The sequence below is a fragment of the Parambassis ranga genome, chromosome 19, assembly GCF_900634625.1.
Source record: "Parambassis ranga chromosome 19, fParRan2.1, whole genome shotgun sequence".
Taxonomy (NCBI): domain Eukaryota; kingdom Metazoa; phylum Chordata; class Actinopteri; family Ambassidae; genus Parambassis; species Parambassis ranga.
This window is the reverse complement of record NC_041039.1, coordinates 19416728-19530865: the sequence shown is the minus strand read 5'-3', so window position 1 is coordinate 19530865 and position 114138 is coordinate 19416728. Positions and strand designations below refer to the sequence as shown.

The window sequence follows — 114138 nt, the reverse complement described above, 5'->3', positions numbered from 1 at the left end:
CAGAGGAAAGAGTAAAGATGGAGAGAGAGAGAGAGAGAGAGGGGGGGGGTTAAAGGGAGGGATACGCTGACATACACTAACTTTTTTTGGGGGTTTAGTGCTGTTTAGTGGCTGAAACTAAATCCAAAAGTACAAAAATAACATAAAAATATACATTTCAGCAGGGAAGCATTGTGATCTCCGTGTGGCCAACAAGTAATAAATCTCTCAATCACCCCTTTAAAAAGCTGAAACATTGGGTTTATTATAACACAGCTTGTGGGTGTTTATCATGTGACTTATCCCTCCAAAACCAAAGTTTTTTTGTCTCTTGCATTGAGTTTTGCCTGAAGAGCTTTTGAAACTTAACTGCTGAGTCATTCAAATCCCACGGATTTATCCTTTATCCACAGTGAAAGCTGTTGGTGGCGATGTTTAGTGGACTATAAATACAATCAGCTCAGAATAATGGTGACTGTGGATGATATGGAGGACTGAGCACACCCTCCCACAGGCTATGGATTAAACCTTCCATTGGGATCACATGGGTCAGAAGTCAACTGGTGTAGATTCGAAGGTTTGAAGAAAGCAGATGAGTGTTTGTTTAATAACATTATAAACATTCACAAATTAACAAAAAAAAATATTACACAGCCATGTTGAATGCTTAGTGTGGTCTGCTATTGTTGTAAGGAAATAACTAATAAATTAAAGTTGGGACCATTTTCATAATCCTTTTAGAATACATACAAAGGTGCTAATCCTGCCATGTATGTTAAATCCCTCTGGTGTTTCTTTCAAGAAGTTTTTCACTTTCACAAATCATTCCTGCACGGGGGTGGGGGTGGATGGGGGGGGGGTCACATTTAGCTAAGTGCACATACTATACTAATGTAGGTGATGGAGGTCGGAGTAGAAGGAACTATACAACTAGAAAAAATCCCTTAACCTCACCTTTCTGAGTTTCTGTTTGTGTGTGTGTGTCCTTAAATTATCACTGGGAATGCTTTTGGCTTTGGTATGTGGAGATGATTGCTACATGGTGTAATTGAAGAGTAGATCAAAAGCCAAGGCAGAGGTGGAAGCTGGAGATGAGGCTCAAGCTGAGTCAGTACAGACTGCGACAGCCTTGGAAAATGTTAGGACTCCTGTAGATTACAGGCCTGAGATTATCATTACACAGTGACTGGGTAAGAAGTAGATCCTGCCAAGTGCGAGTGTTTTTTTAACAATATACACAGGTTAATGGCATTTTCTGGTTTGGTGGGATGCGTAGATAATAGTTTTTTTTTACGTATGTCTTGTGTATCAGCGCCCTTATAATGACATTAATAGTCAACATCTAAACACATTAAGTGGAAACAAGCATGATGATAAATTGCCTTTGTGTATCTGATCATCCCGGCCTTACAACACTGCAGCACCCGTCCTATGAATGAAACTGACCCACTAGCCCAGTGTTGCCAAACACACTTCACCAATAAATGAGTGAATGACAATATCACTCAATTCCATAGGTGATGTGCTGACAGGGATGTGTGTGGCCATGTGATCTCACATAGCTGATACATGTATATTCCCATGTCATGCAGCACTGAGATACAGATCCGAAGCTGTCATTAGATGATAATGATGGCCAACAACTGTAATAAAAATAGAAAATAATCATTTCAGAGCAGGGAAAATTCTAGTGACTGGCTTAAAAAAAATCTTCATCTCCAAATTTTCTTCTTTTATTGGCAGGGTACTATATCTAACTTTTTATTAAATTGTCCACGCTAGTCATTATACTGCCTTGCTAACAGTGGCTAACAACTCACTGGCTTGCTGCAGTGTAATAACATTTTGTCTGGTTGTTAATGGCTCTTTGGTCAGCTCTAATTGTTAGGTCTGGATTAGCAACTGCATAACTTTCCATCAAAGATGTACAGCTTGTGTTTTCAAGAATATAAATGAGGATCAGTGCGTCGCTGACAATTATTGAAAGCATACAGGGTTTGTAGTTGTTTACAGACATTGTTTCAACATGTGCTCTCAGACTGAGACCGCATCACTGGTCCCATTCACAAAATCCCACAGTATCGGTGAACTAAGGTTATGGCTGCTTATTTCCATTCCAGTCCTGACAGATCACCTTGGTGAGTGTTTGTCCAGCGGGTTCACCTACATCCCTCCACCAACTTCGCACACAAACAGCAATTAACACACAAACACAGTTACAAAGCACTCACATACATCTCCAACCAGCCACACCCTGTCTGTCATTGATAGAGTAAAAGATGCAATCAGTCAGGGACGCATGCCGCCAAGTCTGTGGGGGGGGGGGGACTGGATAATACTGTTTGCTCTCTCTAACATGCCGGTCACCATTTTCTTCATCTACTATAGGACAGCAGACAGAAAAAGGAGGAAGGCTCCAGATAAGCTAACGCAGACTTCCAGGACCCCCAGGACAATGATTGTTAGCTAATCCCTGTCTCTGTTAAATCTTGTTGTAATGCCTGTCAGGTAGTTATGGTAGTAATTTTTAAAGTGGCCATCCAAATACTTTTGATAGGTGATACATTTGGACAAGCACATCTCATGCTTTATTGTTTGTATTTCCATGTTTATGTGAATAAAACATAACTACATTGTGTGTATTGTAAAAGGAAAAAAGGTGTGAATGTTGCTGGCATTCTTCCTGTAATTCCGCATTAGGTAATGATGAGTTTAGCCCTAGGTTAGTATTACTAATAAGCTAAGCTATTTGACTATGGAAACTTTTGCAACATAGTTTGAATGCAGGTAAATATACTTTTTGTTTGGATTATCACTAAGAGGAAGAAATGTGTTATACTGTTGTAGATTGTGTATCGTGTCTGGAGTCTGGAGCTATGTCAGCACTCAGTAACAGCCTCACAACACAAGCTGGAATGCTTAATAGCACTTGTAAAGATATTGTCTCCATAATAAAGACAGCCACTACTGAGGTCCTCTGGGACAAAGAAGACAAATTGAGGTGTTTTAGACAGATGCCAAAGTTAACTGATGCAAAGAGAGATACTCACCAGAGCTTTTATGGGTCATTTATTTGAAGTGTGACGGAGGGAGTGGCTGAGCTTATGTGTGCTTGGGATCAGTTTGGGGAATAATGTATGTGAGTAACAAAGCAAAGGTTCCTGGTGCTGTTTGAGGAGGTGTCATTAGCTCTGATGTCTTTTCAAACAGTAAGCACCAGGTCAACGGATTTTTACGTTTTGCAAAATTGTATAAAAAGCAGTCTGCATCAACAGTATGCTTAAACTGAATTTGTATTTGTTTCTACCTGTATCTACCTTAGCCAGGCCAATGTGTTCTAATCAGAGCACACACTGGTAAACACACAGATTCATTCACTCACAATGTGTTTGGCCAGATTTTTATACATTGTCTGTGCTGCAGTAGAATTCTTGTGCCCCAAATCTGACCCTCCAGGAAAGCTACAAGGCTCTACACCACTGTACCAACATGCATTTTTCCATTGTTTCATGTGTGAATGCAGCCATGATGTAATGAGTGAGTGCACTACACCTGCCCTGAGGCTACACTGAGACTTCTGCTGCTGGTGGAATAATTTGCAATCTCCTGTTTTGTTTGTTTTACCTCACATCGGATGGAATTCCCCTCTTATCTAAATCCAATAATTACTTAAACCTGGATGTCAAAACACTTTCCATTATTATCAGAGCCTTCCTTTCCCCCTCTGTTTCCTTTGATGCTGGCTGTTACTGTGCAGGAACACAGTCCTTGAGTCTTTTATAGCACAACTGAGTCATCAGGATCCATAAACATACGAGTTAAGACTCAGGTCTCAGGAGACCATTAAGACTGTGTCTGATCTCAGGAAATGCTGCTGACGTGTCGGGGATTAAAACACCACAACATTAATACAGTATCTAAAAAAAAAATTATATGTAACGTCCATTCATAACCAGCCTCAAGATGCCATGCCTGTTTATTGAAATCAGACTTTAGTTGTGTCCTGCATAAATATGAGCAATTCACTGACATTTGTTTTTGTTTGAAATTTTTACAGTACTGGACACGCCTTCTAACAAGTTTGCAGAATGTTCCTGTTGCAGCTGGTTTGGACACCCTATCACTGCAGTTTTTCAGTTCACAGGAATAATTCTCATTTAAAAAAACTTTATTTTTATTTACAGCTGGATTTGGCAAAAAAAACTACTGGTTAAAATTAGGCATTACAAACATTGAATGTCCCATGAACATGTAGAGATGCAGCCAGAGAAATACACACATATGTTCTATTATCAAGGATTCTAGAGTCTTCTAGAATTTCTGTGGTCACACATATACAAAAAAAGGTTGTAATAATCCTTTAAAAGGAGGTCAGACTGTTGATAATAAATATTTACAGTGCATAGTTTGAGTCTTCATTAAAGTTATTGTCTTGTACACATTCCTTTGTAGCTGAGAGGTACTCACAGATTTCTTCTCAGCTCTAAAGATGCACTAGTTAAGCAGACTTCATTACCTCCTCCGGGGCTTTCCCTGCATGTCTCCAGCCACTTGTGCTGTAAATTGCTTCAGTAAAGTCATTAGTTTCTTAATTGGGTCAGTTTAACTTGTTTCCCTAAGTCTTACATAGTTTATGATTCAAAGACAAATAAGGGCCGTCGCTTCCCTCTGGCCTCAGGGCAACAGGCCTGCACACCATATGAGGAAGCCAGGAAGACACCTGAGTCACGTTTCCTATGATCTCTTCTGCAGCAGTGTGTCTGCTCTGAGGGCTAAATTGTTGTCAGCTGGCTGGAGCCTGCCGTGTCCTTTTCGGGCTTCTCCAAAGGAGATGGGGATGATAATTAGAGGGAGTGCCAGTAGGACACCATGTCCACTCACAATCACCTAAAAGAGAAATTATTCCTCCTCAGCGATTCCTACAGCATTCATGTGAATTTAAATTACATGTGAATGAACGGGCTGACCTGCAAACAGCTGGAGTTTTCTGAGCTTCAATGCATCATATTGCTGTACTTTGTAGAACAGTGTTTTGGGCATGTTGAATGGAGTTTGAGCATGAGGTCTCAGCTGGGGTTCCAGTCTTTTGATTTACTGTGAAAATGTTTGCAGAATGAAAACCGTTCACTCATATAAATGCAGTTCAACCCCCTCACTTGTCTTGACAAAGATGAATGGTTGGCTTTAACAGACTTTCAGTCAAGGCTTGAGAATACAGGATGCGATGCGTTCTGTGCCAACAGACCACTTCTAAATATTAACAGGAGGCTTGGATCTTTGAATTCCTGACGCCCCGACACTTTTTCTGTTTTTTAGCAACATCCTGATGCGGCATATCATGCTGTCATCTGACAGCTGACTCCACCTTTTAGGTGCTTATTTTAATCAGAGTGATGGAGCTCCTGGCAGGTTGCAGGTGTCCTTCATTAGCTTGATTTTGTCAACTGCACAAGAAGAAGAAGAAGATGGTAGGAACCATGTTGAAGGGGTAAATGTGTGGCAGAACCTTTCGTGCCACTTGGTTTTTTTCTTGGCAGGACCAGGAGCCCCTGCGTGGGGGCCACCCCCTCTGACATCAGCGAGGCCCCGCAGCCCTGGGAAGTTGAGCATGTGAGCTTCCCCAGGTCATTAGGGAGAGGCTTGAAAAGACTGTCACCAGGAAGGAGATAAGCCGCGAGGGGCGCAGTAATAAGGCCCTGAATAATAGCCCCTCTGTAGAGAGCCACTGAGGACACAGACCCAGGGATTAAAGGGAGTCTGAAAAGGAGAAAGTCAATGGACCTCCACAAAAATATGAACCAGAGTGCGAGTGAATAGTGGGGGGAGTTATCAGCATTCTGGGGACTCCTTCTCTGGGCCCCAACAAGCTCAAGGAGAGGGGAGGTGTTCTGTGCTGGGAGTCCCTTCTGGGATGAGACTGGCATTTTTTAAAACGGACTATTTTTTGCTGTGTTGGCATGCAGAGTTGAAGACGCCACGCAGAACCTAATTTCACACGCACTTGCTGACCCCATGTTTTACAGAAGGCATTCTCAAATCTCTGAGTTGCTGTGCTGCATCTTTTGGATGCAATTTGCATGTTAACACACCACCATCTTCTCACTGTGTGTGCGCTTTATCTAATGCAAAATGTTTGTTTGTTCCTCCTTGTCTGTCCTGATAAAGTCTTTCTGTCAGCACTGTGTCCACATCCTGTTGTAGAACAGTCTCTTCTCCTTATCATGGGACATTTAAACATCCCATCAAATAATAGTTTGCTTTGTCTCAAACAATGTCTTCCTGTAAAGCAGAAAGGATGATGAAGTGATTTAAACCTATTTGTTTCATATGGCCCTAAAGGTGCTTTGTCATTGTTGCAGGTCAGAGACAAATTTAAAGTGCCTTCTTACGTTGGGACCAGCTCCTGGTGCCAGACCATGATCATAAAAGTGAGTTAGGACTGACAGGCGGTTTGGCCCACCACACTCTCAGCTGTATGAGCTGTAACACAAATCTACAGGGTGATTTGGATTCATGCCAGAGGTTGAAGGGAAGGAAACCCTGCAAAGCTCCTTAATCCGTCAAAGGAAATTCAATTTCAATTTCAATAAAATGTACTAACAACTAGTGGGTCTATTTACAGGATGCTTTCAGAGAAGCTGATCCACTGATGACTTTCCCTTCCCTTCGAAGCACATTATCTGAATCAACTTCCGACCTCAGCGCAGTGCTGTGCAGCTTCCCATAATGTGAGCCTCATTGTCAGATGCAGGGGACGGTAATATGAAGCAGGCACATGAGGCTGACTCTGGTGGGGACATCTGCATCTGCTGGGGGGTGATGAGGGCTCTCCGTCAAACCCTGCCTTCAACTTCACAACAAGTCAGATTCTCTTCTACTTGACCAAAGCCTTCTTTGGCTTCAATCACACACCAAAGTGTCCGGCACAGGCAGGACCTAAACCTTTTAGACGGTGCAGGCTTTAAACACACACTTCCCATGGTTACCCAGTTCTGAACTCTGCCATAGAAAGCCTTTAAACGGTGAAAGTCTGACCCTTTTCACTCCAACACTTGAGTCCAAGAAGTCTGTTAGCAGTGCCCCTCAAATCTCAACCTCTCTCCTCACCCCACTGTCACCTCCCACACAGCTGCTTGCTGCCACATTGTCCCCCCATCATTGTCAATGTCACTGTCATCGCCATGCACAACGTGCGCCCACCCTACTGCTAACCTTTCCTCTCACCAAGGCTGGCCCCTGGGGTTTTGGCTGTCGTTTGTTCGGAGGACATGGCTGTGAAGCTGAGTGACGAATCAAAGCCCTGCTCTCCCGCAGCAGGAGACCCCCTCGACTCTGACTTGCTCAAGCCCATTCGGCATCGCACAGCAACCAGACTTCATTCCTGAAACTACTGCTTTAAGGAACTCTGCCACTCCCCCAGCTCCACAGCCACAGTCCCTCACTATAGGAGCAAGCTCAGAGAGATAGACAAGTCTGTGAAAAGGCACAGAGACTGAATGGGCATTTCTTCAGACATGGCTAATGGGTGGTCCCTTTACCTCAGGATTGGACTGCGTGGAGGCAGCTCAGCCAAAAGAACTCTCATGCAGTGTCACCTCGAACAATAATCTGCAAAATCGCTCCAGAGTCTGGACTTCCTGGAAAGACATTTAGTTTGCCCCATTTCTTTTTGTTAAAGGGATTTTCAAAGGCAGCTCTTGTTGACCAGGGAAGCTGTCTTGAACTCAACCCTGTCAGCTTTTGTCTCTTCTCTCCCTTGCTTTGTTTGCTCAAGAGGTGTCTAGGATAAAGGTGTCTCTAACTCACAAAGGCTTTACCAGAGAATTTGTCCATCAACACATCACTTGTCCAGTTAGCTGAAGCTGAGTAATTTCTATAATAACTGTTTCTATACATATGTCCACAGTGTTTCTTTTCTATGTCAGTAAGTGATTCTTTTTACATTTATTTGAGAATGTATAGAGGCCTCAGTCCAGCAAGAGCTTTTGTATGCTCTCCAGGGCAGGTGAGCATGTTTTCCTCAGTTTGTATTGTGCAAACAGATGCTGTCAAAATGCAACAGGGCCTCTAATGGAACCACAAACAGATCTACGTCTGTGGGACACACACACACACACACATGCACAGCACTGACACAGGCTGCATGCCTTTTGATCTGAGTTTGTCTCAGATCTTTAGCAGCTTTCCTGCCATTTAGATCTGTTTACACAACTCCAGAATCTGACAAGCAGAGGGGGCAATACCTGGAACAGCCAATTAGGGAGCAGGGGAAATATATAGTGGAGTAAAGTACAATGTTGGTTTTCAGTTCATCATTAAAATAGTGATCATGACCCCATGTTCTACTGCTTGTGTTTCTTCAGTTACTTGCTTTACATATCAGCCTTTGTGATTGTATTGTACTTAAACAGCTTTATAGAATCCTAAGGTGATGTTGACAAGGAAAAAAACTTTTCTTTTATTTTAGACCTTTTTTAATAGATGAATATTAGTGAAGAATATTAGCAATCATACAGCCTATGTGTAGAATTTATAAATATTACAGTAATTAAGAAAAATGTTCAGGTCAGGGATGCCTGATGGGGGTAGGGGGGGAAAATGAAGACCACCTGGAGTGGGGCTAATCCCCACAACTGCTGTTCCCTGCTTCATGGACACATGCCACGGGATTTACACATTCAAAGATAGACTTGACATAGACTTGAAACAGCCTTTTTTTGTGTGTAGAGGTGGTGGGGAGGATGCAGGTGTACCAGTGTATCTCTCACACGCTGCACACTTCCATTCAAGAGACAGCCCACAAGGATCCTTGCTTTATATGTGGTGGGTGCACATATAAAAGTGAATGGCCTGCCCTTTTTAATACTTTCCAGCAACACTTTTGCTGCGTGTAAAATCTCAAGCTACCTTATCACGAAGCATTTCACAACACTAATTTTAGACATCCACATATCTCTGGTTATCTGTGGCCAGAAGTTCCATTGTATGAGGACCCCCATCTAGGAGAACCAGGTCTTCATCATGGGACACCTCGGCACACTGAATGCCTCCTTTGACAGAACCAACTCAAGCAGACATTGGACAGAGTGAGTGTGTGTGTGCATGTGTGTGTGTGTGTGTGTGTGTGTGTGTGTGTGTGTGTATCACTGACCAGACTCTCACACCTAGAAATGAAGACATGCTTGTTCTGTTTTTGAGGAAGCACCTGTGTGATGTTTGACACTAAAGTACATGTGTGGTTTGTACCTAGAGGGGGGAGGAAGGAAGTTTTATATGTGTGTGTGTGTGTGTGTGTGTGCGCGCACACGTACATGCATCGTCTTTGTACTAGAAGGGCATAATCCCTCTGTAAGGCAATGAAATGAGGCGAAAAGCAGTTATTCTTTGTGCAAGTGTAGAATAGCAGTGAGCTCAGTGGGTGTCTAAAAGGATGAGCCCTGCTTTAGACAGACTGGCACAGTCAAAGCTTACAAATGATCTGCTGAGCCTCATGCATGACCAGTGGCCTCCATTAATCTTGACAGAAAGATTGGAAGAAATACATTTTGGATCATTTATGGTCAGTGGTCACCAGCCTTGTGAATCTAGAAGAAGTTCTACCTCTCTCTAATGCCAATTGTGTGCTTGTTATTACAGTGAGATCTAAAAATATTATTTAAATGTGTACGTTTCAAGCTGCTTATTACCATTAGATGGACCAAAACCTAGTGTTGTCACCTAGAGGTTTACTGACTGGAAGTTGCTGGTTATTACAAAGTCCATAGTGTTTGCTGATCAGAATCAGAATCAGAAATACTTTATTGATCCCAAAAATTGGGATTTCAAAAAAAAATTGCTTTCATTCCAGGTGCTCCATGTATACTAAAAAAAACAGGTTATAAATATAAAATAAGGTAAAGTAGTAAGAGTAAAATAAAAATAAAACCAAATAAATTCTAAACATGAATAAACATTCAAGTAAAATCCAGGCAACATTGTCACAGAGCCCTTTGCTGGCTGTAATTAAAATGGAAACAACATTAATTTATATCAATACAATTATTATCTGTTAGATTAATGTGTCCAAAATGACCACTCAGGTTTTTGTGTTCCGTGAAGAAATGACGCTATAAAGTTGCCCAACATCTGCTACGTTCAAGGAAGCGTATGTGTTCATTTCCTCACAGGGTTCCTTCTGTCGACTTTTACCCCTACAAGTTCAGAAGAGAAAAAAAGTGTCATATTTAACAAATATTAACCTGTTTCAAAGCTGTTTTTTTTGGTTTTGCGTCGTACCTCTTGCGAGCACAGATGATAAGGATGGTGATGAGGACCACGTTGAGGCTCAAAGAAACTCCAACAACTATCCAAGCGTAGGCTGCATCAGACTTTAAAACCGACACATCTAAAGAAATCATGCAACGTTTCAAACCTTTAGTGTCACTAAATGTGTGACCCAAAAGGAAATGCATTCACACTAAACAGATGTGGCAGACTGCTCACCATTCGCCTTTGAATTCTCTGTGTAGATTTGTAGTGGTATTTCAGTCTCGGTGTGGCCCAGCTCGTTGCTGCTCATACATCTGAGGGTTGCATTGTTGTAGTGAGAAGCAGGCAGGGTGATGGTGCTGTTTACTTGTTGGAGGCGGCTGGAGCTGCTTGATGAGTACTCAGTGAAAGTTAACAAAGGCCAGGAAACCACTGGGAGAGGATCCCCCCGACTGACACACACACAGACCAGCTGCTCTCCGGTGACCATGCACTTAGAAACATTTAGGATTTTAGGCGGAACTGAAAGACATGAAGAAGCATTGACACAACAAATACCCGATCCACGACATGCAAACACAATTAAATAAATCACTGCTGCTTACATTTCACAGTCACTGCGACAGTTGTGTTAACCACAGCGTACGTGTAGTTTGCCACACATGTGATGTGGGTGTTGTGATATTCTTCAGTAGGTGTGAGGCGAAGTAGGGCTCCATAATCAAGAATCAGTGGAGACTGTCCCTCAGCCTTTGTCCATTCCCATCGGGTAAGTCCCGTGCCAGTGCATAACTGCAGAGTCTCACACAATAATACAGCCGGCTGTCCTTCTGTCATGACGGGCATTCGAATGTATGGTTTCTTTTTCAGCGCTGAAAATATAGAGAATTGAAATTATGCACCTGCTGTACCTGTAATCTTTCTCTGTAAATATAAACAAACCGTGGGGGTAATATTTGCTGTCTGGCTCATACTGGTCTCAAGACCTGCATACTGACCTGCAGTCCAGCCCCTGATCTCTCCTGTGCTCATTGACTTCACTAGCCCCTGCTGCTCATCTTTGCTACCAAATTACTATTACTACTTATGGACTGACGATATATATAGATATCCATTACAATATAATCACTGTTTCATCTTGCTGTCATGTTTGCTCTGTACTGTATCATGTTTGTATCATGTTTGCTCCTCTCTCTCTCTCTCTCCTTCATCCTCTCTGTCCTGTCTCCCTCTTCTTCTCCTCCTCTACCCGGCCGACTAGCAGCAGGACTGATTCCCCCTTAAGTAGACGGGTCCTGCTCAAGGTTTCTTCCTCTTAAAGGGAGTTTTTCCTTGCCTCAGTGCTCTTAGAGGGGTTCGGGTTCTGGGTCTCACGCTCTGAGTTTCTGTGAAGCGCTTTGAGACAATTTCTGATTGTAAAATGCGCTATATTAATAAAACTGAATTGAATTGAATTGAATTGAATTAAAACACAACATATATTATGCAAGATTGCAAGTTAAGTTATTTTTATATGTATGATCTGCCTGGGAATTCAAGTGGGTGTGAAACTGTGACAAGACTCTCTGTCTCAGTCTCCAGCACAAACTGAGCGGAGCCTTAAAAAACATCCAATGTCAGCAAATGTCACATTTATTACTCACCAGAAACCTGAATGTGAATCCGCTTGGAGAAAACAAACGTCTGATTACAGCCCCATTCCAGCTGGAGCCCGTACTGATACTCTCCCTGTGCGAGGCCACGCATAAAGAAAATGTCTCGTGTCTGAGCTTTCAGCTCACTGACAGCTGTTGTAGTGACGATATTTGATGGATCTCTGTTGAACCATGTCTTTGTATATGGTGCTGTAACTGCCCTTGTTGGTAAGATCAGTTCATATGGGAGTCTTATGCATTCCCCAGACTCCAGGTTAAGGTGTTCAGTCACATTTAATGAAAATTCCTCACGGCCAGGGGTTTCTGCCAAAAAGAAGCTGTGTTACTGACATGTCCTAAAATCACATTTAGTGTACATTATATGGACTGTTACTGATAATACACAACATCAAACCTTTGCCACACTGTAGCTGGCAGATGCAGACCATGAAACGGAGGCAGAGAATCATGAAGCAGCACAGAGGAGAAGCCATCTTCTTGACTGGTTCTAGAAACAGTGTGATAACATTAAAGGTAAACTGAATCGCCATTGATCCAACATGTCTCAGGTTATTTGTTCACAGCTCAGACTTCCTGTTTCAGTCATCTGTCAGTACTGTTTGTTCATGTTATCAGAAAGTATAAAACACTGAAGCTGACAGTAGTTAGCCTTAAAAACAGAATGTTACATCACATCCAAGTCCTTTGATATAAGTAAAACATATCAGATGCTCACTCACCCCTTGGTATAATCCCTGTGCTGTTGTGATGTGTCTTCTGAAACCGAGTGCTCTTAGGGTGTAATCATTCGCACAGAACACTGCCAGTTGCTGCAATATCTGTTTTTCCCAAAAAAACAGGAAGATAGAATTCAGAGCTAAAAAAAAATCCCAAGAAGAAGTAAATCAGAAAGCAGAATGAACTCATGTCAGAATATAGATCAGAATATAAAGAAATCACACACCTGATGTCTCTCTAAGTTGGATAGCTGAGTCAGTGTAGCATACAGTCTACTCTCAGTTCCTCTGGCTCCCCAGACACTGAGCTGGACAACCGACACCAGCAGACAATATGGTGGACAGACCTACTAGACCTGTCTGCCTCAGTAAAACACACAAAGATGGAGAATAGAAATCTAAAGTGAGGTAAACAAAGAAATGAACAGGTGATGGAAACTGCAGATGTGTGAGTTTTGTTTCTGAACACATCGACTCCTTTTTGTTTGTTTGTTTTACACCTTGCTTCGTTCATTCACCTTTTTGCTTGCCCTAAAACGAGTTTTAATAGAACAGTTAAATCGAGATGAGCTATTAGACAAAGATGTGTATGTTTATTCATCTTTCAGCTTTTATAGGGTTAGCTCAACTTCTGGGTGTCCATAATGGAAATAGAGAATCCTTACCCCAGACTCTCATTGGGTGGTGTTATCTATTTCCACTCCATGTGAGCTCACTGTTATTTTGGTTGCTGGTCACAAATAGGGCAGCAGTTGTCCCGCATGGGGCTCTTGGGGATTTATTACTTTATCCTGTCTCTAAAACGCATGGAAATCACTGATCAGTTATTAAATAAAACGTGTGTAATGTGTCTGCACAGCCTTGTCATGTGTGGACATGCATAGAGTTCTGATTTGCTGCTGTGAAAACTGACCCTCTCTGTAGTTGAGGTTAAACCTTGTGTGCCTATGGTGCAGGAAATATACGGGTGTGTCCAAGAGTGTGTGTGTGTGTGTGTGTGTGTTTTGTATGTATAAACAGAGTGGCTGTCATCTGAAGGGATAAAGCCATTAAGCTGAAAGCAAAGTTGTTACCCCCCGAGCTCTGGGATATCTGAACTTCACCTGTTAACCCCGACCTTAGCTGTTATTGATATGTGACAAGGAAATTTCTGTAGGGTTGAACTTTTAAACCATCACCAGAGGAAAAAGGGCAGTAAGGCTGTCTTTCCTCCAGACGATTTATGCTGAAAAAGCAGCATTAGGGGTGTGTTTATGTGTGCTCTTCCACTAATGGCCACTTCCAGGATTTTGTGCATTTCCTATAAGAACACCGAAAACATCTCAGGAACCCCCGCTGTCATCAAATCCATAGAGTCACTGCCCACTTTAAGTTCACAGCTGTTAATATCCTAAATTATTGGCAGCTGTCTAGGGCATCTCCTGTGCCACTTATCACTACCGGATTAGCCCGAAGCAAAGCCCTGCAGTTGAATCGGTCAGCGTTTTGCCTTCTGGTGAGTAAAACATGATGATTGCTTGTGTGGCATTCGGTCACAGTATGAAGACGTATCAGGTGGCAGATTGATGTCTGTCGCGGGGGTAAGTGCCACCATTGGACGTTGACAGGTTTCCTCTTGTGTTCTGCCTTACTAAGGACTGAGCAAAGCTGATTTGTGAGTCTGCTTTCATCACTTGTGTTATATGAGGACTTGTGCATTATGTTTTGTACCTATTTCCACTTGCTGGAGCAGACAAAGGCTTTTCTCAGGGAAAGGAAAAGCTACACTAGCGAGGGCAAATGTCAAAAGTACCACATATTTCTACAGTGAGGACTGACGTGCAGACAACTGCAGGAAATGGTATACATTTTTAGTGAAACCTAATCACTGACAGTCACATGACGTGTGTAGCAGGCGTCATGTTGTGTAAGGAGTCACGGTGCATACATCCTGGGTGTGAAATGCTCACATACCTTCTGTTTAGATCATCGTCCACGCTGCCTAACGTTTATGAGTGTGATGTCTTATTACAGTTTATGACCCTCTCTGGCTGTCTGATCTTTTTTAAGTCAATTTTAACATTAAGCATGATCTCACTTTGCTTGGCTGCAAGATTTGTCTCCTCATTTTAGCGTAATTGATACAATCATGTGAGATATTAAGTTTGGACTTTTATGGTACCATACCGTTCCCCTTCATACACATGTTCCCTGATCCAGAAATACACAATGACAGAACTACTACTACTTTTTTTTTTTTTTAGCTGTGGAAATGTATGAATAAAAAAAGCAGAAGTGTTCATCCCTGGAGGAGCTCAGCTGAGAAGTCAAACTACACATGAGGGGCAAGAAACCATATATGGAATCTGACTATTTCCTCCAAGGTTAAACCTAGTTACTGAGTGATCGAGCTCACATATGGTGCAAATATGGGTAACACAAAAAGAGGCAACTCAACACCTCTATGGGTGTGAAATGCAATTTTCAAAAGGTCACAAATGCACAAGGGTGTACAAACACAGTCTAACCGACAGCTCTGGCACACTTAACAACAAAGTACACAGTGATAACCAAGTTCTAGTTCTGTTTTCTGAGTGATTTCTGATTTTAAGACCAGGTTCGTGAAGGGTTCGTGCCACTCTTGTCCTTTTCACACTGAACATAAAAAACACAATTACCATTTTTTGTTTGTTTTGTGTGATCTCAATGAATGCTACATGCTTACATTGCACCAGTCCTTAGTTAGTATAGTGGCCAGTATCTCTGCCTGTCACATGGAAGACTGGGGTTCGATTCCCTGATGGGGAGTTTGAATGCATTTTTGGGACAAATAAAGGTTTTCTATTTTCTCATGCTTAGTACCCAGAATTACATCAACACAAGTTGGCAAATAGTTTTTCAACATACTGGATCATTTAGCTGAAAAAGAGACGTGCATTTCCTTCAGGAGTGGGTGGAGGTCACATATTTAAAACTCTGTCTGCTGTAATATAAAGTGTAACTGATTATACTGTTCATTTCCATTCAGTAGGCTTGTAATATAATGACACTCTGACCCGTCATGAAAAGAGGATGTGAAAATAGAGGATGTGTGCTTGTGAAAGCAGCAAGAACTCATCAGTTATTTACAAAGCTGTCTTCACAACAATTGCCACAATTTAAAATGAAAAGGCCTCACTTGCATCTCTTTCATCAAAAAAGGGGATCTTTGTCTTTGTTTCCTGTTGACCATATATTTTGCCATAAAATGATGATTCATGAATGAGACTGTGCTCAGCAGTGTGGTGAGAGAGCGCCGCTTTGACATTGTTTCACAGCTGACTGCAGGGCTAACGCAGACAAAGCCTCACTCAATGGGAGCAGGAAAGAGGTTGACAGACCACTGTGTTTAAAGAGCGCTATAGGAATTCAGCAGCTTATGAAGCTTCGTTGTGTCAATGGGGGGGCTGAAGCTTCTTTAGGAGGGAAAGGGGCTTAATCTGCAGTGCAAGCCAACACAAGTCTCAGGTGGCCAAGCTCCTTGATCACTGCACCATGAGAACCACCTGTACAGTCAGAGACAGGCTGGAAGCAGAGGTAGGATAGGTCTCCTCCTAACTTTTTTTTTTTTGTTCCTGCTGGGGACAAACCGCTGTGACAGATTTTGTAATTCACCACATGATGATACCTTTCACGCATGCGTGATTGCATTATTGATATTTACACCGATAACATGTGGAGCTTTTGTCTTCCCCTTCTGGCAGTGACATTAATTACACAAACACTGCTGATGTGCACATGATGAGAGCGGGGGAACTCTTGACTGATGACTCACAGAGTGTTACACCAAGACTGTCTATGGCTCAGCCTATGAGGAGGACCCTTGTTATAGCTAAAATTCAGCAGTGTGGAAACGACACCACAGACACTACGTTAGAAATTGGGTACATTGTAAGAGACAGAGAGGCCTAAAGCATTCACTTAGCTGATGTGGTAGGTCGGGCCTGCTTGCGTTTTTGTGTACATGCTAGACTGGAATTAAACAAACAAACCTCCTGATGTGGCCAACATTTGTACTGCAGCCACAACCCAGAGTGTAGAATTAAGAAATCCAAAAACTTTTGACTTTAACTTCATTCTCATATGATGCATTTAAACCATGAGATAATTGCACAACAAAAGCAGCACAGCACAATACAGTGTTTTGTTGCAACACAATACCTGCTGCAGTATATGATACTGAGCATATGTCCATAGGCTCTGTGGATTGTCAGGATGAACTCATTGTGAAACACGACCAGAACAATATGCTGTGATGTTTTGCAGTTGTTGGTTTCCCTCCTTTGGTCATGTTACAATCTCTGCGCTTGTGACTTCTTACACGTACAATACGCGTCACACAAGGCAGAGGTTGCAACACTGTGAGGAGTGACTGAAAGCAAGGCCCTGATGTATATCAGGAGGTATGGATCACTGTTATGATGGGGGAGTTCAAAACCAGTGAACCATGAGCGGCAGAGTGGTTCTGGAGCTGCGTGAGCTTTACATGCGTTTGGGGTACAGCATAAGGGGGAGGACAGGAGGAGGAGGAGGGGAGGCCTTGGATGATAAATCACCTGACATGTCAGAGGAAGAGCTCCACTGCTGCCTTTGGTTAAAGTCTACAGTAGGAATAACTAAGCGGTGCTTTGTATAGTATAATGATTCTTGGAGAGTTCAACATATTATATCAGGAACCTCTGGTATTGATTTCCCTGCTGTAGATTTAGTGTAATATTATAAGTTCATTCTGTCTTGTTTCAGCTGCATGTATATGTATGTGTGTGAGCTATAATTCCTCAGTTATGTTTTTTAGTCTTATGTGTACATCTACATGGGAAAACAGACATGCTGCAAATACCCCTGAGTCATAAATCAGTGTCAAAACAGAGTAATGAATGGGTTAAACGACTGATCAAGAGGAGAAACGTGAAACAAAGAATTGCACTAATGAATGGAAAACTGAACTGCACAGTGTATTTCTTAAAAAAAAAACAACAAACAACAAATCAGATGCACGTTATATTTAATCGTATGTAGCACCAAAGCCATGAAGCTCCATAAAATCAAATGTACCACACATGACTGCATGATTTCTGCTGATGTCTGGTTCACCACAGTGATTGCTTCCATATGGGGCCACATCTTCGAACGCTCTCCTCCTCTTGTCTGTCTACACGCAGTAGGTATGTAATACAGACATGAACTCACATCTCTAAAATCTGAAATTGTGATAACAAATGTAAACTGCAAAATTCAAAGTTAGGACAATTCTCTTGCAGTTATGTGATGGTGATGTTTAATTCAGAGGACCAGCCACCTTCTGGTCAACCTGCACTTTTTCCTCAGACCAACAAGGAACTGAGTCATAAGATTTGGATTTGTAGAGTAAGATAGTTAACATGTGAATACCAGCATGTCCCTGATAATAAGATGACCTCAACGTGTGCACACTTGGAGACTTAGTGATCTAACTTCCTGTTTTATTTTGTGCTGACCGCTGCACTGTTCAACTGATAATCCACATGAACGAGATGAACCTTTCACAAAAGGGTGTGTGCTTAAATATCTGTTTAGAGACCTGACTCAGCACATGCGGCAGAAATTGGGTATGATTCATTCATTAATGTTGGCATAAGTGGAGAATTAATGAGCATCTAAGTAGCCACACTTAGTCTAAATGCTGCTATCCAGTGCACTCCAGTGGCTACATGTACCATAGATTAAAACAAACTGTGAGTTAGTGGTTAGGTAAAATAGATGTTAAAGTGATTAAAGCCTGGGGCTTTGGCACCTTTGTGCCACGCAGTACTGGATCCAACAGGCTTCCTCCTGCAGAGCCTGAGACAGCTGCACTTGTGACTTATCATCATTTTCACCTCAAAAAGTTTTGCTGAAGCTTTTGATAGTTGGTCTGCAATAATTAATAATATTAATAAGTGTGGGTGGATGTGTCTGTTCTTGACAACTGTATAAAATATCTAGATCTATGACCATCACCAACATTTCTAAACTTCACTTCTGTGAATCTTTTTTTTTTTTTAACAACAAATGTAAATACGCTGGCTTGAGTTTGTCAGATTCCGTTCTTTTTGCACTTGGCTGTTAGTGCTGATAGTGAAAGAACAGTGTCAGTGGTTTAAAAAAAAGATGAATAGCCTCATAGGAGGCCTGGAGACTGACTGAATAACACATCGGGGAGGCATCAGAGGAGTTACAGTGGAGAGATTTTTACTTGAAATAACAATTACAACATCTCAGGAGCTCTGAAATTCAGAAGCAGCTTACACAGCCTGACTTAGACGCCAACATCCATTCTTTTGCTAAAAGAAACCACAGAAAACCTGTGGTCTGATTTAGCAATTTTAACTGTTTTACACAAAGTAAATATGTGCTTCACAATTATGTTTACATATATAATGACATATAATATAATATAATGACAATATTATTGTGAGACTTTAGACAATCATAATCTTGGGCTCTTCATAAAATCAGAACAGAAACCGATCTAATCACAATAAAAAATGCAGCAAGCCATTGATTGGTCCAGCACTGACTGTGATTTAGGCTGAAATGTGAGAAAGAGTGAGAGAGAGTTTAAATAAGTAATAGCCATGGCTTGGAGAGTAGATGTTTTGTGTCAAAGAAAAAGCTCACAGGATCCAAAAGTGTTTCCGGTGAGCCCACTGAGTCTAATTACTCACAATGCTGTGACATCAGCCTTCAAAGGACATGAAAAACAAGATTCCTTTCACACGTCCATCAACTTTGTGTAGGACTTTACGTGCCTGAATGATTAACGAGATGCTGACTACATCACAGCCAAGTAAGTCTACTTCCTCCATTAGATGACAGTGAAGAATGGCTCATAATGTCCTGAATAATTTGTGCTTTGATGACCAAATATTTTCCCACTGGTTAAACTGATCAGGCTGTTAGAATTTCATTGATTTCATAAGCACTGTTATGTTTAGACCAGTTACAAATGCAGTATGTTTGCATGTATTCACTGCTATGAACAATCCTGACTAACACTGAAGAGAGAAGCTGCTCTTAAAATAATTACCCTTCCAATTATAAAGTGCATGACATGTGGTGCTGATTCAACTCCTCGTTATTTCTTTCACACACCTTGATTTGACTCATACGCTAATATAAAAGTGTTATATTAATCCACATTGGGTGGAGACATCTAATATTTTGTTCCACCCTTGGATATGATGACCATCCCTTTAGATAAATACTGGCAATTTCAGTCAGGTTGATCACGTCTTACAGTCTTTAATACTAAAAATTGGATTAAATATTTGTGATTTATACTGACAATGAATGAAGATTATAAATATCTGACATGATGAATAAAAAAGGGCATGTCTCTTAGTATTAGAAATGCATTAGACTCTTCATCTGGTGTCCCCTGTGATCTCTACAGGACAAAGCAGGTATTGCTAATAAATACACAAGTATTATAAATAATAAATGACGATGCCTTCAATTTAATAATTAATTGTAACCATCTTGTAAACAAACAAAAAACATGCCACATGTTTTTATGTATTGTGTTGCAGAGATATTTACATTTAAGTTTACATTCTAACCAACTAGCTGTGGACAGTACCCAGGCTGCCGTACCCCGTTCTACCACAAGGTGGACTAGTGAGTCAATACAGCTTCTAGTCTGACCTCGGGCTAGAAGAGAGGAAGAAGTAGTGTCGATTATAAATCGATAAACCTGTAGCGGCGGCTAAATGCTAAAAGAAAAATAAACCAGTCGGACATTCCTGTGTGTAATAAATCATCAGACTTTTCTCTCGCCGACTGCGCAGAGGATGTTTAGCAACAGCCGCATCTTTGTTTTGACTGAGAGGAGACTCACAAGCACAGGAAGTGCTAACATGCAGCTAACAAAACGAACTCCCGTGAGGTGAGATAACTGTTCCTCACTCTGCTCTCACGGCCATTTAGTTAAGTCAGTAAACATACATGTGTTGCGTGTGACGCCACAACTGTTGGCCGTAACTGTTGTGAAAGGCGGCGGTTTACGGCAGTTTGCCACAAAGCTGGTTGTTCATAGCAACCACGTTCTAGCGTAGCACGTCACGAAGAGTATTTATAACAATTAGCAACGACGACCTAGCCTCAAAGCAGTTTTTAACATGAGCAGCCATGTAAAACAGACTTTGGCACGCACAGGTGGGCACAGTTTTACTCATCTTAGCATCTTAACACAGGGTTTCTGCTTAAAATAGGATTATTCATACAGTTTTGTATCATATCTGCTGCAGCCCTGGTTTGTCCTGATTCTTACCTGTGATGGATGTTCACAAGCCAGCTGGATAAAACAACTTTGGCCCATCCCTCATTAAACTTCATCAAACTACTTTATTTGTAAAGTAAACTTTATTGTTTGGTAACAACCCTTGCCAATGCCCTCTGGTGGACAAACAATGTAATGGAGGCTTTTTTCTAATTGACCCTAACATAACGTTGGCGTTCCTGTGCTCCTGTTTATAGTTATAAATTAAATAAATACATTTATGGTGGCCAGAAAAAAAATCAAGATAAAAAACGCAAAGCAAAGCAACTAAAGAAAACCCTCACCTGTGTTTAAATAGTTACAAACCAGCCTCATAATGACACAACACAAATATCAACAATGCACGCTTGAAGTCATGTATGTCTCCTGGTTTTTGTGTGTTTTTTTTGTGTAGTGTTTATACATCCTTGTTGCATTATTCTTCAGCATGTCCATTCAATAAAGATATGACAGGTTCAAAAAACATTTTATTAAACATTTCTTGTCCTACTTATTTGACGCAGTGTCGTCAAAGTGAAATGAAGATTTGCTGGTGTTTTCTTGAACTGTCACATGTGATATATGCTAATATTGGCCAAGAGCTGTGAATCTGTCTGTAAACTAAATGTAATATAAGAATTTTCCTCAGGTTCCCATAATAATGGGCTATAATACTGTGTGAATAATGTTTTGGAGAGGCATGAGGCACAGTTTGTCAGAAGTCTGACTGCTGAAGAGGACTGGAAGGAAAGCCTGGTGTCTTATCAGTGACTTACACTGCAGCTCTCAAGCCTGTCCCATGTGTGGTGGTCGAGGCGCACTCACCATTGGCTCGGGAGCCTGTATGGGCGTTGCTTCGCAGTTGGTGAGTGCTTAGGGTGCACGGGGTGTTCTAGGGATGGCTAAGGGAAAGCGTACTTGGCACTGATCCTCCTTTTAGTATAGACTGCAGTTGACATTAGGCAGCAGTTTTTTTGTCCTGCGTCAAAGGAGGGATGAATGTGTCATAAATAGTCGGTCTTTTTCTGAGGGATAGTGGATGCATGTTTAGCAATGCGATGAGGCCAATGCACTTTGCAAGACTTGCGCTGCAGAGAGCCTCCGCGGATCCCACGACCTGTTGCTGACAAGCCGGGGTAAAAGGAGAGGGAGAGGGGGGAGCCGCTCGGGAGAGACGGGACGGAGGGTACTGCCTTGGAGACAACAGTCTCGGTTTCTCTTCGCGGAGGAAATCATGCAGTTTGCAATCTGGCTGGTTGGACTAATGTGTCATCTGTCAGCACTTGTCCCAGAATCTCTGCAACACAAGTTGCATCCGAAACAAGGTAGTGTGTGGGGGTTTTGATGTATGATGAAAGCGGTGTGATTTGAGGTGGATGCCCGCTGATCAGTGTGGGCTGACCGGTGTGTGTGTGTGTCTTGTCTTTTAACTTTCTGCAGAAAACTTCATCAAGCAGCTGTCATCGTACGAAATCATCACCCCTGTCCGCGTGAATGACTTCGGAGAATCATTCCCCCACAAACTGCACTACAGAAGGAGACGGAGAAGTTTAAATGACGACCTGTCGGGTTTACGGGTTCACTACAGCATTGATGCGTTCGGGGGACGCTTTCATCTCAATCTGACCGCAGACTCCAGCTTCATCGCCCCCTCTTACACAGTGACACACTTGGGAGCGGAACAGAGCAACGACACGGACTCTCACTTCCATGACCCGAGCGATATGCGCCACTGCTTTTTCCGCGGACACGTCAACGCCAAGAGCGAGCACCCTGCGGCATTCAGCCTGTGCACCGGCCTGGTGAGTATTTAAAATAAAAAAATAAAATCATATTTCTGTTTTTGTAATGCTGACACGCTGCCACACTTTCTCCAATTTCAATGGATTCCATCCGTGCAAGCCGGAGCTGGAGTGTGTTGAGTGTGCAGGCTGGAGTGTAACGAGAGCAAGTGCTGTGGACTAATGACAGTGATTGAGGGGCCGTGCAGGGTGATGCTGCTGTTGTACACAGTGCAGTCTGAGCATGGTGGAGAGTGAAGGTTCAGTGGGCTAGAAAAAAAAATCCTTCCAGTGAAGTGTCAATAGAATAGATTCTAATAGATAGATAGATAGCAGACTGAGATGGTTTATTAGTATGTTATTAATCATGTTTTACTCCTGCAGAAAAGAGTCAGAGGTTAAAATAATGTATTTTACATAATACACACACTTGAGGGGTCATTTACATTTATTAGACCAATGCAACTGCCCCAATAGCTCATGCTATCATTCTAAAGCAGCTGTTCTTTATTGCCCGCCCTCATACCTTTATGCGGCTGTAATGGACGTTATTAGGTAATAATGAGTTTATAGATGCAATATAGGCCATCATGTGGGGGATCCTAAAGCCCAAGTCATTATGTTTGCTGGTTCTTTTGTGAGAGAATTTGATAACTGTTGAAGGAAACGACTTCATGGGTCACATAAGGTTAACGGTCCAGAAGCAGGGGGTTGACCTCAGTCGCGTCAGCCGGATTTTGGTGTGGACTCTTCTGTGTGTGTGTTGTTGGTCGTGGTGGGGGTTTGGCTGGACACAGAGTGACCAAATAGCCTTGGGAGTCTCTCCCTTCCCATCTCAGCCCCTATCAGTGACATAATCCTTATTTTAGATGCAGTGCAGTGTGTACAGTACCAGGATAGCATGTCACTTTGAGGCTTTTTTAACTAGTACACATGCTGATCAGACTCCTGCTGAAGTCAAAAATCCTTGTGCTTTATCACTGATTAAGAATGAACTCACATGCAGGTCAGCTCTGGATAAAGTACCCAGTGTTTTAGAAACAGTAACTACTGCAGTTAATCAGGGTTAATCTGTCTTTAATTACCTTTCTGTCCAACTTTGATGTATGACTCACTCATTCAAACATGTTTGCATCCTTTTTTTTGACAATCTGTGTTGATTATCCGTTTCATCACTCATTTAGAATGACAGGACAATGGATATAGCACCAGAGGCTATTGGGTCATAAATGTGTCTGTATCTGATCATTGGGGGCTTAATGGCCTGGGCACATTTTGCTGGGATGAGGTCATTAAGGAATAATTAAGCCCTAAAACAAAGGAGTCATTCTAGAAAAACCAGGTTCCTCTTTCGTCCAGAGCTGCCCAAAGCTATCCCCGGAGGGGGGGGCAGTTAAAGGGGGTGGTGGTGGTGGTGGTGGTGCAGGGTTGAGGAGCTTTTGGCCTTTTCAAAGTGAGCTGTGACGGGAAGGAAAGAGGAGACAACTGCCAATGAAGGTTGTAGGGGGGCGACTTAAGGATCGCTCACACCGTGGGAAATGTTAGTTCCTGGAAGAGCTGGCTCCTCATATAATAGAAGTTTGGGGTGAGTCAGGCTGGCCTTGAATCTATCGCTGATCCCAGCACCAAGCAGAGTGTACCTTTTGTGTAAAGGTCAGGCTCATGACACCTTAACTTTAGAGATTGACTGTATGCCACCCACAGAATTTCAGAGTCTCTGTGGGATTCAATAAAACAGATTTTACCTCCATACATGTCATGAGTGTGACTTTGCATCAATAGGAGTCTCTCAGTTGTGAGGTCCAGTTCAGCACCCACTGCTGAACAGCAACTATTGTGTCTGTCCAAACTTTTGCCAGATTTGCTGCTGAGCTAATGCTGGGAAACCCTAAAACTCTGCCCACCGTCCTTTGACTGAACAGAGCATCTATCTGTTCAGGCTTCTGTTAACACCACCAGAGAACTTCAGAAAGATTCAACCATAATCATCTAATTAAAGTTAACTCACTGCATAATGGTGGTTTACATGACACAGTTGTTGCATTGTACAAAATTATTCCTTACATGTTAATGACAACAGCAGTGGTTGTCTGAAGGCTGCAGCATTCATTATACATCATGTATTAACACGCAGGAATAAGGACAATAAAAACTCGATAGTTCTCACAACCAGTGGAGAGGAATGTTTTAAACTTGCACACAGAGTGCTAAACAGTCATTAGATTTTTTAAGATGGAAACCAGTACCAGGACTCAGCAGTTCCAGTTGAAACACACATTCAAATACTACGTTTTATACTGCAGCTGTAATATAGAGAGTGGATGACATAGGTAAAGTAGATTTTTCTGCCTGTTGTGCCACCGTTGTGTGATGTATTTGGCACTCTGTCTGACTGGTTGTCACTACATTTAAGGTCTCAGAATGTTGTCGTCCTGGAAAATTGAAAGATTAGATTGTGATGTTCACTGGTCTGAGGGAGGGATAAGCTAGGCACCCAAGCTAAAATTGGCATACAGCCTGTTTTCCATATTTACTGGTGTGTAAATTAAAGCTTGTCAAAGCACAATATACAATATTTTGCTAAGAAAATCAAGGCTGTTTCTCGGGATGAGGGTGTTTGTGCCACATGGGGTTTTTGGGTAGTCGTTACACTGCAGCACTGAAGGCCTGTGGTGTGTTTGAGGGAGTATGGTGTAAATGCGCTAATCCTTTATTTCTTGAAAGCTGGGAAGGAAAAGTACACACATATGGTTTGTACTCGTTTTCCAGATTTTCCAATGTGTATGCCTTCCATTGTCAAATGTCCATCATTCGTGGGGGCGGTTATGGAGTAATGTTGCCTTAAAGATAACATTCCAGTGTCCAATATCCTGTTTAAGTGTGCGCATGAAATTACCATGCAAACACCATTGTGCCTCATGGCTGAGTGAGCTAAGAAGCTTTGTGAGGGGACGAAGCTGCCAGATCAATATTAGCATTCCTCTGTCAGCAGCTCTGTCCTCATATGATGATGTCACTCCTCCCAGTGTCAGTCTGAGGAAGGAAAATGCATTTTCAGTTATAACAAGCACTGATTGACTGTAACAGCCTCGTAAAGGTGGTAAGGTAGTACACAATATCATTTATAACTAGAAAAGCTATAACTAGAAAACGTTTCACAGTGACAGTTTTTGCTGATTCTCATGGTTAGACGTCTGACAATGAGTGACGGTGAACTGTCATGATATTCTCTGACCTCTCTGAGTCAGCAGTGGTGCCCAAGGCGAGGACAAAGACTACAACCTCCTAAAAAAATGAAACAATGGCCTAATCTCTGCACTTAACCACACATGCAAGTGCATGCTTCATACCAAAGCTGTCAACGACATCTCCTCTTTTCTCCTCAGATTGGAACTTTTACAACAAAACACGGTGAATACTTCTTGGAGCCTCTTTTAAATGCTGAGGGGGAGGAATATGACGAAGAGCACAACAAACCTCATCTTATCTATCGACATGACAGGCAAAGGAACAGCTTCAAGACTGACAACAACACAGAGCCCTGTGGTGCCTCAGGTAACAGACTGCCTAACTACACTGCCTGTAACCACTGTCTGTCTGACTTTCACCCACAAACTCTTACCTCCCTATCACCTGCATTCACTTTGCAATAACACAGCCCTAAAATGAAACTTGTACTTAGTCACGATCTTTGGCTTGCAGAATACCCAAAAGATTTCAGACTTGATTAAGGGGTGTTACTAAAAACCTAAATAAGCAAAGCGAGTGCCAGCACTGTCTGGTGTTTTCACTCCTCATCTGGTGGAGCATTCTCAGGTCTGTGGAGGGGAAAAATACTTAGTAGAGTTTAGAGGTTTTCCACTTAAAAGTCCCTCCAAAGTTCCCAATTTGAATTTTTATGGTTGAGGTCTTTGGGTGGTGGAGAGGCCCTCAAGAGAAAGCAGGATGACCGAGTGGAGTTCCCCTCCATGGACAACCGTAAAGTCGTCCTCACAGGGAGCTTCGAGGGCGGCCTTTGTTGTGTGATGCAATAAATCTTTTATGTGATGGCAGCTTGATTTGCTTGTTGTTTGATGGTAGCTATTGTCGCCTGTTGGTGGCCATTATGTGAGGCGACATTTTAAAAAACTTGGGTTGACCTGGTGGGCTAGGCCAATACCGCGTTAATATGCTTTGCCCTTTCACTCTCTTAGTCTGTGTGTGGTAAACAGAGACAGAGAAATCTGGAGGGTCCCACACTCTTTTAAACATGCTCTCACTAAAGAACCAGGCGGGTTGAGGCTTTGTGAATGACCCCTGACTTCTGATGTCTCAGAAACAGCCATGCCCTATCCTATCACTATCATCAGCTGAAGTGCTATGTTTTTAATGAAATGTCATCTCAACGTATAAAACTACAAAAAATCTCAGCAGTAGGTTGTAGAACAAAGGCGTGTACATGGTTAAAACACCTGTGAGGGCTCCATCAAAGGGACAGCAGGTAAACAATGAGCACAAGGATTAAAAGAAGCAGTGGGCCCTGGTTAGAACTGTGAGGTGTCCCGTGCTTCAGCTTCTCAGTTTGATCAGATAGGCCCCTCTCCAGATGCAGTGATAAATGGGTTCTTTGAAGGCCACACTAAGCTAAGACTAACAGGCCAGTCCTGTCTTTTTATTTGAAGGAGTGCAGTGCACGCTGCTACTCGCAGGTTAGATATATATATAAAACACTGACTTTGCACGTGCCGTTCTGCTTGCAAAACACTCAGAGATGCTGCTGCTCCTCTCGAATTGGTCATGTTCCCTTGTTAACCGCCTTTTGTTTCTGAATACGATCAAAAACTTACTGAAAGACAGGACTGCCAAAGCATTAGCTGAGGAAATACGATGTGTCTCTTTGAGTAGCAGCATAGATGCTCTCTTAAAAATGCTCTTATTTACAAAACGTCAAATCTGTATGATCATTGGATTACAGATGAACACACAACAACATGGATTACAACCCCTGAGATGGGTGGAATCTTACGTCTTGTTCCTTTCACTTTTTGTACTACTCCCACAGATATCTGAAGATTCAAAACAAGTAAAGGAGCAGATTTTACTCACCACATGAATGATAGACCTAAAAAAAACTGGGAAGTTAGTGGGGGTGCAGATTCCTCTATCTTCTCTTTTTGAGGAGCTATAAAAGAACTCTTTGTCAGGGTCAGTCATCTTATGACCCTCTCTTTTTCTTTCTCCATTTTATGTCTCTGTGAAGAAGACTCTTGTCTTAAATCAAAATATGGATTTAAAAGTGCTGAGGGGGGTTGGCAGGTTTGAGACTTTGAAAAGGCCTGGAGGTTTAGTGTCCTTGTAGGTCCAAAACACATGGCCAGCTGTTCCTCAGTAGGAAATGTATCCATCCATCCACGAAACAAAATATGTATCAACAGAAAGATACCTCTGGTAAGATAAGTGTTTCCGTCAGATATGATGCCAAAACAACAATGCGAACTTGTGTGTGTTACGGCAGTAAGAGCTTCCAGAGTTTGTGCTAAAATGTGATGAAAGGAGAGGAAGGCCATGTTTCCACATATTTAAGCTTGTCATCTCTGACACATTCAAAGACTTGAGGTTTTCATACGCAAGCTGTCGCTGAAGTGGACTGATAAGAGCTTTTCAAGTGTTACCATGATGGAAAATGATTTTTGTTATTTCAGCAGTCAGGAAAGGGCAATATACCTGTCCTCAGCTGCTGCTCTGCATTGTACATGCAGCTCCACAGTGTCAGTGTTAGCTCTACAGAATGTATGGCACTTCAAAATATGTTTTAAATGCATATTTATACAGTTTCAGACTAGTGCAATAACAAATATTAAATTAAGCTCTCACTGACTGACATTACTAGCAGCTGTCAGTTTTCTTCCCTTTTTAGCCAACCTGGGTGGCGTCTATGCTGTTTAGAATACCTCTGAAGCAGAGAGCTGTTGAGTGGGTGATTAATGTTTTAGAGTCACAGAGTGCCTTGTTTTGCCTAGTTCTAGATTTTAAAAGCATCTAGGGAAGAAGCTTACCATGCTCAAATCACAACACAGATACAACATTTAGTGACACATTTTTAAAGCTTGCATGTGAATCCCTGTGTGTGTTTGACGGAGATAACCACAAAGATGAGGGTGCTGCAGATAGGGGTAGATTCTTCTCTTCTTTGCTTCCTTCTTCTGAAGCCCATGCAGAGACAAGCAAGAGATGCAGGGAACCAGAGTTACGAAGGATCTCTTTCTCACAGTCTGCTCAGTCTAAAGCTGCGGGGTGTCATATTTTGTCTGAATTAGAAACAGTGACAAACTGAAACCCAAACACCCAGAAGCCTGCTCCAGTGTTGGCCTTCAAGCTTCTCATCCGATTCCTTGATGGCTCACTGAGGGCAGCCTGGACAGTGAAGTGACAGGCTTTGATACAGCAATACTTGGCACACATGGCATCTGTGCCCCCCTGACCCTCAACACAATCATTGTATAGGATTCCCCCCTTGGTGCCCACTGTGTATACATGGTATGTCAAATGCTAGCATCAGGTTTTTGGTCAATGGGTTCTTTTATATGGAAAAATGCCCTCCCCCGCCTGCAGTTTGAACTAGCCGACTTGAATCGGTGCCCGCTCTCCCTTTGCGCTTTCATGTATGTGAATAGAAGCACTTGTTGGTTGTGACCTCACTTCCCCCTTTGTTTGGAGTCACTCACTGGATGGGTGGATGTGACCTTGAGTTTTCCCATCGCAGAGGTGCGTGGTTTCTGAGCTTTGCTGGCTTGTTCGCCATCTTGATTATGTGTATGCATTGGACTATTTGTTTTTGCTCTTAACTCCCCCTCTTGACAGGGGTCAGGAAAGGTGTTCAGCCAGGGTGTGATGGGTGAGCGCTGATCACTCAGACAACCTCTCTTACCTTTAGGGTCTAGCTTTAGATGGTGTGAAGCTTCTGAATGTCACATGGCTCCAAAAAGCTTAAGCTCTCTCTGTGCCCCCATGCCCCCTGAACCTCCCCCGTGGAAGCACCTATTGTTGCTAGGTGAAAAGATTTGTTTTTGGGCTTTAGTGTGCATGTGTTGATGTGGTGGGCTTGTGAATATGTGTTTGTTAAAGTTCATGTGTTAGGACTGCATGTCAGTAGACCAAGTGTCCCACTGATTACTGAGAATTGCTGAGTTGGCAGTGCTGAGGAATGGAGAAAGGAGCTATTTCTTTAGGTTTTTAAGCGGCCCTGGCCTTCACTGCATGTGCCATGTGTCTGTCTTGCTTCAGAGCCCAGCAGTGGCCTCTGTTTTGGCCTTTCTTCTGTTACACCTGCTCCTGTGAAGTAGCTTTCTCTGCTGTTGGCCATCACGGAAACAGAATCAGTATTTCTTTGGATCGCCCACCAAGATGATGATACGTACATTGCTCATCAGAGAAGTGGATAAATATCTAGCGTTGCCTATGAGTCTGAGATAAAGTGTGAATAGTTTTGTGTAATTTGCAAGGTTTCGCTTCAGGCTGGTCCCATCACTGTGTCAAATGTCATAACAGCCCCAAGACAGAGGGTGCAAGCAGTTAATAATATGGTCTATTGCACTCATTGTCATTTGATTTTAAGATAACAGACACTCTGGACAGTGCTAAGCGAGGCTGGGCAGCTACACATTGTCTATAACTTTAATAGCTGCCATGTGCCTGGCTGCCCCGAGGCCTCGGCCCTATTGAACCCAATGTGTTGTGTTGTCTCAGGAGTTCCCGTGACAGATTCCAGCTGGGGCTATTTTCTGCCACTGTCTACTGTCTGGGCATTCTTGACAGATGGGGGTTGATCGGAATGGTTAGAATGACTTGAGTGACAGTGCCTGACTGCATGGGTGACAGTCAGAGGTGAGGAGGGGGTGACAGGTGAGCGACAGTTTCCCACTGAGGTGGACCGGGGAAAGGCTGCTGTGAGAGCTGGCCAGCAAAACATCAGTGTCATCGCCTGCGGCTCTGGCCGTTTATCATCGGAAAGGCCAGACATCACTCAAAACTGCAGACTTGCCTTGGTTACGTCAAGGCTAAAGATGGATCAGCAGCTTAAGTAGGTTTTTGGTATGTTAAAATATGACAGATAATGACTTTGTACCTCAACCTTTTCGTTTGCTGATTCACAGTTGTAGTATTTTGCAGGTCCTTCTTTCAGGGAATCATTTCTACATTCTTGAAACTTATTACACACCTGGGGCTGTTGGCATTCAGTGCCAGGAGAGCAGGAGCAGAGAAAAGGTTACTTCTTGCCTTGCTCCAGAACATAAAGATGTTGATTTTTTTTTTTTTGTGCACAGTTCTTTGAGTTAGAGACGAAAAAAGAGCAATACAGTATGTAACAAAGTCACTATAATGCTGTACACTACAACAAACACACAGTAGGCTACACTGTACAATATTACCAGCACAGCCCAAAAATATTGCGCGTTGCGACTTTGTCCTGTTGTCCAGTTTTTCCAGTTGCAGGTAAAACTGTTCGAAACCTTTCATCTGGCACATTCACATTAGATTCCACGACAAAGGGAAAGAAGTAAAAAAGTAATAACCATAAATTGGTGCAAAAACTCTGAGCAGAATGACAAGAAAAGTTGTTTGCAAAAACAAACAATTTCCATTTTTTCTGTAGTCTTCATGAAAGTTGCCTCATGGCATATTTGGATGAACCTACAAATGATTGTTGTTTCATATCCTCACGTAAACATTAGCATTCGATTGTACATAGAGATGTAATAAAATCCTGGAAGAACTGACCTCTGGTATTCTTCCATCATCAGCTAATAAGAATGATAAGAAGAACAATCCAGATGCACAGTTTGAGCATTTTTCAGACAGCTTTCTCATAACTTTAGACTTACACTGTTGATTATATAACCTACAGAACACTTGGATGAATAATATCAGACATATCTTAGCTTGATACCAACCAAAGAAAACACTTCGGGTCCCGGACTGTCAGTATGAGTGCAGATTCACAAGGAGTGTTTTGTCTCTCGTGACGAGGTCTGCTACTCCAAACACATTCTTCAGCTGACCATCATACAGTCTTTAGCATGTCTCTGAAGTGAAAATGACAACTGAGAGCACTTCCAAGTGTATAAAGCCTACCGTCTTCCAGTGGGGTCAAAAGTCACGCCACTTCACGTTTAAAAGCCTTCTTCAGCAGCAACAATTAGCTGCCTTTGCTTCTTCTCCGTCCAGCCACAGAATTACACTTAATTGTGCTTCTGTCTGCAAGAAACATGTATTCCCTCTTGAGTCAAATCTCAGTGACCAAAGTGTCTGATTTTGTATAAAAGCAAAGTATACCTAATATACGATATACCATCTTTTTAATTGGTGCTGAGGGAACACAGTGCTTTAACTCTCAGCAGGCCCCTGTAAAAGAATGTTAATTAGTTCAACAATGAAATCTGGGTTCCCCGTTGTTGGGCTCTTGGCATTGATACTTTTGACAGAGGACTGAAGGAAAGTCAAAGAGTAGCCCTTTGATCTTATCTCACTGAGATCTTTTAGAAAGTAAATGGGCTTAAACAGAATGTGCGCACACGCTCCGAATGGTTCCATACTTTAATGTTTATGATTTAAAGTAAATAAATGCTTAACTGTAAACACATGTAGGCAGTATGACCCAACTGAAATCTTCAAATGCATCAAGCTGTTCCATAATGAAGTTTATGGAAATCTGTGTGTGCAGTTAGCCTTGTTACTGAGTGCATAGATAAGCATTGTTTATAATACATATTCTTTTGCCACAGTGATGAAAAGTTACACACATGCTTACAGGTCATGTAGGCGTTGGAGCAGAAAAGTGAGTGGTCTGTTTTTTTTAGCCATGTGTGTAGTGAAGCCAACCACCAAATTACATCATTTAAACACACAGTGCAGAATCCTTCTTTATTGTCTGTTACGAGGAACTGCGGGGGCTTGGTTTTATGAGCTCATCGCACTCTTTGTCGGTGTAAAAGAAATTAAATTGGTCGGATTTGGCTATTTTGGTGCATAAGACCCATTGTGTGATGTCATGTCTCTGTGTGTCCAGCAGGTCAGGGCTCCCACCCCTGTGTTCTCATGGTGTAAGTAGCAGCTCAGTACCTTGTGAGCGGGGGATTTCATCATAAGGCGATTTGGGGAAAGGTTTTGTGTGGCTAATCTGTGCTGATTCAAAGGCTATTATAACGGAGGCCATATTTTCATCTGCTCCTCTTTTCTTTTTTCACGTCACACTAACTTACTCTGAGTCTTAACACCAGTTTCTGAGGATGCAGATACTCCTCTGTGCTTTGATAATCCCTTTGATGTCAGACTGTCTGCAGTGATGAGTCTGTTTAAGGGGTTTAGTGTAGAGGGTTTGGCCTTTGAGGGATTTTTTTTTTTCCTGGAAAATACAAAGCTCCGTTCTGGCCCAGCTGCCCGGAGGGTGCACGCACGGGCATCGACGGGCTTGGAGCTGGACTTGGATGGTAGCGCTGGCATGGGGCTGGGCCTCAAGGCGGCAGGAGCCGTGTGCCATTGTGCCAGGGAGTCACGCTCAGCCTCGCGTGCCCACTGGGGGCATCGCTTGAATACTCTTGGAGCGCTCAATGAGTTTTCTTTCCTCTTTTCTTTTTTTTGCTTTTTTTTCTGAGCTAACAGTTACACACAATCTGTCTCTGTGTGACTGTCTGGAAAGATTGAGTTTACAGAATACAATGGAACTCTTCACTATAATCGGGTTATCCAAAGTTGAGGCGGTTGTTTTGGATGACGGACTCCAAACTATGCCTGGCTCGTAAACACTCGCACTCTTCCTTCGAGTCATTAATGCCTAATATATTTAGCATTGTTCACTAAAGTGCTTCTTTATTCCTTAAGGACTGCATTTTAAGAAAGCAGATTCATCTTGATAACTATAACCTTCTCCCGGCTAAGATCACATGTGGTAACGAGTCACCACAAAACTGGATGGCACAGTGGCTTGTGTCCTCAAATGTTTCTCAGCACAGACCTAGAATAAAACCCCTCCAATTCTAAGCAATAAAAAGGAACTGAGCCTGACTTTAAAACCAGAGGCCTGCTCCCCCTCTGTCTTCTTCTTCCCTGTCTGAACTGTCATAAACTCTGTCCGTTTTATCAAAGTGTAATTAAATATGCCTCAGCCTTAACTTTGCAAGTTTTTTTCTCCAATGAAAATAGCCGCTCATGTTTATAGTCCATGTCTCTGGCCCCCCCGTCTCACTCTTTTAACTTCACTTTGTCATGGTGAAAGAATCTATCGCTCGTAGCCAGCTCAACACGTGCAGTTCAGCTGAGAGAACTGAGGGTGCACTGTATATTGCTGTCATCCTGGTTCTGAGGCTGCTGTGGAAGGCAAACTATAAATGGAATTGTTTAAGTCTGGCATATAAATATATATGATTTGTTCCTTTCAACACAATTGTTTCCATTCACCATCATTTTTGGATAATATACTGGCCGGGGTCAGAGAAGTGGGATGATTTTATATCCCCTCTGCAGAGTGCATATTGAGGCTAGTCTCTCTGTGAGTCAGTAAATTGTCGTCAAGGGATTTTCTCTGCTAGTGCAGTTTGCATGCAGGCAGAGGGAGTGCAGACTGTCTGACCTAAAACCAAACCAGTGACCTTGTGCCTCTTGGTACAACTGCTTTCTTCAGCAGTTTGCTGCCAAATAAATCTGGTGTTCTTCTGTTATGTAATTTGAAATAATCTAAAACAAAACTCGATTCTTAACTGTTTGTGCCATGCTCTGTCGTGAATGCCTGCACAACATGAGGCCATATTATCAGGAGGTGGATTCATATATAACGTGTTTTCTTTCTTTCCTAAAACAGAGAACACCGAGGGGCCAGTCTCATATGAAAGCAGAGGGAGTATGGGAGAGGAACTGGACTCAGTGAGAGCCTCAATAGATGTTCAGCACGTCAATAAAAATGACTCCGGATCCCCACGGAGACGCAAGCGCTTCCTCTCCTATCCTCGCTACGTTGAGCTAATGGTGACAGCGGACGCCAAAATGGTGCGTCACCATGGACGCAACCTAGAGCACTACATCCTAACAATCATGTCAGTAGTAAGTAAAATAATGTTTCTATAAAACTATTTTTTCTCAACTTTAATGTGAGTTATTTTGTTTATTATTGTTTATGGTCCAACGTTTAATTACTTTTAATTAAACACAGCATTAAAGGTGGAATAAACTGGCTTTAAAAAGGTTTAAGCTCAACCTTGTTCACAGTTGGACATTGCCCTGTAAGCCAAACTGCAGATTGTGCCAGTAACCATTTAAAAGATATTTACTGAAGCAAAATAATCATTTAAAATTGGCTGATGGTGCAACTTTCTCTATAGTCTTGCCCAGTGTTTGTAAACTCTGGTATGACCTCAGCATGCTGCTGCATCAACAATCAATGTGACCCTGCTAATTGGTGCAACCGTGACTCAGCTCCTTGACGTCTTTATGAGTCCCAAATGTGACCTAGGGAGCAGGCCACTAATCAAGAACTTAACGGTGTGATTGACTTTATGGTTAAAAAGTGTCACAGTAGGTTAGGTTATCAATTGTACTCAACTGTGTGTGTGTACCTTCTGCTGTCTCTCAGCAGTATGTATGACACACTGAATGTCCACAAGACTCAGTAACCTATAAAGGAGTAATGATTGTCAGTGGAGTGTTATCCTTCAGTACGGTTGAGTACAGTCAGTGTTAAATGTGCAAGTTTTTTTTTCTTGTCAGGGTTGAAGTCAAAACATTAGTTCTGCTGTGCTTGTGTCTGTAGAGCAGCACTACTTTTAAGATAGAGTGTCATGGTGTCCTTTGATAGTAGCTACAGCCTTACTGACATTTCTCTGTACCCTCTGTGCTTGTTTCAAGTGAACCAGCTGTGTGAAGCACCACAGCCCCCCCCCCCACCCGCACCCCCTCCTGATCATATAAAAACATATACTAGGGCGAGGGCATGCAGAACAAGATCCTGTGTCACAGTTGGACTAACACAGGCTTTCTCTGGGCCACATTCACCTCCTCCTAGGCCAGGACAAGCTAAATGTTTATAGTGGACTAATGAGTTCCTGTCATGAGGCCATACACGGCCTCAGGAGACCGCTGGCCGACCATGACAGGGGTGCAGGAGAAAGGCAGGAGAAGCAGAGCTGTTCTTGCAGAGGGGCTTTGAGCTGCAGCCTTGCTGAAGTTTCGTTTGTAGCTGGATCCAGTTTTATTATGTTTTACTTTTCTAAGGTCTGTGGGATAATTGTAATTGGTGGTTTTAATACCCTGTTGATTAAACTTAGCCTGAAGGAGACATTTTTGACATTGTTGAACTGTTGCTGTTTTGATTAAACCTAATAGAGCTTAACTTAAAAAAAGAGGCTGTGTTTTCTCATTCCAAGTAGTCAAAAGCTTTTAAATACTGCACCTATCCATTGCTCTGGCTCAGGTTATTGGAGGTTTGCATTTTTTGTCTGTGTGTTGTGTCTTTGTTACAGGTAGCAGCAGTGTACAGGGACCCCAGTGTAGGAAATCTCATCAACATCATGATTGTCAAGCTAGTCATCATCCACAATGAACAGGTGAGTATGGGGTCCTGAATGCGACGTGTATGCAGGTCTTCAGTGTGGCTGACGTCATTGCAGGTGTCTCTGGCTTGGCCTTTCCTCTGTGGGGCCCATTTGAAAGGACACCGGCTTTCTTGTCGGTCTCATTCTCATGAGAGATCACCTTGGAAAACAAGTAAGGCAGTGAACCTGCAGATGTGATGCTGCTGCAGAGGTCCAGTTTCTTTGGTCCCTGTAATTAATTCCTAAATTAAATTCTAGCACTTGCAGTGTGCACCATAGCTCTTATTCAGTTTATTGAAAGTGGGCATAATGTAAATAACTGTAAATAAATGCAGCATCTACACAATGTGGGTATGTTCTGTAACAAATCTTTGCACTAATGTATGTCAGTGACTGAATGAGTAGAATCATTTTATGACCAATTGTAATAATGCACGAAACAACACTATGTGCTAGAATCATCACTTAAAATGTTACAAGAGTAGCATGTGTCTTTATCACAACCCCATTGATATTATCCAACACAGGAAGGGCCCACAGTGAGCTTCAATGCCGCCACCACTCTCCACAACTTCTGTGTCTGGCAGCAGAGCCAAAACATCCAGGATGACAGCCATCCTTCTCACCATGACACCGCACTCCTCATTACCAGGTACAAAAAGTCTTTAAAAAAAAATAAAATAAATCTTCCATCCTGTCTCTGTTGCTCGAATAGACAGTGCTGTTCACAGAGGTCTGACAGCATTGTATGTTTTCTTTCTTTCAGGGAAGACATCTGCCGTGCAAAAGATAAATGTGACACCTTAGGTAAACTTTTCTCTTTGCGAAAACGTCTCCTCTTCAAGTCACTTTCAATTAACTTTCTGCTCAGTTGCCCACAGCTCATAAACTCTGCAGTAATGAGTTTATGGCAAGCTGTCAGCTAATAATATTATAGTGACAGAACAGAGTGGTAGAAAGGGGAGGAGGGAGCAAGATTGTGGCTGTGCTAATCTCTTTCTTAGGGAACAGAAGGTTTGATCATTTAATCGCCTTTAACACTCAAGCAACTGTTTTCTTTTTTTTTTCCCCAAATAGCTGCTTTCTGTATGTGTTCATGTGCATGTGTTTGTCATACTTGGCTCTACAGGGCTTGCAGAGCTGGGGACTATGTGTGACCCGTACCGGAGCTGCTCCATCAGCGAGGAAAATGGAATAAGCGCCTCCTTCACTATTGCTCATGAGCTGGGGCATGTGTAAGTTGCAGCTCAGATTCTAGAGCACACTCTCCCCTTCCCCCTTACAGCACATACTCATACTCACACACACACACACACACACTGTACACACACACAACCTATCTCACCTCTCATGGCCAGCCTTGACAACAAAAGTCCTCTTATCAAGAGACCCTGGGCGCAGCAGACACAGGTGCAAAACATAATAATAATAAAAAAAAACCTTGACTTTTAATAACATGCCAGAATATAATACCTTACTATACTGCTTGAGTTATGTCCTTTATCTGGATGAAAAATGCAGGTATGAATATAAAGGTCTCTAAGTACAGTAAATGCAATCAAAGATTTCTTCAAAGTGAAACGAGCTTTATAAGTATAAGTCAAAATATATGTGCACTGTCTTGTTCCCACCCCTTTTTCACTGTATCATCTTAAAATACAGATAAAACAACCAGTAGATGTCAGAGTGATGTCATGTGTAACTCCTCTTTTAATGGCAGGGTTATAAAAACACACCTGTCTGCCTGAGAGTGTTTTCACAACAAGCAAATGCTGCCACATATTTTAAGAGGGAAGAAAGATGCAAAATGACCAAAGTCAAAACACATGACTGAATCTCTCATATGAAGCGCTGTTTATTCCAAACAACCATCTGAAGTTATGGTAAATGACTCATCGCTCCTCTTTGTTCAGGTGGTGTGATCGAAGAATCATTAATTATGGCTGTGGCCATAGTTCTGATATTTAATGCATACATCTTTACCCGTCTGGACATTTTTTTTGTGAATGGCATATACTCATTGTTCATAGAGTGTAATTTTCTATAGTGCAAAGTACCAATGTCAGTGGTAAAGAGTGAAAGATATTGTGTCTCCTGTGTCACGCTCACACATTCTTCGGATCGGAGCAGAGCTGCAGCAGATGAACAGCTCTACAGGCTCCTCCTTCCCTTCCTTGCATCTCATGTGGATCTGTTTATGCTAAAGTGCAAGCAGCTGGAGGCCCAGTTGGCTCTCCCTCTTGGCATGGTTGATCGTTGCGTTCACAGGCGTGAGCTCTCAAGGGTGTTTAGCGCTCTGGGAAAGCCAGTGTCAGGTAGTGGGAGCCACTCAACAGCATTGCAGATTAAAGAAAGATTTAGGCTAATGGATAGGAGGCCTTTCTCAGATGACTGCGGAGACGTGTGATTACTAATAGCCATCATGGGGATTTTCAGGCGAGGCGGCGTCACTTGATAGGCGTTCAAAGGTGACACATATGAGGATTTATCAAGCTTGTCAGGCTTCAGATGTCTAGGATCACAAATAAAGCTTCCTGACATTTTGCTATGCCATTAGAATAAATAGCTGACACTTTCTTAACATCTTAAGAGATGTGAAAGCCCACACAATCATTGCACATCACCCTGGCAAAGTGGCATTATTCTCAACACAAACCAGGTCCAGCTAGGTGAATTCTTCCAGAACTTTGCTGAAGTCGAGAGCAGGAGAGCAGGATGGATAACCCTAAGACTCCAATGGCTTATTTGATTTCTCACACACTGCCAAAATAAGATCTGCAATCCTCTGACAGGCAGAGAGTGTGACATGCAAAGAGAAGGCAGTTATTTTTGTGAAGAGCTTTAAGTGCTAGTGATTGGACTTTAAAATTATGACCTCCAGGATGCCAATAATCCTCAGTAATTTAGTTCTCTATTGATTTGGCTGCAAAAAGGCATGATTTATATCCTAATTACACTAAAAGGCTCTCAACTCAAAACATTTGTTTTCTTGAAAGCTGAATCAAATAAATCTTTATAACACTTAAAAACCCCTAGATCATCCATCACAATAATAACAAATGAGAGGTTGCCTGTTGCTGCCTCGCGTCACCCTAATTCACCTGCGTTGATTAAGAATAGTTTGCAAATACCATTTGAGATCAGTTTTGATGTTGTGAGTCGTATCCTACCGCTTGGTTTGTGTGCACAGAGCTTATTACTGTGCCAGAGGCTTAATTATTTCCTGGGTGTTTGCCCTGAGGCCCTCGGCCCCTGTAGGGTGGGCCTCATGCCAGCCATGCTAGGTCTTGTTTGTGTGGCGGTATAGATTGACCCTGAGCTACAACCCAGAGCTGAGCACTGGCCCACATCCTGTTGTAAACATCTCAGACATCATACAGCTGCATGAGTTCCTGTGTGTACAAATGCACTACATGTATTTATGGGTTATACACCAAAACCGCAGCACAAAACAGGACAACAGCCAACTGAAGACAGCCTGGATGAATTAATTAAATTGCAGATGCCATGCTGCATACTTCACTTTGTGCAGCTGTTCCTCTGTGAAGACAATTCTCTTCATTGATTAAAGATGGATGGGAAATCCTGAAATGCTAGTTTATGGACAATCAAGAGGTGACAATGAAAACGTTTTACTGCAGCGCTAGTTACATGTATAGTTGTGTATGTTGGCACGCCAGCACACCATAGATTTTGATAACCTAACTATAAAGAAAGTGTGAAGAAAGCTGCAAAGTCACATATATGTCTGTGTATGTGGTGGCTTATGGGGATGTTGTGGGATAACCCCCTTTTAAAAGTGGTTGAATGTAAATCTTGTGACATTTATCCTCCTTACTACAACATGGCTGTTAAGCAGCTGATAATCACTCTGTGTGTGTGTTCTTTACATTCCACCTCACCATCTCTAACACCCTCTTTTTCCCTACTCTGCACCAGGTTCAACATGCCTCATGATGACAACCCCAAGTGCCGGGAGGCAGGTATGAAGCATCAGTATCATGTCATGGCTCCTACGCTCAACTATGACACCAACCCCTGGTCGTGGTCCAAGTGCAGTCGCAAGTACATCACGGAGTTTCTAGAGTATGTACCTTCAGATCTCCCTTCTACCTTTAAACCCATTGATGATTAAGATAAATGATGGATTTGGGGCTCATGTAATGAAAGAGAAAGTGATGGTTTTCAACAGGATGCTATAACATCCTGGAGTGATCTTAACTTTTACTTGTTGTGACGTACCTAACCAAACAAATGGCTTGCATGTCTCCCATGGAGCTCTGCAGACAGGTCAGTGCAAAGTAAACTGTGTGGAGTTGTTATTGCCTAGTGTTGAAAGAGTATTTCCTGTTTGACTCTGGGGGTCCTCCTCAGCTGACCTGATTCATGGATCTTCTGCAGTCCTTCAGCTGTCGCTCCATTCCTACAGAGCCCGCCTCTGAAGAGACTGGGCAAGAAGTAACCCTGTCACTATCTACTTTTTCCACACCACAACCACTCATTCTGTACCTCCAAATGCACCCTGTTCACTGATCCTGGTAAAGGACTTCCTTTTAAAATGGGAAATGTCAGTTATAATTAGATCTTCCATGGACACGACCCTTTAATCTCTGCCCCTTTTCTTCTGTTAATTGTGGAGGCCTTCACAAAGGGCAGCCCTGTCCTGGACCAGATGCACAGTGTTAGGAGATGCCTCATATGGAGTTTTAAGGTTACATTTTGCATAGTTTCCACCCAGCCATGACCTCAGCATCGAGTGGTTGGAACATTCAACCAGAGATGAGTGGAATCTCCATCTATCCTCCCCATTTTTAGGAGTGGAATCTTGCGGGCTTCTGTTTGTGGCTGATTGCTCTGCAAGAAACAACTGAGAGTATGATGTAAATATTATAGGCATTTGCCACAAACACCTGTTAGCCACATAGGCTGTATAACAAACACTCCAGGTATAGTGAGATTTAAGCAGTACTTGGTTTGGTGTGGGAGCTGCAGTGGTGGGAAAGGCCCTTGAGAGTGCAGTCCAAGTGCTTTTGAAGTCTGTCTCTAGCCAACAATGAGGAGCATTGATTCAAAGCAGCACTTCTGCAGTACCACTCCTGCTCAGTGGGTTGACCTGGTCAAGTACGTCAGTGTTTTGACTGCCCATTCTCCCTGAAGAGCAAATTCAATCTGCACCACTCTCCTACCAGTTTAAAAAACGAAAGGCCGCACCACCTTTCAAACATCGTTTTTCAAAAGGCAAAGGATTGTGCTTCTGCATCCCCCTTATCTCACTGTTTCTGTAATAATGTGCACTGAACTCGTGCACCTGAAAGCTGATGAAAAGTGTCCTGCTGCAGTGCAGTGTTATTATGTGTCAACTGCTACATAAAGAAACTATTCATTCCTTCCCTGACAGTCTGCCGTTCGATTTAAACCACAAAATACAGATACAAAAAAATACATCTTTGACTGTTGCCACCCCCTAGTTGTGTGGGTGATGAAACCACATAATCATTATGAGTGCACAGGACCTGTCATTTTCCATTACGCTTCTCAAAACATTACCAAAGCAGCTGCTCTTTAAAACTTGAATGCAAACTAATTTCTTGATCAAATCAAGATGTATCTTTGTGTTCTTTCAAATTCTACTAAACCTCTGTCATTATGTTGTTTTATATCTCCCTGTACAGTAATTGATACATGCTGTCAGAGACATGATGGGATTGCTGCAGTTTACTTGGCACCGTTTGATCAGTCACTGCACAGCGATGCTCTGTGTCATTCAGCCGTCTGCAGAAACAGCAAGCTGTCATACGAGTAGACTTCTTGCACCGTCTGTATCGTGTACATGGAAACTATTATTGTTTAGTCCTGTATGACAAGTGCACGACAGCCAACTTTAAGTCATCTTATAAATAAATTCACTCTCAAAACTCCCAATAGCTGCCAGGTGTGGAATCTCTTCTGGTGCCAGTGAGGATTCGCCTCACTGTCTCGAATGCACACAAAGGATATTCTTTCTCATAAAAAAGTAGAGGTTTCATTTAAAAATGACCACATTGACCCCTTCTCCATCTGTCTGTCTGTCCGTCTTGGTCTTAATAATCATTCCATTAGCTTCCAGGACACTCATTAGACAGATGACCAACTGCTGAAAGACACTGTAATATGGGACTGTCTGTAAGATTCCCTGACAGGCTGCTTCATAGTTTTCATTCACAGTATGCATCTTCCGCTTTTTCCCCACCACCAGGCAGCATTTTGCTATAGTTTCTTATATTACCGCTGGAAATGAAAGGGTAAAGAAACGAAGTGATGGTAACTCAGGATAATCCTGTGTAATTATTGGGCTGTCACATCAGCTGGTGCTTTGTTGAGCAGGTGTTTTAGCAGCTCAATCCAGGATGAAATTTGTCAGCATGGTGCAGACATGTTGTGTAATTACACATCTATACATGTCTCATCCGAAAGTTTTCTTTTTCCAAAGTAAACAGAAAAAAAAGAAGAGATCCTTTGTGGCTCGGCTGACTCTGCTAACATGTTTGCCTAGTGCCTTTTCACAGCCTTACAAGCTGATGATTTTATATACAGGCTGCTGGTGCATATACAGTATATTCAGCCCAGCTGTGCTTTTGTTGTCTCTGTTAGTGTGTTGTGGCTCAGGGTGTGGCTGATATACAGCACAATCTGTCATTATACCGCAGTGCTGGTGCTGGCACTGACTTATGTAACTTAATCAAGGTGCTTTATGATTCTATATTCTCTTGTTTTGCCTTCTGCAAAGAAAAAAGTACACTTAGAAATGCGGTCAGCATACAAATCCTATTCTGTCTGTATCAAAATGCTGCTACATGCAGGCTGTGGCGCCTAGCTGCAGTTTCATTGTGATAGCATTTAGTAACAGGCTTTTAGGGGGAAGTGGTATCAGACTCTTTGTTAGGTATCTTTACAGACCACCCACAAGCAGAACACATCTGAGGATGATCACCGACAATGGCACAGAGACATGTGCTTTTATCAAACAGATGGCACACATTGATTTGCTGTATTATTTTGAAATGTTACATATAAAAGTTTGGCTTGTGAATTATCTGTTTTGTGCTCTTTAAGCTGTGTACTTTCTTTTTTATTTAGCATACATTCTTATTTTGTTTGTGTTTTTTTTCAGCACTGGCTATGGTGAATGTCTCCTTGATGAGCCTGTAGGCAGAACTTATGAGCTACCCACTCTCCTCCCTGGTCAGATCTACAATGCCAACCGACAGTGCGAACTGATGTTTGGTCCTGGTTCCCAAATTTGCCCATACATGGTAAATTGGCTTGTTATCGAAGCAGCTAAAACCATCCTGGAAAAAAAGGTTTTAAATAAAGATGAATCTAAAAATGAAGATTTTAGATGAAAATACATCCGAGTTCCAAATTTACCAGAAAGCAATTTTTGAGCAAAATTTGAGCAATAGTCAACTAATTGTGCGTCCTTTATTGCCATAAGGAGTGTAGAGTGCATTTTAATCTCTAAATTCCCACGTGCAGAGTGATGCATGTCCATTTCCTCCTCACAGAAACAGTGCAAGAGGCTGTGGTGTACAAGTGCAGAGGGCGACCATAAAGGCTGTCGCACGCAGCACATGCCACTGGCTGATGGGACTGACTGCGGTCATGGAATGGTGAGTTAATCCATGTCTTGTGAAATGACCCATTCTAAGAATGAACACACTCACACTGCGCCAGTTAATATACACTGCCAGATGTTGGTGTCTTGATAAAAGTCAATGTTTCCAAACCTCTTCTCTTGGTGAAAATGAAAATGGTATGTAGGATGTATAGTGGAACACCATCTGTATCTTATTCAACAACGCACACACTGCAGTAAAAAGGCAGCAAAGCCCATCCAGATTTTATTAAAGTGCTTAAAGTAACACTTTGTAGCTTTTTTTTTTAACTCTGGGATTTGGATTGAGCAATTACTAACTATCCCCTAACACATTTGCTAACAACAAAACATCAACTAGGTGCATTTAAACAAGCCCTAGCAAGACTGATATTACTTGCTATGCTGTGGAGGCATTTGGTGGTTAATACAGTGATTTTTTTTTTCAGTTTTGTGGCAATTAACAAAAACTAATCTAAGTTCTAATCTATACTAACCCGTTGGAGGTGCACCCATGTTAGGCTGTGACATAACTGTTGTGTTCAGGGCAGAGTGGTGCACAATCAGAACGTAAACTATTGCAGCAAGTGGTTGTTTTTGGATCACTATAATTTAACCCTGATTCTCTGTTTAGGATTGTTGTTAAAGGTGGCCTCATTGTATTCTTATTGACACAAGTGAAACCTCCTGTGTGGCACTGCTTTGAATCCTGATGCCTTTTCCTTCTATTTCATTCCCTTTACCAAGAAAAAGGAATAATTTATCATGCATTACTCTGCTGCCTGCATTCTGATTACAGAAAGCCATGTAAATGTAGTCAGGTGATGGCCCTAGTTAGAAACTTGAAGCTTTACCCTCTGTGTTGTTACAGGGCCCCAACCCCCATTAGCCTTCATGTTCTCCTCGCACTGGGATGCTATGCTAATTAGGGCTAAGACGGCGGGTCAGTCACTCAGAATACATGGATGGAAGGGTAGAAGGGGGGGGGCAAAAAAGAAAGAGTGTAAAAGGAAAGAAAAGAAAGACAGAGGGGGAGAAAAAGAGGGAGCGAGGGAGTCCTGGGAGGGAAAGGTGAAGACATGGGCCCTTTGAAAATGGATGCCGCCCGCCGTTCACAGTCGAGTCACCTTGTTGTGAACTCATGACCCTAAAACCTCTTTAAAAAGCGGGTGAGTGGGTCAGTGGTCAGGCCGTAACAGAGCCCAGGGTGAGGCCAGCTAGTGCGTTCACAAAAGGCCTCACATCAGTGATTCTGCAGAGCAGGAGGTGGGAGGCGAGTGAGGAGGAGGTACAGGGGGATGAGGATATAGTGGGCTGATGTTTAGCATTCGGAACATGCATGAGAGGAAGAAACAGGAGGGTGTGAGAGAGAAGGAGGGCTCTCTTCTCTCCTTAACTTCTATCCTGCAGGAGTCTTGCAGTGTGGGCTCATGGTAAGTCTCATATCCCTGATATCCTTTCATCTGCCTCCATCTCCCTCCTCACCAGGTCCTGGATAAGCCCAGTCTAGCGAGGAGAGGTTAACAGGGGATAGCTAACATCTTAATCCAACTACAACAACCAAACTAAACAGTAATGGCCCTGGGATTGCATCTCCCATACTGCTCTCACCCTGTATATGGGAGAAATACATGGAGTTTAATCACACCAAGTGGTTCACTTCATTAAGATGCAACCTTTTAACCTGCTTAAGGTGACTTTATTTACCAAAGTTTTCTGGTGGTTTTTTGTTTTGTTTTGGGTTTTTTTGGGCACTGCAAACACTGATTGTGATGATGTCTGCAAGAAGACCGGTTACAGTCAGCATTCATAGCAAGATCAAATGACCGTGCAGTAAGAAAAGTGAGAGCCATTACATAGTCACTAGTCTCTGTTCTGCTTTTATTTGTTACCATTGTTTATGTGCAAGTGTAGGTTCATGGCACTAGATGTGACACCTGGGGGGGAAAAAAAAAAGAAAAATCATAGACTGAAGTGGCGGACAACTTTCAGAACAGCTTTCTTTCTTTTCTCCATGTGTGCGTCACTGGTGGCACCACCTTTGTTTGTGGTGCCGAGGCCCCAGATTCATCTTCATGCAGGGTGCTGTTTGAAGTAGCCTGAGTTGAAAGAGAGAGGGGACCCTGCACCTACACTCACCTGCCCATACAAGTGCTCTTTTATGTGGTATGCTCGGTGTGGTGTGTCTGTGTGTCTGTGTCTATGCTCATCCTCGTGTCTGATAATCTGCAAACTGAGATGATTCTTCTTGATTCTTTTGTGTCAGTGCTTCATTGTTCCTTGTTTACATCCACTTTTTCAGATACATTCTTGATGCAGTGTACCTATAACACCTTCTCACTTCATCTCCCTACATCTATCTCATTGCTTTTACAAAGAAGTCATGAGGTTCAGGTCTGAGGATTTACAGGGCTTTAGGTCATGCTGCTGGCTCTTAGGTGTCAGATATGGAGGATTACAGCCATGGATTCTACGAGGGGGGGGGGGGGGGTGGTACTAGCAGCAGGTATTGTCTTAGCATCCACAGCTCTCTGTCAAAGATCTATTTTGTAGCTTAAAGCCAAATTGATCGGACCTCATTTCATGAGTATATTTTCTGAATGGATGTCACCTTATGCCTTTCTTGTCTGGGGAGAGTTTTTTGTTCTTTCAGGTTATGAAACAAAGTTTGATTCAAACAAAGTTTTATGACCCGCATTGGGTAATTGGGGTCAGTGCCTAAATAGTGGGAAAGAGGCACGTCCACTCAATGAAGGAGGAAAAAAGTTTGTTTATATACTGCTGAGTTAAGAGAGGGCAATGGGCAGTGCAGGGTCCATGGCTAGTTTTGTGTCTCGGTTCTCTTCTTCCCTGACTCTCTCACTGCTTCTCCACTCCTGCCCCCCCCCATAACTCCTCATCTATTGCTTTCACAGGGCGCCGGAGTGAGTAATGGGGTCTTGGCGGCACGTCTGTCATCTGGCTCAGTGGACCATGCACTAACAAGGGCATCCCATCACTTGTTGTCTATAAATACCGCCACCCTCCCTCCCCTCCATCATCTCTTCTCCTGCTCTTCCTCCTTTATTTCTCCCCTTTGCAGTCCCTCTCACTCTTCAAAAGGATCCAGCCTGCACTTTTGTGTGTATCTGTTTTTGTGTGTATCTTGATAGTGTTTGTGGTAGTACATGCATATATTGCAGAATCACCCAAGTGCACACAAGCAGAAGCGTGTGTGTGTAGATTAGGGGCCAACCAGTTTGGTCAATAAGCGCCTGTCAAGCCGAAGCCAGGGCCGCTTTGCCTCGTATCCATATCCCCACCCTTTGAAGATCCCTGCACTGCTTCTCACCACGTCGTCGCTCAGTGGGTGGCAGAGGGAAAATGTGGTGACTGACCCTGAATAAACTATGATGTTTTGTTCTCAGAGATTTTATTGTTCTGAGTTTTGTTCATTTTATTTTCCACTTGAGAATGGTCTTGACTAAAAGCTCCCTTGAAAGACATTTTGTGGTACATGTAATGTAAACTGAATTTTCAAGTGTCTTTGACTCCACATTCAGTACGATAACAGCTGTGTTGAGATTTTCTGTAAATATGTGAGCGAGATGCTCTTAATAGGGCTTAATTGAGCGGTTAGTGTATGTGAATAAACGGGAAGTTGTTTCTGATTTCCAGAACATTCCTCAGTAAAGAATGACAACCTGCTCTGGTTTCAGCCAATTGGAGTGAGATAGTGAGGTCTTGAAAAGTGAAGCCAGGGCAGAATGGAGTCTGTTGGCGGAGGCGGTGAGTGTTGGCTGGAGCTCCCCTGGCAGGCTGACAGACTCGTCGTACGACGCTGGGACCCGGTGTGTATGTTTATGTGTATTTTTGTGCGCGCGTGTGCCTGTATGGGAGTTTGGGATTGTGAGACTGGTATCAGTGTCACTCTCAGCTAATCTCTGGATATTTGCAGGATGTTACCACTTTGATTTGCCATCATCACAGACATATCTGTGGGTTTAGGCTAACAAGAGGATTGTTGTTTTAGCATTCATGCAGTTTGCTAATGGAATTACTGTGTCCGACAGGCACTGAGGCAAGCTTTCATTGCTGGCTGTGGAGATACTGTATGCATTCGTAAGAGTACTGTATAGCTTGGTGATATTTAGGCGTAATATTCCGTAATTCCCTTTAAAAGTTGTACAAGACATACAGTACGCATATGTGTCTCAGTGTTTGTACAGAGAAATGCACACAGTTAAAGTGTCTCTGAAGTGCACGTGATTGGAGCAGCTGATGGGGTCAAACTACTCATTCTCTCTAATGACAACCTTACTTCTTGGAAAGAATCTCTCTTCTTGGGGGGAGAAGGGTTCAGAGAGGTGGAAAAAAGAATAGGAAACAAAGTAAGGAGATAAAAGGAGAGGTTGGTTGGGGTCACGGTTGCATCATGTTGTTTCTTCTGTTCTCTTTCACTCACCTTCCATGATGTCATGTCATTTTTCTTCCTCCTGTCTTTACACACCTTTTAATGTAAGGTAAAGAGGAAATATGAAACTGACAGGAAAAATGTATACCTTGGCTGGAAAAACACGTCAGTGTAAATACACCCTATAATAACAACTGTCATTTGACTTCTTTCCAGTCACCAGCGTGCACAGAATACCCTTTTACTGTGCCACTGTTAGGTGTATGTTACCTGTCTCCTCCATGTCAGGTTACAACATATATGTACATAATGCTTGATTGGTGCATGTTGCCTTGTATTGACAGATCCGCTCCACATGTTTTTAGTTTTCTTTTTTTTCTGATTGTAGTATGTTTAAACTGTGATTGTAGAGAAGACAGGGTGGCTCACTGCAATATGCAACCTAACAGACCCAGGCCAAAGTGACCTCCCCACACAGAACCATGGGAAAGACACCTCATCATGAAAAGTGATGCCTTTTGGAAATGGTCGCGTTAAAATGAAAGAGCGGGGGGCTTTTTACATCAGTCCTCTGCCTTCTCATTCTTGCTCTGATGTATGGCTTGGGTTCAGAAATGAGGTGCTCTCTGCAACAGTTTCCTGGCAATTACAGGGCGCTAACTCCCAAACCAGCCAGCTGAGAAGCTCCGAGCAGATGCTGCAGTCCTTACTGCTCCCATACTGTCGGGGTTAGCTTGCTGGTTGCTGTTCTCTGTGGCTTTATTGGTCAGTTGGCTAAACCATGTCAAATTGCATGATATGTTTTAAGTTAAGTTTTGTGTGCACATAATTTGTGTACTTTGCACAGTGCCTGCAAGTGATATATGCGTATGCACATGTGCACGTCTTCATATCAGTTGGTGAGTCAGCATGTGTCTTTGCGAAATTCCTAATTTGAAACACATGCTAGTCACAGCTGGACAGGTTTCTCTCACAAGATCTTCAAATGTCTCACCACTTTCCCAACTGAGGGCAAATTTTGACAATCTTTCTAGGAAAGGGTTTGCTGGTGACCTTAATGACTGTTTGAGCTTTGCTAAGTCTGCCTTTTCACCTCCATGTTTTCCAAGTGTGTTTGTGCACTTCAGAAAGAGGCTAATTGGAATTGAGCGTGGCCCCCAGATGCCTCCAGACCCTCAGCAATCACTCTCACACTTAACACACATTCGCACATGTCTGCATGCACATGCTTACATTTACACACATGCATTGCACACACACATCACCTCACAGATGTTTTTTTCCCTTTCCACACCCCCACTTTTTTTCTTGCTTTCTTTTTTCACCCACATCACCTTTTCAAGCCAAACAAAACGGTTGTAAACACAGGGTGCTAGAGAGTGGAATGCCTCAGAGGCTTACACAGTCTTTGGTTCTCTGTGACAGACAGTCCGCCTTGTGTTTGACAGCTCCTTGGGTCCTGCTCCCTGGTTGCACTGTGGTGTCTTTGCATGGCCCTTGTAATTTCCCATAAGGGGATAAGGGGGATGGGTGGCTCCAGAGAGGATGTATAGAGGGGTAGCTCAGGTCCGGGTTGACAGTTTAGGTGGGGGAAGGGGATGTGAAAGCTGTAAGGCTAGGGAAACTCTTTGGTATGACTTAAGAGAGCTTACTTTTAAAATTCTCCCGCAATTAGATGAATTCAGAATGTTGCTCGACTGTCAGAACCAGCACCTGTTTGCCTTTTCATGGTGTGGAAGCCATTTTTACTCTTGGGGATGTTTTATCAGTCTTTTTTGGTGCCTTTTACTCTATTGTTGGTGCTCCAGCAACATTATCAGTACTTTCAGTTTGCTTTTACATTGGAGTCAGGCAGAAAGAAAGGCCCAGCCAATTACTAACACCAGACCTGCATTATAGAAATGTTTATGGGTTGTTTAGTTCATACCCTGCAGCTGTAAACACCTGTATGTCATTGTATACTGACTGTACACTCCTTCATTAGATCTACACACATGCAAACTAGGTTCAATTATACAAGCAGTGATGCCAAATGTGTGCATGTTTATATGTGGTTGTGTTCACCCTCAGGTACTGGGTGCAAAATGTGAATTCCTGTTAAAGCAGACACATTGTGCAGGAGATGACTTTGATTGATATCCTCTCTGGTTTATTAGTGTAATTATGAAAATTAACTTGAAGCGGTTCTCTTACAGGTCCCAAGAGTCTTCAGAACAGGCACGTTTTTTTTTTTGTTCCAACTGAAGCAAAGAACTGTATATGTTGTATGGGAATGGGAGTGTGGTGTGTTGAAATGATACTAGTTTTCTGGGTTGGAGGCTGGCAGTGGAAGTAACAACTGCAGGTCAACCTCAGAAACCAAACGGTTTACAGCTATGTACCTGAGTCAATACACAGCTGAGCAGGAGAAGTGCGTTCCTGACGTTAAGCCAGTAATGAACTTTGTTCCGCTTGTTATCACAACTCTAGAGTTTCCTTATCATGGTGCCACCGCCGCCGTGCTTGTGTGCCCGGACGGCGGGCTTGGTACCCAGACAGACGCCGTCTTGTCCTGCATTCTTTCAGTGAACAGGACCCTCCGATATCTTAGTCACTGAGAGAGGGATTTGGTTACACACAAAGGGAAATGTGCCTGCCATGCTTTGCTTATGAAAGCACTGTTCTTGGCAAAAGTTGCTTAGCAGGTACATACTCTTTGATACCAGGTGCTTTATTTTATATAAGATAAATTGGATCCACTATATCAAAGCTCTTTACACTGAGACGATTTATATTTATTCACCTAGTCTGTGTTCAGACACTGTGCTTTTAAACAAGACACTGGGACTAATGCACAGTTAATACAGAGTCATCTGTTTGCACCACTCCCTGTCCTAACATGTGTTGCACTGGTCACTACTGCAAAACTCTCAGTATCCGGCTCTCATTTATACCTTATGCTGGATGCTATGAGTGTGAACTAAAACAGACCTAAACACATGATGATCAGTTGTCACTTCCAAGTCATTTGCAAGCAGCTGCTCTCTGCTGCAAGAACAAAATCACCATGTTACATTAATAAAATGCATTTTTCATATTATCAAGTGCAAGTACACCAGGACCACTAATCACAATCTGTTTGTCTGCGCTCTAGAAGCTGCATCTTTTTTTAACATAATCTGTGTGTGTTTCTTGTGTGTTCACATGCAGTATTGCAGACATGGAATGTGTGTAAACAAGGAGTTGGACCTTCAACCAGTTCATGGAGAATGGGGTCCGTGGGGCCCCTACAGTGTTTGCTCCAGGTCCTGTGGTGGAGGAACCAGGAGCACAATGAGAGACTGCAACAAGCCTGAGTAAGACTTCAACCAAGGGGCAAAAGTGATTTGTCACTTCCCCCCGTATGCCTGGTGCTTCTCTGATCTACAGCTTGTTATTGTTGTAGGCCCACAAATGGTGGCAAGTTCTGTGTGGGTCGAAGGATGAAATTCCGTTCTTGTAACACTGAGCCATGCCCGCGAGGACGTAAAGATTTCCGTGAAGAGCAGTGCTCTCAGTTTGACGGCAAGCACTTCAACATCAACGGTCTACCTCCCACAGTCCGCTGGGTCCCCAAGTACAGTGGCAGTAAGTATACCCAAGCGTTGTAATTTGAACATCTGTTTGATTCTGCAGCTAATTATAGTATAAAAGCATTTGGTCTGATTAACTGATTAAAGTACTGCACGTCTGTATGTATGGGGATGTGAAGATGTGCTATGTTATGTTGCATCAGGGTTTTAATAAATGAGTGGAGAAGTTTTAATGTAAAAGTTTTTGTGCCTTTTACGGTCATACTATGCATACCAGTGGTAAGAGCTACCCTTGAATAAACCTTTAGTTGACACTAATCAACAGCAACATTAAAGCTGCATGCAGTCCTTCCATATGAACCTCCTGGCAGCCTTCCCTCTCACAGCTGTATTTCAGTCCCTGCTGAGATTGTCCCATGAGATTACCATCTGGCAAAGTTGCTACAAGTGATTCATTCATTTAATTCATGCTATATAAGCAAACAGGCCAAGCCCTGGAGCCAGTACACTGGCAGATACAAAGTTATTTTGTTTACCAAACAATGGATGAAAATTTGGCAGTTCTAACGAGAAGTTGGCCATAAAATGTGAAAAATCATAATTATGTATTTCTTGTCGATAATGTATGGGTTCTTTTTCTCCCTCCAGTTCTAATGAAGGATCGATGTAAGCTCTTTTGCCGGGTTGCCGGGACAATGGCCTACTATCAGCTCAAAGACCGCGTCATCGACGGCACACCATGTGGACCAGACACTTACGACATCTGTGTTCAAGGCCTCTGCAGGGTACATCTGCATGTCTCTTTTTCCTGTGCACTCTCAAAGCCAATACACTACTTTTCATAGGTGCTTTATTTGACTGGCAACAGTAAATTGACTCCTTACTAAACTGGATCATCATATCCAAGTGCCACATTGCTGATAAATGTGTAGCTTGTTACATGACATCACTCTAAATCTCTATCTTCTTTTCATCTGTGTCTCTTCAGCAAGCTGGCTGTGACCATGTACTTAACTCAAAGGCCAGGAATGACAAATGTGGAGTGTGTGGTGGGGACAACTCGTCATGTAAGACTCTGGCTGGGACCTTCAACGATGCTCAGTATGGTAAGTCCGACTGCTCAGGTTACGTTCCAGTCCAGTAGAAGCTGACAGTTCTAAAAAAAAAATGTGTTAAACTAAACATACAGTATGTCAGCAGCTCCTGCACATAAGCCATGATAAATGTGATTCACAGTAAACATAAAAGGCTTCCAGTTCCATGTGACTGTTACACTGACATGCCACACACTCATATAAGGCACTTACACCTGGTTATGTTTAAACTTATTAAGATTTCAGTGAGAACACATGCCTATGCCAAATTTGGAAGAAATGCAGAAAACCAATCTGTTCTAAGCCTCAGAAACTGATTAACACAGCGATCTCGCTCTGTCAGGTCTTTTCGATGGCTAACACAAACCTGACATCATCCCTTTGAACAGTCCTACTTAATGCAGTGCTTCAGTGTGGGCCAACCACTGATCGCATCCAACCCTCTTTTTTTCTAACGTCTGGGCAGAAAAACAGCAGAAGAATTAGCATAATAAGCCCTGGGTGTGTCCTTCATCAAGCTCGCTCATAGCACAGAACTGTAGCATCTCTATCCATCTGCTTTCTCTCTGCTTTCTTTGGGGAAAGAAACAAACCAGGCCGACCTCAGTCCTGGAAACCTGGCTTATCCACGACAAAGAGAGAACAAGTGGGAGTGCAGCCCAGGAAGGATATCCCTCTGCTCCTGGGTCTGAGCCTGTCTCTTTGTCGCTCACTTTTTTTGTTCTTCTTCATTCGATGTCTCTTTATTTCTTCTTTGCTGTCTTTTCTCTGTTTCAGCCTTTATTTTTCTTATTTACCTTCCTCACCAGACTAAACATACTGATGAGCTGACTGTGTCCAAGCCAAATCACATTCTTGTTCTGTCTCTGGAAGCTGTTTTATATAGCTAAGACCAAGACCTGATATTCTTCCATTTCTTCCATGTAAACACATTTATGGGCCGCACACTTAGATTAATTAATCCCTGGTATATGCTCCAGCTACTTGCCATCCATAGATGATTATAATGAGTAATGGACCCAGAGACTTTCTTCTGAAATAACCACAGCACCACTTCCACTGTCAAAATAGTCCCAATATAACAATATACTGCCATTGCCTTCATCTTCTGCTGACTGTCAAGTCTGCATCAGTTTGTTTATTACTGATGGCAGACAGAAATGTATTTGAGGTGAACAGTGTTGTTTGAGTGCTGCAGGGTTGTGTTTTGTATTTTTTGTTTTTTTACAGGGTGGTGTGTTTGCTATTCATTCCTGGGTCACTCTGTGGCAAGTGAAGGATTGCATGTGTGGTCAGTTGCTAAGCTGGGGGGGATCTCAAAGGCCTCTAATGGCTTGTGAATACCATGTTGCCTCAGAGGAGGACCGTGTTGGTGGTGTGTGTTGGTACACCACATGTTTTTATGTGCTTATCCTTTTCCCCAGCGTTTTGGCAGGGACTTTGACATGACACATAAAAACATGCTGAACATGGAGGAATTGTGAGAGAAAATGCAAAGTAGTTTCTTTTTCTTTCTGGTGTGTATGAATGAGCCGGTCGCTCTTTGACCCTGCTCAATCGAAAACAGGTACACAAGCACAACACAAACAGGAAAGATCGGCATGTCTGAGAGGAAGAAAGGAAGATATGTAAACTAAGTGCTGCCCCCGAGTGGCTCAAGGTGTCAGTCAAATCGTCTGATCATGTCAACTTTTACTTTAATTCCAGTCATTTGGGTTAAATTCTTGAACAATGAAGGAAGAGACTAAATGTTAATGTATTGATAAAGTACCTACCAGTCACATCACAGCCAACATCACAGCAGTGATGATCTCTTTGAGAACTAAACAGGATTATAATCATTTAAAATGTGAGTTTCAGTTTACTTAAGGATCACAAATGTATCAAATGTTCATCAAGGAACTAAATCAAACCAGAAAAAAAACGCTGTTTGCTTTACCTTATTCCCCTTGCACTCGATACACCCCCATATATCTACATTCTTGTTTTCACCTCTTAGCTTTCACAGGCTCTCTCATGCTCATTCATTTTCTGTGTTAGTTTATCATGGGACAACAGGCCCAGTGTAGTAATTGCAGGCCAAAGGTAGGTCCAGGGAATAATTACATATCATTTCACAGTCAGGCCTCTGGGACTAAAACAAGGCCACCTGCAGGTTATTTGAGATCAGTAGACCTTTTTGTATTTTTCCAAGTGTGACATTTAAATCTCTGGTGGTTGGAACTGGACTTCCCTGGCTGGGGTTTGGTGTAGCATAGTGAAGCTATTATCAAAATCAAGGTGGGACTGTTCCCTGATGTTTTGCAGCTACTTTATTCCCCTTTTTAGAATACAATTGTGCAGTTTGTCCTCACTCTGCTTTCTGTTCTTTTTCAGGTTACAACACAGTGGTGCGGATCCCAGCCGGAGCCACCAACATTGACATCAAACAGGTCAGCTACTCTGGAAAGCCAGAAGATGACAACTACCTCGGTAAGTATGCTGTCAGTGCAAGGTTGTGGTTTTAAGCAACACTTTCTCAAGTTTCTTAGGAGACTCGAGCTACAGTGGAAGCGGTCCAACCTAATAAGATGTATACATTACAGCGGCTTCAATTCTCATCTCATAGGTCAATGCCATTACCCTTATATTACCATAAACCACCAAGCCCTGGTGACCCATGGCCTGAAGCTGCAGAGGCAGGCATTAGTAAAAAAAAAAAAGGAAAAAAGGGTTGTGTAGAGACATGGGCCAAACTGTTGTCAAACTGTTTTCATAAATGAGAGGAAACTGTCATTGTACTGAGCATGGCGGAAGCAGGGCGTTGGTCCATCTGGATTGGTTGGGAAAGCAAATGGAGTGTCAGGCACTGAGAAAGATAAATGAGGCCGCAATAAGTGCTAATTAGGGGCATGTGGAGCCCATGAAAGTAGATACTGGGGTATAAGGCTAGATAGACCCACCTTAGCTCAGCATGTAAGTGTGTGCTTCTGTCTGTGCGTGTGAGCAAAGGACCAACAGAAAAGAGGAGTTTTGCTTGCATTGTAGGGTGGGTGCCGGTTCAAGTTAGGTTCAAAATGTTATAAGTCAAGTGTGTCAGAAAACACATCTGGCAGAGGCTCACTGCCACACTGCTGTGAGAGGCGTGACCCCCGCTGTTCCCGAGTGCCACAACTGCACTTTGTGTCAGACTTGTTTAGTCTTTTACTGAGAATCGCTTATGTGGAAGTTACTGTAACATTTTTGCCTACTTATTATGCTTGGGTGCAAAGAAGAAGAAAACTCTATTTGTGCATGTAAGGAAGACATTAAAGCTGGACATTGGTACCTCATTCAAGAAGCAACATTTGGAAAGCTTGATGTGCAAGAAGCACAAATCCTATGGAAACATGTATACAACAGTTAAATGGGAGATACATTTAGAGAAATGGTTACAATTGTATATTATTACAGTTTTCCTTACCATTGATGCACAGAGCAGCCATCTTGGGTTTTGACCTTTGGGTTGGTCAGGTTCAAAAGGAACACACCATACACTGAGCCGTGCAAGTACACACAACCAATGCAGTATAGGAAAAAAAATACTACTCTAAATACTAAAAATAAACAAGCAAACTTAATTATGTATTATTAGCCTCTGAAGCTATGCTCAACACAGAGTGTTGTGTGTTTAATTCAGTAAAAGAAACCTCCATTAGAAAATATGATGTTATTGGAGCTGCATGTGTGTGTGGCTATATATCTGCACATTTCCAAGATATTACCATGTTTTTCTTTACAGCGTTATTGATGACAACCAGAATCTGTAGGTCTTTGTTATTAACTAGCTGGCAGTTAACAACACACAGGCTCAATTGTAAACAATGTCCTTTCCAGAGACTTAATTTAAGTACATTGCTTTGGCATGCACTCGCATATTGTAATTAACTGTGCGGTACTTGTAAGTGTAGTGTTGAAAGCCAGAGAAAGAGGTGGTTGGCGGTGATCATTATGGCTTTATGTTTATGTTTATGTGTATGTTTGTATTTGCACTCAGTGGAGAGCCCTGTGTTTGCATTTCAGTGTCAGTCATAGAGCAGAGTCACGCAGTCTAACTCCAAATAACTACAATTTAGTGCCATCAGTGTTTCAACATACCTCCCTTGCAGCTGGGGCCTTGCAGAACAATAGCTTTGCAAGTCAAAGGCTGTTTACTCAACGTATTGCCTCAAACAACAAAGTTCCATATTTCATATTTTCCATCAAATCACAAGAGACTCCAAAAATTCCTTCTCTTAATGTAAATGCTATCCTTGGTGGTAAATTGTTGTTCCTACCTGTCTGTTTCTTGTTCCAGCTTTATCTGATAGCCAGTCCAACTTCCTTCTGAATGGGAATTTTGTAGTGGCCATGTTCAAAAGGGAAATCAACTTCAAGGGAACTGTCATCGAGTACAGTGGCTCGGACACTAAAGTCGAGCGCATCAACTGCACCGAACGCATTGAGGAGGAGCTCATTTTACAGGTATTAGGAGGATGCCGCCTTTGGTCTTTCCTTCCCTCTCCATGTACTGACACACTGGGCTTAATTCCTCTGTCCAAAGGAATGCTGTATTTAACCACTGTTTCCACAGGTCTTGTGTGTGGGGAACCTCTACAACCCAGATGTGCGTTACTCTTTCAACATACCCATTGAGGAACACAGGGAGGAGTTTTTGTGGGATCCCTCAGGCTCCTGGCTCGAGTGCAACCGCATCTGTCAGGGTAAGACCTCCACTGGCTTCTAATCTTAAAAAGTTTTACAACTGCAGAAAATGTGAGAGCTCTTGGCAGTCATGATTCATTAATAATTATTTGCATGTTGTTTAGTTGTAGGGTTGTTTTTATTTCACATTGCAAAGTGTGAAAAAAGATTTATTGCTGTGGAGTCAAACTGTAGAGTATAAAAACGAAAAATCTGTTAAAGTGTGAAATTTATAGGCTCTATTATGCGTCTTACATTGACTTTTATTATATGAATTTAGATGTCAGTGCGCATTAGGATCAGCTTTTCTCTTGCATCCATTACACACACCTGGATTTAAAACCTTACTCCCTCATCCTTTGTCCATAAATCCCTCTCCTGGTAACCCCAATCTCACCCCGACCAATCACGTTGGCCAACACCTTCACCTTAGCCTGTTCCATAACCCAACTAAGCCCCTCCAATTTCCCTTTAGAAGCAAGCTATTCAGGCTCCCAGCAGGTCAGAGGGCACTGTAGGATCTGCTTAAGAAATGTGTTTGTTAGGTCTGAGACCAACATGAACCCCTTAGGCCGTATGATGAAGGATTGAATGTCAGAAAGCTGGTTGGACCTGTTAAAGGTGAAGAAATGTGATATTCTGACAAGTAGAGTCTGCCAGATGTTGCCTGATTCAAACCTTGCATTTTTTTGTGTTTTTTTTTTTTTTTTGTTGTAGGTGAGCGTAGACGAAAAGTGGTGTGTGTCCGTAAGAGCGATCACCTAGAGGTATCTGACCAACGCTGTGAACATTTACCTCGTCCTGTTGCTGTTACTGAGCCCTGCAACACTGACTGTGAAGTCAGGTGCGCATAATTGCAAACACATACAGTCACAAAGCAAACTGCGATCACTCACAGCCTAACAGTTTTTTTCTTTCTCTCACAGGTGGCATGTTGCTGGAAAGAGTGAATGTTCAGCTAAATGCGGCCCAGGTTATCGCAGCCTGGATGTTCAGTGTATGAAGTACAGCCAGATGAAGAGGCAGAGTGAGAGGATGGAGACTGGTGCATGTGGAGATGTCACCAAACCTCAGACCAGAGAGTCCTGCCACGGGGACTGTCTGCTGAAGAGCTGGCAGTACAGTGCCTGGTCACAGGTACAGCCAGCAGAAACATGTTATTTTAGTTACTAGGCACTAAATGCACTAGATTGTCATCCTGTAAAAAGTTCTACCACCTCTGTGGAAATAACATAACTGTCGTTACAAGCTGAGTCGGCTCTTTTGTGCTATATAATATACAGACAGCAATCTCTATCTGCAGAGCCAAAAACTCTAGGTTGTACAAACACTTTTAAATTGTGCTGTTGAGTGCAGAATTCTTTGCTTTTTTTGAGATTTGTAAAATAAATAGTTACTGAATTATTACTATTAAGATCCAATTTGGTTTCCAATAGAAACCATATGTCACCCATAATAAATTCAAGGACCTTTACAGAAACTGTAAAACATGACATTATTGTGTATTTCTGCTTGACAGTGCTCTAAGACATGTGGACATGGGAGCCGTAGCAGAGAGTCTTACTGTATGAACAATCTGGGCCGGCGGCTGGTGGACAGGGAATGCAATGAAAATCAGAGGGTGGTTACTGAAACCTGCAATGACCAGCCCTGTCCGAAGTGGACTGTCAGTGAGTGGAGCGAGGTGAGACCTTGACCCAACATCTACACTTGCAGCACAGTAACATTTTAATCTTCGGAGTTGTGTCCACTCCAAACTTCAACACAGCCATCTGCTAAAGCACTCATCAATGAAGTAAAGTCTAATCTAATACAGGGGTTGGACCACATTGCCAAAAAACATAATACAGTTATAGGTATTCTGCTAGCCAAACAATTTATTAAGAATGAGAAGATTATATTTCATTTTTTTATACGTTTCATTCTCAGTGTAGCCAGAAGCATAGAAATGTGGGTGTCCTGTCCCATTAAAATAGGGGGATGTGTGATAAATAAATTACATCATAAAGAAATACTGTAACACTTTCATCAGTTCTGATGAAGCCAGTCAGGGGGGAGTGAAACATCTTCCGAAACGTATGGTAAACTTTTAAACTTGTACATGGACCTAGGAGATGTCTTCACAGACAGTTTTCTGTCGCCTTTTTATCATACTGCTACACCCTCTCCTCCAGTGCCTGGTGACATGTGGGAAAGGGATGAGGCACCGACAAGTATCCTGCACTTCGGGAGCTGACGAGGAAAAGCTGAGTGAGCACTTCTGTGACTCATCTAGTAAACCACCCACTGTAGGGAGCTGCGAGCTGCCTGAGTGTGCATCTTGGCAGGCTGGAGTCTGGGGAGAGGTGAGTTACACACACACACACACAGACACACACATATATGCACAGAGGTTACATAGACACACAGTGGGGCGAGGTGACTTGATGCAATGTCTCACTGAACAAATGAACAAATGGGTTTTGTGTGTTGCTGTCTGTGTGTGTGAGTTTGTGTGGTCGAAGAGAGAATTCGGCATCTGTAGAGTGATGGTGTGTATTTCTAGTCTGTGTGTGTGTGTTGGTAACTTGATATACAGGCCAGTTACAGAGGAGTGTGCTCTCTGTGGCTCCGGTTGCCATTTCCTCCATGGTACTTTCACTTTTCCCTTATATCCTGGCAGACTAAACTTGACCCACAGTGCACAGACACACACTCATGTGCACAGACACAACCTCTAGATTTCTGAATTGATTCTGGCTAAAGCACAAATTGAATGTATGAATGGAGGTCTTTGACCATTTAGAATGTAGTTTATTCATGAAGATCTAACCCCACACTTGTTTGTATGAAGTCAGATAGCTGTATTTACAAAGCTGGAACGTATCGGCTCATTATTGGCTTGTGTAATTATAATTTGCTGCTCAAATAAACCTATCCCGTGGCACATTTCCTCTTCTCATGGCCTCATATGTGAGTTAGGAATTGGGTAAAGGGTCGTGTGTGTATGTGATGGTCTTAACTAGGCTCTGCTGAGCTGGACCTTGACTGAGGCCCCGTCTAAGATATCAACCTTGACATACTTAGATAGAGTTTGAGATTGACTGGACATCTCTTTCATTGTGTTTCTGTGTATGTATGTGTGTAATTTTGTCCATCAGTGTGCGGTGACCTGTGGCCATGGCTACCAGATGAGAGCTGTGAGATGTGTGTCAGGGGACTATGGCAACACAGTAGACGACAGGGAGTGCAATGCTGCGACGAGGCCCAGAGACAGTCAGGTTAAAAAACACACCCACTCACACACACCCATTGTTTACATAGGCAAAAGTTCAATGTAGATGTAATATACATCATCTGATACATCATATATGATCAGTACAGTATTTTCCTTGAATTTGTGTGTCCAATAAATATAAACTTTAATGTTTCCATTAACATAAACCTGCTAATTATTATTGTATTAATTGTTAAATACCTCCTGCATCATCTTCTGCATTCATCACACTGGTGCAGGTTACCTAACAGATGAATAATGCTACCAAACATTCTATTAATGCAGCTCACATTACACTCATACTTCTGGTGAGCAAAGGATGCATTGACCCTAACAACATGTTTGAGTGTAGGGAGCCTTAAAGGGTTCTAACTTCTGGTGACCTTATGTCTCCAGACAGGTGACCTCAGTTGGCTGTTGGACTAAGGTCATCTTGATATGAGCAGACATTGTTAAACATGGGTCTACAAAGCTGGAAAAAAATGAGGAGATCTTTCAAAGCTGGAAATGAAATCCCTGTGACGGAACACCTCACTTTGTGTTTACCTGTTGCAGGACTGTGAGATGCCAGCGTGTCCATGGGCCTCTTCACCAGAAAGCACACCTCGTCCTGACAACTCAGCGCAGCTCCTGACTCAGTGGAGATACGGCTCCTGGACTGCGGTAAGAAAGCAAATTAGGGTTCAGTGGGTTTGTCAAAGCACGTTATAATCTCTAGAGTATACAAAATCAGTGGGTTTTTTTGTTAAATGATAAACAAATCATCACACTACTCTGTGCAGCTTGAGGGGAATTTATCTGCTGGGTTTTGACCAGGAATGATAAATGAGAATTTTGATGAAGCAGCTTGTATACGTGTGTATTTTTCTATGATGAAACCATGCTTCCGTGATGTCGGGTCTCTTGTGTGTTTACAAATATCAGGTGATATATTTGACTTCATTGTATATGCCGGCATTGCTCTGACAGTGCATACAAAACAAGGCTATTATCCTCTTTGGCATTGTCTCTTTTACCCCCTGTGCATCTACACACAAACACATATGCAGACACATGCAGGCTCCAGTGTCTGAGCAAAGAGGCCCCTCCATCTCTCCAATACTTTGCATTGTTACTTGTGGCAAATCAAAACCAGATTCCATCTAAACATAAGTCTACGGTTTCTGAGATTGAACTCTGTCTGCCAGTCTGAAAGTCGGTGTGTGCTCACATGTCAAGGAGGCCAGCGCCAGTGTGGTCTTACACACACACACACAGACACACATAAACATGCATGCATTCCCTAAGCAGCAGAGCTGTCGTCCTCTTTAGAGTGCCATTGATATGAGAGGGATGTTAACATGCCTGTTTGAGCTGGAGCCATTTGATTGCATTAGGTATTCATCCCTTCAGAGATGTTTACTATGATGTCCTGAGATGGCATGAACACACCTATAGAGTATAAACTGGTGAAACTTGATCAGGAAGTTATTTGAGTTCACTGGCAATGGAAGAACATGGCCTACACTCTTTCCTCTCTGACACCAGGTGAGCCTCCATATATCCTTTTCATGGAGAATTGTTGCCTGATATATTATAGCCTAAAAATAAGTCTAAGAGAATGCCTGTTATTTCATATAATGTGAGTGCGTGGTGCCAGAAATCCAAGCCCACAAAAAGTGCCTACAAGTCTTTTACCCTCATAGGAACTGATGAGTCAAAACAATGGGAATATATACAATGTGCATCATTGTGAAAATATGTTTTTTTTACTCATAATCCATTTCAAAGAGCTCTCTGGAACATACAACACAAAGCACACAGCTTACTCATGTTATTTTATAATTATATGTCTAGTGCACTAATGCATTGCAAATATATAAACACAATATGAAGTATACTCCAATTATCTTTTTGGTTGTCTGTGTGGAAAATTAGATCTTACAGAAAACCAACTAATGCCATGCAGCTTTTTCTAAACAGTCAAACCATACATCATAATAATGTTGTTCAGAATGAGTATAATGGAGTCAGTGGCATCAAACTGGAGTCAGTGTCATCAAACTGCATATAAAAAAAGCATTTTTTAATTACCACATGAAACAAGTGTATAATCTCAGCTCTGCTTGTATCTGCATGTCCTCCAGTGCTCAGTGTCCTGTGGGAAGGGGAAGCGGGCGCGTTACGTCAGCTGCAGAGATGCCCAGGGAGGAGTGGCCGACGAATCATACTGCAGTCACCTGCCCCGCCCACCAGAATTCTCCCCCTGCTTCAGCCCCTGTGGCCAGTGGCATGCTGGAGAGTGGTCCCCTGTGAGTAAAGCCAATCCAACTGTGTCCAATCAGTACAGATGTTTCCACGACGTGCACTGATCGTTCTGTTCATTTTTCAAGCAACGTTAAAATCCGCATAGAGCAGCTGTGATCGCGAACAATTAAGTTTTTGATGTTTCATCCAAAACTTGTTGTTGATCTCACTTAAAACCAGTGGGAGGGTGGAGCTGGTGATTTACAGTAATCTTTTAATCTTGTGTTCATGCGAAACAAAATCCTTTTAAATACAAAAGCCCAAATAAAAGCTCTCAGAGGAGAAAATCTTACGTTTATTAGATTTATGTCACATGAAGTTGATTTCAACTCCCGTTGTATTCAGTTACAGACTTATGGAGCTTCCCACTGTGAAACAATAAATGGGAACACACAATGAGAAAAACACATTCAAATGAAGGGCCAATTTAAAACCTGGAAGATCTCCCACAAAAATCTCATTTGAGAAATAAATAAAATTTGAAAAAGGGAGGAAAAAATGGGTCAAACAAGGTCAGCCGGGAGTGGAAAGTAAAATAAAAGCAAAACAAGACTAAAAGACTGGAGATTTTTACCTGTCTGTTTACAACACTTTACTTGTCTCTCCCCTGCTTCAGTGTTCAGTGACTTGTGGCACAGGAAGAACCACCAGACAAGTGGTCTGCTCTAACTACCACCAGCCAGTGGACCAGGCTTTCTGTGACCCTGATGAGAGGCCTGTGACAGAACAGGAGTGTGTTGCTGCACCCTGCTCTTCTTTCTATCACCGTCAGCGGATCAATGACCAGCCTTACGGGTATCCTCAGGACCCAGGACGTCATCCCGGGCACAGCAGTTGGAATGTGCCCTCAGCAGACAACCAGTGGAGGACCGGGCCTTGGGGCGCAGTATGTTTTACATGTTTAACATCTTTGAAGATATGGTGGGATTGTTAATTAATTGTCAGAATATGTGACATTACAGGGGGGATTAGCCCTCAAAAAAGTCCATTGGTCAGGTACGGCCAGACACATGTTGTTGAAACGGCCTGTGTGTGTCTGTCTGTAAACACATTCTTGTGAACACATTAAGTTGGAGGGTGAGGTAGCAGATGTTTTCGTTACCCAGGGCAGAAGGCCATACATGGTAAAGGACTTTACAAACAGCACCAAGGGACAGATTGGAAGGCATACTGAAGACTGCTAAGTGTAAACACACAGTATATGTTGTGTCAGTGTGTGTATTGACATTCAGCACTCTGTGTAATCAAGAAACAAAATCTAGCTTCCCTGGTGGTAGCGCTTTGATTCCTCAGTTGAAATCAGTTGGGCACAAACATATCTAAATGGTTCGGAGTTCGCTGAGGCTCTTAATGTTCTTGGCATTGAAGCAGGCTGGATCAAATGCAGCGAGAATGCTATTTTTGTCAGAGTTCACCCAGTTCTTCCTCTTAGCCTTGTTTGGCAGTTTCATGTCTAAAATCTGCCTGTGTGCAGGTTTGAAGATTGGTGCGAATGTGATTGTTTTAATGTATGTTGTTATTATTCGCACTTCATTTCACATGGTGTGTTTATAGCACAGCTAAAGTGGGAATATACTTTCCTTTTTTGTTTGTTGTGTCTATATATTATGGGTACCATAGTGACGAATCCCACCTTGACCAGAGGATTGTAAACACTCGTCAGTCCCCCCCCCCCCCCCGCAACAGAATCACTGTACTGTATATGCTGTAGGGAAGTGAGCAACTTTGTTTACAGCGCAGAATACTCTCTAGTTAACTGCTAACTGACCCATTGCTCCTTTAAACATTCTTCAGTCTTTCAACAAGAGGACATCACAAGTATTTGCCTGCATACAGCTGTTCAGGCTCACTTAGTGCTGTTAGCCTTTACACATTGAAAGCACTGACTTCACTCAATTCTGTTGACAGTGGAGATGAGTCATTTTAATTGGATGCAGAAAGTGCACCCACTGCTCTGGTCAAGGCTGCATCAGGCTGTCACTGAGCTGGGTTTTGGTCTTTAATGCAGCAAAACAGGCTGTGTTGAGGTGTGCACTGGCTCTGGTTGTGGTTTCTAAACAAAGGAAATATAAATAGTTTGATTACTGACACACCGTTTTCTCAGATATGGTCACAAACAGGCCTTATATTGTGTGTGTTCCACAGTGTTCCAGTACCTGTGCAGGAGGCTTCCAGAGGCGAGTGGTGGTCTGCCAGGACGCTGATGGGCGCAGCAACAGCTACTGTGATGAGAGGGTCAAACCTGCTGAGTCTAAGAGCTGTGACTCTGGGCCCTGTCCTCTGTGGAACTACGGCGTCTGGGGAGAGGTGAGGTTATATTTAGGGTCATAATCTTCATGACATCTCCTCTGTGTGTCCTCCCTTTTGTTAGAACAAACTCTGGTGCTGATTGAACTCTGACCATAGTTTTCCATTTGCTGTACCCCCACAGTGTACTCAGACGTGTGGTGGAGGAAGGAGGACACGCTTGGTGGTTTGTCAACGGCCTAATGGACAGAGGCTCAACGACTACAACTGTGACATCCTGGACAAGCCGCTGAACATGGAGCAGTGCAACCTGCAGCCCTGCCCGGGCTCTGCCTCCTGGCACCGCCGACCATGGAAGCCGGTACGATAGTACTAATTCATTTTACTTTAACACTCTACCTTCCCCACTGAGGGTGCGTCACTGTGAGTAAACACAATGTGTGCTAGAAATAAGACCTGTGTACTGAGTGTGTTCTAAGCCTAAAACCAGAGAAGATTATGTAGTATGTGCTGGAAATCTGGTGCCACTGTTGACTGGCCGGCTGTAGCCCACCCAGGTGGGCCCTGCAGTGGCATGGTGCTGATTAGAATTAAAAGAAACACATTTTTTCCACTTAGGGGATCATTAAAAACACATGAATCCCATTCTGAGCCAAGGCTCCAAATTAAAACCTATAAATCAGGGCAGCGTTGTCCAACAATGCCATATATTTTTAGGCATAACTCATAAATATTTATTTCATATATGAGGCGTGAAGTAAATGTCCTTTGTTACCGCTGTCTTCACCCTGTATCCTAAGTACACAAGTGTATATTTGTGTATAAGAGTTAATATTATGACCTTTTTTTTGAACAGCAACAAATGACTGTCGGTGTATTTTGTATATGTATCTATGTACAGTATGATTATTTTTCAAGTAGCTAGTTCTCGTAACTGAATATTTAATATGTCGCCGGTGCTCTCATTCTGACCTCTCGTATCTCTATGAGTAAACACAGTTTGTACAGAGGAAAATATTTTCTAAACATGTTTTATGCTTATTTTTTTGATAATGTGTTTTTACTTACAACGGCCTCATCTCCGTCTTCAAAACTATGCAACGAAAGATAAAAACGATATTCAAAGACTATTAAAAAAAGTGCCTTAAAATGCAAAATACTTTAACAAGAAGCATTCGAGTATGAGAATGTTTTTTTAATATTATATTTATAACTGTTAATAAAATATATTGTCTGTATGTATAATGCAGTCTGTATCACATAGGAAAAGGATTACAGGCATGAACGCTTTACAGTACCACTTCATCACCTCCTGTACCAGGTTCACACAGTCGAGCCATCAGGCATACACCAAAAACAATGAGTCAGATTATCAGTTCATCACATTGGTGGGCACTTTAATCCTAATATCTGTGAAAGACAGTCAGTTGAGATTGGGTTTTCCCTAAAATAAAGGTGCTAGCATTATGTAGTGGTGACATATCTGTATTGTGAAGAGTTTTATTAGATTTACAGGATTAAAATACATGTATTTATTCTGTTAATCCCAGGTACCAACTGTTTATTAAACATTAAACAGTTGCTTATATTCTATTCAGCTTTCTCCATAACACAAACCACAAACCTAAGCACACAGATACCTCCTCTTTAAGAAATAGTCAGTTGTTGCTGTTCGTCTTTCTTCGTTTTTTTGTTTTGTTTTTATTTCTGAAGGATTATTTATTTGTATACAATAGATTATTAATTTTTGCAGCTTTAATATTTTTTGACTGATGTAACACTTTACTTGAATTATATGTCATTCTATATCAATTGATCCTTTGGCCTTTGCTGACCCACAGAACTTACAAGGGCTGCTTGTTAAGTTCATGGCATATGTTGGAAGTCAAATTCAGGAAGCTTACACACATTTATTGTTCAACCACTCCTACATTTACACACTTAGTCCAGACTTTGAAGTCCATGTCTTTGTTCTCCAGGAAGTGATCTGCAGCAGCAGTGACATAATCATTGTCAGTGATTGGAGAGAGGGAGAGGTAGTAATCACACACATACTCTAGATGACTGCTGTTGCCGCTGCAGATGATTTTGGTTACCCAAAATTGATACACAATCAATAACGAACAAAAAATGTTGCCTTCAAACTGTCTGCACTTGGATAGTTGAATCTCCTTTTGCATCAAGCTGTCACTCCCCATACACAGGGCAACAAAGTCCCAGTGAACAGCTTTAGCCCTGTTTAACTGAATAAGCACAAATTACTGAATGAATCACACACCTTCTATAATCTGCCAGCAGAGAAAAGCAGCAACTAAACACAAGTTCAACCAGCTTTAACCCTTCACCTGGCTGCAGTGGTGTTGACTGCAACAGATTAAAAAAACAGATTAAACTGTGCTTCTCTGTGCTGTTCAGTCTGGTTTAACTTACAATTAAACCGTGACAACCCAGTTACCTGTCCAGGGGAACACAGTCAGGCACTGAAAACACCGGTTTCTTTGCATCTTTAGGTTCCAATTAATCTAAGCAGTCTGAACTGCAGTTGGATTAAGGCAACATAACATCACCATGACATATTTCAGGTGAAGTGTTGCAGTTGGGTCTGTGTTTATGTTGGTATCCTCCCAGTGAGGGCGTCTGCAGCCTCCCTCTTTATGTTTTTGCTTCTCAGTGTGTGTGTGTGTGTGTGTGTGTGTGTCTGTGTGTGTGTGAGAGTGTGAGCATGTGAGGTCTTCCACTGCAACAAAGACTCCTCAGCCATGGCAGGTTCACTCCCACCCACTCTTTTTGTGTTGTAATCCTTTGGTGCAGAGTTGCACAGCTCTGCTTTATTTTGCATATTTTGGTTCGTTGTTGTTCTTTTCGCTATTTATTTCATTCACATGCAAAAATACGTACATATGTTCAATTAGCTTTTTTTCAACTGTAAAGACTATTAAAGAAACATAACTGTGACATTTGTGTTGTTTCTCAATGCAATATTTTACATGCATACACATATATGTGCACTAGTAATCACTAGGAGTCACTATATGTATGCAGCGCACATACAGTATGTGTAACACTTTCTTTAAAACACCCTAAAGCCTTCAGTCGTTGGCCATTATGGGTATTTTGGTATTTGACCCTCAATTGACTTCCCCAGTCTTTCTCTGTAATCCTTATAATAATTCAGTCTTTGGGGGCACACTTAAAATCAGCTTGTATAGTATGTGTAATACTTCACATACCTTGGCACAGTGTAGTGTAAAACACTGCAGGGCTTTTCCTTTTATGTGTTCTGAACATTTTATTCTGTAATCTCCCCGGAGAAAATATACACAGTCCAAATCAAACTCTGGCGCTGGGTGGCACATCTGTTTACCATTGCATTAATGGAGCTCTCTGTAATGCGTTTGGCAAGAGACCGACAGAGTATTACTTTTACTGCAGCAGTTAATTGGTATTAATTCATGCTGGCAAAGTTTGTTTAGTTGAGGAGATCCAAAATGCTGAGAGCTGAAACACCCAGTATTTACTTAATGTTATATACATTAGAGTCTATAACAAACAGAGCATCTATAAAGTATATAAAGTCCTTGTGGAACTGCTCTTTAGATACCACAGAGGGTTAATATGTGATATGCTCCTCTGAGGGTGTCTTACCTTACCTTACTTACATCACATACCAAAATAAATACACATGCTTTATATAATTCCTTATAAAATCTTATATTATTATATATTGTTAAACCTCTTACTGACTATGTAGTTCACTGATATATTATTCCACATGTAGCAATCATTGTAATAAAATTAACCAAAGCCCTGTCTGTAATTTATTTATTTATTAAGAGATAGGCTCGCATGCACCATATGTAAACATGAGGTATATGTATATGATGCCACACTATATATTTATTAGAACGTTTTTACAAAAGAAAAAGTAAGGTCTAAATAAAAATGTCTTCTAGTCTAAAAATACTCTGCTTATTTAGACTAGTTTTTCTAAATAATGTCATCAAAACATATTTATTCAAAAAAGAAAAGACACAAAACAATTATCAAATTTATTGCACAAATTCAGCACTGCAGACAGATGCTTCAACATAAACTATCAGGAATGTAAATATCATTAACTAATGGTAATTGCCTTAAAAGCAGTGTCAACGTCAACTGTGTGAGACCAACAATGCAGCTGTGTTTGATAAATTGTCAACCATTTCAGTAATTTATGCCTGTGTGTTGCTAACAAAAACACGTCGTTTCCTGTCATGTGAGGGTTTCCCATGGATCGCATGAGGAGAGCGCCTGCGAACTAATCATGCTCCTTCAAATGAAACACACATGCACAACATTGACCATACTTGACTTTGGCCTGAGGGCGTTGGGCAAGAGCTTTCTCCAAACCTGTCACCTTGGGGTCAGCTGGTTGTGACATCACTGAGCTTGTGTTTCCTGATGCGGTCCATTTGTGGTGAATAGAAGGGGCCATCTGGGTGCTCACTAACTTGGTTGTTTCATGGCTTTTGCTTTGAATCTTGAGTTAGTAGATAATGTTTCACTTTGGCCTTGAAGAGAAAGCAAAACGGTTCAGGTGTTAATTATCTGGGTAAAAAGTCAAACGCTGTTGGCCTGCAGATTTTGGCAAAGTCTTGGGAGGCAGAAAATCAGATCAGAAGATCAGATTTTAAATATTTGGATATTGCAGCATGGCTTTTATATCATGGATAGAAGTCCCTTTTAGGTCAAGCAGTCGTATAACATTCGTGTAACAAATTTTTTTTTTTTGAGAGGAGTGCTTGCATAAACATCCTCATACCTTATTGTAGTTTATGCAGCAGTTAGCAGCTGGAGCAAAGCCACCCCTGAAGGGATAACCACAATGAGTTTGTACAGGGCATTCAAATAAATTAAGAGAAGAGCCCATCTAGTGAAGATAGATGTTGTTCTGTGGGTGATCCCAGTTGGAAGCAGATGCGGTGAGACGAAATGAGAGGAGACAGGCCATGAGAGTCTGGAAGCATTTAGGTTGGTCTGCCCCGGCCCCATAGGAATGACAGGGAGCATGGCCTCACTTTGACACAGGTAGAGAGCATCTGCTTTTCCTCTACTCTTCAGCTGGAGGATTGCAAAGTGTTTCTAAGCCTCTAGGAGTCGCTTCTTAAATGAAAAGTCTTCTCACATGAGGCTACCGCCTCAGACTGGATGGGGCCTGGTCCTGTTTGGGCCTGTTGATGCTATCAAGTTGATGGAGTGAAATGGAGTTTGTGGCGGTTTTTCCTGCTTGTGTGAGAGAAAGTGATAGATGTGTCTTAACCATTGACAGTAAAAACTATGGACAGAGCTTCCGTGACGTCACCCGTTTGTTTCTGAAGAGCTGTTTTGAGGCTCGGTGGGAGGTTCCGGGACGTGATGACCGCCGCCATGTTGACAGCGTCACGTCCGCCAAAACTCTCAAATATGGACAAAGAGGGGGAGCACGAGCGGGGTTTAGGGGGGAGGGCGATCGTGGGAGCAGGAAACTCATACGTCAACTGTCTGTCACTCAAGCGGCAACGCCCATAATTATGCATAATTTTAAGTCCGAATACAATTGAAACGAGTGGGTTGTAAAAAAATTCACCCCCCCTACAATTGACACTAGAAGAGAACCTATCATCTGAGACCAGAGTGGTTTTTTGTACCAGGCCGTAAACATGTTAATTTCTGCTGTGAAGTCGGCCATTTTAACATGGGAGTCTATGGGAAATTACTCGCTTTTGGAGCCAACCCCCAGCTGTTGCAGCGTGAATTACAAGTTTTGACACTTCCGCATGGGCTTCCACTTTGAGCCCCGAAGGTTGCCGCTTGGTCTTAACCTACTTCCACTATTAGTTAACTTCAGCTAACATAAAACCCTGAATACTGACGTTTTACCTTATCTAGATGTCAGTGTGCTTTCTACCTGGAGTCACAGCGTGCTGCTTTTTCGTTGTGACATACCTGTCAGGTTTCTTTCTACATGTTTATCGTCAAAGTCGGCAGAGATTCCAGTATGTGAGGCGCTGCCTGATGCACGACGTATCAAAGTTATTTCTTCAAAGAAGTGCTCACAGACAATAGGAAGGTAGATTGCTGAGATTGAGATTGAGATTGAGATTACTCTGAAATGGCATCACTAATTGTTTCACTGAGGTATTAAATAACAATAAATACGTGTCTTGTGATGTTAATCCAGGCCTGAGGTTCGGTCAGAGTGGTAGCATCGATGCACTTGACTGACACACCAGAAAACTGCTATTAATACATTTTTAAGCAAGGAGTTTGAGTACAAAGACTTAAGTATGCATAAACATTGTTGTCTATAAATAATTAGCACAAATATCACCTCTTGATTCTTCTTCTTTTGCACCCACTGCCAGAATTTGTTTTACCATTTGTTTTTTTTGTAAACAAAAAATCCAAGGTCAAGATCTTCTTCCACTTCTCTGAGCTTTTCCATACTTCCCCTCTCTGCAAGCTGTGGCAGGCTGGTTGCTATGACAGATAAGAAAAGCAGCTGTGTAACATTTAGCAGGAAGAGGGAGTTAGACTTGGGCGCCTTGTGTCAAAGGTCGCTGCTTTATAACTTCAAAACCGGTTGGCTGTTTGCTATCAAAATTTAGCCAGTTTTTCATTCTTTTTTTTTGGCAATTCTTCACAATATTAATTGTTGAGTTTTCATTTTCTGGATGTTTGAGCATAACATGGAAAAAAAGTCCTAGTGGAATGTTTAGACATTTTAAACTTGGCTGTTTTGTCATTTCAGTTTTACTTATGTTACCTTTTTTTGAGTGGTGTTGACTTAAAACGGAAAGTGTGTTGAGGGCGCTGTATATGACTGCTCAACCAGCTGTTTATTTAAACTATTTTAAGGTGGCGTACTTTGACGTGGAGTGCAGAACGTGCTGTTTAGTTTTAGCCAATCAGGAGTTTTCTGTAGCTGACACATAATTTCCACATCGTTCAATCAGCCGTATCCTGGGATGAATAATATTACAAAATCAACTCGTCACATCTGAAGATCATCACCACATAAAACATGCATTTGTATTAATTACATTTGTTGCATCCATCATACTTCAAAGTGTCTTATGAAGTGAATAAACTTTGTTAGAGATAGCGTGAGATGAGGACTGGGTGGGGGTTTGCGTCGGATGGATAAAAGAACTGTGACTCTTGACATTCCTCTGTCCCATGACGCCGCTCTTACCAGCTGTTCCCATGTCGATAACGTGTCGTTCAGACTTCTGTCTTTTAAAACCTCCCTGCAAGACAAGACCATGAACAGATAAAAACCTGAACATTCTGCAACATTATATCCTCCTCCTCCTTCTTCATTCTTCATCTGAACATTTTTCCTCTGGACATGCTTATGCTGATTCATCAGGCTTTATCTGCAGGCATTCAGTTCCCAATTATCACAAATTAAGATTCAGCATGAGCTTTAGGCTTTGTTCAAACGTACTGTAACCTTACAGCAACATGTAGCCCAGGGTATAATTCTACACTCTGCTCCTGCAGTCTACACTTGCAAGTTTGTTCTTGCTCTGGGTCAGCGCTGAGCTCCTTTGAAGACTCCATGTAACTGCAGTTACCATATGCTTGGTATTACCATCCTTTTGCATAGCGAGCGTGCCGCAATGTGATTGGAATTTGACCTTGGCACTCACATTTTGAAATGTGTGCTTACTAGGAACTACAAAATATAGATTCATATACAAGGTCATGTCTACTAATTATTCATTACTCCCGATGGGATTATGTTTATAGATGAAATTTAAGTGTCTGATTTTGTTTCACATCTGAGTTTATGTCCTAAAAACAAGCAGTTTGTTTTATGGCTACGCTGCCAAAATCATTTGGCTAAACTCACCTTTGGAGGATTTTTTGAAAACAAATGTTTTCATGCACTGCTTGAAGCATTGCTGGCCAAATAAATGTGTTTTTAAACACCATATCTGAGCCAGGTGCTTTCCCTCTGAGGGGTTCTATAGAGTATTAGCTGCTTTGATTTCCATATTGGCTGAGTGACGTTTCTTGAAACTACAGTCAGCTCTCTCTCTCTCTCTCTGATTCCTAACTCTTTCCATGTGTCCTATTGGATATTATTACCTGTAGCAAGTAATGCAGTGGGTGGGGTCATCTTGAGGCTGCCGCCTGCCAGACCTGCACGAAGACATTTACGCACACGAAAGTATCCGATATCAGTCTGATTATCTGACATCTTCATGAAATCATATTTCGTTCGTGTAATCATAAACAGACATCTGTTCCCAAAGCTCTCTGGGGCTGTTTTATGGTTTTTGTAGCACAGAGAAATGGCATGAATTAGCTGGGTTTGGTTTAGCACTCAATTATGTGATTTGTTCCAGAACTGTGAAACTCTATCAAAACAAGAGAGCTGCCTTCAGAGTCACTCAGCAGAATAATTAAGAGCTGTCTGCCTTTAAATATCACTTGTGTCTTTCTGCGTTTTGATCTGCATTGAAAAGAAAAAGCTGTTTTTAACTTGGCTGATTTTCAATTTTAAAGCACTTGAGTCATTCCATTTTATAGTAATCCACATTATGCCGAGACGATCCTCAGCAGATTATATAAGATATAAGCCACTTTATCATGTGAAATGAACTGCAGAGGCGACGTGGGAGGGCAGCTCTGTCTGAGGACTGGTTCATTTCCCGTGTGACCTGTAGATTTATCATTTCTTTCATGTTAAAGAGACTCAGAACTCTCCCTTACATTCTTCAAGCCCTCAGCACAACACATTCAGATAAATGAATAATGGATAAGTACAAGACACTGAAATGACTTTTAAACACGACTCTTACATGCTACAAATTCAACAGCTATTCCAAGAAAGCAGCAAGACAGAAACTGGTCATATTTAAAGCAGCAGTTGAGTGATTAGTAGAGCAGTCTTACCTGTGGGAGTGGGTGTTGGTGAATAAGGCAGCAGTGGTTGAAGCAGAGGTCCCTGAGTCCTTCCTTGCCCCCTCCTCCTGCTCTCAGAGGTGAAGCTGTCCTCTGGTCCCACATACTGTGCCAGCTCTCTCTGTGTGTGCCCCGCATTACCAGCCCTGATTAACTAATGGCTGACAGATGAGCTTGGCAGGGTAGCAGGAGGAACACGTCGCTGCCATGTAGTGTCTTTTCTCACACCGTTGAAATGCAGATACAGTTCAGCTGGGGGAGCGCAGCCCGTATGGCTGCGATTTCCTTTCTTCCTCCCTTTTTTTTTCTCTCTCTCTTTTTTTTGCCCTCCTGCTTTTTACAGCAGTAAGGAGGGGCTATACCCCCCTCACCCCCCCCCCCCCCACCTCCAGCATGTTTGCCTGTCTCTGCTCTTGTCTGGGGTACAGGGAGTTGTGTTATCATTTTTGAGTAAGTGTGTGCAGCGGTTTTGTGAATCTGCCATGCTCAGGATGTCCTCTTTGATGTCCTCCGTCAGCTGAGCCAGACCTGTGTTTAAGATGCCTCAGTAATTACCACGTGTATGATGCGTGTGTGTGTAGTGTTAACCACTGCCTGCACCACTACTTAGGAAGAAAAGGCTTCATTTGAACAGACAAGGATTAGCAGAAAATGACTGAAATCCTCTTGTGCAAGTTCTATAGGTCATCGTTTGTGGGATGGTCAGCACACGGGAAAAAAAAAATCATAGTGTTATGTAATATTCTGAGAACATAATTAGAGGACAATGCAATATTATGTTCATTATCTGGACTGGAAAATATGAGTCTCCTCATCTTGTGTATTTGATTCGAGCACCCCATTTTTGGAGCGGCTTTGTATTGGGGCGCTCACTCGACAGGCTGAAATAGCCACCCTAATTGCTGTCTGGCCTCATGAGGAAGAGAAGTCTTTAGAATATTTTCATGTACCATCTCATGCTCCTCTCAAGAGGCCATTTTCAGAGCTTTCATCAGAGTGTCTGGTTTTTATTCGTTATGTTTTTCTTTTCCCCTCTTCCTCCTTCGTTGTCTAGCTTTTCCTGAAGTATTTTTTAAGTTCTTTATTGGTACCAGATGATTGTCTCGCCGTGTGTGCATCTACGCTTCCCTCTCTGCATCCTTTCCACCCTTCTTCCGTCGGCCTCTGCCATTTACAGCAGCTCCGAAAGTAATTCCTCTGTTTACAGGTTAAATAGTTGCCTGCATTCCATCAGCTTGTGAATGTTTGACAAAAGGTTTTTGGTGAAATCCGTTTTGGTTGTTGACATAAATTTGTTTGCAGTGTGTTCAGTTGGCTGTGAAATGCTACAAGGATGTGGTGTGGTGCACCAGTGGCTCTTCCACTGAGGTCTAAATCAGAATATATATATATATATATATATATATATATATATATGTGTGTGTGTGTGTGTGTATATGTATGTATATTAATATTATGTATATATATATATATATATATATTATGTATATATATGTGAAATATTGTTTTATGTCAGTGTTGATGCCAATTAGGATTTCTGTTATATGTCTAAAGGGTTAGTTCAACTAAAAAAGTCGGGGATTAAGATGGTACGGGGATTAAATTTCTGGTTTGTGTAATTTTGTTGCATAGGATTCATTAACAAAAATAGACAATGCAAAAAGTGTTTATCCACTATTGTAACCACAAGCGGTATTAGCGCCACTTAGCTACAGTACGAACTTTGCTGACATTTCCTCTTGCTCTCCACCCATCCCCCTCTCTCTCTCTTTCCCCTCTCCAGTGTTCAGTAAGCTGTGGTCGGGGGACCAAGCAGCGGGAGATAGCCTGTGTTTACCAGAACCAAACCAAAATAGAGGATGACCACTGCACTCATCTTCCCCGGCCCAGAACACAGAAGGCCTGCCGCGCTCGAGGATGCCCCAGTTGGAAAGCCAACAGGTGGAGGGAGGTATGTTTGTTCTTCTCTGCTGTCTCTCCTCTGTCTCGGATAGTAGTCGTAGCCTCTGAGGAGGGACCGTGACTGCGGCTAGCAGCTGAGATGTGAGCACAAACACAGTCGGAAGCTTCCCAGAGGGTTGCAGATGTAGCATATGTACACACAGAGCACCTGTCCAATCACTACACAGTTTACTCCTATTTAAGATTAATGTGTCATTTTCCTTTCAAGTGCAAACTAAACACAGCAGGCTGGATTTGCAAAAATGTTTATGCAGTGCTCTTGACATTTATAGTTCAGGTTTAAAATGTTCAGACAAAACACTAAAATCTTCTACAGCTTCTCTGAAAGCTTTTTATCAGACCACACACTCACCACGTTCAGTACATGCATTATAAGCCTAATGAGATAAACACGGAGAGCCAAATGTGTTTAAAACTGATGCTGCCAAACCTGACTGCCAATACAAACACATGGTTAAGATGATAGTTTGTGACCTTAATTCAGCAGTTGTGGAGTACATGCGTCCCTTTGTGGATGTTGGTGTCTTGGAGCTTCAGAAAGTTCTTCAACTGCAGCACTGGTTACAACATGGCTGTCAAAATGGCAACCAGTGAGCTCCTCTTAACTGTAGATGAACCCTGATGAGGTGGAGATGATGTCAAATCCAAATATCTGGAGAAGAAGGTTGAAATTATTTGTTTTTTCTGATGATGATTGTTGACTTTAAACCTTCTGCGTTAACACTCAGAGAGTCGAACTGCAGAACTCCTGTCCTTCTACCTTAGGCCACAGACCCATCAATCACCTTTTGTATCCACAAAACTACACCAAAATATTTTCATATTTGAAAGCATGTGTCAAGTGAATACTTGAAGTGTGCAATGTGAAATCCCAGAACGTCCTTGAAGACCAAACATCTGCCACTCCCCTCTCTCTGTCTGAGGGTGTCCTCCTCCCCTTCTCACTCTTTCTCTGGCTGGTGTCTGGAAGCAATCATCTTCCTCCACATACCACCAGCAACCATGAAATCCTCAACTAGAGCATAAAGACATGTTTTATATCTTAATATCCGTGCATGTGACAACTTTGAAACCTCAGCACCCAGTGTCTTGAGTTATTCCACAGATACCCAGCCTCCTCACTCACTTCTGACTGGAGTGGGACGGGAGGGTGGAGTGAGGAGGGCTTTGCCCAGTGAGGATTTTACTGGCTTCCAAGGCCAAGAAGAATTATTCTCCACTTACTATTTGTGTTGTGCCCACATGTGTTCAGTTTAAAATTTTAAGTTGCAGCTAAAAGATGGGTCAGGAGTTCTGACTTTCATCCTAATAAAATAAAGGCACAATAATGTTTTTTTTGTACAACTATGAGACTGATTAATCAATCAAAAGTTTTATAGGGTCTGTTCAAGACCTGTATTTGTGACTACAGTCACTGCAAGTTCTATTTCCATGCTTGGTTCAGTTCCAAGTAATGTTTTTTTTTTATTTGAAGGTCAGATTACAGTATTTTTTCTTCCAAATTCAAGGGATTAGCCTTTCACTGTACTGACGACTCCCATTTACAGAGAGAAAAGAACAACACGAGTAGATGTGGGAGTTTTCTGGAAATGTGATCCTCACTGTATACTGCACAGATTTTATAACAGATGAAGTCTGGCAGGGTTAGAGAGAAATCAGGTTGATCAGCTCAAGCCTAACAGAATGCATCCTCAGTATGCAGGTATGCTTCTCAAAGCACATCAAAGAGATGCTGGAGATAGAGCTTTTTGTCTGATCCCTGATATATGGCTCACAGAGAGGCAAACAAACCAGCTTTGGATTTATTAAGTGCATTGAACACGAGCATCAAAGCAGCAGATCAGCAGATCATGACACAGCAGACCAAACAAACATTTAACATATTGTCTTTGAAAGTCTATGACACTATTAAAAAGACAGCAAATAGCATCATTATGTTGCCCAGATTACACCACAAATACCTTTTCTTGCAATAGCTATTATAATGGAGTTTCATGAAACGGACATGTCTGTGTCGCAGGAGGTTTTTCTTGTTGCAATACTGTGTCTGGCCACTTGGACAATGTGCAGCAAATTATACATCTGTGCTTTTCCACTCACTATTTTGGCTTTGAGGTCAGCCTGCAGTTTTCAGGGCCACTCAGCAGCGTAGCATTCTGACAATGGAAACATGCATGTGTGAAAAATATAAAAAGATGCAACATAACAATGACATTTATTGTCTTTTGTTCCTCATTGTGTGCTTGTTCTCTGTGTCGTGTTTTATTAGTGTTCTGTCACCTGTGGAGTCGGAGTTCAGAACCGAGACGTTTACTGCAGACTTAAAAGTGCCGGGCGTGTCAGAGAGGATCTATGTGATGCCCCCACCCGGCCTCCTACCGCGCGACCATGCCAGACCAGAGAATGCACACATTACACATGGGTTACTGGTGAATGGGAAGAAGTAAGTCCAGACACTCGTCCAGTCGTCTTTCTTCTCATCTATGCCTCCACACTTCCTTTCTCTCTCAGTCTGAAACAGATGTTTAATCATCTTATTAAGGTTTTTGTTGACTGGGATCTCCACTCTTTCTTTCTCTCTTTCTCTGCACCTTTACGCAGACAGCATGCCAGTACCTTTTGATCTCTTTGTGGCGTGGGCTTTAGTGATAACTATCAGTCAGTGTATCATACAGTATCAACCCACAAACCGCTGATGGCGCTTGATTACTTTTGTCCTGCTGAACATCACTCCTCTGTGTCACGCTAGCTTTTCTTTTGGCTCATCTTTCTTTAATGTCATGTCCTTTGTCCAGAGAAACGAGGCATAAAAGAGGGGCACCACCTAGGGACATAGCGCTGTGTCCTCCTGCTGGAATGTTTGCAGTATTCAGATTCCAGTCTGTGTTACCCTGAGAACTTGCAGCCTCCTTTTTTTTACAGTTTGGCCCTGAAATCTGTGCTGTTCTCATAAAATCCACACTCTGAAGACCTTCTGCATGAATTAATTTTAAGATTTTGGCCCATATTTGGCCTGTAAATGTGTACAAACAATCTCTTAACAAAAACCATCATTTGTGGTAACACTGTTAATGAGAGCACATGTTCAGGACTGTACTCACTTCAGTCAGATCTTTACATAATCTACAGTCTGCATCTGGATGACTATAAAGGTTAGCAGGAGTCTGAAAAGATCATAATGCTGGTGCTGAAAGTACAACACTGCCCCCCCCCCCCTGCAAGCTCTTCTGCACCCTCACTGACTTCATCCCTGTGTTTGATTTTTCCTTGTAGTGTAATGGAACATGTGGAGAAGGAATAAGAAACAGGAAGGTGGGATGCATGGGTCCAGGGATGACACCCGCCCAGGAGGATTACTGTGAGCCATCCTCCCGGCCAGCATTACTCCAACCGTGTAAAGGAGCTCCCTGTCAGTACATGTGGATAACAGGAGAGTGGACACAGGTAGGAAAAAGAATTAAGGACTGAGTCAGGACCAATTAAGTCAAACGAATTAGCCGCCCATGTTCTTAGCCTTAGGGAGAAAGAGAAGCATAAAGACTGAGGTGTTCTTTCCTTGGAAAATAGATTCATTGGGTGAGCATGGCCACCTGAGTTAACACTCAGTTAGCAATAGAAACATTGGAATGTCCTCATACCAGGTTCTAAGAGAAGAATATGACATCTTGCTTTTCTTCAAATGATGTAAAAAGAGATGTTGAAAAACATGTCTGAGAATTAACAGAGCTCCGAAGCGTGTGTGTTGTGAGTTAGCATCTCTGCAACACAAAACAAAATATATTGCTGTTTGGCCACATACCTAAATTTTTGCTTTAATGTGGCCTATTAAAAACAAAAGTGATTTCTTTCCATGTATTTTCGCATCCTTTCAGAAGACATCTGCTGGATATGGCTAATGTCACGTGTAGGCAGTAGTTGTGCGAAAACATGCTGAATCTAACTATGTAACACATCAGCAGTATGAACAAAGCAAAGGTTATGCATGGAATGTACTGTACTTCAGATTATCTAGGTCATCTGAACAATACAAAAAAAATACCATCCAGGCTTTGAGTCAGATAACGCACTATATTTGTATTGGTAGCACAGCAGAGACGCTGCCATCACTTTCATGTTCTGATGTTCTTAACCGATAACGTGTGTGTATCTGTGTGTGGCTCAGTGCTCTGCCAGCTGCGGTGTTGGCTACCAGCAGCGGATTGTCTCCTGCTCCATGATGCCTTCCTCTCACGCTCAGCGCTTGTCTGCTCAGCCCTCCTTTGCCGGCACAAAGTGTCCCGAGCCCCGCCCTCCTGGCACTCGGCCGTGCCTTCTTACTCACTGCCCATACACGACGTACTGGAAAGTTGGTCCATGGAGCAAGGTGAGACAGATTCCATTTACATAAAACATTTTAAATACTTTCTGCTAATTCATCTTAATTTGTGTGTCTGTGTGTGTGTCAGTGCTCGCAGACCTGTGGGGCAGGACTGATGGAGCGCAGAGTGGAGTGTGTGACCTCCAAAGGCCAACCGTCCAAACACTGCCGTCCATCAGAAAGACCTGAATCTCAAGCTGCATGTCAAGAAAGAGAATGTGAGCCTCTCCTCTCCTCTCCTCTCCTCTCCTCTCCTCTCCTCTCCTCTCCTCTCCTCTCCTCTCCTCTCCTCTCCTCTCCTCTCCTCTCCTCTCCTCTCCTCTCCTCTCCTCTCCTCTCCTTCTTCAGTCCTTTTTGCCAGGGAATGTGCACAGTAATGGCGTTAAATTGTCTGTGCTGTATATGGCAACCAGTGCCGTGTCTGATTGTGTTTATAGAAACTCAACTTTTTGCTCTGTTTTAACACATTAGGCAGACCAGTGAGCTCCACTTTAAGCCTCTTGGAGTGAGTATTTAGCGGAACAATAAACAGACAGTCAGGAGTTTTCTATAAATTATGATATGGACAATCACACAGAGTGCCTCGGGGGTCTGTGCGGCGGCTGGAAATGTTGTTACGCAGCAGGCCAAAGTTTGCAGGTTCGCTCCCCCACCTTTCGGTTTGATTTCACTTTGGCACAATTTCACCTCGGCTGAAGCCAAGTCAGGCACTGGTGAAATTAAAATGATATGCTCGGGTGACAGCCAGTTCTGTGGTGAAGTATTAATTTGAATCAGCTAATCAGCATGTTGTGAGTGCTGCAGCACTCTGGGAGCTCTTGCTGGGGAAGAAAAGAGCCAGGTCACAGTCGTTTTCTGTAGAAACGCTTAGTTTAGTAGCTTAAACAAAGATTTACTTGCTTGCAAAGGTTGAGCAGCTAAATATCACAACTTTAGTGGGAAACAGCTGTTCCATTATAACACATCTTCCTTCTCACAGGTCAGATTTTCACTTCCTGCCGGGAGGTCCAGATGAGACAAGGAGTGAGGATAGATGGAGAATACTATCTCAAGGTCAAGTCCCGGGTCTTACAGGTGTGTGTTCCCGTCAGAATTACACTAGCCATTTCCCACAGGATCTGACCTGTCGTCTCCCGTGTGCTTTGCCTCAGATTTACTGTGCTGAGATGCAGACTGATTTCCCCAAAGAATATGTGACGCTACGCAGCGGTCAGACGGATAATTACTCCGAGGTGTACGGGCACAGGTTTGTATGAAGCCATGACCACCGGGGCTGTGACTCTGTGGCATACAATGCTTTTAACACTAATCTTCTTGAACACACAGGTTGCTGAACCCATTTGAATGTCCATATAACGGCAGCAGGAGGCAGGACTGCAACTGTAGGAATGACTACTCAGCAGCAGGATACACACTCTTCCACAAAGTTCGTCTGGACCTGAGCTCCTTGAGGATAACGAGTGCGTAATTACAGTGCGATTGTACTTGTGCTTGCCTCGTCTGATGTAATGAGACCACACATGAATGTTGCCTTAACCCTCGCACGCCTCATACCACGATTCTAATAATGCCTCGTCTGAATAGGCCTGTGCAGTGCAATGAACACTTATTCCCCCTCACACTCTCTCCTGTGAAATCAAAATAATGACCTTTCAGCACTTTGAGTTCACATCACTGGGCGAGGACTAGAAGCCGACCTGTCAGTGCAAACATGAGAGCAGAATAAAGGTATGCAGGCGTGCACATGGAGACGTGTGCTGACTCAGGAGCACTCACACTTACCGGTGATTGAATGCAAGCAGTCACATCTTCGCAATGCGTACACACTTACACATATGTTTGGCCTTATTGTCATTACTGCACTCAGCTCCACCTGCTCTGTTGGGTGTATGCCTTTGATTTGAGAGAATGTGGATTAGGGTGTGTGTGGATTCGTACCTACACCATCATCCTCCCATCTCCTTAGTCTCGTCTGGGTCCTGACAGCACATGTTTCCATGGTGCATGGTACTCATTTGGCTTTTAGGTGGCGAGCCGAGAGGGAATAATGAGTTCAAGATGAGATGAAGGTTATGAAGAGGCGCTAATTCTCTGGTTTTTGTACATTTCTAAAACTTCACTGTCACACAGACCATACAGAAGTAGAGCAGCAAAGGGTGCTGGTTATACTGAATGTGTGTGAAGAAGCATAGGACAGATCAGCAGAAAACTCAGGAATAACTGGATTAAAATGTGCTGCAACTGTAAACATAGTGTTTGAAAACTGCACCTAAACAGACACTACAACATAAAGTGGTTTTGCTCATCGCTGAATTTGTTACATGTTTCAGAAACTCTGAACAAAATTCACTGTAAGAAGTTTTTAGTGGAAACATCTGTGTGAAGTGACAGCGAAGTGACATGTGACATCATCCCTGCACTGGATTTAATCGTATAAACGTTTTGCAGCTATCTGTGTGGTTACACTGAGCAGATGTTTTTCATCCATGTTTATGTCTGTTTGTTGTGACACACCGTGAGTCTAGATTTGTGTCTTTGTTGTTTTCCAGTCACAGACCTCCAGTTTTCTCAGACCCTACTTGGCCAACCAGTGCCCTTTGCAACAGCAGGAGATTGTTTCAGTGCAGCCAAGTGTCCACAGGTCGGGCAGTCTTTTTTAATATATATGTAATATATAATATGTGGACATAGTACAGACGTATGTCTCCATATAAAACTATGCTCAGCTTTCTTGGTTAAATAACTTCTCTGCCTGATTTATGTTTTCAGGGCCAGTTCAGCATTAATCTGATTGGCACTGGCCTCAAAGTGGCTCCAGCCACCAAATGGACAGCTCAGGGCAACTATGTTTCTGTCAAAGTCCACAGATCTGAGGTAAGAAGTTTCAAGTAGGTTTGTTTAATTGTCAGCATTATTTTGCAGAGACTGGGGCTGCCATGTATGACTTTGACAGCCTGATTATGGTGGCCGAACAAATGACAGTAATAATGTTTTTGTGATATCTGTGAAAATTTTTGAATCAGAACTCCAGAGTCCATAACCTTGTGTTATGGTAGGCGGCAACCACCGCATTGCTGCCATCTACCATGACAAAAAAATAAGAGAAAGAAATATTATGAGGTGCTGCATTATTCACACACACAAACAGTGACCGTATACCATTTTTATTTTATTTAAGGATGACTCTCCTGGCTGTTTTTTTTTACTGGGGTGCCTTGTAGTTGTGAAATGTTGTTTGAAAGGCTGTGTTGTATCATCTGTCTGATTCACTGAACAGGAATCCCCAACTGACATTTGTTGTTTGTTTTCATTCACTGCATAAAAAGCTGCCCTTTGCCCACTCTTTCCTCTCTCATTTGTCTCTTGCTGTAGGACGGTTCAAGAATCTATGGCCGCTGTGGTGGTTTCTGTGGGAAGTGCATTCCCCAGGCTCACAACGGCCTACTCCTTCAAGTCCACTGAGGGCCGTGTGGAGCCCAAACCCCTGAAATCTAAGAGTGATTGAGTCCTGCTGTCATCTATGAGTGCGGTTTGTTTAACAGTAACATCCCTGATAAAATCCCCAAATGGCAGCTAGAGCAGACACTGTGCAGTACCACAGGGCCTTCATCTAAACTGAAGAGGAGCCTGCAGTTATTTTCTTGGCAACAGTTTGGCATTGGCTACCAAGCACATCAGTGTTTTGGAACCTGACACTGTTATGGATTTTATTTGTATCATAACATGGGATACAGGACTGCAAAACACTGAAAGTACATTATGAGTGTGTTCTGGTTGAGAACAGATTCATACATCATACTTTCTACATTTTTATAGATTCACTGCAGCTTGTGAGGGTATCACAGGATATCACAGAGGAGACAGACTCTGTGTGAGGGATAGTTATGCTGCTCTTGGAAGACGTGAGTGTGTTATCAATGTTCTCATGCAACTCTCAGCAAAGCATGTGTATTCCTCATTACGACAGACTACTGTACAGTATTTTTTGGAGGAGGGGAGATCTCATGAAAAAAAAAAATCAAATAGTGACATCCATCCAGACCTGCCTCATGTCAGGCCACACTGTGGGAGCCTTTAGAACACTGTGTTTTCTTAAAGTCTTGTCTGCTGTCAGGTACTTACAGAAACACATGCAACTGTCAGATTAAACACTAGTGCTGTGAGATAAAGACTGAAATATTTCCTAGTGTTGAAGTGAAATGTTTTATTAGTATTATCCTTTAATCACACAGATAAGTTCTCATCTGTTACACAGTATCAGGTGTGACCTCACACCTTCCACTGGGCCTCCTGTAGGTACCCACAAGCCCTACCTCTACCACAAACACCCATACTCTTGTTGAGATATGTGTTGTAATATATTTATGTTCGATCATATTTATTCTGTACTGTAGATTATGTTCTTTTCGTTAAGGTACAATGACTACTACCAGCAGAGAAGCCATTGTCTGACATGTTTTGTCTGCTTTGCTGTAATAGGTATTAGCCTACTGTTTGTAGTGTATAACCACTAACCTTGAATGAGGATCTTTTGAATGGTGCTTTTGAACTACTGGAATTACCTCTAATCTCGAGAAGGAAACAGACTTTGGGAATAACTCTGGCTGCAGTGGAGCGTCACTTCTTTCTGACCGACTCTCTGCAGGTTACAGTCATTCATGTAGCTCAGTGTCACTGCATTAGCAGTGCTTAACTCATCCTATGTGACCACTACTACTGCTACTACAACCATGAAGCATGCTAACACGCCGCTACGCTAATGTTACGCTTTAACCAAAGTTAGCAGGTAGTTGCAGATTTTTTTCCCCCCTCCTCAGACAATGCAGCTTCTTTTGATTTAAAGAATGGCTGAAAATAATAAATGTCAATGAGCAGCTACAAAACCTTTGGCTATCATTCATTTTTATGATGGTCAATTGTGCTATGAGGTCTGTATCAGAAATTTAAAGAATACTTGATGCACTATGTGCCATAAATTTTGTAGAAATGTAATCCTGTTTTTTTTTTTAATAACCGTTAAGATTTGTAACTTATGATATATGTGTATTTTTAATATTCATACTTGAATTGTAAACAGTGTGCTTAATATTGAATGGGCATTGGTAATTAATAGAGAGACAGTGTGCCTGTTTGCCATGCTTTATCCAAAGATGTTTTTAAAAGAATCATATTTGTACCTACAGTATGTATGTAGCCTGTATAAAAGAAATGAATGATTCTGGTGCTATATGGATACTAATCATATGATTACTGTATGTTCCGTTACTATACTAATGCTGTATAAAAAGAAGTAAGAATAAAACATGCTTTTCAGCAGACTGACAATTTTTTTGTTTATTTGCTGCATCAGGATAAAAGAGTGCATGACCAAAATCTATGAGGGAAGGAAATAGGCCTGCACTAATACTCCTGTATGCAGACGACTCCGTAGTCTTTTTCACACAAAGTCAAGGACAGAATTCCAGGAAATAGTTGAAGAGTTAAGGAAAACTAAAGACTTGGTTATCTGATAACAGGCCTGTAGTACACTTAGGGAAGACCGAGCTGATCTGGTTAACTTCAGAATAAAGTATTTGGCCAGGAATGCCAGATTAATAAAAGAAAACCCTTGAACATGCTGGCTTGCTGCCAGTCCAGTGTCACTTTGCTCACACTGTTTAGGGCAGCAGTGGCTCAGTGGTAGAGCAGAGGTTGTCCAATAATTGGAGGTTGGCGGTTCGATCCCATCTCTGCCCTAGTCATTGTTGTGTTGTTGTGTGTTCTTGGGCAAGGCACTTTACCCGCATTGTCTCCAGTGCATGATGTGTATGAATGAATCAGCAGTGGACGGAGAGGCCGTAGGCGCACCTTGGCAGCCACGTCTGTCAGTCTCCCCCTGGGGGGCTGTGGCTACATCTGTAGCTTACCACTGCCACTCTGTGTTTGAATGTGGTGTGAATTAATAATGCATCTGTAAAGCATCTTTGAGTGTCCTAGAAAAGCACTAAATAAGTTTGATGTATTATTATTATTACTATTACTTTGTGCTGCTGGGAACTAAATAAAGATTGTTAGGATTTTTTAAAAATAAGATGACTTAACTCTAATGTGCAATGTGTTTTTCAAAGTGTATTTTTTTAGTCTATTTTTCCTCAATACATTTTTAACTATGCTTTGTAAAAGTGGTGAGGACATGTCCCCCTGCAGTGCCATAAACAGGGAATCATACTTTTTACATAGATGGTAGGTGAGGCCCATTTTTGAATGGAAATGTCTTCCTTATCACCATGCTGTTGTTTCTGTCTGCCACAGTTAAAGAAGGCCAACAGGTCAGTCCTCCTGGCCCGATGCTGCCAGATGCCAGATTGTAGCTCCATGTGGATTCGCTTAAGCAGTGCAGGCTGCATTTCCACAACATGACTCGAGTCCAGAACCACTTAAGAGACACATAAACAGAGCAAATACCCTCTAAGGTTTAGGAAAAAGCTGAATAAGTCAACCACTAGATGAATTATCAGACTGTGTCAAAGTCAAAGAATGAAGTCCCAGTGAGCTCACAGTGTGATGGAAATGACTATTTCCAAGTACTTATGTCACCAAAAGGATGCTGTGCAGGTACTTCAGCAAAAAGTAAACTGTTTATACACAAGCCACTTTTCCAGGGCTCATTGCATAGAGATAACTTTGTACATTAAATGAAAACAGATACTGCAGCGCCTCAAGTGCTGCTTTGATTTCTGCCGTGGTTCCTAAAATCTAATCTAAGGATTTGGAAGAATCCCAAAGCACGACAGCAACTCCCCTCAAGAACAGTTTTCTAGTGAAACCTAGCTGTAATGAAGTCTGTCCAGACTCTCCAGGCTATGGGTGAGCTGGGAAACAGCTTCCCTGGCCTGCTTGTTGTGAGCATAAACCAGACATCTTTAATGACTGAGCTGAAAAACACAAACCTGCACCGAGAATCCTCATAAAAGACACTAATGATTGATGTTTAGCACAGTCTGCTTTGAGGTAACAGCACAGACATTCCAATGCAATCTGCAGCTGCAACCTGCTCTAAAGGGCACTCAGCCAGGAGCAAAGCATGGTTTGCATTGACATCACACACATCATTTTTTTTTTCATTTAATGCACCAAATTTCAGCCTTCAAAATAAAAGGTTTTACAAAGACCTTCCTAGAGGTTTTACATCCTGACAGGAGCTGCTTCATTAAAACACACACTACATTTGCCTGTAGAGTTCATCTATATAAACAGAAACATAAGTTAGAGTATATTTAATGATGAAGTAGGCCCTAAAAACGTGCACAGCATCCACCCAGAGGCCTGTATGTTCTATGCAAACAGTGACCCCTGGTGTCCTAAATATTACATTACATACTGTACTTTAAATTTGCCCTCATTAGTATGTATGTTTGGGTGTTATCATGAGACTCCCTCTCATTTGACTGTGCTGTGGTGTCCTTGTTGTTTCATTACTGCGGCAGCCAGGACTTCAATGCAATGCAAATCCAACAATGTGCATGCAAACAGACAAAACACCAACATGCATACTTGCTGTGTTTTTGTGTTTGCCTGTGGTGAAAGTTTTTCTTTTTGTTGTACGTGGTTTCTTAAGGGGCTAAGGTTAATTTTTTAACCTCTTTGACCATCAGAAACATTCATAATGGACACTTTATTACTGTAAACATATCACAGTCAAAATGGACAGTATGCATATGGACATAATTTTGACATATATGGAACACACACATTTTTTGCCATGTTGACTACAGACAACACCCAGATACAGTCAGTTTATTAAAACTACTTCTGTCTTTCTGTATGTGAGCTGATGTTGATAAATAAATTGTCTGTATGTTTATTCATCCACAAAGTATTGCAGAAAAACACATATGTCACTAATTACATTAACAATAGCTCCATAATAATAATAATAATAGTTTCCTTAAGAATAAATATTCAGTGCAACCGAGATTATAAAGCAACTCCACTACTGACCAGTAGACGGCGGTAAAGCTTTAAAAAACAGTTCAACCTCAAAGTTAACTGAGGCCAGACTCTTCCATATCTGTCTTACATAAAGTGCATCATGTGTCATATATGCACCCATTACCCGGTGTTTGTGAGCTCTTGTTTTTTCCTGCTTGCATCATCTCAGTGTGTTTGTGTCTGTCTTTGGTGGTTTATTGATCATTTCATGTCCTTCAGCTGCTCTGTCATTGCTGTAAGTGTGTGCTTATAAACATGCCTGTATAATCCAGTCTCCTTGCACAGCAGCCCTCAGAAAAATGTTCCCAGTAAAATTTGTTGCAGTAGAAGGAGGTTGTTTAAGTAGGCTCAAATCCTTGTGTACCTCACACATGCCTCCCTCCTGTCCCTCACGCACAGACATCCTATAGTGGAACACTAGGCCTTGAAGAGTATCGGTTTCATCTTTTGATGCACCATGGCTGCTTGAAAATCCATGGAAAACCTCACACGATTAAGCAGTTATCTCCACTGCCAACTGTGCTATCGGGAGTTTTTGGGGGTGGAAGCTGTTGGCGCGTTGCCTTCCAGGCATTATATAGACTGTGCTGTCAGCCTGGCTGGCAGCACTTTTGAAGGAAATCCTGTCAGCTTTGACTTTAACTGGCTGAGACTGAATGAGGTCATTTTTGGGTATTGTGTTACATGTCTAAAGTGTCCACTTTGTAACAGCTGCATGCGATGTGTGCGGGACTGCGTCCTTGGTCAAGAGCTGACCACCCTTTCGGCATGCCGGATCGGGTCGTACGCTGTCAGAAACGGGTGTACAGTCCAACTGGAGGAGGTATGAAGTGAAGAGGAGGTGTGGTGGTGGGGGATTGTGTTGGACCCCCTGGGGTCTGCAAGTATTTGCCAATACTCATGTGCACATGTGGTGTGCTGAAAAATGGGCTCCCACTGTTTTGATCTGTGAATGTGAGACTCGGGCGTGAATCACACATTACGGCTCACAGTGAAGGATTTCAGTTTGAGCTCAGGGATCTTTGTGGAGACACAGACGGGTGTTTTTTTCTAACAAACTATATCTTGTAGCCATTATTTGGTCACAGGACTGCTGCAAAACAACCCCATAGTTCCCACAGTGAGGCAGTCATAAAAAAAGCCTGCTGACAGTCATTTAGGAAATGCACACATTATGACCAGTGGCAGTGTTTTCGTTGCAGAAAATACTTTCCCATTGTAAAACTTAAGGCTGTTAAACAGGCTGGAAAATTATGCCCCATGTCAGCACAGTTAGACTGAATAAGGCAAAGGCCAGACGTGGCGATGGCTGCGAGCTGCAGCCGCTCTTTTGTGTGTGAAAGACCCTTGATAACATGAGGGGTGGTGGTGGGGGCTAATTATTTTTAACAGCTTAACACTCCAATCAAATGGGCTGTCTGCAGATTTTTTTACACACTGTTGTGGCCCACGTCATCAGCGTGTATTAAACCTCTTAACAGAATGTCTCTTTTGTTCTCCTGTGTTTCACACTTACAGCAGAGGCCTGAGAGGACCTGTGATGGACACCAGCGACTCACAGTCCACCAGATTCTTGTGGCCTGTCACTGATATAATGCTGTGTGAAAAAAACAGAAACAACATGGAAAAGTTTGCAACTCTCTCTCTCAAAAAAAAAAAAAAAAAAAAAAAAAAAAAAAACTGTCAGCAGCCGTGAGGGAATTCTTGTCAGGGAAGCTCAGAATAGATGATGTCCATTTTTCCACACACAATTGTTATCCTGCTGGAGAGGATCAGCTTGGAGCCTCATACCACAAGATTTAAAACATCCAAACAATCCTCACAGGAGTCCCTTAAATCCTCTTTTTCTATAGGGTCAGAAATAACCCTCAATAATGTTAAATCACTCTAATATTATTTTACACATTTGTTTGTTCGACAGGTTAAACTTTTGTGTACATGTTCCAACTGTGTTTGATGGAGTCTACAGTAATACAAGTAATATCTTTTGTGTTTTCATTTTCTTACAGGAACATCACTTCTATGCTTTATATGGGCTATTGTCCTCAGCAGATGTGTGCTACACTGATATTCGACTGCTAGAAATTCCTCAGGTCCTGGATAGAATATAGAGCCCCTTTCACAGAGAGAGCAGGGGGAAACCAAGTGTCTATCAGGCTCCACTAACAGTGGTAGGTAAGACCATTTGGAAGTGATTTATTGCCTGTTTTGCACTGATCCATAACCCTGCAGCTGACAGGGTTAACTCACATCAATCACCTCTCTGAAGCTCTATACTTTTTCCTCTGCAGTTGACTAAATAATAGATTCTGTTTTCTTCTAACTGAAAAGCCTCCATCTTTCATTAGGAAATACAGTGTGTGTCATCTAAAACAGCTCTCTTGTTATGAATCAATCTGTTTTACATGATGATCCGATCATGTTTATTCCTGGGAAAGCTCCTCCTTTATCAGTTTTCTCCTTCAAAATCACAGTGTGTGTCACCTGACTGTGTGTTAGTGCAGCGAAAAGGGGGCACTCAGTCCAGTCTGCCTCATGATAGGGCTACTTACACCACAGACAAAGACACTTCACTGGACCCCGGACCAGCATGTTAACTGATGACAAGCTTTTAAGCTCTGCAGCTGCTTCAGCATTAACGGATCAAATGTATTCATATTATTTGAAGTTCTTCTGAAGTGCAGTGTTTTATTGTAGATATTTTTGCACATGCATGAGTCTGTATGAGTGTTAACCAGTGTCTCATGTGTGCAGGAACATGTCTTGATGACCAGGATAAGTTAGACATCAACACCAGCAACAGATCCATCAGTGATGAGAAGCAGCACTTAAACTGAAACAACAACAAATACATCCACCGAGCCTCCAAACCCATGGTCCACGTCTGGCTGTGAGATTAAAATGTAGACAGTAGATTTGATCAGATCACAGCCAAATGGATTGACCAGTTTTCTTTCTTTTTTTGTGAGTTTTGTAAACTGAAACAACCTTTCTACTGGCAATTTAAAGAAAATACTCAAATTGCATGATACTTAGTGTGATATTTGCACACGCACATGGTGTCATGTAGGAAGGATTTCTGAGTTTTGCACATATCACAGCGACAGCAGGATTTATTCTCTGTTAGCGCTCCATATGGTTCTGCAGCTCAACGACGGCCCCCGGCCAGCTGCCTGTGACACATTTATTGGCACAGCAGTGCAGCATCAGTGGCCACTTCTACCAGACTGTCTGGCAGTTGCCATAAACACTCCACTCAGTAATTGGCCCAGACGACTTGTTAGACACATGATTAGATGTATTCCTAATTAGCCGGTCATGCTTCAGTGTTTAACCTTTGGATGCTGGTGTAGGTTTCAGTTTGATCCATTATAAGAATTATAAATCATAGGAAATAACTCTTTATTCACTTCAATATGAAACTCATAACATGCAGATGATACCGGTATCAGATGATAATCGTGTGCAGGTGCAGGTGAAGGTGAAGGCTTCTTTAATAAAAACATGGCTGACACCGCCTGTCTCCGCCCAGTCGAGGTGGTTGCGGAAAATGTTTGAATGTTGTGGCGCGAGTTGAAGAAAGAAGTGGGTCACACAAATGGTTTAACACAAAGTGAAGTGTGGAGATGTGATGGAATAAAAAGAGAGGAGTGTGCGGCCGAGCAGAGGACGCGCTGAGCGGAGCAGCGCCTCATTCAGAGCCGGGTAAGATCTGTCTTTATATATATTTATATATGATTGGAACTCTTGGTTTGTTTGTATGACCAGGCCGTGAACCAGGCCGAGAACCAGGCCGAGAGCGATCAGCTCGGAGTTTGCTGTGGATTTGTATATTTCTGTCTGGACGCGCACAGGATTCTGTGAGTCTCTGGCCGCGGCCGCCTACAAACTGAAACGGTTAAACCTCGGAGTGATGGTCATGAAGGGACGTGCACTTGTTTTGAATTGATTGAATAGAATAAATGAATTTAATTTAGACTTTTTTTTATAATTTAAATGTGCCATGTTGTTATACATTTCCGGGCGCAGATTGAATCCTTCCTGATTGATATGTGTCCTTTTTTTAGGTTCAGTAAAATATTACACAATTAAAAGACCTGCTTTAACGAAGCTATTAGCCACAGCTGATGGCTACATGTGGAACCTCCCAAGCTGAACCAATGCAGGAACCTGCTGTGGTCTCTGGTGACTGGCTCCTAGTGAGTCTGACTCCATGATGCCTAACTTCACAGCAGAAATCCACATGTTTACATCCTGGTTATATGATTTTTGATTTCTATTCTAAAAGCCATGGGCTGGTTTTACCATTCTTCTACATTAAACATGACACAAAAGCAGAAGCACCTGACTGCAGTTCAGTTTCTGGCCAGAGGTGTCACTAATGAGAAGAGTTGTCTTATTTTGAAATCATTTGTCTGTTAGAAGTCTTGTCTGTTCCCCGTATTACTGCTTGATATTGTATAATGCCGACTATTGTCCTTGCTCATCTAGCTTTTATTTATTTATTGAGCAGTTTTTCTCAGCCAGATGGTTTCCATAGAAACAATGAGTAGGCTTTTAAAAGCTCTTATTGGTGTTGTTGATAAAATACCTTTCAAGGTAATTTTCCAGTATGAGGCAAACAGCGGGAGAACCTTTCAAACATGTTGGAAGAAGCCGGGGCCACACAGAGAGGCTGCTGCAGTGTTGTGTTGATGCTCTGTTAGATAGGCACGGCATAGCCAAAGCAAAAAACTTTGTGTTGTTAGTCCTTTGTCGCACCTTTACACCTCTCTCATCTTGAACTATTGTTGCACGGCCCTTCACTGACAAGCCGTTAGCCTTGCATGAGCACACACACACAATGAGGCTTAAAGGATCCTTTTCTCGGTGATGAGATGGGCCCCTACACCAAAGATAAAGGCCTCAGACTATCAAAATTATCTCTTCTGGGTGTTCCTCTGAAGGTATTAAAGCTATCTCGTCCTAAATGTTTATGCCCTACATGTCAAAGCTAAAGGTCTTATTGTACAAAATGTATGCAGCAAGGAGTTCATTTTTTCCCTCCTTTTTCTTTTGCCAGGTTGTAATTTAATGTTGGCACACACACACACACACACACACACACACACACACACACACACACACACCTCCAAGAATGTTACAGAAATGTTTGATCTTTGCATGAATGTTGAGCAAGATGCTTATTAGAGCAGAAGGTGGAATTTTTCTTCCATCTGATTTATATCAGGTGTAAGACCATGGATGGGTAATTTTTTATTATAGAGTCCTGGTTGTGGTGGAAATGATAGGTCTGCTTTTTTTTTTTTTACAGCATTTGTGGACTGGAGTTTACCCACTTTCTTTTGTCTACAGCTGATTATCCTGGAATGTTTGTTTAGACTCATCCCCTGCATTGAAGCTCCACCTGGAATTCATTGCAGTGCCAAAAGATGAAGAGAAGCTCCAACATACAGCTGGTGGGGGACAACACACACACACACACAAGATAACCCATTCTGTAAGAGAGGCATCCTTCAAATGGTAGCGAGACATCTCCCACATGATCCAATGAAGCAATAAAGAAACAGGAGGAGAGAGAGTAGACAGACTTTGAACAAAAAAAAAGTTTTTGTTATGTATTAATACAGATTTTGTTTTAAAGGTTTATTGGTCAGTATTGAGTGTATTCATTCACCCACTCGCTGTATTTCTGGAGCAATCTGATTGTATAAACCCATTTTAGAGTTGTACAAAAGGATGAAACGTGTTTTCCAGTCAGTGCACACTCATAGAATTAAAATAGACACAATTACAACTGACAAACGCAGACTTTAGGATGTCAATTATAACATTTATGTGCTTAGGAATAATGTGAGAGCAAAACAAGCAGCACTTAAATGGATTTAACTGAGGTTGTGTGGGTGAAAACAATGTCATGTTTTTACCTGAATTTGAAACAAAGGTTGGCAGTTGTCTGGGAGATCTAAAGTGGATCAACACTGCAGCCAATGATTAGCTACATATCTAAAGTATGTCTTCCTCCACATAATGACTTGTATTGAGTATGTCTATGTAGAGGAGCTGTAGCCCTTCAGAATTTTAAATTCCACACTAGGGCTGAACGATCTATCATTTTAGACCGAAAATTGCGATCTCAGACAACGCGATTTTGAGATCGTCAAAGCTACGGTTTTTTTGCACTGCTCCTAACTGAATCAGGTTTTGTTTTGCCAAATGCTATGGCTGAAAACGAAAAGAAAACGGAGGAACTGGTCCCTAAAACGAACTCCACCTTTATGTTCGGTACTGTTTTTGCCGGCTGCAGCGGCGCGTCTTCTAAGCCTGTGATGTGTGAGGGCCGTGTGTGTACATCAGATGCAGACAGAGGCAACAGCTAATGACGTCACCAAAACAATAACGCAGGCATTTGATGAAGAGGCTCCATATGAGGACTCTAGTAAACGGTGGACAGAGGAGACAGCAGCAGCTCCGTTTGTCCTTAGATATGATTCCCATTAAAGTTTGATCATTTGGTCTAAATCACATTGAACTTTAGGAGTTACTTAAGTCTCAATACTGTATTTATTGTTTAACCTTAGGAGGCACACTTCAGTCTGTTTAAATGACTGTTGAATAATACTTTACAGAACTACATTAGTCTTCTTTTAACCTATTTGAAATAAAACTTTATTTTGTTCTGTAATTGTTATTTAAATTTTCATGTTTTTTGAAAACTACTACTGAGTGAACATTATCTACTTTTAGATCTACTGAGTTTTTGAGAGGTGACAGATTAGGCTGCCTGAAGTCATTTACACAGAAACATGCAAATTAGTGTCAATGTAAAAACAAATCGTGATAAAATCGTGATCGTGATTTTATCATTAAAGAATCGTGATATAAAATTTTTGCCATATCGCCCACCCCTATTCCACACCAGTAGACATGTACCCTACCTTGTACTATATTATTCAGGAATGATTGCTTTCAGAGAGAAGAGGGGAGACTGCACAGGAACCAGGAGGATGGCACAGCCACTGCTGGAAGTGTGCTGCCTGTTTATGATCGTTTCTCAGGTTTTGGTTTGACTTCCTGTCTTATTTTGAAACTCTGGTTTCCTTGGGTGTCTGTGTATTTTACTTCCTTTGGAAGAGTTTTGTGCTTTTTGGACAGTTGGACTTGTGTTTGTTACCTGTGCTTCTAACCCTAACCCTAACCCTAACCCTGTCTTCGTCTGGGTCCTCCCTAAACTGAAACCTTAACACTTTATGCAATTTCCCCATTGTGGGACTAATAAAGGTTTCTTAATCTTAATCTTTAAACGTTTTCCTATCTGCTGAATGCAGTGACGTCTCATGTCCCTCGGTGTCCTCGCATACAATCCTTGGATACGAATGGAAGCAGTCCTCCTATATAAATCCGTGCCTGACAAAGAACTGCTGTTTTCTCAGCCTCTTCTCTCCTCACACGCCAGCAGCTGCAGCGGCATTAGAATGAAATTATGGAAATATTTGTTCTGCTCACTGTTGCTGTGGTCTGAACATTGATTCTGTCCATCTCTCCTTCATGTATATGACCTCCATGTCTCATTTCCTGGAGACGTGATCTGGTATGAAAGTGATTTAAACATGCATTATTAACCACTGCAGATGAAGTCTACTTTCTTAATAGGCTGGTAGAATTAGCATCTCAAAAACACAATAGAAATGTCGCCAGAAGTTTCTGTTTCATGATCTCAGTAGATTAATTCTAAGTGTACACTGTCTAAAGACATATCAAACCTTTTAAAGCAATCACCGTTATTTAGTTTCCCAGAATTTTAATCGTCCATGAAGAGAACTATAAAAATCTCAGATTGCATGTTAAGTTCTGAATATAACAATAGACATTTCTACATGCAAATCCTTCCAAGGCGTCATGGCTCCTCAGGGAGCTGCACTGTAGATCTAAGCTTTCATAACATGAGTTCACTGGGACGTTTAAATCGGAGGTTCTGTGGGGATTTATTTAAATTTGGAGGCAACTTGTAACCATTGGAAGAAGTTTTGCAGTTTGGCTTCTTTTCCCTGAGTGAGCCATATTAGAGCCAGTACGATGTTTAATACATTCCTTTACACCTAGCATTGGTTGTACATTCAGAATTTGTGAGGTGCTAAATCTTGCTGAACCTTGGAAAGTATTCTGCTTCCCTTTAAAAATCAGTGTGGCTTGGTTCCTCAGCGACTTGTCAGGTTGTGTTGAGTCGCCCACAGAGCAGAGTGCTGAGCCAGTCCACCAACTGCATTCACTGCGTTCAAAGAAATGTGTGAGGTGTACAGATGGGGGAGAGAAAACGGTGTCGACAGATTCTGTGAATTTGATACCTAATGAGACATTTTGAAAACAGGATTTAACACCATCTAAATGCAGAGCTGCAAGCTTTGTACTGCTTTTCCATGCTGAATCATTTTAAAAAGGCTGTTACTGTAAACAACATGGTGTTCACAGTCATTACATCACAGTCTGACTTTCAAGAGTAATTGAGCACATAGCTTTTTCAATAAACTGATGGGATGATAGTAGCTTCAGCTAACTTGATGCAGCGCATGCTTTAGTAAAGGGGAGTGAGGTCAAAGAGTGCTCAAGAATGCTAATAGGTCATAATCATCTCTGATGGGGGGAAAAAAAAAAATAAAGGCGCTGGCTGACCTCTGATGTTCTGATTTGTACTCCAGACTTGGCAGCCGCTTACAACCAGAGAACGTTAATGTGACTGATCTGACATGAGCATAAATACTTTCCATGGGTAATTGACCCTTTTCCTGGACACACACACACACACACTTTAGATCAAAAGCGAATATCCTCTAGACTCCAACAGCCACTGATTAAACACATTTCAGAAGTATTTCCCTTCCACTATTTCCAGGGTCTATCTGCCATTGGCATATGAAACGTGTTTCATTAAGTCGTATCATGAAATCCAGTCACATATGGGAACGTGTACAGTATGTGTACGTCGTCCACGGTATGAGCTTGTTGAGGCGAAGTGACGTGGCGTGTTGCCAGTCAAGTCTCAGTTTTTCTTGAGAGACCGAGATGGAGAAAATGCAGACAGAAAAGGGCATTGTTCCAGGAGCAGATACCAGCTTTGCTGCCAAATCCCTGCTGGCTGGACCGAAAATTTCAGCCATGTAGAGAGAGCAGGAGTGGAGCAGGACCTGACAAAAGATGACATTGGCTTGTAAGTTTTAGGCGATGACGCTCAGGGGGAATCCATTATGTGGCTGTCACACAGCATTAGGCGAGAGACAGCAAACACTTTCATGTGTGGATTACCATTTACCCATTGGAGATAATAGATATTTGCCTTAGCTAATCCATTTCTCTATTGATTTTTTTCCACCCCTTTTAATAACTTCTTGCAAGCAAGCAAATTTTAATAAGTGCAAGAATGCTGACATGTAAGAAGCTGGGACAAAGGGCTGTGTTTGACACAGATAAGCTGCTTAATGTAGTTTTCCATATAAATGTGAGATACAAGATCATTTCTGACGGCTCTTCTTTATTTTACAAATTTATGTAAACAGGAAATGTGTTTTTTAGGACAGTAACTGCTATCAGTGGAGCTGCTAAAAATAGCCTTAAAATGCTGTAAAAAGTGGGTCACATTAGGTAAAACATATTTTGTTTTTAGATGGTTTATTTTTAATATTTACAACAGTAAACATTTTTTTATATATTTCCTATCTGTCTATCCAAAGTCTGATACAGCACTTTTCAACATGTGTATCATACCAAATGATGGTTACATACAAAGAATATCACCAGCCTTGTTGTTGTTGAAATATATATAACACAAATTTTCACACATTGATCAATGTACTCTGGCTTTACAGTAAAATACTTCATAAGAAAACTAGTAAGAATACCAATAATGTAATATTGAAATTATAAATCTTTGAAGCTTCTCAAAGAATAACCTCAGAAGAACATAGATCCAGCTCCACAGCATCAAATCAACCTCTATCTACAGTAGTTTAACATCATGCTATTAGAGTTAGCATGTCATCATGCTAGGAGCAAATGGGACAGCATGTTCAGATGTTCTTTGTTCTCGGCTTCGGCACCGGTGAAGGTTGTTGTCCTCCAGCAGCTGCTGAGAGTTCTGGCAGCAAGTTTTCAGTCTGGTCTCCAGGCTGAGAAACGTTCTGAGAAATGTATAAGGCTCTGGGTGAAGGCTGGGGGCATGGGGGCAAAAGATCCTCCGTTGCATGCATGGTCTCATACTCTGGGCTGATGGAGACAGACTCTTGCTTGTTTAGAGAAACCATCCTCACGTCCCGTATGTCCCTGAGTCTCATCTGGGTTTTGACGCTCTTGTAGCGGCAGCATAGTGCGATGACAGTGACAAGCAGAAGACAAATAAGAGCTATTACTGCTGGTACTACTATCATCACAGTTCTTGTGGTGAAACATAGCACAGGTGGTGGTGTCGGACCTTTACAGACCGGACTGACAGCGTTGCTGTACTCCTTGCTGACTTCGTTTGCTGCACTACACATAAAGGTCCTCTGCCCCTTCGCCTCGGTGGACACACTCAGCGTTTGTCTAGTTTCACCAGTTATTGTTTTACTGTCAAGGGTCCAAGAGAACACCAGACCCTCAGCTTTGGTTATTAAGCAATTAAGATTAACAGCATTAGACTCAAAGTCGCAGGCATAACTTAGCTGAGGCTTTGATACCTTGTCCATTATGCAGAGACGACCAGTCCATGTTTTAGCCAAAGTATTGTTGAGTGAGTGCAGCACGGTTGCTTGATAAGTGCCTGCACTTGAAGGTTTTATGTTCTTCAGCATAAGGGATCCTGCAGGAGAGACGTCTTCTGGTTTTCCAACATTCACTCTGCCTTGCTGTCTGTAGAAAACGATGGTGTTGTTATGTGTCCATCTCAGCACGTGTGAGTTTGTCAGCCCTGCGTAGACAAAAGGCAAAGTCGCACTCTGCCCAACAGCAGCATGGAGGACACAGCTGTCCTTGTTTGCTGCTGAGAGGTCGATGAGTCCCAACAAAACGATGGCAATAAAAGAAGCCATGAGTCCAGATGTGCAATATGTCTTGCTTGGAGGTCTGCTTTGTAATGAAGATTTTCAAACCCTGATTGAGAAACAGAGCTGTCCTGATGAGTCAATACGTGCAACACTGAGTGCATAGCAAACACACTTCTTTATACTTCGCCTTTTAGTAGGAAGGAAACTGTTGTTCAACAGTCTACTTTCAGTTCCCCGAAGTTGACTAAAACAGGCTGAATGTCATGCGCCTTTTTCTGTGTCATACTTGACATTTAAGCGTTAGCCTCTTGAAAAGGTAAATGTCTATTTCTGTAGCTTGATTTCACAAACCTCCACAGTAAAAACAATGAATATACTTCACATGATTTATGCCTTGTGCTTGTTTTATGTCAAACTCTGTCAGACTTTCCTTTGAATAAGTATGGATGACCTCCTAACTGGTTTGATGTGTGCTCTGTGAACACAGCCAACAATCCTCAGAGTAATATTTCAGAAATTTAATATACACGGTATATTAAGTTACTGAAATCATTTGAAAGAAGTTCAGAGATTTATCACCAGTCTGATATTTCCCTGCTGGCTTTTTACATCATTTATCCTGGTTATTGTTTTTTTTTGCCTGTCAAAGGATACAGATGACTTTTATTTGTCTGCTCTAAATTGGTTTAGTCACCGCTGCCATTTCAATTGCAGAGGCCTCAATATTGAGAGGCCTCAGCTTCATGTAAATAGCTGTCTCTAATGCTTTTGTTTTGGTAGGTCAATTGTAGTATGAATGCACAGTATTTTGCACATAATTAAAATAACAGAGCAAGTGCAAAATTTTATTTTGTGCAGGCGTCTTATGTAGAGCCTCCACCTTAAAACACACTACCGTTCAAAAGTTTGGGGTCACTTGGAAATGTCTTTATTTTTTATTTGTATCATTTTTCAATGAAGTAATCAGACATACAGCCTAGACCTTGTTAATGTGGTAAATGACTATTCAAGTTAGAAAAGGCTGATTTTTAATGGAATATATACAAAGGTTTTTCCAGCAGCCATCATTTTTATGTTCTAATGCTACATTGTGTTAGCTAATCACGTTAAAAAGGCTCATTGATGATTAGAAAACTCCTGTGAAATGATGTTAGCGCAGCAGAACTGATATATAAAAAACTAGATATGTAAAATGTTTTCAAGAAATCTGTAAAAAGACGTTATTGAGGTTTTTATTATTAGCCAAATGGGAAAAATTAAACCAGAATTTGCAACACCTCAGGCAGAACTGAGCTCTAGTTGTAACACATTTGGTTGTAGGAATGTACCTACCTAGTTTTACTGTATGATGTGAAACGATCTGGCACAGAGTTTTGATTTAACTGTATTTCTTCTATTCCTCTACAGAGAAAGGGGTTCTTGCAGTAAAAGCAGCACAACTGTGTTTAAAGAAACGGGAACCAAACCTGACCTCATTCTGCTTAGTCCTGTTAATCCAAAAAAATGTATCTAAGTGGCGCCCAGCTTTTGCAAAATGTACTTTCCGTTGGTGTTTAATTTGGTAGATCTTTCACATCGTTAAATAAACAATTTGTTTTTGCAATCATCATAATCATGTGAGCTTTCTCTAAATCCCCTGCAGCGCTTCCAGTACACCAGAGTCATTGTTCACTTTACATCCCTTTCATTCCATAATTCACGCCGTCTACAACACCCCTGCTCCAACTGTGCTGCGATGAGTTCATTTTGCACCCTGCAACTATAATTTCATGCAATTAGCAGTGATTCAGAGTCTTTCTTTAACCCTCCGCACCTTCAAAGTTACCCACAGTGAGAGGAACACCTGTTTTTTTTTAAGGTTTCACCATCATTACACCTTTTCCAAGCCTGAGGTGAGGAGACTGAGGTGAAATGTTAGCTATTTTAAGGGGGCGTACTGAGTGCTGAATGCAATAAATTCCTAGTTACAAATGTTGTAAAGATTATATCTCTAAGAATGTTTTTTTTTTCTTGCTGCTCGCTTCACAGACGGGTAAAAAGAGAAAAAAAAGGAAAGCAGACATGTGGTACCTTTGTGTTTCATAACAGATTTGACTTTTTTGAGCAGTGTTTGTAACAAAACCTTAATCCTCCAGCTTCTTATCATCATTTAGCACTGCTGACACCCACCTTGTCCTCATAGCATGTGTTTCATTTCCACTTCATTGTGCTGGAGTCCAGTCAAAACAATGAAAAACATATCGCTGTCCTAATTTAGGGACCATCATGACCCATGAACTCTAAATCAAATGTGACTATATTTCCTAACTGAAACTCAAAATTCAACTCATTTGGCTACATTGGACTAACAGCATGTCATCTTTGATCCTGATTCTGTTCCCCTCTCCTCTCTCACTGTCTTGTGACCTTGTCTCCTCTGCAGAAGTATTTCCTCAGACTTGATGGGTGTCAGAGGAACTGAGATGAAGTGTGACGTAGTGACATAATGTGACACAAAAAGAAGGGCAGGGAAGCTTTAGGGACACAAATGGCTTTATTAATGACTACCCTGGGCATTTTTAATGTGCTTGCTTAGGTTATGATGACTGACATCATTGCCAAAGATGGAAGTGTTCTTCTTTTAATTTTATGCAAACACAACCCAGTGTATCTGATGTCAAATCAGTTCCAACGGTTTTATCATCTTTTTACATGCACTCTTAATTAGGTAGACGCCAAGGTCTGAATAGAGCAGGCATGGGTTAATTGGCCTCCATTCCTGGTCCCTCAAGCTCTGAGGCAGGGGGCCCGTCTGCCGAGCTGATGTTTAATTCAGGGGCCCAGATGGAGGAGTAACAGCCTGGCTGTGAGATCCTTGACTCACACTTTCACCAGACATGGCTGTGGCTCTGAGTGGCCCCGCGGGGATGAGAGAGGGTTTGGATGGCCCCTCCTGCCCTTCAAAGTAATCTGGGGGACAGTGATGTCCTTCTGAGCCAAGTGTTTGGACTTTGGATGGAGAAGAGCTTTTTTTGGAGGCGAGGGGAGGGAGGGAGGGGGGGGGCTAATCATACACATTTACAGTAGGATGGACGGATTACCTACAAACAAATGAATCTAATGAGGTGCTTTGTTGTACAGTTTAACTAGTAAAAGTAAATTTTAGCAGTTATGTTACAAGCTGCCCTGCGATGGACTGGTACTCTGCCTCTCACCCATAGATAGCTGGGATAGGCTGTATTAAACTTTGATTGACATGTCAGAGTAAAATTTTGACCTGAACCTGCCTTCTTTCTTATGGCCAGCAGGGGGCATTGGATTAGATTGTAGTCACAGATGAACAAACCCTCCTTGACCTGACAGTTTAAGGCTCAGTGGCTCAGCCTCAAGTGGCTATTAGAGGAAGTGCAGTTTTTAACATTTCCACACTGAGTTCTACATTTTTTTTGCCTTAAAGGCTGCAGCTTAAACACTCAGATTTTTAGCTGACTAACCCCCTCCTTGTGTTTTCCTTATTGAGTTTACGATCTTAGTAGCCAATTTTTCATCTTTTTTGCTTTTATATGGGCGTGCATTGCTAATGGGTTCTCGGCGTTCAGTGCTCCTCGTCCTCATGATTGTCAGTCCAGCCTGATTTGACCAAAGTGTGTGGGATTAATTATGAGTAGGTGTTTTTAAAGTAATTACAAGAGGCACAGACACCAGTTAAACATTCACTGACACATGCATTTACATAATATAAAAGAATTAAGCTTATTCAGCTTTCACCACCAAAAGTAATTACATCAGGCTGTCGTGAGCTGCCCACAAAAATCATGTTAGCCCATTCATTTACATAATACAGTGTAATCCTTTAGACACCTCTGTCCCCTCTGTGGTTTTTATTTTAATTATATTAGAATCTCAGCATTAATGCACAAAAAATGTAACTCCTTAGACCTACAGCTGGAGACAAGAAGATCGGCCCTTCTCTGAAAATGTCATTCTTTTTTATATAGTTCTTACATTCTGTTAAATTTTGCATATATGTTTGTGTGATACGTAAAATCTTACATTATTTGACCTTATGCATAGTAACAGAATTATAAACAGAATTCAAAGTATAAACATTACTAGATTTTAATTTAATACCAGCCTGGAGTCAGCTGGCATTGTTTTCAACAAGTTTGAGTCACGTCTCCGGGGGAATCCTGGCTCATTCTTCTTGAGCTTGACTCTCTCAAGCTCGTCCAGATTTGATGGTCTCCTGGCATGGACCCTGGTCTTTAGTACATTCCACGCTATTTTCAGTCAGATTTAAGTCAGGGCTTTGTGCACAGCAGTAAATAATGTTCACTTTGCTCTACTGGAGGGAGTTCTTCACTAGGAAAGATGTTGGCAAAGAAAACCAAGACCCAGTTTTCCTGCTGACTGCTCAGGGTTCAGATTCTCTCCACCCTGACAAGATTGCCAGTTCCTCAATGCACTGAAGCATCCCCACAGCATTATACTACCACCACCATGTTTGACGATAGGAAACCTTCCTTCTCTAGTTTGTCCCTAGCATGTTTTGGTCTGATTTGAAGATGTCTTTTTTTTAAAGAAGGAAGGTCTTTGTTGCTCTGCAATCTTCCTGTTTTTAGGAAAAGATCTTGCATGTATATGAGAGGGATCTGCACACTGTCGTGCATGCCTGGAGCCCTGTCGGCGAAATCGGGAAAACGGGAAATTGTGCATCCATAAAAAATGTTTACCTGCACCTTGGGTACCATCCAGAAAATCTTTTTTTTTCTGCTGTGCAGCCTGTCTTATTTTGAATCTTAATAGCATCTTGACCTTTGAAAATGTCCTGTTTTCATGTTGTCTGTCATTGTGGACAAGATAGAATACAATCTCATCCTACACACAAGCAATAAGGAAACAATTTGTCAGACCTTTAATTATGGCGAAGCGTCCTTTCACACATACATCATGTCCATTCACATCTTCTCTAGCTCCATCATAAGCACCCATTCTCCCCTGCTGACATAAAAGGATGTTTGAATGTTTTCACTGATCACAGCCCGTGTGAGTTAAAGTCACTCCCACTACTTCCCCAAAATGCTTTCAGAGACAAAAACCAGACCTTTTCTTTTGACAGGGTTCAAAAGATCACAGTTTATATTTCCTCTTGCATTACATGGGGCTCTAAATTGTCTGGTTTTGGTGGTGCTGGCGGTGGGTGGGGGACGAGGGAGGCTGAATATGGAATGGTGCTGCACTTCAAACACAATATAGGCTGGGGCTTATCATTGTTGACTGCTCTGGTGCCGCCACTGGGGAGGAAGCTGCTTATATCATCTTTGTTTTGCTCGGGCCCAGCTGTTTTTGCTCACTGTGCTGACCGGCTATCTGCTGATGCTGAGGATCTTTGATGTGCTCAATGAGGCGATGCATTGGGGGGGGGGGGGGGGGGGGGGGGGGGGGGGGGGCTCTGGCACCAGTGACCCCAAAAACCTACCTCCCATCAGCCTGTTGGAGTTCAAGTTTAAACAAATGAGAAGGATTGTTTTTGTTCCCCTTTTCGCTTTTTTATGGCCGCGGGGCATCTGTTCGCCGCTGTCTTCCCCTACTAGGCAGTGGAACCCGAGAAGGACACTTAAGAGAGATGTTTTTGTGGCTGACCATGAGCTCCGGACATAAAGTTAATGTGGCTGTGTATAATTAAGGCCAATCAGAAAAGCTAGAGTCTTAACTAGTGTAAGTTTATCCCAAAGCCATTCCATAACAATTGCTTGCCTGTTTTAATCTAAACAAGATTTTTAGGTCCATCAAAGCTCCAAAGTTCTGTTAAAACAAAGTTTGCAGGACAGCTGTGGTGCATGAGCAAACACTTGTTTTCTGAGATTTCACCACAGATTATGTCATTTGTACTCGCCTGAAGGTTTTCCTGTCTGCACTTTGCTTTCATGACTAATGAACAGTTAATCCTCCACAGATGAAGCGTCCCATTTTTTTGGTTCGGTGTGTACATGTGCTGCCAATACTGAGACCTTTGTGCTGCAATGTGATTCTCACTTTTAAATTTCTTTATGTCTTCAAAACTTTTTGTCAGTGCCCATCCTTAATTTAACCCATTTCTGTCCATGTGCCAGTCAACCAAGACTACATCCTGGTTCTGTCTATATTGACAGGACAGATGGATACTTTAATCACCTAGAACAACACAGCATCTGTTTGTTTCATTTATTTTATGTACTAAGGGACATTGCACTGGAGTTTCTGGCTCTGTCAGCACACTGATCAACAGTTTCCATCTTTGTTTGCAGAGGTTCCTGCACAGTTTCTATCTTCACTCTCAGGTTTGAAGGCATGATGTTGACAGCTCTATAAGTGGCAGGTTTTGTTGCTCTTTAATATGAAAATGGGGATTCCATGCTTAAGTACACACAAAATAAAAACCTTTTTATTTTTTACTATCAATAATAGTTTGATAATTTAAATTTTTAGATGTTCTTCATGCCTTTGAGGAGCCTTTTGATTTTTTTTTATGTTGTCTCATAAAGCTGGTAAAATGATAAACTTAATTGTTTGCTGTTTCGTCCATTAAAGTGGTGTAATGAGTCACACCTGGAGGTGCTTGTGTTCCAACACCTGCTCCGTAATTAGGAGCGGAGCTTATAAAGACATGTGCTCTTCAGAGCTGAGGGGAAAGGCCGTTACCTCAGCTTTTAGAAGTTTGTGAAGAAGTTTACGGTGTAAGATTTGACCTCTTGAGAAAATAGTGTGATTCAAATGTGTGTTTTTTTGTTGATGTGCTGGAGTTAAGCTGACACTAACATCTTTTCATATAGTCGTATTGCTGTGGACAAAGGCTTTGGTTGTTTTTTCTCATGTTCTTGTGATGCTTATATCCCAAAGATTTGGTGTAATGTCACAGATACTTGTTTAACTTCATCCAAAAGAAACTGGCCACTGCAGCAGTTCTACCCACTTATCCCTGCCGGTGCCCATCTGCTCTGCATTGCTATCCTCACCGGCTGGTGGTGAAGGCTTTTTCTTCCTCCATGTGCCATCATTCCTTCACACTATCAGTATATGTATTCTCAACAATCTGAGCCTAAACTATATAAAGAAGTGGAAAAGTGTTTGCAGTTTAAGCAGAACTTCTCCTGCCAGTTCATTCTCACCAAAAAAACGTAGCACGAGATTCATATTTCAGTCCTTTAAAACAAAAACCGATGGCAGCCGAAAATGGCGACCGCCTGTGAACAATTTTACTTAAAAAATGTGTTTAGAGGTTTACCATCCACTTACCCTGTTTTAATACCTAACCCTAACCAGTTGTTTTATGCTTAAGCAAGCAGCAGCAGTTAGAAACAAACGCATGAACATGAGGAGATAGCAGTGGGAGTTGATTCCTGAGTGAAAGACCACTGCTTTGGATACCCTTCACCTCCGTAGTCAGACGTTCGTACTTCTTTTGGTGTCATTATTAGATGACGTTGGCGAATACAATCATATGTTCTGTTAATGCAATTATAAAATACGACTCGGCTCAGAATAACAGAACCAAGCAATCAAAAAAAAAGGAACGAGTGGGAGCTTCATCAATTACCAAAACAGAGTGCATGGGAGTGAACAAACTTACCAAAAACACAGAAAAGGCATATTGTAATGCTGTTGTGTGTCAGAAATATATTCATATGCGTCGTTAGCGGGCAGTTTTTCTCATGAGGATATGTTGCATCTTGTTTTCTTGACTTATGCGTATCACATGGACTCAAAACCAGAGACATTTAATGTATCTGTAAACATTTATTGTGTTAAGTAAAAAAATATTGATTCTTCAAATATACACAATTCATAAAAATAAGTGACAGATTTTTGAACAGTTTCAATGCAACGTTGGCAAAAAAACGAATTTCTGGAAGTGCCGCTGGCTACATCTGTACATCCATCAGTTTCCCTCTTTGCTCCTTCCACCTGGCCTGGATTAGCTCACATGAAGACAGGATGCCTTATTCCCCACCTTCTTGAAATTGCCTTTTGATGTGGCTTCAAATGTGTGAAAAGATCAAGAGATCACGAACCTCCTCGCATCCAAGAGATAAAGCTGTCGGTCATGTCTGTCAGTTCAATCTGACAGAGCCGTAAAAAAAGCTGTGTTCTTCGTTTGGGTGATAAGGTTGGATCTTGGCGAGCGGGACTAGACAGTTGGGTGGGGTCCCAACTGATCAAATCCACAAAAGGCTATTTACATACAAGAAATTCCACAGAAATGCGGATAAGCCGAAGGAAAACCAGTGATTGTTCTCCTCCCGGTTCTTTGAAGTGTTTGGCCAGCTCATGTCTTCAACGTGAGGATGACGAGGATGAAGGTTTTCCAGAGAGTAGCCTGAATCAATATCCTTATACCCTCTCAATCTTATACTCCTGAAACACATGCAGACCTTTTGGGGGTTTGTTATGGCAAGCTGCCAAACACCAAATTTAACATTATGAGTTTCCCATACTAAAAAAAGTGGACATGACTGCCTGCATGTTGGTTATTTCAAATGTTTCTCTGGAGTGTAGTGAATGAATAAAACCCTCTTTGACCTGATATCACATTGTCATTTGTTTCCACAATGAGCCCTTTAAAATGCTTGAGAAAATTCAAATTACTGCATAAAAATGATGAAGTATTCCCAGAATTCAGAACCACACAGTTTTCTGGATAGTTAAATGTTGAGGTTGAGTCTGTCTAACCTTCAGAGCAACAACCCTGCCTTCTTTCCTCATGCGCTCTTGCCAAAATGTACACACAAACTGTCTCAGAGGGTGTATATATTCTCTGAAAAGATTATCTAGTGTCCAATAATTATATTCCATTAAGACTTTATCATCAAACCCACAAAGAGAAGAGGCCATCAAAAGGCTCCCTGTAGAGTGTGTCTTATCTCTGCGGGCCAGAGATTCATATAACACCGAGCTTAACTTCAAATGATTTTTGAGGAGGAGATGGAGACGAGAATAAGAAGAGGTCAGCCTCTTTCTTCTGCTGTGACACTTTCATGTAGGTCAAACAGCTTATAGCACACTGGCATGGTGTCCTGCCCCTCACTGTGTGGACGTGGACGCAGAAGAAAGACGGAAAGAGGGATTTAATTCAAAGCAGGAAGAGGACTGTTCCATCAGTTCTTTGTAATCCTTGTGCTCCTTAACTCCTAGGTTGTAATCACACAGCAGCATCAGCACTGCCAAGCATTCCTTGAATACTGAAGCTTCAGTGTTTTGGTGGTGGGTTAAAAGACAGGAAGAGCCAGCTGGCTGCATAAATGGCTTGACAGTTGATAGTTTGTTGGTCTCCAGCCCAACAGAGGAAAAAGTGTAACAGTAGGGCGTCCCATTGGCTTCTTGCAGTTCATTAGCAGCTGTTCTGCTTGCATGGGCTAAGAAAGCATTAAGGAAAGCACAGAGGAAGACAAATGTAAAGGAAGAAAATATATAGTATTCATACCTGCTAACATGTTAGCTAGCATGCTATGTATCATAAACCTGTTACAGTATGTTTGCGTTAAAGGCGATTAGCTCACACCTATTCAGACTGCAGGTTTGTGTATTGATTTCTGTCTTCCAACGGCCAGCATATACATATTTCTACATTTTCTGTCAACCTGGTGTCCAACAGTGGGCCCTCTTTGAATAAACGCCAAAAAGTAGCCCTAAACACGATGCACTGGATGTGAAGTTGTACTTCACTCACTGATATTGGTACTCATCATGAAACTGACTGTATCAAAAAAATATATTTATCATGGTGCAAGCCAGATTTGGCCCTTGAGTTTGACACATGTGCCTTAGAAGTTCATCACTGTTAAAGCAGCCGGTGGGTCAATTTTCCTGTCATCTGCAAACATCTGGCTTTAGGGACTCTCTGTGTGAAGTGTACACGGTCCCCCATGCCTGTGTGGGTTTTCTTTCGGTACCTTCCACATTCCAAAGTCGTGCATGGATACTCTAAATTGGCTGTAGGTGTAGGTGTGACTGGATGTTTTTCTTTGTATCTCTGTGTGGCCCTGTGATAGACTGGCGACCTGTCCAGAGTGTACCCTGCCACTCACCCCCTGACAGCTGGAATATGCTCCTAATAAATTCAATACAGCACACCAACCACAAGACAGACCCCTGACTCTCTGACACTTCATACTTGCCAAAATCTGCAGAGCAGAAGAAAAAAATGGGTCCATGTCAGTAGCCTTACTCAGTAGATTTAAGAAAACACTGTAAAAAAGATGTCCAATGGCTAATTATTAAGGGCTGTAGTCCACTGTTTGAAACATTTCATTATATCACAGAAAAAGTATATTTTCAACACATTGCCGAAACTTTTTATAAACTACTCTTCCTGACAATTAGTGTAATAAAGCCAATAAGAGAGGAAACTTTGACCCTGGTAGTTAACAGAGACAGATTAATGGACACCAGCCATGTTCCTCCATATTTCTGCCTTGTGCTGTGCCAGAGGGAGCAGAGGTAAACGGGCTAATTTCAAAGTGGGCTGTAGCTACAAATCACAGAGATAGTGGGCGCAATAGTAAATCTTTTCAACCGATAGAGAGAAAAATGTGACTTTGTCTGCCCTGCAGTGGAATGCAGCATTGTCTCCGATAAGAGTGAGGTCTCGTACCGCCTGAACATGCCATGGGGGCAGAGGCCTTGGAACCATTGCTGATCTAATCATATGCTACACTTTCACTTTTCATGTCTGCCAAAGAAACAGAATGGAAAGGGAAACTGTGAAGGGTTTCAAACCCTTTTTTTAGAAACACTAAAAATGCTTTTACCTATAATAGAAATGTCTCCATGTGGCAGAATTATTTTATTGAGAGTTTCACTAAAAGGTCCTCAGTTTATTTTGCAGTAGATTTTGGATTCAGGTCACATGAGCACTACCATGAATCCCAATTTAAATGGGAACTGTATCTGCCTTTTATGGTGAAAGCTAATAAATTACAGAAATGAGTTAAATCCATCCCTAATCTGGAATAATAATGAAAGAAGGGCCAGCAATGTGTGTCAGTGTCTAAAATGCCAAGTGCAGCTCACCCAACCACAGGTGACGGAGAGTTCATGGATAATCTGGGGATTGCACACTCTCAGCTTGCTGTGTTTATGATAACGTTCCCGAAAGCCTTGTCAAAATATTGGCCTCTAAAATCAGCCCAGAGCGTTTTCAAGTAAATTGATGTTTGTCTTTGGACCATAACTCCAGGACACCCAAAATTCACTCATATTCAGTATATTTTTTAAGGATTGCAAGCTGTTGCCAGACACTCTGGTGCAAGGTGTAGGGCCTCTGTTCTCAGTGTGCCTCAAGGTCTTTCCACCAGAGTGTGGAGGCTGTGACATGTGGTGGCTAAAGTGACAGAAACACATGGACAGCAAACATTTTGATAACAAGTAGTGAAGCTGAATCCTGATCCAATTCAATCACCAGCAATATAAGAGGTTTTTGAGGCAGTTGACTTGACCAGTGTTCACATACTGTATCTACCACCCTCCGACATGAAAAATCATCCACTTGGGACAGGATCGGTTTCAATGTTATTCAAGGAAATAGAGATTGTTGCAGATGGTAGAAGGTCGTGAGAAGGTCTGTTTTAGCAGTGTTCATCTCCAAGCAAACAGGCTAAACCAGAAAATCTATCTTAGCTGTTTGTTTGTGTCCAAATGAAACAAAGACTGTACTTCAAGAAACTGCTGTTTGGTCAAGGAGTGCTTACAGTCACTTTTTGGTTGAAGTCGCCCATTGCTAACATGATATGCATTTTCTGAAAGTACACAATATTTTCAGCCAGATATCTGCAGATGTTCAACCTTAAAGGCCAATAGTATGGAGATGTGAGCACATAAAAATGACATCATCGTGTTGATGAAAGTTTGGATTTGTTTGGAGGTCATTGTCAGGGCCCAGATCCGTTAGAGGGGAGGGGGGGGATAAAATGTTAATCCTCCATGCTTTCTAACCTCCACACATTTTGCTAATTGCTGCTTGACGTAACAAAAGTTGATGAATGTGAGGTTGAAAAGGTGTGGGAGAAGGGCTGCCACAGACTGCCTAAAAAAATCACATTCTAAAATCCCTTGTCTTTCCAGGACATGACAACTATTGCAAGATGCTGTCTCATGATGAACCACTTGTCACAAGACACTTTCTTTATTTACCTTCGGTTCTGTCAAAGTGTCAGTGTTTGTGGCTTCTGTGGCAGAGCTGGGTTAAAAAATAGAGCCATTATTTACACGTCTCCTGCCAGTCACCTCACAGACTTTGTGAGTTTAGCCAAAACACTGTGGGTTTACTCACTGCTGATTTGTTTCCTGTTGATATGCACAATATGAGTGCTGGGGATGGGGATCAATGGTGCTTGGCCAGCTGAAAGCAATATCTCCAGCGTGAGTGGAAAACATTGTTGAGGACTGAATAATTTTGTGGCATAATCGAACCTAAAGAGAGTGTTGTTGATTATGTCAATGCTGCTTTTTCTCCAGCGAACACTGCTGAGTCTGAGTTTTGTTGAGTGATGCAGAGATTTATGAGAACTACAGGCCTTACTCAACCATGTTTAACTGAAGAAGCATGCCCTGTAAGCTGGTTGATTAGCCTGAGACTCCACAACAGCTGCTGCTGTTTAAGAGACAGCTCAGTGCACTTTGTACTAAATAATATTGAAGCTCACAACAATAAAACAGATACCCCGACTCTGTGAATTAAGACTGAGAGCCTATGTAAAAGTAACCTGACCCTCACTCCTCTCGACCTTTCCTGCGATTCTTTCCCCTTTCTTGTTTGCAGATACAGTGCATTGACCCTGCTCTGAACTTGCACACATTTAGTGAGTAACCCTAGTTTACCTCCAGAGTCAAAGAGGGCAGTTGGGGGTCAAAGGGCAGCCAGATGATTTCATGCTCTAATTTAGCCAGAAAGAACAACAGCTTGTTTTTTTTTCCTGTTACAAATCAAAGTATTCATTCTGAGTGTTGGCAAAGTCAGAGAATGTCTAAATAAATAACAGCTATGACATTTAACTAGCTCATGCTTACCATCGTGTAATGCTACTTTGTACTGTTTCACAGGCCACTGAGTCAGTCAATGACAGGAAGTCTGTAATTCTAACCTTATGTCAATCAAGTTGAATAACAGGTACGTAGTCAATGGATGAAGCAGTCGTAGTGAAAGGTCTTGGTGTTGGTACCAGTTGAGAATGAATATAGAACATGTAAGAATGCTGTCTGTACAGAGACCACAGCAATCCCCGTCTAGAAAATGGTAATTTCTGTAAATGTAGATTAAAATTTACACATTTACAGAAATTATTCAAAACTGTGAAGTTCAAGGAAAAATATCCACTGGGCTTCCTGAAACATTACAGGAGTCTACAGTAAGAGTGTAATAAAATAAAAATAAACAGTACTCGATGTGTACCTATTAAAAGTTAATTTACGGTCTCCTGGGTAAATCAATGAAAGAGAGGGGGGGAAAAAAATCCAGCAGAAAGATAGCATCACATTTGAACCACATCTGAGCAGCTCTCCATGGACCCAACCACCCAGAGGCGTGCAGCCTCCCACTTTGGCCCACCCTGGACACTTCCTGTTGGGCCAGTCCTCTCCTCTGTAGCTGTGGGGAGTGCTGGAGTCTGTACTCAGCATTAAGCAGCATTGCATGATATTATTGCAGCAGAGCTTGGACGAGCATAGGTGGGCTAGGATCATTAGAGTCGCTCTCTTAAGCACTTCAGCAAGCCGATATGTTCTAGATTCTTCCACTATGTTGAAGGTGGGAGTGATTTTGCAGATGGCCTCAAGATAGCATTCCCATTTGTACCTGAAGATGGTGTACTGATGATTAACGCCAAAGACTACAAGACATAGTGATTGTGCTTCTCCTCTACCATTCCAGGCGTTTCTTCCACCAGGGATTAACTCTTTGTCTTTTGGGTAACACATACGCCTGGTTTCCTTCTAAATTTGTAATCGGAACTTATTCGGCAAATTCCATCTAAGTTTGAACATGTGATGAATAAAAACGGGGTGATGGAGACCCAATCATTCTGTCTTTTCCGGATTGTATTGATGTAGACGCTCATCTTTGCAGGTATGAGACTCATACCTTTAGCTTGAGAAAATAATATGAGAAACCTGTTCAGCCTTTCGTTGTTGTTTTTGAAATTCCGTATAAAATAAGCTAATAGAGCCGATTCAGCAAACATGATCTTCAGACTTTTCATTTATGCATAAAACACTGTGTATCCTTCCTTTATTTCTTCATCCGACTGACTCTTTTCCATGATGACACAAGCTTGAACAGATTATTTTTTCCTTTCACCAGTGTAAACATGTTATTGTGGCAGACATTGCTTCAGTGAACACATGCTCGCTCACTGGATATCTGACATGATTGACAGCAGTGGTGTGTGCGCAGCCACCAATTTACGGCTCTAGATGTCACACAAATATGCCACGATATTCTGAGTGTCGCCACAGTGTTTCTCTGTGGAATATGTGGTCTGTCTTTCCCCCATAAA

General features: G+C 42.1%; 3 protein-coding genes and 1 long non-coding RNA gene across 4 annotated transcripts; 1 reads left to right on the top strand and 3 right to left on the bottom strand.

Moving 5' to 3' along the window:
* Positions 1-9908: 9908 nt before the first annotated feature.
* LOC114452384 (uncharacterized) lies at positions 9909-12877 on the bottom strand. Its single transcript, XM_028431666.1, has 8 exons — positions 12826-12877; positions 12602-12700; positions 12277-12369; positions 11871-12185; positions 10833-11099; positions 10462-10749; positions 10255-10363; positions 9909-10169 (listed from the first exon to the last, which is right to left on the bottom strand). The coding sequence occupies exons 3-8, from the start codon at positions 12353-12355 to the stop codon at positions 10055-10057; spliced, it is 1173 nt and encodes a 390-aa protein (XP_028287467.1). The 5' UTR covers positions 12356-12369; positions 12602-12700; positions 12826-12877; the 3' UTR covers positions 9909-10054.
* Positions 12878-22128: 9251 nt separating this feature from the next.
* LOC114452123 (A disintegrin and metalloproteinase with thrombospondin motifs 20) lies at positions 22129-84955 on the top strand. Its single transcript, XM_028431252.1, has 39 exons — positions 22129-22219; positions 22335-22696; positions 26062-26230; positions 34509-34747; positions 36163-36246; positions 36762-36886; positions 37001-37041; positions 37364-37469; positions 40174-40320; positions 43385-43526; positions 43779-43883; positions 51450-51595; positions 51685-51866; positions 52460-52596; positions 52800-52917; positions 55282-55377; positions 57221-57387; positions 57497-57626; positions 58324-58450; positions 58533-58743; positions 59126-59290; positions 59781-59951; positions 60747-60866; positions 61418-61525; positions 62989-63153; positions 63765-64034; positions 65294-65455; positions 65580-65756; positions 76113-76280; positions 78561-78734; positions 79565-79735; positions 80454-80654; positions 80737-80866; positions 81628-81722; positions 81800-81894; positions 81975-82108; positions 83198-83289; positions 83418-83522; positions 84021-84955. Exons 1-39 carry the CDS (start codon positions 22129-22131, stop codon positions 84108-84110), a joined length of 5718 nt encoding a protein of 1905 aa, XP_028287053.1. The 3' UTR covers positions 84111-84955.
* On the bottom strand, positions 71920-74591 carry LOC114452124 (uncharacterized). Its single transcript, XR_003672236.1, has 3 exons — positions 74321-74591; positions 73511-73564; positions 71920-72663 (listed from the first exon to the last, which is right to left on the bottom strand). It is a non-coding gene; the product is annotated as an uncharacterized LOC114452124 (long non-coding RNA).
* Positions 84956-98190: 13235 nt separating the features above from the next.
* LOC114452319 (uncharacterized) lies at positions 98191-99766 on the bottom strand. Its single transcript, XM_028431572.1, has one exon. It carries the CDS (start codon positions 99674-99676, stop codon positions 98681-98683), a length of 996 nt encoding a protein of 331 aa, XP_028287373.1. The 5' UTR covers positions 99677-99766; the 3' UTR covers positions 98191-98680.
* Between the last annotated feature and the right edge of the window lie 14372 nt (positions 99767-114138).

Coding starts and splice junctions, on each gene's coding strand:
- LOC114452319 (XM_028431572.1), bottom strand. CDS start 99,676: ATGGCTTCTTTTATTGCCATCGTTTTGTTGGGACTCATCGACCTCTCA.
- LOC114452123 (XM_028431252.1), top strand. CDS start 22,129: ATGCAGTTTGCAATCTGGCTGGTTGGACTAATGTGTCATCTGTCAGCA. Junction 37,042..37,363: donor AGATAAATGTGACACCTTAG/GTAAACTTTTCT, acceptor TTGGCTCTACAG/GGCTTGCAGAGCTGGGGACT. Junction 43,884..51,449: donor CTGACTGCGGTCATGGAATG/GTGAGTTAATCC, acceptor GTTCACATGCAG/TATTGCAGACATGGAATGTG.
- LOC114452384 (XM_028431666.1), bottom strand. CDS start 12,355: ATGGCTTCTCCTCTGTGCTGCTTCATGATTCTCTGCCTCCGTTTCATG. Junction 12,186..12,276: donor CCAGCTACAGTGTGGCAAAG/GTTTGATGTTGT, acceptor TCTTTTTGGCAG/AAACCCCTGGCCGTGAGGAA. Junction 10,170..10,254: donor ATCATCTGTGCTCGCAAGAG/GTACGACGCAAA, acceptor CTGAACTTGTAG/GGGTAAAAGTCGACAGAAGG.